This window comes from Podarcis melisellensis, assembly GCF_964234715.1.
Source record: "Podarcis melisellensis genome assembly, chromosome: 12".
NCBI lineage: Eukaryota > Metazoa > Chordata > Lepidosauria > Squamata > Lacertidae > Podarcis > Podarcis melisellensis.
Genome location: NC_138544.1, coordinates 6,165,348 through 6,309,526, shown reverse-complemented (window position 1 = coordinate 6,309,526; position 144,179 = coordinate 6,165,348). Strand labels below are relative to the sequence as shown.

At 45.1% G+C, this 144,179-nt stretch overlaps 1 protein-coding gene across 1 annotated transcript; it reads left to right on the top strand.

The window, feature by feature from the left end:
• The first annotated feature begins 81,140 nt into the window (after positions 1-81,140).
• EEPD1 (endonuclease/exonuclease/phosphatase family domain containing 1) lies at positions 81,141-143,949 on the top strand. Its single transcript, XM_081931124.1, has 7 exons — positions 81,141-82,025; positions 120,961-121,012; positions 131,587-131,697; positions 133,321-133,455; positions 134,626-134,758; positions 142,510-142,704; positions 143,471-143,949. The coding sequence occupies exons 1-7, from the start codon at positions 81,175-81,177 to the stop codon at positions 143,668-143,670; spliced, it is 1,677 nt and encodes a 558-aa protein (XP_081787250.1). The 5' UTR covers positions 81,141-81,174; the 3' UTR covers positions 143,671-143,949.
• Positions 143,950-144,179: the final 230 nt, after the last annotated feature.

The following is a 144,179-nucleotide window of genomic DNA, read 5'->3' as shown; positions in this document are numbered from 1 at the left end:
TTCTGGTTGCCAATTCCTTGCAGCCAGCTCTCTTTCCTTTTCTTCCTTCTTTTATGCTTCAAATATCAAGGCACCACATAAGAGCAGAATCTGGCAAGGTTCTGTTAGTGGGCGACTCTGCCCCAACCTCAGATATGCATCATGCTGATTTCTTTCTTTACTTTTCCTATGCTAATAAACCTTTTGAGTATAGATACTGCAAAAGACAGAACATTATAAGGGTGAGGCTAAATTTGAGTTAAGGAATCTGAAACCTGCCCAGAATCCGAATCAAACAAACAAACAGCTTTGTAGCACATTGTGTGCACCCAAGGAAACTTTAGACTTGTCACATGGCATACTGCAGGCATCCTCAGCTTGTTTTTGGCCTACAACTCCCATGATCCCTAGCTAGCAGGACCAGTGGTCAGGGATGATGGGAACTGTAGTCTCAAAACATCTGGAGGGCCCAGGTTGAGGAAGCCTGGCATACTGCTTAAGGAATGGATAACTTCAAAAGCAATACAGTTGTACCTCAGGTTAAGTACTAAATTCGTTCCGGAGGTCTGTTCTTAACCTAAAGCACCACTTTAGCTAATGGGGCCTCCTGCCGCCACACCGCCGGAGCCCGATTTCTCTTCTTATCCTGAAGCAAAGTTCTTAACCTGAAGCATTATTTCTGGGTTAACGGAGTGTGTAACCTGAAGCGTATGTAACCTGAAGAGTATGTAACCTGAGGTACCACTGTATAGTGTGCATAAGGGCACCGGCTCTTCAATGGAAAAGTAAAAAAAATTACTGTGCTCGTGCAAATTCCTTGTGTAAGCCTAAGGAGGCTCAAAATCCTAGATGTACGTTTTTCAGAGCCAGAATGTAAATGCGAGGATTAAACACCTGCGGAGAGCCTTTCTCGGCACAGAGTTAATGTGTCTTTCTAGATGTACACACAAACAACTGGAATTGCAGCGCCGGGCTGCTTCTAGGCAGCTTGAAACCCTCGTGGTTTGAAAACCTCACATTTGTTTTGCCAAAGATGCTATTTCCTGTTGCAGTAAACCTTCGCTTGCACTTAGCATCTTGCTGTCTGTGTGGCACCTTCCGCTCACCAACAATAAAAGACATTGGAGTTCCTGTCCCGTCTCCCACTGCTCTGAATTCCTAAGTCTTGTTTAGTTCAGTGCCCTAACCTTGGCCATTGGATTCATCCCAGCTGCCAATGAGGTGATTCCACAGCAGCCAATGAAAAGCCAAACAGACTGGGACTACAGAGCCCCCCCTGAGAGCCCATTTGGAGCAAACTTGGTGCGACTCCCAGAGTCCCTATAGCAGCCAGCTTGGCAGCATCGAAGTCTGTGTCGGTGGCTTTTTATACGTTTTGTATGGATATAGAACAGACGGGATCTTGGCAACAACCGGAGGTTCAAAGGAAGGCAAAACTTACTTTACACTGAAATCAAGCTCCCCCCCCTATTTTAGTCTCTCAGGGAGAGTGTGAATGTGGAGCTGCCCAAGACATTCAAGAGTTTTCTGGCTAAAGTTCATGGTCGACTGAGTGGATATGTCCAGTTATGATCTATCCGTAGGGCAGAAATGCCACCCTAAGGGCCTTTTCTGTTGTTGCACCCCAATTTTGGCTCCTCAGGGAGATTTGCCTAGCACCATCTTTCTGTTTGGTACCATTTTTATGTGCTGCGTTGGAAACAAAAAACCGAACTCTCTGCTGCTGATCTTGGCATCTGTCTGTTTTGAGAGACAATGGAGTGCGTCTCTGGGGGTGAAGTCAAACAGCTGTATTGTGGTTCGAGGACCCGATCCCCGCTTGGAGGAATAAAGACACGTGGACACAGTGTATAAGGTTAATGGGCAAGAAAAGGCCACAACTTTATTGATTACAGCAAGTGAGAAGGTATTGGCTTAGGCATTGGACCACGGAAGATTGACTCCACCCACTCGGAGAGGGGTGAGTCTGAGGAGGGGTTAACCACCAGTAGGTGGAGCCTGTTGATGCTAATCCAACTATAGGCTCTCCCCTGATGCCACCAAGGGTCGTGCCATGGCCCCCCGCCACACGGGCATCGGACAGGATCCACGACCGCCGGATTCCTTTAACAGAATACCCAAATTTGAAGGGGTAGGCGATGGCCACACCTTGCCCTTCCACACACCAACAACACATTCCAATGCCTAACCGCCAAATACCAATAAAGTTGTGACGATTGCTACGAGGTAGGCGGAAAAAAACCAAAAGGCCGGTGCCAATTTGCCAGTTGGGAAAAATTCCCACCAGGCCCCCTGAGCGACCAAGGCAACCAACCATAGGTCCATAGCAAGGTCAAGAGAAAAGCTAAGCTCTAAGCCCTAAGGGACTGGTGGGTGGGTGACTCACGGCGAAAAGGTGAGGAAATGGGCGGAATGGCTGGCGCAGCTGCATCTTGAGCAGCAAACCATGCCCCCACCAAGCCGCCCGATTGGGTGCTCAACTGGGGGCGTGGCGTGGCAGCCATGTGAGTGGGGCAGGGGGCATAACGCCCCCTGCGTGACGCTGGAACCGCGTCCCGCCCACAACACCTCCCCTCCGGAAGGAGGAGAGGCCTTAGCATCACAAAAGCCTGGGCAATATGTCTGGAAGTCCTGGGCTGGCTAGATGACAAGACCTCCCTCTCAGCTTTGCTGATGTGGTCCAAAGGAAAGCAGAGCAGGACGTTCAGGCCCAGCTTGGCTGCAGGAAGGAGGTACAGGCGCTCTGCTGTATACGATCCGTTTACCCCTAGGGAAGGTGCTTATGGGATTTTCTTTTTTTAAATGATATTTATTAAGATTTCAAAAAAGATTACAAAAGTAGTAAAAAAGAATAGAAAAAAGAAAGCAAGCAAAAAATACAAACTACAGAAAAGAAATAAAAACAATTAAAAATGAATCCATCTTTCTATGTCTTGCCTTTCATTTACTTGTTTCCCTGACCTCCTCACACCTCCCTTTTTTGTATTCCAATTCAAATGGTTAATTCAGCAAATCCTTTCCTTCTTTGTTTTTATTTTAATTCTTGATCTTAACATATTATCACTTTATGTTTTCATCTATTAACAATCCATTTTTTATGTACTCCTTTTTAACATTATTGCTAAAACCGCTTCATTTCATTCCAACATCATTTTAACATTCATTAATTTTGCAATGTTTCTGTAGATAGTCTTTAAATTTCTTCCAATCTTCTTCCACCAACTCTTCTCCCTGGTCTCGGATTCTGCCAGTCATTTCCGCTAGTTCCATATAGTCTATCACTTTCATCTGCCATTCTTCCAGGGTGGGTAGATCTTGTGTCTTCCAATACTTTGCGATAAATATTCTTGCTGCTGTTGTGGCGTACATAAAAAAAGTTCTATCCTTCTTTAACACCAATTGGCCGACCATGCCCAGGAGAAAGGCCTCTGGTTTCTTCAAGAAGGTATATTTAAATACCTTTTTCATTTCATTATATATCATCTCCCAGAAAGCCTTAATCCTTGGGCACGTCCACCAAAGGTGAAAGAATGTACCTTCATTATCTTTACATTTCCAACATTTATTGTCGGGCAAATGGTAAATTTTTGCAAGCTTGACTGGGGTCATGTACCACCTGTATATCATTTTCATAATATTCTCTCTTAAGGCATTACATGCCGTAAATTTCAAACCTGTGGTCTACAACTGCTCCCAGTCAGCAAACATTATGTTATGTCCAACATCTTGTGCCCATTTAATCATAGCAGATTTAACCGTTTCATCCTGCGTATTCCATTTCAACAGCAAGTTATACATTCTTGATAGTATCTTAGTTTTGGGATCTAACAGTTCTGTTTCCAATTTTGAGGTGCTTATGGGATTTTCTGCCTCAGGTGCCCAAATAACTTGGTGAGCCTTAACTCCTCTCTATGTGTGTTTGGATTTGCTGCTCCTTCTGAGCACGATCTTAGAAGCTGGGAAGGTTCATAAGGGAACAGGTGGTTCAGTTCCTCTGGTCCCAAGCCATTTTAAGTTTCAAGCGAATATTTCAACAGCATTCTTGGAATACTGTTTGGAAGGCAAAGGTGGGATTTTAATTTCTAAAAAAGAAAGGTGCAACACCGCAGTCTTCTGCTATAATTCCAAGTATTAAGAGGCAACATGGGGTTAGAGTGAGTTATTCAATCAGTCTGTTCTCTGAGATATCCTTTACTATTCTCATCTTTATTTAAAAAAAGAAAAAGGGAGGGCCGTGGTAAAACAAACCAGAGGATGCTGCTTAGTTAAAAGAATAAGAGGTGGGAGTAATGTTACAAGACCTGCTAAAAGGCTACAGCACTGATATTTCCATACATGTTGTTGTTTTTAAAATATATTAGAAAGAGGCTGAGCTAACTGAAGAAACTTGCACTGAAAGATTGGAGGTGAATATGAGGAAAGGAGAGGGAAAAATGCTGTATTTTTTGTTCCATAAGACATACCTGACCATAAGACGCACCTAGTTTTTAGAGGAAGAAAACAAGAAAAAAAATATTCTGAATGAAACAGTGGATGTATGATTTTTGTGGTTCATGCTATAGCTATGGACATGCTATGTGATCTGATGGTGAATTTGGGGTGACCCAATGCAAAAATCCTGAGGATCCATGGGTTTTTACCTTCCCCCTCCCAGGCAGTCTCCTTTATTGCTAGCGTCCCTTATCTCCCTCCCTGATCACTTGCCAATCAGCTGCTTCCTTTCAACACTCCCTTCCCTCTTGTTTGCCTTAGTGTCTTTTCCTTAGCTGGAGCAGTTTTTTGCTCCTCCTTTTCTTCTAATTTCTCTCCTCATTGCTTTAGCCTTCCTGTCTCCTCTCCTTGCAAGTTTGCTGTCTTTACCTCCCTCCTCCCAGGCAGCCTCCTTTATTGCTAGCGTCCCTTATCTCTCTCCGATCGCTTGCCGATCAGCGGCTTTGTTTCAACACCCACTTCCCTCTTTCAAAAAAGAGAGCATGATCTGCTTTTTGCCCCTGGGCAATTCGGCTCCAGGGACCACGCATTCGCTCCATAAGACGCACAGACATTTCCCCTTACTTTTTAGGAAGAAAAAAATGCATCTTATGGAGCGAAAAATACGGCACTTTGAGAACCAACTCCAGAATTCTGTGTACTAGCTGTAAGGGGCAAAGAAGGATGTTCAAAAGGACCAGAGACATGGCAAAGGAGATCTGGAGGCAAACCTCCTCTCCTGTTGTATGGCTTGGCTTCCTCTTGCTGGGTCACTGCAACGCTTGCTTGGCTTCAGTTCACCCTTAAATAATCTAGGAACCTTCAGTTGGACAGTGTTTCATTAAACTTTAGCCTCACGCAAACTGTCTTTTCAGGCCCTGCAGCATTCCAGGACAACAATATAATCATATGTAATTACTGCAGCATATTTTAGCTGCTAGTAACACAACTGGGAGGTTTGAATCCTGCAGAACATCATAAACTTGTCAAGTTTTTTTAAAAAGAATAATCTACTGTATGCTCGTTTAGAAATAAATCTTCCAGTGGTGTAACTTGCAAGTACCCAAACCATTTCGTCAATGAAATATTACTTGCATATTCTAGCATATGACTGTTAGAACATAAATACTATCAAAATGTTTATTCAGCTTTACGCCCATCATGAAACACAACACAACAAAACAAATCAAATAAAACTGCGGACTCGTACAAACCACAAGTAGTATAACACAGTTCACAACTCACAAGGACAGATATTAGCCATTCATAAGAAAAGTTTAAGATTAAAATTAAAAATTTTAGGCACTACACTAAAATCAATATCTGATGTCATTATAGAAAATTCTTATAACTATCAATAATCAGCTAACATTCCATTCCGTCTCTTGTACGAGAGGACGGGGAACATAAATATAAATGGGTATAATTTGCCTTCTCTCTATGCAATAATTATTCATTTTTTTCTTCCTTTTCAGACACAAACGGTGACACAAAGGTCACTAGGGCTCCCTATTGCCATAATGACTAGTTGTGTGGATGCCTTGACATGTCATAGATGAGTGATGAGGTGGTTTGCTATGTCACAAAAATCTGGTCTGAGTCAAATGACTGGATAGCCACGTTCTCCTCCTGTATCTTTAATGTCAGAGCATTTGTATGACAAATCAGCAAACCAAAAGCATATTGCTCCAAGATAATATAACTGTTTAAGTGTCTGCTTCAGTAATACACATCTAGACACACAGTTCCCACACAGTTTAATACTTTAATTAAAGGAAATTTGTGCAACGGTCATTCAAGGGCATCTTGGAAACCCCTTAATAATACCTCCAGAGTGGATAATCTAGAATTGATTCAACCTCAGCAGTGAGGCTACTGTGTGGCTATTAATCTTTAGCAAACAGAGCTATTATTTTAGATTAACTCTTTCCAAACAGACATTCGTCAAGAGTCAAAGCAATGAACAATTTTCAGGGGAGACTTTAAAATGGCAAACTGGAAGGGCTTTTAGCTAGGGCTAAATATATTCTCTATCTCTGGGGTTGCCAACCAGACACCTGTGGGCTCTGTTGTGCCCTTGAGAACGTCCCCTCGTGCCAGCGAAGCTTCTGGTTCCTCATCCCCAACCCTTTTCTTCTGAAATGGAGAGAGTAGTGTTGTATGGAAGTGAGAGCTGGACCATCAAGAAGGCTGATTGCCGAAGAATTGATGCTTTTGAATTATGGTGCTGGAGGAGACTCTGGAGAGTCCCATGGACTGCAAGAAGATCAAACGTATCCATCCTTAAGGAAATCAGCCCTGAGTGCTCCCTGGAAGGACAGATCCTGAAGCTGAGGCTCCAATACTTTGGCCCCCTCATGAGAAGAGAAGACTCCCTGGAAAAGACCCTGATGTTGGGAAAGATGGAGGGCACAAGGAGAAGGGGACGACAGAGGACGAGATGGTTGGATAGTGTCTTCGAAGCTGCAAACATGAGTCTGACCAAACTGCGGGAGGCAGTGGAAGACAGAAGTGCCTGGCGTGCTCTGGTCCATGGGGTCACAAAGAGTCGGACACGACTAAACGACTAAACAACAACAACAAGGTCCCATGATTGCCAGCCCACAGGGCCTTTTTTCCTTCTTGAAAAGTACACTGAGCTCAATGAGCTCTTTCATCTCTCTGTGCCTTGGCAAGTATGGAGCAATGCAAAGAAGAGAAATCAGAGTGATCTGGGAGACTGGGCTGGGAGTGGAGGGGCTGGGGAAGAGGGCAGGCGACAAAAGTGGGACACTGCACAAGTTAGGCTGAATAAAGATGGAGTGCACAGGACAGAAAGGCCAGCAAATTCCAGCAAATCAGTCCCTCTTGCAATTTTTCATTTTTTTCATGGGTTTCCCCTCAAAGTCATGGCCCTCAAATTGCAGGTTGCATCTGTGTCCACAGATATGGATCCAGCCCTTTCCAGGCCTGCTTTAGTGCAAAAACATGGATCCAAGTCACAGATCCTTGCAGGTCTTCACACTTTTTATAAGAGATTGAACCCCTCAAAGCCACTATCAGATCATCGTTATCTGTGTTTTCACAGATGTGTTCTTTGATTTGCTGGTAGTTTTGTGGTCCTCTTATGTAAAGTTCAGTGCTTTGAATGAATATTTTTATGGTGCTGGCAGGCTCTGAATCTGTGTTTTTTTACTGTATTTTTTACAAGCTTTAACTGGATTGTTTGTTTCTGAAGGGGACTCCATGTATAATCACAGAAATTTATGAAGATCTGCTTAATTCTACTGGATCAAACTTTTACCCCAGTGAACTATTTTGTGTGTGTGATGTTTTCCTTCTAACTTTTGAGGAAGGATGAGGGAAGCAATCAGAGGAGACAGGCCACACAGCACAACACTCAAGATTTCAAATGTGTCCACAGGCCCCCCAAATGTTGGCATCTCCATACTTTTCAAATCTTAATCAATTATCTCCTCTGTTCTGGACCTCTTGACAATCATGGGATCTTACATCTTTATTGTTGTATCTTACTGAGGACAGCTTTTCACCAGTTCTAAACTACTTTGGGAAGTAACCATCCTGAAAAGCAGAACAGATGTCTTTGAAATAAATATATCACAGCTGAGGTGACAAGGGAGATGTTCACCTAAAGATGGGAAAGATAACTTTCATAAGGAAGACAGGGCTGAGAAACCAGAGAACATGAAGCAAAACGTCATTCAAGAATGTTTCTGCCCATTCTTGTGGAATGTAGCTGATAGAAATAGCTTGAGGAGTTCTCTGTGTGTGTAAATCAGTCTTATTACAGGAAGGACTAATAAGCTCAGAAATATCCTCCTTCCCATTTAATTTTAGAAATAGCCACGGCTAACTTTTCCTGTTGACTACTGATAAGAATGTGAACACAAGGTAAAAGCAGTGTGTCTAGAACCAAAGTCAAGAGACTCAGAGGAGCTTCGGCATAGTTATTTGGGTATCTAATCTAGTAGTGATGTATGGAAGTGAGAGCTGGACCATAAAGAAAGCTGAAGGCCGAAGAATTGATGCTTTTGAATTATGGTGCTGGAGGAGACTCTTGAGAGTCCCATGGACTGCAAGAAGATCAAACCTCTCCATTCTGAAGGAAATCAGCCCAGAGTGCTCACTGGAAGGACAGATCCTGAAGCTGAGGCTCCAAGACTTTGGCCACCTCATGAGAAGAGAAGACTCCCTGGAAAAGACCCTGATGTTGGGAAAGATGGAGGGCACAAGGAGAAGGGGACGACCGAGGACGAGATGGTTGGACAGTGTTCTCAAAGCTACCAGCATGAGTTTGACCAAACTGCGGGAGGCAGTGGAAGACAGGAGTGCCTGGCGTGCTCTGGTCCATGGGGTCACGAAGAGTCGGACACGACTAAACGACTAAACAACAACAACAAATCTAATATATCTTTACCCTATATCTCTGATACATCTCTTCCCCCCACCAAATATGTTCAAAAATGACAATTCAAGAAGAATGCAACCAAGATTACATTTCTGCTTATATAGAGGACTCACTAACATTACTTCTTTCAAGGCATACTTTCCATTCTTCAAGTAGAGGGGGAAATCTGAAATCCATAGCATGAAACTAAGCAGCTCTTTAAATCCTGACTATAATGTGTTGGGAGCAATCAGCGCATCTGAACAATTCACATGTGTGGTTTATGGATCACTAGACCGGACACGGGTTAGAGCTCAACGTCGAGCCTACCAAGTGGCAATGGCGACGGCGAAGAGGGCCTTCTTCACCGCCTCCATTGCATCTGCAGAAAACAGCAGCAGGAGACTTTTTCAGGTGGTTCGCAATCTATCAGAACCACCTGTACCACCGGGGCCTGGTAGGGACCCCAAGATCTCCTGCAATGCTTTTGCAAAGTTTTTTGCAGATAAAATCGCTCAGATTCAGAAGGAGGTAGACTCCACCGTGGGAGCAGGGCCAGGGCGGGAGAGTGCTAGAGTTCTGTCTGGTCCTGTTACATGGGATCAATTCCAATCTGTTACCTCCGAGGATGTGGACAGGCTGCTTGGACGAGTGAAACCGACCACCTGTCTCCTTGATCCTTGCCCATCCTGGCTGATAAAAGCGAGCCGGGAAGGGCTGGGCGATGGGCTCTGCGGGGTGGTGAATGCTTCCCTCTGTGAGGGAGCCTTCCCAGACCCGCTGAAAGAGGCGGTCATTAAACCGCTTCTTAAAAAAACATCTTTAGACCCGACCAATTTGGCCAACTATCGCCCAGTCTCAAATCTGCCATTCTTGGGCAAGGTGATTGAGCGGGTGGTTGCTGAACAACTCCAAGCACGCCTGGAGGAAACGGACCATTTGGATCCCTTCCAATCGGGATTCAGGCCTCACCATGGGACTGAAACTGCCTTGGTCGCGCTGGTTGATGATCTCCGGCGGGCTAGGGACAAAGGTGAGAGCTGTTTCCTAGTTCTGCTGGATCTCTCAGCGGCCTTTGACACCATCGACCATAACATCCTTCTGGACCGTCTAGAGGGGCTGGGAGCTGGGGGCACTGTTATACAGTGGTTCCGCTCCTTCCTCCTGGGCCGTGTCCAGAAGGTGGTGGTGGGGGGTGAGTGTTCAGACCCCTGGGCTCTCACTTGTGGGGTGCCTCAGGGTTCTGTCCTCTCCCCCATGCTTTTTAATATCTATATGAAGCCGCTGGGAGAGATCATCAGGGGGTTTGGACTGGGTGTTCATCAGTATGCAGATGACACCCAGCTCTACCTCTCCTTTAAATCAGAACCAGTGAAGGCGGTGAAGGTCCTGTGTGAGTGCCTGGAGGCGGTTGGAGGTTGGATGGCGGCTAACAGATTGAGGTTGAATCCTGACAAGACAGAAGTACTGTTTTTGGGGGACAGGAGGCGGGCAGGTGTGGAGGATTCCCTGGTCCTGAATGGGGTAACTGTGCCCCTGAAGGACCAGGTGCGCAGCCTGGGAGTCATTTTGGACTCACAGCTGTCCATGGAGGCGCAGATTAACTCTGTGTCCAGGGCAGCTGTCTACCAGCTCCACCTGGTACGCAGGCTTAGACCCTACCTCCCCGCAGACTGTCTTGCCAGAGTGGTGCATGCTCTAGTTATCTCCCGCTTGGACTACTGCAATGCACTCTACGTGGGGCTACCTTTGAAGGTGACCCGGAAACTGCAATTAATCCAGAATGCGGCAGCTAGACTGGTAACTGGGAGTGGCCGCCGGGACCACATAACACCGGTTCTGAGAGATCTGCATTGGCTCCCAGTACGTTTCGGAGCACAATTCAAAGTGTTGGTGCTGACCTTTAAAGCCCTAAACGGCCTCGGTCCTGTATACCTGAAGGAGCGTCTCCACCCCCATCGTTCAGCCCGGACACTGAGATCCAGCGCCGAGGGCCTTCTGGCGGTTCCCTCATTGCGAGAAGTGAGGTTACAGGGAACCAGACAGAGGGCCTTCTCGGTAGTGGCGCCCGCCCTGTGGAACACCCTCCCATCAGATGTCAAAGAGATAAAGAATTACCTGACGTTCAGAAGACATCTTAAGGCAGCCCTGTTTAGGGATGTTTTTAATATGTAATGCTGTATTGTTTTTAATACTGATTGGGAGCCGCCCAGAGTGGCTGGGGAAACTCAGCCAGATGGGCGGGGTATAAATAATAAATTATTATTATTATTATTATTATTATTATTATTATTATTATTATTATTATTATTATCAGGCTGACTGGGTGATGGGAGAGATGGTCACTGGCCCTTGTCCACCAAGCTCACAGTCCTTACCCATAATCATGTTTACTCCTCTTTTAAAACTGTTGATCTCAAACTTTGTTGGCTGCTACAATCACTGAGAAATAACCACCGAGAGTACCTTTTAAGCTTCACCTTTGTTCAGCTGATGAAATCCTGAATCAAACATTACATCCCTTTGGCAGCCTGCAGCACAGGGCCTCGATTCAAGTCCACCTGGAGATGGTTGGTAGATACTGTATGTCATGTGCAGGGTTCGCCTGAGGTTTCAGCACATCTGGACATTGTGCATCTAATTTCATGGGAGACTGTGGCGAAACAGCCTGGTCAGGACACATTTTTATAAAATGTCTCCAGTCTGCCCTTTCCCATGGTTTTTGATTATTATTTTTTAAAGAATAATAATATTAATTTGGCATCACAGAGTCTCACTGAGTCTCACTGACCACGCTTGCTGTTCTAAGAACTCTGTTGTTTTGTAACCCCTTTTGGCAAACAGGAGGCAGCTTTTGTGCAGCCTGAACTTTGCGCTTGTTAAGTGATTTTTGCCGCTCTCTCCTCTCTCTCCAAAGGGTCACTTCTCCAAAGCTGTCAGAGCATGCGATTGGATTTCCCTTTTGGTTCTTCCCTCGGGTATTGGATGGCTACTCATGATGTCAGATGGCCTCAGTTCCACACTATTTGTTTTGCGAGGCAATGAACCCGGCATCAGTTGAAACTCCTCTCTGCATCTTCACTGGGCCCCTTAACAGGATCACATACATTCCAAAAATACATTACTCTCTGTCCTATAGATGCTGCTCCATGAAAAAGTCTATATCCTGCACAACTGTGACAGCTAGGTGTTCAAGATGAACTCTTTCTCTTTTCCCTCCCACTCTTTTCATTTTAATTTGTGAAATATACTCAGAGTCGCAAAGTGATTTCATGCTCTTTATTCAGCTCATAGTGGTGAGGAGGAATGAATGAATGTCCCCTCAGAGTATCTGCTTTATATACATTATTTACACAATGGGCTGCACATGATTGGACAATTTGTATACTGCCCTTCTATATTGCTGCACTAAAAGTGCTTTACAAGCCGTGGAAACAACAAAATATATAGCAAAAGTCACACATCCTATAACAATCTGATCCAATGCCAATAAGTCATCATAAATAATATGACTTTGAGATAAACAAGTTATATCAAATAAAGTAATGTTCAGTTTTGCATTTAGAACAATAGACTGGATAGCTCAGTTGGGATATCATCTCACTTAAATTCACTCTCAAAATAAGAATGAAACAAAAATTCAAATTCACTCTCTACAATTACAGGTGTCCCTGTTGCTCACACTTACACACCACTGACTTGCACTCAAATGCGTAAATAATTAGATTCAAACCTGGGAATGATAGAACTGGAGTGTCCTTGTGGCTCACGAGGAGACCCTTCCCGGACCCCAAAGAGGATGTCAGTGAGGGTGGTGGAAGCCCCACAGAGACCGGAGGCACAGTCTTTGTTTAGGCTGCTCAGCCTCCCCGCCTAACAGCTGATGTGCACAGAGTAGGGAAGCAGCATCAGCCACATTTCTGCGCATCCTCCAGCCTCCGGCCGTCCCCAGACCTTCAATTCTAGGTGTGTGTATTTTCGATACAGTATATTTTTGGACTGGATTGGAGAGAGAGCAGAAGAGAGGGTGTTTAAAGAGTGTTTAGAGGGGGCTCCCCACTTATGCAATCTTTGCTTCTGTGTGCGGGGGCCTGGAATATAACATAAGGGGGTGGGGATGCCTGTACAATAAATAACAGAGAGCTCATAAAATGCAACGAAAACATGTAAAACAACTGAAATGAGGCATAAAGTCACATATACAATTAACAAATGCAATAACATAACTGGTCCAGTATCTAATCCACAAGATTATTTTCTTTTCTTTTTTAAAAATAATTTTTATTCATATTCCAAACAAGTTTTATACAGTCAACAAATTATTTTACACTCATGCTTCAATTTTTGACTTCCCTCAATTTCTCTGTCAATCTTTCGAAAAATTTCTATTTATTAACGCATTTCTAAACATGATATTGCCTTTCCCCACTCCTTTTCCTCTTACTCTCTTTTTTGCAGTATTTCTTACTATTTCACAGAGTCTCTTCAAAACCAACAAGCGTTGTCTGTGTATCACATATATTTTTCAGATATTCTGTAAATTTTCCCCAGTCCTCGATAAACTTTTGGTCTTTCTGGTATCGAATCTTCCCAGTCAATTTGTCCAGTTCTGCATATTCAGTCAATTTCCTTCTCCATTCTTCCACTGTTGGAATTTCTTCCTGTTTCCATCTTTGGGCCAGAAGTAACCTTGCGGCAGTCACTGCATATTGAAACAGTTTACAGTCTCTCTTATTGATTTCATTTCCTACCATTCCTAATAGAAAATAATCGAAAATAACCACAAGATTATTTTCAGCTACGTACAAATGGATTCTTGGGAGATGCTGGAGCCGTCCACAGATCCAAGCCATTACCACCTCCTCCTCTTGTCCAAGGGATCTGGCACTATAGGTGCCATCTGTGATAGCAGCTCCAGGAAGTGGTAGACCCTGAGGCAGTTTACACCAGTTCAGGTTAGGAAGGATAACTCTTGAGAGATTTTACTTTCTTGGGCTCCACTGCAGATGGTGACAGCAGCCACGAAATTAAAAGATGCCTGCTTCTTGAGAGAAAAGCAATGTCAAACCTAGACAGCATCTTAAAAAGTAGAGACATCACCTTGCCAACAAAGGTCCGTATAGTAAAAGCTATGGTTTTCCCAGTAGTGATGTATGGAAGTGAGAGCTGGACCACAAAGAAGGCTGATCGCCGAAGAATGGATGCTTTTGAATTATGGTGCTGGAGGAGACTCTTGAGAGTCCCATGGACTGCAAGAAGATCAAACCTATCCATTCTGAAGGAAATCAGCCCTGAGTGCTCACTGGAAGGACAGATCATGAAGCTGAGGTTCCAATACTTTGGCCACCTCATGAGAAGAGAAGACTCCCTGGAAAAGACCCTGATGTTGGGAAAGATGGAGGGCACAAGGAGAAGGGGACGACGGAGGATGAGATGGTTGGATAGTGTTCTCGAAGCTCCCAGCATGAGTTTGACCAAAATGCGGGAGGCAGTGGAAGACAGGAGTGCCTGGCGTGCTCTGGTCCACGGGGTCACGAAGAGTCGGACACGACTAAACGACTAAACAACAATAAAAGCAATAGCATTACTACACCAAAAGGAATAGCAGTGAAATGTGATTTGCGTTCCTCCCCGTCGCTTGATCTTTTATTGCTCTAAAAACATTTCTGGTTTGAACAGAACATTTGTTGGTTTCCTCCCCCCAGCCCCAAAGGCTGGTTAGGAAGGATAACTCTTGAGAGATTTTACTTTCTTGGGCTCCACTGCAGATGGTGACAGCAGCCACAAAATTAAAAGACACCTGCTTCTTGAGAGAAAAGCAATGACAAACCTAGACAGCATCTTAAAAAGTAGAGACATCACCTTGCCAACAAAGGTCCGTATAGTAAAAGCTATGGCTTTCCCAGTAATGATGTATGGAAGTGAGAGCTGGACCACAAAGAAGGCTGATCGCCAAAGAATTATGGTGCTGGAAGAGACTCTTGAGAGTCCCATGGACTGCAAGAAGATCAAACCTATCCATTCTTAAGGAAATCAGCCCTGAGTGCTCACTGGAAGGAAGTGAACTGAACCTGCCTGGGGTACTTACGTTCGAGTAAGCACGCCCTGGATTGGTATCGGAACTAAGGCTGGTCTGCTTATGCATCCAAAACCAAAGATGAATGCTAAAGCGACACTCATAAACTTTGTTAAGTACCTCCTAAAAAATCAGAAGCCAATTATAGAACAACACTGAGTGAACATGTTTGCTATTCCTGCTATTAGCAGGAGAGTATCAGTTGCACAGGCTCCCTGCACCTCCATCCAGGCAAAAGTGAATCCCCAGATATACATTTGTTCCAGTTGAAATTGGAGAGGCGGCTGGGATTCCACCAGCATCGCATTTCTCTTTGGCTCAAGAAGCAGAGCATGTGGCTGTCTCAGATCAGAACTCTTGGGATATTTGGCAGGAAATCCTATGAAGTTCACAAGGTTGGTGTTGTTGTTTTTTAAGTCTTTACTGGTTTAAACTCTCTGACTCCTGAGTTACCGGGGGGAGGGATCCATAATTTCATTTTTGAAAACAGAACTGGATTATCGGGAAGCCGTTATGGAGTGTTTTTGCTCATTTCTCATGTAGCCCACGGCTAGGAGCCTAGTCTCCTTAGATCACAAACAGAATAATGCTTCAAGCAGAATGAAGAGCTGCTTGCCTACAAATACCGTTTCCCAAAGTGACTGACAGCCGAGGGAACATTGCCACTCCTCAGAATTAAAACTGGAAATCTGAGCGACATGCAAAAGACTTAGCTTTAGAGTGCAGTGAGAGTCAAAAATACTCGCCAAAGGAGCAAAGGCTCTGTGTCTCTGTGCAAGTTGCTGCTCTGGGTGTGCCTTCTCATTGGGGAAAGGCGAGTCCATAGCAGTGGCCTCTGACAGGCTGCAACTGGCAGACTCCTCTGACAGAAGGGAGTTCAAGTGATTAAATGTTCCAGTCACACCTGATGGGCAAGACGAGGCAGTGACAACTGCCCCCGCTCAAGGCTGATAGGAAAGTGGCAACGCCAGAGCTGTGAAACACGGGAGGGAGCCGGATTTGCTTATTTTGGGAATTTATATATTGTGACATGCCACCGCGATCTCCAAACGGTGCAAGATTCCAGGGGTCAAGGCACTAGCCCAGGGTTTGTGTTTCCTTTTGTTAATGAGGCACAGCGAAGACTGCAGTGTCTTTATGATATATGGTTTATTTACACATACAGTGGTACCTCTGGTTACGTACTTAATTCGTTCTGGAGGTCCGTTCTTAACCTGAAACTGTTCTTAACCTGAAGCACCACTTTAGCAAATGGGGCCTCCCACTGCTGCTGCTGCTCTTGCGCCGCCACGTGATTTCTGTTCTCATCCTGAAGCAAAGTTCTTAACTCGAGGTACTATTTCTGGGTTAGCGGAGTCTGTAACCTGAAGCGTATGTAACCTGAAGCATATGTAACCCGAGGTACCAATGTACCTACAACCTGAGCCTATGATGGAGAGTTTCAAAGCATTAATACTCCGAAAGGTTCTCCCATAGCTGTAGCCTTGGCTTCAAACAGACCCCAGCCATGTCTCTGATCTCTGCATTTAACAGACTGAAACCTCTTTTCCCTAGGTTACATCATGACACCGACATGAGTCCTCAGTTAACAGCAGACTGTCTCCCATTTGGATTCCTGTGAATGAGCAGAAGTCAAGAGGTCACAGCTCTGAAGATTGCCTAATTCACATTTATTTCTCCAGACCTTAATGAAGCAATCCACTGATGCTCTTGCAGTGCAACAAATGATGTGCACTTGCCTCTCCATCTGAAACCAAGTCAATGATTGATGGTCGAAGAGAGAAACCAGGCCAGAAGACTGGCAAGCTCCCCTACTGGATATGCTTTGATTCAGCACAGCCAGCAGAATATAATCTTACCTTGATCATTCCAGTGCTGAGCAAGTTATGTCTCGGAACCAGGGGATCAAGGGTCACTGCACAATGCAAATAAAACCAGAGCGTATTTCTGTATGCCTGTGGAAGGACAGCAAACTTTCTACCATTTAGAATGTGTTTGACACTTTGCAGGAAAAAATAAATGAGGGCCGGGAGTCTGATGCATATGGCAACAGCCACGTTGCAGTGTAGTCATGGTGCATGCTGAATTTGTGGTCAAATGATCATAGAATTGTAGAATTGCAGAATTGGAAGGTACAGGTTTGTACTCGATGACCTCTGGGATGCTCCCAACTCTCCAATTCTACGATTCTAAGATGCACAGCATTCTTGAAGGGTGGCTGCCTGGCCTCTGCTCAAATACCTCCCGCCTGAAGTGACTTCTCCTGCAGGGCCGTCTTATCTATAGGTGCTAGGGGTGCGGGGCACCTGGGCGCCAGGCTCTCAGGGGTGCCAGGCCGAGAGTCCGGGGCCCAAGAGTAGAGTCGGGGAAGAGCCCATCTGCTGGTCGGAGTGCCGTGGCAGGCTCTACTGGTGTCGTGGGTTCGGGGGCAACCGAGCCAGCGAGACGCTGAGGCGGCCAGCCGGCTCCGCCATCCTCCGTGCCTGGGACTTGGCAACCGGGGGGGGCGCAGGGTGGATTTTTGCACCCCAGCACCGCATACGCTTAAGACGGCCCTGTTCTCCTGCTTCAGCTTATCACCGCTTGTCTGTGATCTCTGCCCACGGGGAACTATGCCAAAGTCAAGTTTCTCTATTTGCAGCGATCTCTACGGTAACATGGCAGCGGTGGTTTGAATGCGCTGCTGCTCTGTGAAGTTGGTGAACTCATCGCCCAAAGCGGTCAGCTAAAATGTGTATGACACACACCCAAAGACCAGGAAATTTCAGAGAGACGAAACCCTGTGGGGGATGTGAGGCCTGTTACTCAGAGGCCTATGGTACTGAGGGGTAATGAAATAAAAGTTATACATTGTGCCTGCCTTTGGGAATGTTATGAAACAAAGGACAACCCTTTAGCGGAATAGAAACTGAGCAGTCCTGGGTCACAGCACCGCTGTGCTGCTTGCTCTTTGTCGGGCAGACTTGCTTAATCATTGTGTTAAATAAGCGATGGTAAAAGACCTATATAACAATTACAGGGCTGGAGTGGTACAGAGAGTCTGACTCCTTCAATTGTGAATTCTGTGGGATTTGCCTGTCAGTCTGCCTACTCAACAGCTTAGCATTTGAGGTAGCTCTCCATCATCCCACGGGGAAAAGAAATTCTTAGAGAAGTGCCCCTGACATACTGGAGCATATCTTCCCAGTCTACCTGAATCACAGGTAGACTTCCAGCTCTTTGCCTTGCCCGATAGCTAAGGAAAAATGGTATATAAGTATACATTTTATTAAAGTATACATAGTTAAAGCTATGGTTTTCCCAGTAGTGATGTATGGAAGTGAGAGCTGGACCATAAAGAAGGCTGATCGCCGAAGAATTGATGCTTTTGAATTATGGTGCTGGAGGAGACTCTTGAGAGTCCCATGGACTGCAAGAAGATCAAACCTCTCCATACTGAAGGAAATCAACCCTGAGTGCTCACTGGAAGGACAGATTGTGAAGCTGAGGCTCCAGTACTTTGGCCACCTCATGAGAAGAGAAGACTCCCTGGAGAAGACCCTGATGTTGGGAAAGATGGAGGGCACAAGGAGAAGGGGACGGCAGAGGACGAGATGGTTGGATAGTGTTTTCGAGGTTACCAGCATGAGTTTGACCAAACTGCGGGAGGCAGTGGAGGACAGAGGTGCCTGGCGTTCTCTGGTCCATGGGGTCACGAAGAGTCGGACACGACTAAACGACTAAACAACAACAACAACAACATACATTTTATTTGTTTATTTATTACTACATTTACAGTACCACACTTCATCGGAGGATCATCAGAGGATCATTTGTTAAGCGCAATTGGTTTAATTCACACAGAAATGGTGAATGCTTGTGTAGTGGTGAAAAAGGTTTAACATGGAGATTTTCCATGGGGATATATATGAGACCCTTTCTCATATATAGTGGGGAGGGGTGTGTGTGTGTGTGTGTGTGTGTGTGTGTGTGTGTGTGTGTGTGTGTAAATATGAGAAAGGGTCTCCGAGCTCTAGCTGAGTTGATATTTAACTGATTGCTGTTCTCTGGTAGGAAGTATCTCCATAATTCACTTTATATTGATGGGCTGTCCTCTTCAGTGCCTGATACTGACTTTTTCTGGCCGCCATTGCATAAGAAAATGCAATGCCATTCATGTAATCCCATCTCCCTTGCTCAAGGCAGCTCTTTTGCATTCCAACGGCTTTGCCGAATGTTTTTTTGACAGGTGCATGGTTCTCTGCAAAGCCTCAAGTGGGCATTCGCCTCAAGAAGCACACCGCAATTCAACATCCTGTTTGTTTTGCTCTGGGAAAATAATTATCCTATTTAATTGGGATTTTATTACGCTTTCAGAAAGGATAGGCGACACCAGCTACCCTTCTCCTTATGCACTGTATGAAATTCTACTCCCTTGGATTTGCTAAAAGCCGCAGCATTTGATATCTGTACTGTACAATCTGACCTTGAACTCGTCTTGATTTAACATAACTGGACACATGAGACATGTGTGAACTTTCATGAATCTACAGTCACCCATACCTTCTTTTTCTCCTTAAGGTTCTTTTCCCATTTATCCTTATGTTTGTCCAGTAAACATCTCAATAGCAACACACTGAACCTATGTCACGAGTCAAACTATTGCTGTATGAAATAACTTTTTTCTTGGCAAAGGAATGCGTGTTTCAAAATTATCTTCTGAGTGAGCTGTTCTCCTGTTTGTGGCACACTGCCACACTGGTGTATTAAAAACCAAGACAGAGGTCTAGGTACCAGTCAGGGATAGTATCTAGACCCTTGTTCTAGAAGTGAGAGTTAGATGTTATATAAATAGTTCTATTTATGCCACACTTACTGCACTGACATCTTTGGATCGCAAGTTGCAGTTAAACCTTTAGCTCTTTAGAAGGGGAAAAGAAGCAAGATCTGGAGAAAATGGTTGGAGAGAACCTAAGAGAAAATTAATAAATTTCGGAAGAAATAAGAGGCATATCGGAAGCACTTTGGAGAGGGAATAATGGAGTTGATGGCCACAAAATCCGGTGATTACCACCAACTAAGATTACTCTTAAACAGAATAGACAAGCTAATGCAAGGGGCATGTATCAAACCTATTAAGCATAATAAATAAATGGAAACTCCATGATCAATGGCATGATGCCAGTGAAGACCACTGGCTATTGCATTTTTGCCCTCCTTCTGGACTTTCATTAAACATGGTTCAAGGCCAGCTGCAATCAAAGCAACACCATTTAGGCATTAAGTTCGTAAAACAAAAGTCTGGATTCTGAATGCAAGAAATAACTCGATTTTCAGTTGTCTTGTCAGTGAATGTGAAAATGAAATGGCATATGGAGTTCTTCCAGTGTCGCTTACCTTACCGGCCTACAATTCAGTCAGCTTTCATTTCTCGACTCACGTGCGTATATGCGTGGAAGTAATTAAATAAATTGATTTAAACTGCAAAAAAGGTGCAAAAACGGCCCCAAAAGAGCAGGAAAACCGCAGGAACGGGGCAGTAGGACCCCTCCATGGAGCTTCAAGATCAAGTGTGTGAATGCAGACATTGTGCAACCGTACAAAGAGATATTGGACCAGTGGAAGAGACAACTGTGCAGCTGTTCTTCTGCAAGGCATCATCACCAGGAAGTGAATCTGAATCACAGCCAGGCCCTTTGGGATAATGATCTACCCCACTTGTCATTGTTTCCACCTGGTACTCCAATGATGTGGAAGACTTTGGAGGACCATTGGAGCCACCATTGCCACCATTCAAGCCAGTCTGGTAAGTGCCACTGGTTTTTCAAAGGGGTCTTCAGGGGTTTCCAGAGGTTCAGAGGGTGTTTACTGGTATTTTAGAGGGTATTCCCCACTGTACCTGATTTCACATATACGCACAGTACCTGGGAACGTAAGCCCCGTGTAATTGGGGAGAGGCTCATGAAATTTTATCTTTCTTTTGGTTTTACTGCTTCTGTAGGGTCAGAGCATCAGTCCAAGGCAAGCTGGGAGCCAGAAGAAAATGATATTGGGTTCGCTTCAAGCACGAATTCAGAGAAGGCTGAGTGGGGTCAAGTGAGCAATCAACGACGGCCTAACTGCTCATGCTCAAAATATATTTGGGCTTTCTCATGCCATTGCGTAGACAAGGCAGCCCCAGCGTGTTTGAATTTCATTCTTCTATTATCTTCTCGGGGGTGAAGACAAGGTTCACTTGTTGTATTCCCTACCACAGGACAAAAAGCTTTTTGTGTTTATATTCTTTACTCATAAACCTCACACAACAGCATAGGTCAAATTCATATTTTCCCACACTCTACCTCTGTCACTGGCTTAATCTGAGTAATTGGAATGTACACGATTCAGGCAGGACTCCCATAGGAAAGGTTCAAATTCCTCTCTCCCACATGAACAATTTCCTACACTGGAAAAGAAATCCCATCAAAGCCTTCCCAGCATGTTGTTCCTGGAGACACCCCACCGCCAAGATACCCTAATGCTTCCATCTTCTTCGGAATCCTCAAAACATGTCCTTTGAACTTAGTGTCAATGAGGTCAAAAAGAATTCTTTCAAAATAAATGGTCCAGGGGCTGGAACCTAACACTAAGAGAAGTTGTATTTCGAGTTTGGATAGCTGCAGGCCCATTGAGGAACAACAGGTGCTGTTTTCTGTAAGTTCAAGTTCTTCTTCTTCTTTGGCGATCACTTGTAGCTGAGTAAGATTGGCTTCCATGAACACAGTCTTAACAGTGAGTCCGTAGGTGACTGTGGAGGCCAATTCTGAATCCACACGTCCTTCCACAGTGGGGACATTGGTTTCTGGGCGGGAGTTGATCCCGGTGAGGGTTTCTCCTGAGTTTGAGCATCTTCAAAGTCCATGACACCATTGGTAAAGGCTGTTCTCCAACTGGAGTGCTCGCAGGCCAGTGTTCCCCAGTTGTTGGTATTTATACTACATTTTTAAAGATTTCCCTTGAGAGAGTCTTTAAACCTCTTTTGTTGACCACCAGCATTACGCTTTCCATTTTTAAGTTTGGAATAGAGTACAGTGGTATCTCGGGTTACATATGCTTCAGGTTACAGACTCCGCTAACCCAGAAATAGTACCTCGGGTTAAGAACTTTGCTTCAGGATGAGAACAGAAATTGTGCTCTGACAGCGCGACGGCAGCAGGAGACCCCCATTAGCTTAAGTGGTGCTTCAGGTTAAGAACAGTTTCAGGTTAAGAACAGACCTCCGGAACGAATTAAGTTCTTAACCCGAGGTACCACTGTAGTTGCTTTGGAAGACAATACTCAGGCATCCGCACAACATGATGTTGATGTTGAAGAATCATTACTTCGACACTGGTGATCTTTGCTTCTTCCAGTTCACTGATATTAGTTCACCTGTCTTCCCAAGTGATGTGTAAAAATTTTCGGAGACACCTTTGATGGAATCTTCCAAGGAGTTGGAGATAAGTGGTCCATGTTTCACAAGCATACAGTAAGCATACTGTATCCTTACCTTACCTTTCTGTAAGTACCAGCCCTACCATTAGGCAATGTGAAGCAGCCACCTCTGTGGCAAAGGCCAAGGATCCAGGAGCAGTGGTGAGGTGCTGGAAAACAGACATGAATTGCCAAGCAACCTGATACGCTCCCTAAGCTAATCTACTGCCCTCCATTGTGATGAACTATTCTGGCCCATTGAAATAAGATCCAGCTGCCAGCCCAGTTGGACTGGGGAAAGTTGCTTTCTTTTCCGTTGCCTTGGGCTGCAACATATGGTGTGCCCATCCTGCTCTCTATCAATGGCTGGGTTTCCTGTGGTGATTTTACCTCACCGTAACACTCCTCACAGCTAATTCAAAGACGGTGAATGTTGACTTCAGCAAATGGCATGTCAGGCCGGTGATATAAATGTCACGGAGAGCTGCTTCAGCCTTGGGCTGTTTTTTCAGGACTTCCAGACATCAGCTATATTAGGAGAAGGTTTATGTTGTTATTACTGTTGCTGGCAAAGATAATCTGTGCAGAGGTTAGTATAGTAAGAGGCTATTTTGAAATCCAACCCAATATTCAGTTTGCTATTTGAGTGTAAAGGTGACTCAGCTCTTTCCACAGAGTATGGCTGTTTCTGCTTTCTTGTAAAAAAAAAAAATCCTCCTCAGCTTGCATTTGATGTTCTTTAGCTACATTTCTGTAATGGTTCTAGGGGTTGCTCGTGCGTAAGCTGGTGCTTATCCCCCCGGCTGGGTGCAAACACCTGGCTGGGTTGCCAAAGTGAACCTCCTCTGTCCGGACAGCCACTCACCCGTGGCTGTCTCAATCGCTGGCAGAATCCGTCAGTGGGCGTTTCTTAAACTTCTTCCAGCAATGAAGCTCTTTGACGCCTAGTCTCCTCCTACTCTCTCTGCGCGAAAGCCTTCTGCGCAAGGAGGGCGTAGGCAGTGGAGAACCCCTACTCTCCCCGCTGTTCCCCGGCAAGGAGTCATGGGACCGCCTCGCCGCTTCCCCCACCTGCCCCCATTCTCCACTGGTGCTACACTGATTCTGTTCCCCAGAAGATGGGCTGCCTCTCCCAATCCCGGGACGCTCTCTGGAATCCCTCTGGATTTTGCTCTCTCCCTCCGGCACTGATGGCAGTTCCCTGACAATTTCAAAATGTTTTTCACCTTGAATATTTTTGGCATTTTATCTGGAAAATTGATAGCCCTCCAGTTAAGGCTAAGCCAGTTGGCACCAACACCTCTCCCTTCTTCGTAAGGTTTTGGAGGAGGACAGAGTTCTCCCCTGCTCTGGCCCACTGTTTGCATAACGCTTACACAAGGCTACAAACTGCTGGTGAACTCAAGCTGCATAGCTCCAGATTCACAAGTTTATTTCAAGAGTCTTGGAACCCGAGTTCCTGGCTTGTGGACTTAAGGGATAAGCTGTCAGCACTCAAGAACGTATTTATTTCATGTCACACGCGGAATAAGTAGAATGCTTATTCTGGACCAGTGCAAATCAAGTAGATTTTTTTTTTGTTTTATTCTGGGAATGTGTTAATCTGAAACGTTTAAATCCAGGTGAGATTTTCAGAAGTCGTTAATTTCACTCTCAACTCACAAACGATGGCGGCACATTTTGCTTTGCTTGTTTTCTGTGTGGGAAAAGGGCTCTGGCTGTTTTGAAAGGGCCAGATCCTTTGTGGGGATTCTTCATATTTTCCTTTCATCTTTTACAGAACAAATTAGTTTTCTGCACATTACATAACAGACGAAGACGGCACCTGATCCACAAACCTGCTAAGCCAGAGTTCTTTGATTTCAAGTCATGAATATGTTGCTTCTTCAGGCTGTCCATGAAACACAGGGCGGACACACCGTGTAATAATTCTGGGCTCAATTCAAGGTGCTCACATTAGTGGTGAAAACCCTAAATGAGAGACCACCTTCTTCTCTGCTAATTGCTCAGGCATTAAGATCTGCAGAGAAGTCTCTCATGGTAGTTCCACCACTCTCAAAACAGGAGGAAATTATGGCCTTAGCGAGGGCGTTTTCTTGGGAGCCCCTAAATTGTGAAACTCCTTACCCACAAATGAAAACATCACTGTGCAGCTTGTGCAGCATGTTGAAAACACATCTCTTTATCCTCGCCTTTAACGTTGTTTTGTTTTATGGGACCCACCTCTTTTGCTGAATTTATATTGTTCTATTCCATCTGGAATGATTTTATATGTTTTACAATTGTACTGGTTTTTGCTTTTATAATTGTATTCTCAGCTGTCGTCTCGACTAGTAAAGGGCCAATCTGACAATTTCATATTCCCCCCTCCCCTATTAAATTCAGTTCTCCACATCAGGTTGCATTTTTTAAAAAATAGAATAAAATCCTCAGTATTTTACTGTGAATTTCTCCTAAATATACTCTTTTTAAAAAAAACAACAGTTTTACCTAATAAAATGAATTTCTTTATGTAATCTTCACAAATACATGCATTTTTTCTACATATTACTTGGCTAGACAGCTGCATTGCACAATTCAGAGAAGTGAGAATTTCAAAGGACAGTTGCATTTTGATTTGTGCATCATTTTGAAAAGGTGAAAATTAGGAAGACTCACCTTTAAATCTGAAACAGATTTCTCTGCTATCCCTGTCTAGGACTTTACGTTGAAGGGCAAATAAGAGATCTTATAAATAAGAATACATAAGTTTTATATATATATATATATATATATATATATATATATGCTTTCGTAGATTTTCACGGGTACAGGAATGCAGGTTTTGGTGTCCTCGGGTGTCTTCCCGTGTAAAAGTTGGGGTGTCTAGGTGACGTTTCGACGAGGTCTCACTCGTCATCTTCAGGCTGGTGCTTTCGGCTTCTTGTTACTGGAACAGAGCAGGATCTCAGTGTTTGAGTTCCTATAAATACTGTTGAGGGGGTGTGGTGTATAGCCTCCAATGTTCTGGACAGAGAGGAAGTTCCCAGGCTAGTGTGCCTTTTCTTCTTTTGTTCCTTAATTACTTGAGGGATATCTTGAGTGATTTCTTGAGTGATATCCTGAGTACCACTTAGGTGGGTCATTAGGTGTGGATTAGTTGCTAAAGTCTTTGTGTCTTGACCTCTTGAACTTTGTGAAGAGTTTTTCTGAGAAGATGGCTGTACTGCACTTAGTTGTGCTCTGGCTTGGCTTCGTGTATAGGGGCGAGCTGTGGTTTTGTGGCCTGTGTCAGCCAGATCTGTGTAGGGATTGCAGGGGGGTGCAGCATCCGGAGGTGCCACCATGGTTTGGCTACTGGATGGTGTCTGTGGGGAGGGCCACAAAAACTGACACCAGATCCAGAGGCACACAGAACGCCATCACCAATCAACCACACCAGACCCAAACCCAGACCCTCTCCACAGATAAATTACAGACACCATCCAGTAGCCAAACCATGGTGGCACCTCCGGATGCTGCACCCCCCTGCAATCCCTACACAGATCTGGCTGACACAGGCCACAAAACCACAGCTCGCCCCTATACACGAAGCCAAGCCAGAGCACAACTAAGTGCAGTACAGCCATCTTCTCAGAAAAACTCTTCACAAAGTTCAAGAGGTCAAGACACAAAGACTTTAGCAACTAATCCACACCTAATGACCCACCTAAGTGGTACTCAGGATATCACTCAAGAAATCACTCAAGATATCCCTCAAGTAATTAAGGAACAAAAGAAGAAAAGGCACACTAGCCTGGGAACTTCCTCTCTGCCCAGAACATTGGAGGCTATACACCACACCCCCTCAACAGTATTTATAGGAACTCAAACACTGAGATCCTGCTCTGTTCCAGTAACAAGAAGCCGAAAGCACCAGCCTGAAGATGACGAGTGAGACCTCGTCGAAACGTCGCCTAGACACCCCAACTTTTACACGGGAAGACACCCGAGGACACCAAAACCTGCATATATATATATATATATATCTGATCCTTTAAACTGGAGATTCCAGTATTCAGGCATAGAACCTGGTAATTTCTGCAAGCAAATTATGAGCTCCACTATTGAGTTATGGCCCTACTTGCCACATAGATTCCCTACAGAATCCCGCACCGTCTCGTTTGAAAAGGGGACAGCATGAGCTCACAAGGAAGCAGAGATAGCGAGCGACCAAATGCGTTGAAAGACCTTAAAATAATTATGCATAGAATCATAGAATCGTAGAATCATAGAGTTGGAAGAAACCACAAGGGCCATCGAGTCCAACCCCCTGCCAAGCAGGAAACACCATCAGAGCACTCCTGACATATGGTTGTCAAGCCTCTGCTTAAAGACCTCCAAAGAAGGAGACTCCACCACACTCCTTGGCAGCAAATTCCACTGTCGAACAGCTCTTACTGTCAGGAAGTTCTTCCTAATGTTTAGGTGGAATCTTCTTTCTTGTAGTTTGGATCCATTGCTCCATGTCCGCTTCTCTGGAGCAGCAAAAAACAACCTTTCTCCCTCCTCTATGTGACATCCTTTTATATATTTGAACATGGCTATCATATCACCCCTTAACCTCCTCTTCTCCAGGCTAAACATGCCCAGCTCCCTTAGCCGTTCCTCATAAGGCATCATTTCCAGGCCTTTGACCATTTTGGTTGCCCTCCTCTGGACACGTTCCAGTTTGTCAGTGTCCTTCTTGAACTGTGGTGCCCAGAACTGGACACAGTACTCCAGGTGAGGTCTGACCAGAGCAGAATACAGTGGCACTATTACTTCCCTTGATCTAGATGCTATACTTCTAGTGATGCAGCCCAGAATTGCATTGGCTTTTTTAGCTGCCACGTCACACTGTTGGCTCATGTCAAGTTTGTGGTCAACCAAGACTCCTAGATCCTTTTCACATGTACTTTTCACATGTACTAGATCCTTTTCACATGCATGCCACTGTACCCAATTTGTCCCAAGGCATATTGATCTGGAATTGCTGCCCTTTGCGGACTTTGCGGGGGATTGTCAATGTCTATACCAGGGGTCAGCAAAGTTTTTGTGGCTTTGGTCGGTTCACGGTCCTGCAGACACCATGGTGAGCCGGAGTGTGCGCACACACACGCAAAAACGCTATTTCTAGCGCTCCTTCCAGTGCAGAGGAGGTGTGAGCAGCTTCCCATTGGCTGCAGGAGCTTCCTGCAGCCAATGGGAAGGTGGCCAGTGTCACGGAAGGCGGTCCCCACTCTACTCCGCGCTGGTTTAGCGCAGCACACGGGAGCCAACCAAGCGGGTGGCGGGGGTCCATGGGCCGGTTAAACAACGGTTGCCGGCCCCTGGTCTATACAGTTGCTACATAATCATTATTTCTATAGCTGGTTTTAACCAATTGCATAAAATCCATAAATCGTTGTTGTTTTTTTTGTAAGCAAGGAAAATCTCCCCCCAATTTATTTATTTATTTGATTTTGACCAAGTAATAATCTTAAATAAATAAGAATAAAAATGTGCACTCCACCCCTGAGACCGTGCCGTTGTAACTATCCACCCTCCCAAAATTTCAACACCTTTTGCGATGGTTTGACCCTATTCTGTTTTAACAGTACAAATTCTACAAAGAATATATCCATATCTCCTGAAAATCATTTCTCCTGCGTATTCCCTGTCTTACCTTAATGGCACATGTTAATTTATTGTTAATAGCTATAATCCCACACCTCTTTATACCATTCTTCCATTTTATATTCTGCTTGCCCCTTCTACTTCCTGGCTACAATAATTTGTGCAGCTCTCAATAAACTTGTGAGCAAGTCTTTCATAGCCTGTGAACCTTCCACCCCATCGTAAATTGATAATAATGCTACCTCTGGACTTTTGATCAGCTTTAACCCAGTGATTTCTGTTATCTTCTTAAACACCCTTTGCCAAAAAATAAAAAAAATGCACATATTCACACTCCCACCACATGTGAACATAATTCCCTGTTTCCTGGCATCCCCCCAACATAAATCATAAATCAATTTTAAAACAATATCAGCTTGATTAAGTTAGGATCAGTGACCTATCTGGCGCCGTACTGTTTGCTTTAACTAAAAAGCAGCTTCCTAGAACAGGCAGAGATCTTTCTAAGCCTTTGCTCTTGGATATGTTTTTTACGTGAGCCTGCCCAGGTCTAAGCCAGGGGTCAGCAAACTTTTTCAGCAGGGGGCCGGTCCACTGTCCCTCAGACCTTGTGGGGGGCCGGACTATATTTTGGAAAATAAAAATGAACGAATTCCTATGCTTCACAAATAACCTAGAGATGCATTTTAAAGAAAAGCATACATCCGACTCATGTAAAAACATGCTGATTCCCGGACCATCCACGGGCCGGATTTAGGCGGCGACTGGGCCGGATCCGGCCCCCAGGCCTTAGTTTGCCTACCTAGATCTCCAGTCCTATGACTTGCTTTGCAAGAAATTGGTAAATTTGTTTTCCTCTGAAATATCTTAGAGGAATTGTACATTCCAGATTCCCTGCCTAAACTAGTAGCATAGCTCTTTCTCACATGGAATTCTGCAGAAATACTTGAAAAGCAATTTATTTATTTAGAAATAGGGATTAGTGGGGGGGCTCATAAAAGTATCTTAACAGAAAATACATAATAAATCACCCCCCTACCCCACCCATCCTGGCACACCCACCCTCCCATTCTCTGTATTTCCTGAGACGTGACGAGAAAACGTAAAGCAAAACAAAGTCATTGCAAAACTGATGAGGATCTATTTAGAGGAGGCATATTAGATTTATGGTGAAGGCAACTTTCTGCTAATGCCCTGTGCCATTACAAACAAATATGATGGATTGAAATTTAAGTGCATCCTGTTTACACACAGAAATAAAAAATGCACTTGAATTGGATCAGCGTTTCTTCTTCCTCTGTCTGGGAGGAAACATTGCGGGGCACCATAACGCAAATATTTTTATTCTCGTGAAGGTTTGGGATTTCTTTCCCTTCCTGACCGAAAATTCTTAGAGAGTTAGTTTGGAGAATAGCTGAATAAATGATTACATTATATTTTGAATGATAAAGACAAGAGCTCCGTATATTAACATTTTACAATATGCTAGGGGTTTGGCTAACGTGAGCAAGTTGCTAGGAAGGTGATTATTTCTACAGTTTGGCAGCTGTCCCATTGTACAATGAGGAATACCTTTAGAAAATGATTCCTTTGTAAATCAACAACAGCCTTTGCAGATGAAGACATATTTTCTTAAATACTATTACGAGAATTGACCTAGCGGCTTTCTGTTTTCAGTTGGACCATTTGGAATAGAGTGTAGAAGAAGAGAATCATCACCACCAACCCTTTTATTGGCATCACATACAAACATCCAAAACAAATCAATACAGACTTACCACTTCCCCAGTGGCACAAAACATTTGCTAAAAGAAAGGAGGCAGAGCAGTCTATCGTCACATCTCTTGGTCTCCAGGGAGATCAGACGACAAAAAACCAAATAGAGATATTTAGCCACTAACTTGATGAGCTCCTGATCATTCCCCAGTAATAGAAAATGTATGACCTCCAACTCTGGTTTCCACTTGGGGACACAGAGTTGATCTAGAAATTGCTGACGGAGATCAGCATGTAGTTTACAATTAAATATGTGTAAGGATTTCCACCAGGTGGTCTTCACATGGGCAAGTTCTTTCTCTTTCCACCCTGCCTGAGAACCTTCCTCAAAGGAGGTTTGATGGATTTGAACAAGAACAGTGGAGGAAATTAACACCAAACTAGAAAAGGTCTAGTTTGGGGATGTGGGTGGCGCTGTGAGTAAAACCTCAGTGCCTAGAACTTGCTGATCGCAAGGTCGGTGAGTAAAACCTCAGTGCCTAGAACTTGCTGATCGCAAGGTCGGCGGTTTGAATCCCCGCGGCGGGGTGAGCTCCCGTCGTTCAGTCCCAGCTCCTGCCCACCTAGCAGTTTGAAAGCACCCCTAAGTGCAAGTAGCTAAATTGGTACCGCTTTATAGCGGGAAGGTAAACAGCGTTTCTGTGTGTGGTGCTGGTGCTGGCTCGCCAGAGCAGCTTCGTCACGCTGGCCACGTGACCCGGAAGTGTCTCCGGACAGCGCTGGCCCCCGGCCTCTTAAGTGAGATGGGCGCACAACCCTAGAGTCGGACACGACTGGCCTGTACGGGCAGGGGTACCTTTACCTTTACCTTTTTAGAAAAGGTAATGTCACTCCTGGCTGAGTTGGTGCTTTTGGCAGCCAGAAATAGCTCCCTCAATACTACAGAGACTGACCATAGCATTGCCCTCGCCCAAGACCACTGTGCACAGGGGTGTAACTGGTTTGGATCTGACAACCAAGAGACTACTAATAGCAAAAATAACAAAAGAAGAGAATCGCTCCTGCTTAGTTTTCGCTATCTGAGAAGGGGGCAAAGCTCATATTAATAACATAACAAGTTATGGTACGAGAGCTTAGATCAAACACTAAAACACACTAGCGTTACTGGTACAGAAGCATATTATTACTGATAATATTTTTTTAAAAAAAGATATTTATTAAAGTTTCAAAAATTATATAAAAACAAAACAAAACAACAATACAAACAAACACAAACAAAAACAAGTATAGTTTCAATCCCTTATTTTCTTGTAACTCACTTCCCCGACTTCCTCATACCTCCCCTTTCTGTATTCCAATTTCTAATTATTAATTCAGCAAATCCTCTCCCTTATTTTTCATTTAGTTTTTAGCCTTTCTTTTCTTTTTACTTAACCATTACAGCTGGAAACCACATAATTTCTAAACCAACATCATTCTAACATTCATTAATTTTGCAATGTTTCCTAAAATAGTCCTTAAATTTCTTCCAATCTTCTTCCACTGTTTCTCTTCCCTGGTTTCGGATTCTGCCAGTCATTTCTGCCAGTCCCATATAGTCTATCACCTTCATCTGCCATTCTTCCAAGGTGGGTAGATCTTGTGTCTTCCAATACTTTGCGATGAGTATTCTTGCTGCTGTTGTAGCATACATAAAGAATGTTCTATCCTTCTTTGGCACCAATTGGCCGACCATGCCCAGGAGAAAGGCCTCTGGTTTCTTCAGGAAGGTATATTTAAATACCTTTTTCATTTCATTATATATCATTTCCCAGAAAGCCTTAATCTTACTTATCAAACCTTTATTAGGCATTATGCGAATAAAACCATAGAAGAGAAAATAACATATAAAAGCCTTAAAATATATATAAAAGGGCAGCAGTTGGCTACATACATATATATATATATACATATAGAATCAATGGTTTTCTTTGTTAACCTGCTCCTTGGAGGACTGCTGCCAAAAACTCGGCTACCCCCGCCGTTACCCTTTGGTCAACGTCGGATAGGTAGAGTCCCACACATTCACCTTGCTGGGGTTCCAGACCACCCAAGAGAGGGGACAGCACGCGTTGACGGAGCGTACTGTACAATGGGCAATGAAAGAGAATATGCTCTACAGTGTCCGGGACATTCATAGAACATCTGCAGAATCTCTTGTTTCTAGGAATGTTTTGATATCTTCCCCTGACAAATGCTGAGGGAAAAACATTCAAACGGGCCAGCATAAAAGCCCTACGTTGGGCTGGGATTATTAATTTAGTGACGTAATTGGCTCTGCTATCTAAGATATTTAAATCATAGAATATAGGGGAGCAAATTTTGTTTACAGCTGCCATAATATTTTGTCTTTCGACATCCTTTAGTCTAGTTAGGATATTATGGAAAATGTATTGCTCATTAGAATTGTACAGGGGCTCCAGCTCGATGCCTAAAGATTCAATCTTTTTTTCGAGGTGCTGATACCATCTTGATTTATAGGAGTCATTGAGCAAATCAGCGAGCAGACTTGATGGAGGGCAGCGAAAATGGCAGCGTAACCAGTACTTTATTGAGGTGGACCATGCCCAATATTCCATTGTGTGTATGCCTATTTCTGCACACATTGTTTCATATTTGATCATAGCAGGGAGTCCAAGAATACGTCTCAGAAAGCTGGAGTGGATCTTTTTTAAATCACTGTTATATGCTTGGACCCATAGCGGGATTCCATAGAATATCTGGGATTGCACTTTTGTTTGAAATATCTGATTGGCCGCAGGAATAAATTGATTACCTTTCTGATAATAAAAACGGGCAACTGCTGATGAGGTGCACTTTGCCTGTTTTATGGCATTTGTGCGATGGGTTGCCCACCCTAAATTGCTCTGGAATAAAATTCCCAGATACCTATAGATTTTCACTTGTTGGATTTCTTGCCCTCTTATTTTCCATTTCTCTAATTTCCAACCATTCGAGAAGACCAAAATTTTTGTCTTCTCATAATTTATAGAGAGTTTTTGCATTCGCAGTAAAGGATCAGTGAAGATATAAGACGTTTCAGACCCAAGCTCGTTAATGATAGTAGGACAGCATCGTCTGCGTATAATAAGAGAGGAACTGGTTTCTGATTAAGTTTAGGGGCATGTGATTCTATTTTTTGAAGGTAATCTGGCAAGTCTGATAAAAATAAATTAAATAGGAAGGGGGCAAGAATACACCCTTGTTTTACCCCTTTCGAGATTGGGATTTCTGATGAAAGGTGACCTTTGGTGTTAAGTTTGACTTGACAGGTATTAGAAGAGTGCAGATTTTGCATTAGAATCAATAAGCGCTGATCAATTTTTAATTCTGCGAGTTTCCTCCACAACTTTGGGCGGTCAATTGAGTCGAATGCACCACGAAAATCTACGAAAGCAGCATATATCTTAGATTGCCTTTGGGATCTGTATTTTTCAACCAAATGCATAAGTATAAGACAGTGGTCTAGTGTAGAGCAACCTTTGGAGAAACCTATTTGTTCTTTCCCTGGTAATTTTAGATTTTTCATCCAGGTAAGGAGTTTAGATAAGAGGTGCTTGGCGTAGATTTTCCCTATCACTGATAATAGGCTTATCGGTCTATAATTCCTTGGTTCTTTTGGGTCGCCATTTTTAAAGATTGGAATAATTATTGATCTTAACCATATCTCAGGTATGATCCCATATTTATCTATGAGAGTGAACAGTTGAGCTAAGGGTTCTGCCCACCAATCTATATAGGTCTTAAATAATTCTATTGGTAGACCGTCTGGCCCAGGAGATTTCCCCGATTTGAAATTTTTAACTATCTCTCTAATTTCCTCTTCCTTTACCCTTGGCCACTCCTGGAGTTTATTAATTTTATTTTTAGTGGTTTCATTTCCTTTAAGTTCACTGTGTAGATTGTTAAATACAGATGTAAAATATTGGGACCATTTGGATTCTGCAATTAGTGGCAGAGTTAGTTGATTTTCGGCAGAAAGCCTTAATCTTTGGGCATGTCCACCAAAGGTGAAAGAATGTACCTTCAGTCTCTTTACATTTCCAACATTTATTGTCAGGTAAGTGGTAAATTTTTGCAAGCTTGACTGGGGTCATGTACCACCTATAAATCATTTTCATAATATTCTCTCTTAGGGCATTACATGCCGTAAATTTCATACCGGTGGTCCACAACTTTTCCCAGTCAGCAAACATAATGTTATGACCAATATCTTGTGCCCACTTAATCATGGCTGATTTCACCGTTTCATCCTGCGTATTCCATTTCAACAGCAAGTTATACATTTTTGACAAATTCTTAGTATTGGGTTCTAACAATTCTGTTTCCAATTTTGATTTTTCCACCTGGAAGCCAATTTTCCTGTCCAACTTGTAAGCCTCCATTATTTGATAATAGTGAAGCCAGTCTAGCACTTTATCTTTTAATTTCTCAAAACTCTGCAATTTCAGTTTGTCCCCTTCTTCCAAAATTTCCCAATATTTCGGCCATTTGGACTCCATATTGAGCCTTTTCACAGCCTTGATAATAAGCAAAATCACATTTCTGAAGATTTCAAGGAGTTGTAAGGAGCTGGAAGTAGACTTCCATTAAAGAATCATACCCAAAGGATCTTTCTCTGAGTTGTTCCAGTGGAGAAGAGGAGAAGCCAGGGGGAGACTTCTTGACACAAAGGAAGGTTGCGATGGAAGGATGCTCTGTGGTTTCTAAGGCTCCACAATTTCTGTCCAGTATTTTTATCCTTAAATTCACATTGTTCAGCAATAATATCTCATTTTATTTTATTTTTTTGTAATGTAGTGTTTATCATTTTTCATCTCTAAACTGCTTAACATGGCGGCATTGAGATGTATCTTTGTTTATATTAGAGCACACGGCATGAAACATTTACATAAGCAGTGCTTTTTCTGGGGGGGGGGGTGTCACAGGGTACGCCTACCCCTAAACATTTTGTGAATCTAAGTTTGGCCTCATTGAGGGGCAGTATTTCAATATGGGTAGGAAAATGAGAGTACCCCTAAACATTTTTTAAAGGAAAAAAGGACTGTACATAAGCATAAAAAGAGAAGAACAATAAACACCCAGATAAAAGTGTCTGAATATATTAACAATGTTGTGTCAAGGTATATATACCAAAATTATTACAGAAATAATATCAAATTTTCAGAACGTTGTGGCTCATCACTCTTAAGTAATGAAGTATCAGCATTTGCGTGTCGAAGTCCCCAGGGCCACCCCAATAACTCACACATCACACAGAATTTTTGTTTAAGGTTTTTGGCATAATTTTGGCCACAACTTTATTAAAATACAAATTTGTGAGTGGTTGCTTAGACATTGGTTGCAACTATCTGTCCCCACCATGGGGGACAGACTGACATTCCGCATGATGCAAAAGTCACAATGGGGGAATACACTTGGGGGTTACGCGGAGCAGGGAACCTGCCCTCACCCCAAATGCAACCAGGAGCTCATTGCTATGGCCCGAGCCCCCTTGACAGAGTGGACAAGCAATAGTTAGCCCCCAATTCCTTTAACGGAATCCCTTGCAGCAGCAGCATTAGAGGGGCAGGCACAGCCAATCCATGCCCCTCAACCAACCAAACCATAAACCAATGCCTAACCGCAACCTTACAAGTTGTGACGATTTGCTACGCAGTAGGCAAAAAACAAATGGCCCCAGCCAATCAGCCAGATGGACAAAATGCCTACCAGGCCCCCGCTCCAAAGCAGACGATCCCATGACAGGCATAGCAAGGTCAAAGCGAACAACCCTATTCTAGGGAGGGGGGGCGGGCAATCCGATGCACGGGCGAAAAGAGGAAGCCCTAGCCTCGTGCAAGGAGTTTTAGCATTCTGGCTGTCAATCAATAAATGGCAACATTAATTTCTTCCCAACAACAAGGGAAGCCCCAATCGCATCAGTGGCCAATGATCAGTTAGCCCGTCCCCAACTTTGGAGTGTCCTGGCGGCCCCCACCGCAACACGTGCTCTCCATGAAGGAGAACACGCTTTATCAAACAAGGAGATTCCACTAGGTTTCAAAACAAAACAATTGACTTTAGGTCAAGCTTCTAACCCCCCAAGATAACAGCTTTGGCACTCAAAAAAAGTAAAAAAAAGTTCACTATGTGTTCAGCTTGTTTTGTGAGCTCACAGTAGTAACAATACTAGGTTAACCAATGTCCTGTCCTCTTAAAACCTTTCTTTGCTCTTCTGGAGACAGGAGTAAAGCAGGGGAACTGCAGGTGAGCAAATATCTAACCAGGCTGGCAGACACAGATTAGAAAACCCTGAGCTAAGAGGAAACTGCCAGCTGAAGAGGACAGAATGGAAAAAGCAAAGACCAGCGCAGAGGTCAGCAATCTTTTTCAGCTGTGAGCTGGTCCACCGTCCCTCAGACCATGTGGGCGGCCAGACTATATTTTGGGGGGGGAAAACATGAACAAATTCCTATGCCCTACAAATAACCCAGAGATGCATTTTAAATAAACACACACATTCTACTCATGTAAAAACATGCTGATTCCTGGGCCGTCTGTGGGCCGGATTGAGAAGGTGATTGGGCCGCATCCAGCCCACGGGCCTTCAGTTGCCTACCCCTGGACTAGAGGTCAACTCTTTCAAGCTTAATATGGGTGAATATTATTCATATTTCCATCCTTTCTCAATATTTCAAAACATACTTACCAAGAACCTTGCACTGCAATTGAATGGGGCTTATTTGTGAAGAAAAACAAATGTGCTTTAGAAACACCTAGGTTTAAATTCTTGAAGCTATGGCTTCTTGACAGCCAATAAGTATTTTGGGGGCACATTTTCTTTCTATACTACAGAAAACTGCACAGAACAAAGTGTTTTTGAAAGTTGAAAATGTGCACAGTTTTGCACAGCAAAGGAAGGCGTTGCATTAATGTTATTATTTAAATGTGCACTAATGCTTTCTGTGTGTTTCTATCGGCTATTTCTGTGTGTTTCTGTCGGCTTTCTGTGTGTTTCTATCGGCTATTAATACTCCACAAGAAGTATGCACAAATATGTAAGCATTATTTCTTCCATTGCTCCATGCCAAGAAACAGCTGGTGGGTAAATTTGCACTTTCCAATCTGTAGGACCTGAGAATGGGACTAACTAAGGGGTGGGTCAATTCAAATCCTAAGGAAAGCCTATCCAGATGCTGAATATCTGGATATTTCATTATCAGCAATGAAAAACATCTGCTTCCTTTTATAACAGTGGAGAGGGGTAAGGAAGTGAACATTAATGAACTCTTTGACCCAAATAAACTCCTCAGAGGGTAAGCTAAAAATCCATGGGTGGGTAGAAATGGTACATATATTTTATTCCACTTTGCGTACTAAGCATGTCGGCTGAGTGTGGAACAAAACAGCACCGTCTAGCAGAAATATCAAGGTTATTTCTTCCATCAGAAATGGAGCTTTAGTGTCCCTGAACTGCCTTGATCAACCCACCTTCCCTTAGTTTTTTAGCTGTGCATTTCCTACTTCATCTGTAAAACGGGAACTGACCATGGCCTTGCCATAGGTCTGGATTTTTGCAGACATTACTGGGATTTCAAAGACAGCGGGAGTGTGCCTGGGTCTTAGGGAAGTCAATTGAAAAATGACGTGGTTTTTCTGGTGTTTTTGTAAAAAGAAAGCTCAACAACTTTCGGGGTGTCCTATACGAGTAAATAATATGTGGAACTTAACATGGAACGTTGTAGTGGAACATCAGTGCATTGGGTCTGTGGTTAGGTGTAGTGAATATGTGAATTTCATTTTCCCTCAGCCTTTATTTTTCCACTCTTAAATTCAGTTCACCCCATTCCTACATGTTTCTGGGGTTTTTAAGGCCTCCAAAAAAAAAATCACCAGCATTTTAGGACACTTTCTCCTGATATTCACATTTTTGCAATACCTATTGCATGTTATTTTCACCTGCAAGGTGGAAACGAAACAAGCATTCATAACAAACACTGCAATTTTATTTTATTTTTGTATAATTTTTATTAAAGATTTAAACAAAACATATTATCCAAAAACATGTCATCATTAATTTTTCCCCCATTTTCCTCCCTCCCCCCCCCCACAAAACCCACCCACCCCCCAACTCCCCTCAGTTCCAGTCTTTGGTTTCTTTGTGTATACTGTTCTCTGCATGTTACAAAAATATATAAATCCTTAAATTGTTTAACTGATCATTGTCAATAAAAAGTTTGTGAATGTTTATTCAAAACCTGTCAAGGAGTCCAATTCACTTTGTTGCATCTTCAAATACTTTGTAAAGGGTTCCCATTCATCTTTAAAGTCACAGTTATCCTTGTCCTGTAGCTTATGTGTCAATTTTGCCAGCTTTGCATAGTCCATCAATTTTTCTTGCCATGATTCTTAGGAGAAATTTTTTCAGTCTTCCATTCTTGTGCTATTAGGACTCTCGTGATCATCAAACACAGCCATTTTAAAAGGAACCACTTATTCCTAATTGCCTAGTCTGCTACTAGCAATGTGGTTTTTCCATCTGTGCTGTTTCTAGAAGATGTAGATAAAAATGGGCCTGCTGTTCAATGTGACATTCTAAACTAGAGTCCGCTGTAGATAATAGGGTAGACCCAAAGGAGCAATGACTGATGTTGAAAGTTCCTCTGGATCCAGCCCAATGTCTCCATACCATTTGTGATGAGCATAAGCTATGTTTGCCAGAGTTTCCAAGGTCTAGTTAGCCTGACATTCCAGTTTCCATTTTAAAACATACAACAATTGAACACCGTCTTTAACAAGTCAGCAACAACTCACATGAAATACTTGGCTTTCTTTGCTGCTTAAAATGCTGTATAAGTCTGGCATGAGGGCTTTGCCCCTTACTCAGGAGCTTAAAATAAATACAGCGAAGTAGTAGCATATTAATGTCTTAGATCGTGATAAAAGGTTAATGTGTCACTGCTAGGGGTGCAAACTTTAATTGATAGGTTAATTAGTGTGGGCCAATTTTAAGCAGCTGGAAATCAAGGCATACTTAGAATGCTATTTTTAGTTAAGATAATAGAGCTCTGCCTTATACTAAGTCTAGCTTGACACCGTCTATTTCTTTAACAAATTTCTTTTATGAAATTTTCCTTACATAGTAACGCTCACACGCAAAAACAGCAATATAAAGCAACATAATTTAAGCAAAAGGTCACAACCTTGGTGCAGTTTTTTAAAAATAGCAGTCAGCGATAAATATTAAGGAATCAAAACAACGCAGCCCAATGAAATCATACCATCACAAAACAACATAGCACAGTAAAAGCTGCTTGAGTAAAATCCTTAAAATTATGGGATGGCAGCTGTAAATAAATGGCATAAAAGCCTGAGTGATAAAAGTTGCAAATTCAGGGGGTGAAGGCTCCCCTTGCCCGGGGGAGGCTGTGCGCGGCTATCCCATAAGCCAGGACAGCCAGCAGGATTGCTGCGCAGCGATTCCGCTTGCTGTCCTGGCTTCTGGGATTCAGAATCCCCCCCCCCTTGTTCTCCTCTTCCAAAAACTAGGTGCGTCTTATGGTCTGGTGCGTCTTATAGAGCAAAAAATACAGTAATTTATGTGGCCAGAGATTTAACAGTAACAAATGTTTTCTCGCTAGAGAATCCTCCCAGCTCCTCTTTCTATTTCACACACAAAGATGGCAAACGGGGGTGTTAGGATGTGGGGACATGCCCCCATTGAGGACCCTTTCCCCATAGGTAGTTGTATGGCCTAGGTGGCACGAGAGGAAGGGCTCAAGGCTTGCGAGCTCATCGTGTCATTGCCGAAAAGGAGCCCTCCCGCTGCAGAGAGGTCATCCAGGAGCCTGATCTGGCAGAAAGTGCCATTGACAGTGTTGCCTTTAGTGGCCTTAAGCAGATGCCCTAGTTGCTCTCATGTCAGCAGCTTGGCTGGTGGTGTCCCTGCATGTAGGAAAGGAATAACAGATTTAGTTTGATTTACACCTCCATGTATGCCAGTTGTTCTGAACTAAGGCCAGAACTCCCTGTTCTCGGCTGGGTTATTTTCAGGGTTGGGAAAATGCACATGACAAATTTCAGGAAAAAAATAACTGCATTTTCACACATTCTAGAAAGAAACAAGCTGTGGTTTGCTGTGCTGTGACAGAGGCTCCTAATTTTAACTGCAGCCTGGTAAATAGATGCTCAGTGTCGGCTGCGTTCGGAATGTGTCTGTCCCAAGAGTCGGCTGGTGGAAGGATATAATATTGGAATGCTGGGCAGATCCTTTGGCTGCAACCCTAAACACATTTACTAGGCAGTAAGTTGCATGGAGATCAATGGGACCTGCTTCTGAGCAGTCATGTTCTGGATTGTGCTATTTGTGGAAATGAATGATAAAAATTAAGGCTGCAAGGTTTGATCTGTCTGGTTGGTTGGTTGGTTGGTTAAAAGCACAATCCTATCCAGGTCTCCTCTGTAGTAAGTTTGTATAGGATCGTGGTCTAACGCTTCAGTTTATCTATGATACAAAAGGTAATCAATAGGGCCATATGTTAAGAGTATGCCTATTTATTTATTTAATTCCATTATGATTCTGGTGTGTTAGCATTTCTTTAAATTATCCGCTCTATCACTATCTCAATAAGACCCCTTAATGGAAGTATTTAGGTAGTGTGTTTTTGTTCTGTTTTTTGTTTGTTTGTTGCATCATCATCATCATCAATCAAAGTACAAGTCTGTCAAAATATAATTTCAACAGCAACAACAAAAGGGATACATTAATGATATGATACCTTGCATTTTTTATTAGTGCAGTGCATATTCCCCAACATGGGGACTACTGCCTGCAACACCCTAAATCCAGTGCTGGAATGGGTTTAGCCACTCAGCCATTAGGTAACTTCCTAGAGAGCCAGTGTGGTGTAGTGGTTAAGAGCGGTGGACTCGTAATCTGGTGAACCAGGTTCGCTTCTCCGCTCCTCCACCTGCAGCTGCTGGGTGACCTTGGGCTAGTCACACTTCTCTGAAGTCTCTCAGCCCCACTCACTTCACAGAGTGTTTGTTGTGGGGGAGGAAGGGAAAGGAAAATGTTAGCCGCTTTGAGACTCCTTAAGGGGAATGAAAGACGGGATATCAAGTCCAAACTCTTCTAGCAGACAGGAGGTAGGGATGCATTGAGGCTGGTGTTGTCAATATGGCCATTGTGGGACTCAAGTGGTGGCAGATGTTGTAGAGGGCCCAGTTGATGCAGATTTAGGCCTGCTGTTTGAAGGTAAAAATCCCACTAGGCAGACACTAGGCATTGGGTCACCTAAAGATCTAGTCAGATCCCAGGCCATCATATTTTGTCGCTGCTGAAATCTAGTTCAGCCGAGTTGAAAAGCATGGAAGCTGCTCCTGCAGTTAATTAACCAGCAATACCTTTCCTTGGCTAACTCGCTCCCTGATGGATTGTACCTAATATTAACAAGCACTAATTATGCCTTGCGCACCCTCTTATTTTTTACCTCCTACGAGCGAGTGCATTGACAAGCCCAGCAGCGTCTGAAAAGCCTGCCTTTCCTCTACGGATTCCTCTAGCACACCAGTCTCCTCAAAATAGTCTGGAGATTAATGCAAGGTGATATTATTAGAAGCAAGCCCTTATCCCCCAAGACTGCTATGCATTGAACACACTGTCAAACATTCTACATTCAGACCCCGTTTTTAATTTCCCATGTCTGACCTGCGCGTTGCAGATCCTCTTAGCACTGAGCAATAATCACACTAGGTTTGGCCTGCCACTTGGCAGAGGAAGAAGATTTTGCAGCGCAAACACAGCTTGGATGCAATGTCCTGATTCCGAACAGAGGGAGGGAAAATCAATAGTGAATGGCATTTCTCTAGCTCTCAATGTTGTGCATATTAACCCCTGAGAGGGCCTTATCCGCACTGGCTTTTGATTATGAGTCTGTGCCAACTCGAGGCTCTTTTCGTATGTCTTTTAACTGCGTGCAAAGCTGGAAATCAGAGCAGGCATGTGTTGGTCTCAGAGTATTAACTGTGCCTAAAATAGCATGGCTATGAAGTGGGGCAGATTTCTCCCACCTCATTTTGTTGCACTATTCAAAACCTCATTCTAACTGGAATCCTGCAGATTGGATTTTGCTGCTGCCGCTGCCTGCAAGAAGAGCTGATCGTTCCAGGCCACACAGCGCTTCTCTCCCGCTGAAGCTGCCCAGCCCTAAGACTGGCATGCAAACAATAGTGTGAAGCATTTTAAGACGCTCATAAAACAGGACGCTAAGCAACAGGCTCACACAGCCCGAGGGGCGGCAAAACCCAGTAAGAAAGAACAAGCAGAAGTCAGAGAACGTCTGAGCAAATGTAGTTGGATTCTGTTGTGAGAGCCAACTTCTTGTAGTGGAAAGCATGCAAGATTGTGTAGTCTGAGAAACTGCATTTCCGAGTCTTTTAGCACAACATGCTGAGTTTCTGTTTCCTGTGTTGCTTCCCAGCAAACTACATGGCAGATGGAGATTATTCCAAGGCCCCCCTCCGCTGGCCTTGATTTCAGGAACAGCAGCAGGGACTCTGGAAAGCTAGGTATATTTGTTGCAGAAGCTGCCAGCTGTGTGGCGCTTTGAGATGTGGTGACTTCCTGAAGAGATATGCCTGTATCCAGCAGCTGCAAAGACCTCACAGCCTTTGCAAAACATCTTCTTCCCTTAATCAGAAACACAGAAAGCAATAGAATCATAGAATCATAGAGTTGGAAGAGACCACAAGGGCCATCGAGTCCAACCCCCTGCCAAGCAGGAAACACCATCAGAGCACTCCTGACATATGGTTGTCAAGCCTCTGCTTAAAGACCTCCAAAGAAGGAGACTCCACCACGCTCCTTGGCAGCAAATTCCACTGTCGAACAGCTCTTACTGTCAGGAAGTTCTTCCTAATGTTTAGGTGAAATCTTCTTTCTTGTAGTTTGGATACATTGCTCCGTGTCCGCTTCTCTGGAGCAGCAGAAAACAACCTTTCTCCCTCCTCTATGTGACATCCTTTTATATATTTGAACATGGCTATCATATCACCCCTTAACCTCCTCTTCTCCAGGCTAAGCTTATTTAACTTATATGCAGTCGCCTGCAAAAGGCTGGGCTGGATGAATCCCAGGCCGGAATTAAGATTCCCGGAAGAAATATCAACAACCTCAGATATGCAGGTGACACAACCTTGATGGCAGAAAGTGATGAGAAAATAAAGAACCTTTTAATGAGGGTGAAAGAGGAGAGCGCAAAATGTGGTCTGAAGCTCAACATCAAAAAAACGAAGATCATGGCCACTGGTCCCATCACCTCCTGGCAAATAGAAGGGGAAGAAATGAAGGCAGTGAGAGGTTTTACTTTCTTGGGTTCCATTATCACTGTGGATGGTGACATCAGTCACGAAATTAAGAGACGCCTGCTTCTTGGGAGAAAAGCGATGACAAACCTAGACAGCATCTTAAAAAGCAGAGACATCACCTTGCCAACAAAGGTCCGTATAGTTAAAGCCATGGTTTTCCCAGTAGTGATGTATGGAAGTGAGAGCTGAACCATAAAGAAGGCTGATCGCCGAAGAATTGATGCTTTTGAATTATGGTGCTGGAGAAGACTCTTGAGAGTCCCATGGACTGCAAGAAGATCAAACCTCTCCATTCTGAAGGAAATCAGCCCTGAGTGCTGAAGCTGAGGCTCCAGTACTTTGGCCACCTCATGAGAAGACTCCCTGGAAAAGACCCTGATGTTGGGAAAGATGGAGGGCACAAGGAGAAGGGGACGACGGAGGATGAGATGGTTGGATAGTGTTCTCGAAGCTCCCAGCATGAGTTTGACCAAACCGCGGGAGGCAGTGGAAGACAGGAGTGCCTGGCGTGCTCTGGTCCAGCGGGTCACGAAGAGTCGGACACGACTAAATGACTAAACAACAATAAAAGCAATAGCATTACTACACCACAAGGAATAACAGTGAAATGTGATTTGCGTTCCTCCCCGTCGCTTGATCTTTTATTGCTCTAAAAGCATTTCTGGTTTAAACAGAACATTTGTTGGTTTCCTCCCCCCAGCTCCAAAGGCGACTCCCTGAAAGGCAATGTCGCTTCTTAAAAGGTCACTTACAGCATTAAATATCATCTCTGGTCCTAATTCAGTTCTTAAGACCACAAATCAAACACACCAGGTGAGTGGCTCCATATATTGAAAGCAGCCGCTGAGATTCCACAAGGCTGTCCTTGAGTTATCTGTAAAGTAAGACCCAGTAATGCGCAAAACTACAAATCATCTATACAGTATTATATTGCACTGAGACTGGCTGCAAGTGATGCAGCTGTTCTGAACATTGAGTTTCTTTGGGAATTAATCAGTGTGTTCTCGGATTAGATGTGAGAAGAAAATGTGGTCAGTTTGGAGAGAATTTAAACCTCTAGCAGAGGACTAGAGAGGGAGAAGAAGAAAAAGAAGAAGAAGAAGAAGAAGAGGAGGAGGAGGAGTAGTAGTAGTAGTTTGGATTTGATATCCCGCCTTTCACTCCCTTTAAGGAGTCTCAAAGCGGCTAACATTCTCCTTTCCCTTCCTCCCCCACAACAAACACTCTGTGGGGTGAGTGAGGCTGAGAGACTTCAAAGAAGTGTGACTGGCCCAGGGTCACCCAGCAGCTGCATGTGGAGGAGCGGAGACGCGAACCCGGTTCCCCAGATTAGGAGACTACCGCTCTTAACCACTACACCACACTGTAGCTAAGAGACAGGTATCCTAGGCAGGAGAGCAGGAGGCTGATGTAAGAGTACAGAACAGGAATGACCCCTCTCCCCCCCCCCGACCCAATGAGGCACCATTAGCACAGGCTTGGCTTTGCCTTCCCCAGGTGGGATACCTGGAGGTCTCTGCCTACCTCAGTCAGTTGCCCAATCCTGCCTGGGGAGGCGTTGCCAAGGTGATCGGGCCAGGTAGGGGGAGGGACCACCCTGCCCACACAATAGGGGGAGGATCTTACCTGGGAATCGTCAGTTGGCTCCAGAGCTTCTCCCACCCTCAGTTAAGACTTATTTTGCAGGTTAACCTTTTCTTCACAGGTACGTGGGCGCTGCTACGTCAAGGTCGCTGTTGAAGGGCCAGAAAGCAATTCTCCTGCATTAGCAGGTTTGCCTTTCCCGTAGCCAAATACTTTGGTGGTATCAGGCCTTGGGTGGAATCCTTTAGTCTTCCTAAATGGGGGGGGGGGCATGCAGCAGTGACCCACGTCCCCCTCCTCCTTGTGGCAGCAATACCAGGGTTCCCCATTAAAGGGGTTATTTGAGGGGAGACTTTGGCCGTACGCCGAGAGGTTGTCATTGCTCTCTCCTGCGACGGCGGCATAACGGGGGCAGGCTCTCTCTGCTTGAACATATGTTCTCCAGAGCCAGCCCCTCCCCCCCACTGGATAACGCTGATGTTCCCCTGATCCCTGGCGGGGGACTGGGAGGGATAAATGCCCAATGCCTGAGCCAAGGTCTACCCACATCTGAAACATAATAAAGTTGTGGCCAATTTTAATCCCATAGCACGTTGTCTTGAGTCGTTATTCCACACGGGGGCTGCCCAGGGTTTGAGGGACTCCGCCTGTCCACGCAAAAGGATCAAGAAATCTAAACAAAGGGTAGGTGGATAATTTGGCATGAAGAAAGGAGAAAAGTCAAAGCCAGCCGGCCAGTCTTCCTCCTTGGGTAGAGCTATCACATTTTCATTTTCGGCTTTCAAATGTATGTCTAGAACACCATGACCTCTGCAACCCTGTCCCCAAGACACCAAGACAAAGTGTGAATGTGTGTTTTGTGTAATGGTTGGTAATCAAGCACACATGTTGAATGAGGAGTTATCTTGAGTTCAGGAGTGTTATCTACTTCAGTGTTTCCCAACCCAGGGTCTCCAGTTGTTTTCAGACTACATTCCCCAGCATCCCTGACCACCGGTCTTGCTAGCTAGGGATGATGGGAGTTGTAGTCCAAAAACAGCTGAAGCTCCAAGGTTGGGAAACACTGATCTAATAACGAACACCTTGCTTAAATATGCAAAATCATACACATGCAAAGAATAGTTTTTTGCTCTGTGGTGGTGGTATGTTTGGACTGCACCTGGATTCCTGTGTGGCTTCTGTAGTTTTTGCTCTTTGCTATTGATAAGGGGTCCTGAAAATAATCCCCCTTTAGCCGCTATTGTGGTGAGTATGGCAGGGTACTTTGAAGAGCTAAGGGGCACTCAATATCTGAATAACCTGGAAGCAAATTTGGTCATGGAAAAATGTGCCTTCTTCTTATTTTGTGGATCGAGAATATATCCCATATTCTAAAATATCGAAACACCATGTCTGCTGGAGGAAAGAAATCTGTTTCTGCAACTAGAGGATATAATTGATGAAACATCATGAAAAGGGAGTATGATGAAATTTCTCTCCATCCTTTTCCCTGGGATTGATGCTCTCTGTTGCTTTCCTGGGGGGACACTTGCAGGAGAACAATTATTTTATTTCAGGGCTGTTGGTGGGTGAGAGAAGCCTTATGTAATAAAATACAACCTAAAAAATAAAATGAGCAATAAAAATACAACTTCAAATCATACAGCACCTGGCACAGTGCATTACTGTTGCTACAACAGCAAGAAAAATAATTAAATGGACCATCAAGACCATCAGCAATGTTCAAGTGGTCCATGGGGAAAGGAATTTGGGAAGCCACAGTCATAATATATGCACTTGGGGGGGGGGGGTGTACATGATTTGGCTGGGAAACTGCACTGCAAAATTCAGAGAAGTGCAAATTTCGAAAGGTGGCTGTGTTTCTGTCTACATATTGCGAATTTTGTAAGTTTGACTTTAAATGCAGACGGAATCCATTTTCTCCCCCATTCATGCCCACAGTGCTATGGGAAACAAAACGTGGCAGCCATCGGGTACGGACTGGGGCCAAACTGACCCTTGACCCCCTGTCCATTGCAGCGCCAGCAGCAGGGAAGCCCCCTCACTTGCAAGTACAATGGGGAGGGGATGCTGGAGGCTTCAGAAACATGACCGCCAGAAGATGTAGTCAAGACATCAGAGAGGTGGACCCCCTGCCAGGGTGCAAGGACTCTAGCAAGATAAAAGGTAAAGGTAAAGGTACCCCTGCCCGTACGGGCCAGTCTTGACAGACTCTGGGGTTGTGCGCCCATCTCACTTAAGAGGCCAGGGGCCAGCGCTGTCCGGAGACACTTCCGGGTCACGTGGCCAGCGTGACATCGCTGCTCTGGCGAGCCAGATCCGCACACGGAAACGCCGTTTACCTTCCCGCTGGTAAGCGGTCCCTATTTATCTACTTGCACCCGGAGGTGCTTTCGAACTGCTAGGTTGGCAGGCGCTGGGACCGAGCAGCGGGAGCGCACCCCGCAGCAGGGATTCGAACCGCCGACCTTTCGATCAGCAAGTCCTAGGCGCTGAGGCTTTAACCCACAGCGCCACCTGTGTCCCTGCGCACCACCTGTGTCCCTGCCACCTGCGCGCCACCTGTGTCTAGCAAGATACCCAGATGCTAATCCAGTTCTGCAGAAGGGGAAATAGAACAGTTGGGGTGGGGGGCGTGTTTTCTTAAAAATAGGTCAATAAATGCCACAAGGCAATTTGGTGTAGAATATTTCCCCCCCTCTTATCTAATGAGAACGTTACCATTCTCTGACACGTCTCCCCACAGATTTAAAAGAGCATTTAGGCAGAATATAAAAAAGAGGTTTAAATCCCCGGAGAACCTCTTTTTTCTTTTTGCAGTGGTCGAAGGGTGTAATTAAACAGAATCAGAAGCAAAGGGCATGAAGCCCAGATTAAGAGGCTGCTGTTTAAATTGCTTTCAGATGCCACTGTTATTAAAAACGGAAAGCTTTCCACCTTCTTTGAGAGGCGAGGGGCAGACCTTCATTCAATTGCCTTGAGCTCCCCAGCGCAGTGTAGAGTCGCTCAGATCTTTCGGAGTTTTGGAAACGGCATGAGGCAGAGTTATCTATATATTTAAGGCATTTTTTTTGGTGCCTTTAAGAAAAATGAATCACAGGCCTGCGTTACTCCTGCTGTGGGTTATATTATTATCACTCGCTGCTGTTGATGATACGGCCAACTTAAATTTTGCTTCGCTGTTTTTCGCTTGTTGAAAGATGCATTAAGCCTTGAAGGGCTACATTTTTTAATAAGAAATAAATTGAAAAGAGAGAGAAAATTGGACTGTCAACCAGTTAAATAATGGCTGGTACCTTCTGCCATATGACTGTCTGGTTTCGTTAAATGTAAATTAAATTACATATTTCTTGTGCTGTATTCAGGTGCCTTATTGAGACATTGAAAGAAGCGTGTGATAACTTACAATTTAATAAACAAATCCTACCTTGCAGAAAAGGCAAGGCCAGCTTCAATATTTGATTTTTAAAAAAATTTAAAAAGTAATACTAGAAGCAAAAGCTCTAAATCTAGTCCTTATGGCTGAGAAGAAATTTTATTTTTATTTATTGCATATACACACACACATATATTCCTCTCCCAGGGCAGCTTACAAAAATTGAAACACACACACACACACACACACTATTTCAAATTCATTTTGAAAGCATGAAATTAACATGAAAAACAACAGGAGCTAATATATCAGAACAGTAAAACCTCTAAAGAGCAGAGTGGAAGAAAAATATTTGTGTGGTAAATATATTTAAAGGAATTCGTGTGTACTCCATGAAGAAGGGTGTGTTGGGAATCAGGTCAATAGGCAGTGAGATAACTGCCCCAGGCTGTGGATGCTACGTACAGGGTGTGTATATATATGTGTGTGTGTGTGTGTGTGTGTGTGTGTGTGTGTGTGTGAGAGAGAGAGAGAGAGAGAGAGAGAGAGAGAGAGAGAGAGAGAGAGAGAAAGAAAGAAAGAAAGAAAGAAAGAAAGAAAGAAAGAAAGAAAGAAAGAAAGAAAGAAAGACGCGGCAACAGCATCCATATTAGCAAGGGTGGCCTGTCCCATTTTGCCACCCAAAGTGAAAAAGGAAGATGTTGTTTGGCCGCTCATTGCTGCCCCTACCAAAGCCTCGCTTATCGTGGTTGCCTGACTGTGGCTTTCGCGTTCCGGAAAGATCTCAAGAAGCTGTGGCACAAAGGTGCCCCTTGGTTTCTGCCGCCTGAGACGGCTACCTCAGTCTCCCTCATGGACAGGCCGGCGATGTCTCATGCCCATTCCTTCTGAGGTCCCACAACCATTTCTCTCTGTTGGATGCCAGAGCTGCATGTGCCACATGGCCCATGCCTTGCAACCCTTCAGCCAGCTTGCTGCCATCCCATCAATGTTGAAGGAACATTCAACGGCTGGTCTGGCTACCTGGCTTCCATGTGTGGAAAATGTGGGGGACCAGAGCAACGTCTTGTTACTTGCCTTTGGCAGCAGAACATCTCATCTTTTCCTGGTTGGGAAGGCCTTGTGATGGGCGTGGAAAATGCCTTCAGCACACAAGCTGTTCTAGCGGAAAATATTAACTGCTGTAGGTAGATTTCCCAGAACCTGGCAGTGAAACACATTACTGTTCACAGCGAGAGGTGAAGTTGCAGGGAACCAGGCAGAGGGCCTTCTTGATAATGGCACCCACCCTGTGGAACGCCCTCCCATCAGATGTCAAGGAGATATGTAACCATACAACCTTTAGAAGACATCTGAAGGCAGCTTTTTAAGGTTTAAGGTTTTGTTATGTTTTTATATAGGGACACGGGTGGCACTGTGGGTTAAACCACTGAGCCTAGCGCTTGCCGATCGGGAGGTTGGCGGTTCGAATCCCCGTGACAGGGTGAGCTCCTGTTTCTCAGTCCCAGCTCCTGCCAGCCTAGCAGTTCAAAAGCACATCAAAGTTCAAGTAGATAAATAGGTAACGCTCCGACGGGAAGGTAAATGACGTTTCCATGCACTGCTCTGGTTTCACCAGAAGCAGCTTAGTCATGCTGGCCACATGACCTGGAAAAACTGTCTTTGGACAAACGTCGGCTCCCTCGGCCAGTAAGGTGAGATGAGCACCGCAACCCCAAGTTGTTCGCGACTGGACTTAACTGTCAGGGGTCCCTTCACCTTTACCTTTACCTTTATTTTTTATATATATATCGGAAGCCACCTAGAGTGGCTGGGGCAACCCAGTCAGATGGGCAAGGTACAAATAAATTATTATTATTATTATTATTATTATTATTATTATTATTATTTGTTCCTAAGTCATCCGGTGCTGTTCTTGCCCCCTTAGCAAACCTGCTTCCAGGGAAGCTTTTCCAACCTAATTTGCCTTCAGCGTGCTACAAGATTTCATGTATTTTCTAACATTTATATCCTGCCTTTCTTTCACCACAGGATCAAAGGTGGTGCAGGTGGGCACTTGCCTTTGAATACCTTCAACAAGGTAGTGCAGGGCCTCATGTACTTCAGTCTATACCCTTGGACCCTCCAAGGCATAAAAAGAAGGGAAACTGAAACCCCGTGTCATTCAGAATCATTTCCTTGCCGCTCGATGGCAATGCATGGTTTCCATCCACTTAATACATACCAGTTCTCTGTTCCATTTCCGCTCTGTAAGCAAATACTTTATCCTCTCTATGCCTTTTATCCTACATGGTGTAGTTGGGTGCATTCCTGACCTAATTTCAGATCCACTCAAATGTTCTGGGGTTTAAAAGTTCAACACGGACTTATGCATTTCTCTACATACTCCCCTTTCTGTTCCCTTATCAAAGAGGAGGTTGGCATCAAGGAAGAAACTGTTATTAGAAATACAGATGGAGCGATCTGTCAGTTTCAGTTGCTCTGTTTCTTATTTCTCCAATCAAGTTCAATTTTTCACATTTTCACATCAGTTAAGTTTGGGGTTTTTTAAGTCCTCATGAAACGTCATCAGCATTTTAGTACAAATTTCACCCAAATGGCACATTTCTGCATGCAATTTTCAGGGGCGGCACGTCTTGTTTTCCCATCTGAAGCAAAATGGGAATGTGCCACTCTCTGCCACCCTGCTGCCGTGTCTGACCCAGTAAAGACCGTCTCTCTGTAAAGACTGAGATTAAAAAGGATTGTAAGAAACCATTCCTTGTCTTTATACTTTTCTGGGCAACCAGCCGGGAGCCGCTGACAGTATCCTGACATCAGGCCACATCTCTTTCAACCTTTCCACTGAATCCAGTAAAACTTAATTTTTATTTATGGCCAGGTGATTAGGATGCACGAAAGCAAATGTCTGATGAGAAGGCTGCAATGTTTGATGTGCCGCTGCTGCATTGATTGAACCAGCTAATACCTGCTCCTAAACATATTGATGGGGAAATAAATCCTGCTGGTTTTAATTAGGCCAAACCTACTGCCATACATAGCCCGGCACCCCCGTTTCTGCCTTAACTCCTTCAGCCTTGATATTTATGGCCTCTGTTTTGTCTGGGTTGTTTATATGCCATCAATGTGCAGCGCAGTAAGTCACCAACTTAAAACTTCATTCGACTAAAGAGCTGCCTTTATCTAGCTTGTAGAGTGATGTTTTGCAAGTTCAACCGTGTTGCATCAAAATCATGTATTACATGCTACAAGTGGAACCTATAGCAGAAATGTGCAATGCTCAGGGTTTCAGCCAGCCATGCTTTCTTTCAGACAATCATGCCCCACCCCAGAATACTCCATTCCATTCCCTTCCATGATTTCTAATTCTCCCCTCCTTCAATGGTCAGCCAGAGTTTGGAGGCCACAATGAGCATGGTCAGTCCTCACTGGACTTTGGGGTTACACTCAGTTTTCCCAAGAACATTTTTTTGGGGGGACTTCTGCAAACCTTGGGGCTCACCAAGCATACTAATCTATTTATTTTATTTACTTTGCAATATTTATATACCTCTTGGTTGTGTAAAAGCTCTATGCAGTCAATGCCTTTTCTCTTGTGCATGGCTAGTGCCTTTTTGGCTACATTCACCTCTGAACTTTGGAAACTGTGTAAAACAGAAATTGATGTATCTGTATAGTTTATATGGTGTTCTGTAGTTACCTGCATTCTTTCCCCCCTGTGCTGCTTTCAGAGCCTGACAGCTATGTCCCCCTTGCGCAGCCTGGGAGTCATTCTGGACTCACAGCTGTCCATGGAGGGGCAGGTCCACAGCAGCTGTTTACCAGCTCCATCTGGTACGTAGGCTGAGACCCTATCTGCCTGCAGACTGTCTCACCAGAGTAGTGCATGCTCTGGTTATCTCCCTCTTGGACTACTGCAATGCGCTCTATGTGGGGCTACCTTTGAAGGTGACCCGGAAACTACAACTAATCCAGAATGCGGCAGCTAAACTGGTGACTGGGAGCAGCCGCTGAGACCATATAACACTGGTCTTGAAAGACCTACAGTGGCTCCAAGTACATTTCTGAGCACAATTCAAAGTGTTGGTGCTGACCTTTAAAGCCCTAAACAGCCTCGGTCCAGTATACCTGAAGAAGCGTCTCCACCTCCGTCATTCTGCCCGGACACTGAGGTTCAGTGCCCAGCGCCTTCTGGCAGTTCCCTTGCTGCAAGAAGCCAAGTTACAGGGAACCAGGCAGAGGGCCTTCTTGGTGGTGGCACCCGCCCTGTGGAACGCCCTCCCACCAGATGTCAAAGAGAAAAATAACTACCAAACTTTTAGAAGACATCTGAAGGCAGCCCTGTTTAGGGAAGCTTTTAATGTTTAATAGGTTATTGTATTTTAGTGTTTTGTTGGAAGCTGCCCAGAGTGGCTGGGGAAACCCAGCCAGATGGGCGGGGTATAAATTATATTATTATTATTATTATTATTATTATTATTATTATTATTATTACTACTACTACTACTATTATTATTGCAATGTGTCATCCAGAGGAGCCTGTTTTCCATGAGGAAACCGCAGGAAAGGATGGGATGGTCAAACCTTTCCCCTACCAGCTGCTTTCCCTTAGAAACTTACTCCTAAACTGCTCCCCCTTTGCATAGTCCCATGCTGTTTACTTCAAAAATATTGATCTAGAATTAGCTGCAGGAAGGAAGCCACTGGTGGGGTAAACAAATAGGGGCTGGACTCCCTCTTGCTACTCTTTCAAAGATCCATTTTCTTCAAAATCAAGCTGCCTGCTTCACAGGATGTTAATTATATGCAAATGGGACATGCAGATTAACCCCCAGTCCTCTCCAGCTCCTTCTTACCCGAAGGAGTTGCCTGCCTACTAGTTTTGTACGGTTTTCAGCTCATTCATGTCCGCATTCTGCAAATATCACCCACCCACACCCGCCTAGGACAGAAGGAATCCCGCTCATAGTCACTCACATGAACGTAATCCCTATGCTGGTTACATAAAAGATTAAATAGATATTATATAATCTGGAAAATTAGACTGTTGGATCACTTTAAAGCTTTCAGCCTCCCATTCTTTGGGGAATGAAGTGACGGAACAAAACTCAAGGTACTGTTTGCCAGTGGAGCAGCAATAAAACTGCCAGTACATTTGCAAAGCTAAATAGGGTCTGGTACGGTTTCAGATTGGGTGCAGGACAATGTCTTGAGATTTTCTGCAATGCAGGAGGTTGGACTAGATGACCCTGGGGTCCCTTCCAGCCCCACAGTTCTATGATTCAGTTATGCTCCTGGATGATGTCAGACTAATCTCATGGTCACATTTTCTGCAGGCAAATGAGTGCCTGAAGTAATATTATCCCAACTGGTGCAAACACAGCATAGCAATTGAGAGTATGCACTGCGAGCCTGGTGGCGCTGTGGGTTAAAGCCTCAGCGCCTAGGACTTGCCGATCGAAAGGTCGGCGGTTCGAATCCCTGCGGCGGGGTGCACTCCCATCTTTCGGTCCCAGCGCCTGCCAACCTAGCAGTTCGAAAGCACCTCCGGGTGCAAGTAGATAAATAGGGACCGCTTACCAGCGGGAAGGTAAACGGCGTTTCCGTGTGCGGCTCTGGCTTGCCAGAGCAGCGATGTCACACTGGCCACGTGACCCGGAAGTGTCTTCGGACAGCACTGGCCCCTGGCCTCTTAAGTGAGATGGGCGCACAACCCCAGAGTCTGGCAAGACTGGCCTGTATGGGCAGGGGTACCTTTACCTTTACTGCGAGCCTCACCTCAGCCATGAATGAATTGCTATACTAGTTCCTGTAGGAGCCAGTGGTGTCAGGGTGTGTGGCACAAATTCACTTAGCCCCCTGGGAAAGGGGAGTAAACAATGGGTGTCGATTAAATGGGGAGCAGACAATGGTGGGTGAGTCAATTTTCCTGAGAGGGGAGTCCTGTTTACACACTCTGAGTAATGCTCCTGTTAGTAATGCCTTTGCAGTGGGGGAAGCTAACTTTTACTTTTACTTCATCACCATACATTTTGCTTTCTCCATTCCACGTTCCTGGAATAGGCTCCCCTTCTCTATTAAGTCGTCCCCACCCACACCCATCTTCATAAAGTCCCAACTCAAGATCCATGTCTCCGGGAATCACTCCAATATCTTTGCACCAAGTCGCATCAGACATTGGCTCTTGTAATCTGCCAGCTACAGGTGCTTGGAATCCACCCATTCATGAGAGATCCTTAACTGGAGAAAGTGATGTAAAAAGAAGCAGGCCGGGGGAGGGGGGGATGTTTGCCTGATTTGCGCAAATACCTTTTGTTAACCTTCCATTTCATTCAGACATAGAGGTCTGACCAGGGAAACAAAAGCACCAAAAGGATGGATATTCCTGCCTTCTAGTGATGTTGTCAAAACCAGTTTTAGCTGCACTTGTCTGTGTAGAGTAAGCAAAGACAATACAACTGCGTAGGTGAGTTGCCCCATTCACGGTGATGCCTAGGTTACGATTCAAAGACATTAGTGCCGATTTAATTACATGCGGGTGGCGCTGTGGGTTAAACCACAGAGCCTAGGGCTTGCCGATCAGAAGGTTGGTGGTTCGAATCCCCGCGACGGGGTGAGCTCCCGTTGCTCAGTCCCTGCTCCTGCCAACCTAGCAGTTTGAAAGCACACAACTGCCATACTTAATAACAGATTTGCTTGCTGGGGCTGTTGAAAATTGCAGTTCAGCAACATCTGGAGTGCCAAAGACTCTCTACCCATGCTCAGGAAGAAACAATAATATAGTCCTACCTTGGTTGCCAAACACCTTGGAACTTGTACATTTCAGCTCCTGAACGATCAAAAACCAGAAGTGAGTGTTCCGGTTTTTGAACAATTTTCGGAAGCCAAACGTCTGGCACGGCTTCCATGGCTTTCAATTGGCTGCAGGAGCTTCCTGAAGCCAATCAGAACCTGCACTTTAGTTTCCAAACGTTTTGGAAGTCAAATGGACTTCCGGAACGGATTCCGCTTGACTTCCAAGCTATGACTGTACTGGACTAAAGTTGACAATTCTAGAATAAGCTTTGGAGTTACCCAGAAAACAGGAATTGAGCAAGCACTTAAAGAGAAAAGTTGTTGTGACATAAAGCTTTCAAGTAATTGGTGTTGAAACACGTTTTCGAGCCAGGAAGAATTTTTTATTATATTTTTATCCTGTCCTTCGTCCTAAGAGCTCAAAATGACTTACAAGTCCCGACCCTCCTCCCCAGTACAGTGGCCGACCAAACATTCGGGGGGCCCTGAAGCTTGAACTGTCATGGGGGCCCCTGAACAACCGGCAACGAGGTCTGGGTAACCCCTGTTACGCTCTTCAATAGAGTTGTTCCACAACAGATTGCCACACCTTTACAAAATCTGTGCTACTGACTCTCAAACTTTAGGATTGTTGAAATGTATACAAAATAAAAATCAGTTTGAGTCATGTGACTCAGATTGGGTATACTTGACCCAAAATATTTAAGCAATGTGAACTAAATTCGGTTCTGGGACCCCTCTGGGATTAGGGACAATACGCTCCTGTCCCAGAATCTTCTCCTCATCGCCACCCTGTAGGTTATGCAGAGAGATGGTGTCTGGCCCAGCCTGAGTCTCTGAGCTTTCACATTTGATGCTGCAAAGAAGGCAGATATGTAAACTCTGCTAACTGGATGTTAATCTCACTCAAGTGTGTAAGAGGAAGGATAATTAATAAATAGTATCCTATCCTAGGGACGCGGGTGGCACTGTGGGTTAAACCACAGAGCCTAGGAATTGCCGATCAGAAGGTCGGCGGTTCAAATCCCCGCGACGGGGTGAGCTCCCGTTGCTTGGTCCCTGCTCCTGCCAACCTAGGAATTCGAAAGCACGTCAAGTGCAAGTAGATAAATAGGTACCGCTCCGGCGGGAAGGTAAACAGTGTTTCCGTGCACTGCTCTGGTTCGCCAGAAGCGGCTTAGTCATGCTGGCCACATGACCCGGAAGCTGTACGCCAGCTCCCTCGGGCAATAAAGCGAGATGAGCGCCGCAACCCCAGAGTCAGTCACGACTGGACCTAATGGTCAGGGGTTCCTTTACATTTACCTTTATCCTATCCTACCCATCCCAACAGAGATTTCGTGGGGCAACCCAGCCAGATGGGCAGGGTATAAATAATAAAATTATTATTATCAACGAGGATTAAACCTTTCAACTTAAAGGCTGTTTCACAGGTTTTGAAAATGGACAGATTCACCTATTCCTACCCCCATATATTGCAAAATTGGCCCAACAGCATGAATTGGGATTATGCACACCACACCAGAGATGAAAAAAAATGCTAGTGTGTAACTTCTGAAACTTTCTGAAGAAGTTAAAACCCTTTTTCATATTGGAAGTTATTTCCTGGCCAAGTGCAAGCAATTGAATGGTAATTTTAACCTACTGCATTTTAATGCGTTATCCATTCAGAAATGGATGGCCTGCTATTCAGGGTCTTCCGCCCATCAGAGAGACTACAGTGACATTATTTTCCAAATTCTTCTGCTTGTGTTTTAAAAAAACAATGTTCTGAGTGATCTGGAAGACTGTTTTACAGCACACAAGGTTCTAAGGGGCAGCAATCTTTCTAGCAGAGGCCTTTTATCAACAAAGTACTTACTAACTGAAGTGATGTTCAGGGAAGTCAATAAGGCTCATCAGATCTGTAAGGTTAAGCATGTGAATTAGGTCTTCAGCCAACAAAACACTTACAGCCCTGATCGATTTTGCCCATCTCTCTAGTTTCCAGCATGCGCAGGTTTGAATTATTTAGCAGTTCCTCAGCTTGAAGCTGATAGAAGATTGTTTGGGTACCTTCCATTTAACTAAAATTATCTCTCCAAAGCAGCTTCACAAAGAGCAGATTCCATATTGAAAATGGCCCGACTGTAGTCTGTGCCGTCTTCCTGTAGTGAGTTAAAGCACCCCATACTAACTATATTTGGAACTGGGATGTGGGTGGTGCTGTGATCTAAACCACTGAGCCTCTTGGGCTTGCCGATCAGAAGGTCGGCAGTTTGAATCCCCGCGATGGGGTGAGCTCCCATTGCTCTGTCCCAGCTTCTGCCAACCTAGCAGTTTGAAAGCATGCCAGTGCAAGTAGATAAAGAGGTACCACTGTGGTGGGAAGGTAAACAGCGTTTCCATGCCCTCTGGCATTCGTCATGGTTTCCGGTTTGCCAGAAGCGGTTTAGTCATGCTGGCCACATGACCTGGAAAGCTGTCTGTGGACAAACGCTGGCTCCCTCGGCCTGAAAGCGAGATGAGCGCTGCAGCCCCATAGTCGCCTGTGACTGGACTTCACCTTCCAGTGGTCCTTTACCTTCACCTTTTACCTATATTTGGAATTCACCTGCGAGTCACACTGTATAATCTAAAACAATCCTGGGGCTTTCCAGGACATTGAACGAGTTTGATCTCTGCTCCCTTGGAATCCACCTGGCTTAAAAATAAAAAATAAAAAAAGTGAGTGTGAAGACAGGGCTTTGGGTAACGATGTTATGAATCACAGCAGTAAGGTGTGATAATTGTGTGGTGCGGTTTCACTTTTAATGAAACAACACAGCCTAATAGGAAGATAAATAACATAAAAAGTATAAAACATTGTGTACTCTCCTAAGAGCTTCAGCGATAAGTGATGCATTATGCAAGCATTGTATGTATAGTCACCTGCTGCATCGTTGCTCCATTACTAGTTTCTGTTATCGCAACCGTGATGATGCCACAGTGTGTGTGTGGTTTAAGATACTAACAATGATAATTGTATAATGTACAATTGCAACAGACAAGATTATGCTTAGAAGTATGGTTTAAAAAAAATCTTCCTCACCCAGTGCCATACAAAATCAAAGAAATGCACAGTTCATTCCACAGCTGATCATAATCTTGGGGCCAAATTACACCATGCTTATTGCTTTCATTTAGTACCTGAAGTCCATTGGGTGTGCAAACACTGCTCAGCGTGAATGAGTGACCCATAGAGTCCACCTTGAAGCTGTGTCTTTTACAGTCTAGTGAAGGATTTCACATTTCTTACTAACCATCAAAATGCCTATCATTATTAGGGCTGCCATATGGGATTCGTCCTTTGGAAATGGTGTCTGGGCGTAATTTCCAGAAAGCGGCAAAAATGTCCAGGGAAATCTGGGTGTGTGGCAACACATATTGGAGATGTGGGGTTTGGGGCAATTTTCCTGAAAAAATAGGTAAGAAACTTCATTTCTTTTGGATATTTTGCAACTTTTCTGGATTTTCACTCTTTGAAATATGGCGACCCTAATTATTATGGTAGGTGGGATGTGTGTGGAGGAAGACTCTCTGTCTTGTAAGGGGGGGGCACAACATCTCTTAACAGTGCCCTGCCTGGTGGGGCCACCAGAGGCTTCCTTGTTCCCAAGAGTGGCACCAAATGGATCCCAATCACTTATAGAGGAGAAGGCAGAGGGCTGCATCTATAGGGCCAAGTTGTGGTCAAGGCTACACCTGCTACTTCCCTTGACCACTCCAATGTCTGAGTCATGGGCCAAGGTTGCCCGTTCCAGGGTGAAAATAAAAAGTGGAAGTCCGCATTTTCCCAGCAAGTCTGGATCAGCCCAGAGTCTGAAACTAGCTTGTTTCCTTTGTCCCATATATAACCCTGCGCAAAGGATCAACAACAGACAACTCCTACAGACCTTCCAAGTGCATGGCCTCAGTTTATTGGAGCAGATTTCTAAGAGCAATACAGTATTTGGACTGTTATTATGGATCACTAGATAAAATGATGCAACGCTTGGAAGGCAAGCGAGACAATCTTCTTTTGGAGAGGATTTTACAAGGCCTAATTCCTAACTCCCATTCTTCTCAAGTGCTTCCCTGTATCGTACAGGATTCTTTCTCACTCAAATATCTGCTGATGAAATTTACATTGTGGATATTAGAGTGGTCCAAATGAAACACAAGTTGCATGTTTCAGCATCTCAGCCTCATCTGGCAAGCACTCTGGGCAACTCCAATGCATTCCTGGCAAGGTTCTGCCCAAGACAACTGACCTCTTTGATTTCAAGTAAAGAGTACTTGAATAAATAAAATGGGACTCCTTACAAGGACTGGTATCCCACCATGACATGAATGCACCTAGGACTCTGGATCAAGGTGTTTACCAAAATGATCAAGCAAATCCACCCTCACAATGCTCAGTTTCACAGCCCCAGTTTACCCTGAATGCCGCTGAACCACTTGGCAGGTTAACCTCATATTTTGCCGTTCCTGAAATGTCGCCACCTACACAAAGGCAAAGCTGGCTAAACTGGACCCAGGTTACATAATGCAGGCAGCACAGAGGATGGTGTTACGAGAGTTCACACATTAGCAGGGGAACGAGTTGGACCAGCATTTCCAAGGACTTGAAGTTCAGGGTTGCCCTCAACTTCAGCGGAAGGTGAATGGCCTAAGGGACTTTTCAGAAGGTCCTTTTGACGTAATCAGAGTTATAGGTTCTCACGGTCTAAGTGACTCACGGCTTGAGGCAGTGGTCTTCACCTGAGGTGGGTTGGAAGGAAAGGAGGCACATGAGATAATACAAATGAATGAGGGGATAGTTAGCATCCCTGCTCCTCTTTCCAAAGCAACTGAAGTCAATGTGGAAAGGGGAGAACTTCTCTGTTCTCCACAATTCAGACCTCCGCTCTCCCCCTTTTTTATAAAAGCATGAGAAGAGCATGCTGGGTCAGGCCAAAGGCCATCTATTCCAGCATTCTGTTCTCACAGTGGCCAACCTGATACCTGTGGGAAACCTGCAAGAAGGACTTAAACACAGGAGCCCTCATCCCTCCAAAGCACACAGCCTCCAACAGTGGAGGCAGAACACAGCCATCATGTCTGGCAGACATTGAAGGCCTCAACCGCCATGAATTTGTCTAATCGAGAACATAAGGCCATCAAGAAGGTTGGGGAGATAAAAGCAATATATGGAAATATGGAAATATCAATGAGAGGCAGGACTGAGATTTGGATATGCTTCGAGGTTCAGACTGTGGGAAGTTGCAAAATCAAAATTACAATTCTGAAGACAATTTGACCTTTTTTATTTTAGTTTTTTTATTTTTATTAGATTATGATTTAATATGTTAATTGGATGTTTTTTACTGGAAAATTAATAAATGCTCTAACAACAACAACAAAGAGAACATAAGGCCTTCCTTCTCCTCAGTCAAAACCCACCAACCCAAGACCACGTGTTCTGTGTGGCTCATAATATTCCCCTCAGTGTCCCAATATTCCCCCCCCCCATGTGGTGCTCCTGCTTTGTTTTTAATTTTTAAATAAGAAGGAGGCTCGTGTAGAGACCTGTAATAGTAGCACAGGGTTGTCAGATACCCTCAGCACGCATGGAAAGGGGAAAATACATTTACAGATGCCATCAGGTTGAGGATATCATGCACGATATGTTGATATATGGTCCCAGAGAATTTTTTTTAAAAAAATCTGTTCTCTATTGGTTCTCAGATTGATCCCCCCGAGGAAGTGATGGTTGAACTCTTAGCCAGTAAATGCCTACAAATGCCACATCTGGGAGCCAAATTTTCTTGGGCAGCGAAGAAGCTTAGTCTGGTTATGTTAATGCATTGTGATTTTAGATGTTATGCTAAATTATAGACACATGCTGTGTGATTTCAGAGGAATGTTTTGCTTTTTGCCCTGTACTGTTCATTGTGAAGGCCTTTGGCTACAGACAAAAAATTGAATTGAACCCAGTGTTGTCAGATTCACCTCCTGTCAGGATTGTTCATTTTCACGGTGGCAGCAAATCAGTCAGCCAGCTTCAAGTTGATATAATCTGCAAGGGGCTCAATCGATTCCTGGGCTGCTCCACACACCCAGTTTTCTTTTGTACTTCTGGAAACCCAGGGGTTCCCCTGAACAGAATGAGGCCTCCCGACCCATTTTGGCTCCATTTCTGTTGGCACGCACCACGTTAGTTTGCTATTAGAGGGAGTGTTGCATCGGAGGATAGGAATGGAGCTTATCTCATTCCATATGTCTTACTGGAATGTAAGGCTTTCCTGCTTCGATTGTGCAGCCTCCCAGTGAGGCAAGGAACCAGCAGCTACAGTAAAACTAAATATACCAACTGACTCCTGTATATACTATTATTTCTCAGAGTGCTCATGAAATATATTGCTTTAGATGTAGCATAAGGTAATGTGGTTCCCATATTTTGCTCCACCAAAAGGAGGGTCGTTTTTTGCTTTTCAGATGCTCACATCTTATCATTTGTCCAGATTACGTCTAGCCAGACATGGGCAGCCTTCACATTTTCTGACCTGCCAAGCCAAATGCCCATTCCCCTTGAATAGTGGCCTGTGAACTCCTTGACAAACCTTGTTTCCACTGCCCAAATGTATTGTTATGAGCTGAGGCAGTGAGGGGAGGGAGTTGAACCCCTTCGAACCCCTGGATCCAGCAAGTGTTATAATATAAGTCAGGCTAGCTTCCTGCGTTGAGGCGATCACCTGGGTGATGGGCCATTAAGAGAACAAAGGAAAGGGCTCTGTGCGAAACGAAAAATGGGTGGGGCAAATCCCTCCCTCAACTCAGAGATAGTTAGAAGGATGAAGCCTGAGTTAAGAGCTGAAAGGGGCAAGGATGTGATCTAGAAGTAAAGCAGCAAGCTGGGGAGACATCAGAACCAGTGAAGGCAGTGAAGGTCCTGTGTGAGTGTCTGGAGGCGGTTGGAGGATAGATGGCGGCTAACAAATTGAGGTTGAATCCTGACAAGACAGAAGTACTGTTTTTGGGGGACAGGAGGCGGGCAGGTGTGGAGGATTCCCTGGTCCTGAATGGGGTAACTGTGCCCCTGAAGGACCAGGTGCGCAGCCTGGGAGTCATTTTGGACTCACAGCTGTCCATGGAGGCACAGGTCAAATCTGTGTCCACGGCAGCTGTTTACCAGCTCCATCTGGTACGTAGGCTGAGACCCTATCTGCCTGCGGACTGTCTCGCCAGAGTGGTGCATGCTCTGGTTATCTCCTGCTTGGACTACTGCAATGCAGTCTACGTGGGGCTACCTTTGAAGGTGACTCAGAAACTACAACTAATCCAGAATGCGGCAGCTAGACTGGTGACTGGGGGCGGCCGCCGAGACCATATAATACCAGTCTTGAAAGACCTACACTGGCTCCCAGTACATTTCCGAGCACAATTCAAAGTGTTGGTGCTGACCTTTAAAGCCCTAAATGCCTCGGTCCAGTATACCTGAAGGAGCGTCTCCACCCCCATCGTTCTGCCCGGACGCTGAGGTCCAGTGCCGAGGGCCTTCTGGTGGTTCCCTCATTGCGAGAAGCAAAGCTACAGGGAACCAGGCAGAGGGCCTTCTCGGTAGTGGCACCCACCCTGTGGAACGCCCTTCCAGCAGATGTCAAAGCGGTAAACAACTACCTGACATTCAGAAGACATCTTAAGGCAGCTCTGTTCAGGGAAGTTTTTAACGTGTGATATTTTACTGTATTTTTGGTTTCTATGGAAGCCGCCCAGAGTGGCTGGGGAGATCCAACCAGATGGGCGGGGTATAAATAATAATAATAATAAATTATTATTATTATTATTATTATTATTATTATTATTATTATTATTATTAATGTGCAAATAAACCATGCATCATAAAAACACTACAGTCTCCACTGTGCCACATTCCAAAAGGAAAAATGAACCCTGGAATCTCACACCTATCAGAGATTGAGGTGGCATGCAGTAGAATTGAATCACTAGCCCTGGCCAGTGGGCTGTCGTCATTTTGAGGGGTTACAAGCCAGAAAAAAAATGTAAATAGCTATTCATATTCTGTTGCCCGTGGTCATATATAATATTTGAAAGTATCTTAGAAATGTCATATCGTCTTTCTGTTTTCAAAGAGGCAAGGGTTGAGATCTCATAAAGGAGGGATTGGCCTTTTTTTACCACTGTTGCACCCAAACCATCCTAAACATTGTTAAGTGGGCTTCCCCAAGTCCCACCTATCTGATTTTCATTTTACTTCATCTTTAGCAGTTTACATATATCATAATTTCTAACCATCTCCCCCCCCCACTTACTTTAACCATAAAAAACCACATTTTATCACTTATAAAAGACATTATCTTCTACTTCTAACCCTGCCGCCTATATCCACTTCCAAAGCAATTCTAAGAATTAAATATTAACATATTTTTTCAAATATTCCTTAAACTTCTTCCAATCTTCTTCCACTGTCTCTTCTCTCTGGTCTCGGAGTCTCCCAGTCAGTTCGGCAAGTTCCATACAGTCCAAAGCTCAGCACTCTAACTATTACAAATACAGTGGTACCTTGGTACTCAAACAACTTGGAACCCAAACACTGCAAAGTGAGAAGTAAGTGTTCCAGTTTGCGAACCTTTTTCCTTGCTCCGTTTTGAGTGCCTCACTTCCGTTTTGAGTGTTACTCTGAGGTCTGTCTGGTTTTGCTATTTATTCTGATTTTTGTCTTTGCGGCTCTTTTTTGTTTTGTTTCTGTGACTGTGTGGAACCCAGTTCAGCTACTGATTGATTGTGTGACTACAGTACATTGTTTTTTGCTTTCATTTTATGGATCAGTGGTCTCGTTAGATAGTAAAATTCATGTTAAATTGCTGTTTTAGGGGTTGTTTTTTAAAGTCTGGAATGAATTAATCCATTTTTCATTACTTTCTATGGGAAAGCGTGCCTTGGTTTTGGAACGCTTTGGTTTTGGAACAGACTTCCGGAACGGATTAAGTTTGAGAACCAAGGTACCACTGTATACAGTTCCCGAGTCTCCCCTCTTGTTTCTCTTGACACTACTCCAAAACGATTTTCTATCCAGGTCCAGAAGAGTTTGCAGAACTTTTTTACTTTTTTATTTAAAAGTCAAAATCTCAAGTGACGCAATGTTTTGCGTTTGCTAAATGGAATTCTGCCCAGCTCCTGCCTCACTTTCCAAATGATGAAACATTTATGCAATGTTGAATGGACTATGCCCAAATTTGCGAGACTCATGCTGATTCTGGGAATTCTGCGTCAAGGTGACACTGCAAGGCAGGAGGATACTTCAGTGTCCCTGGCGGGTCCTTGCATGATCCCACAAGAGGGCTGTGGGATCGTGTAAGAGATCTCATGGGGGCAGGGGGCAAAAAAGCAGCTGGCTGTTCACAGATGGGACCATTTGGACCTCGTGCTTCTAATACCCTTTGTTTAGTACCTTTGCTGGGCATTAGGGTCACTGGTTAACAGGGCCAGAAAGGCATTTCACAGTTTTTGCCTCTGTGAAGACATGTCTGTCATTCAGAATAATAATAATAATAATAATAATAATAATAATAATAATAATAATAATAATAATAATAATAATTTGTACCCTGCCCATCTGGCTGGGTTTCCCCAGCCACTCTGGGCAGCTTCCAACAAAGATTAAAAAATACATTAAAATGTCACACATTAAAAACTTCCCTGAACAGGGCTGCCTTCAGATGTCTTCTAAACGTGAGATAGTTGTTTTTCTCTTTGACATCTGGTGGGAGGGGGTTCCACAGGGTGGGCGCCACTACCGAAAAGGCCCTCTGCCTGGTTCCCTGTAGCTTTGCTTCTCGTAGTAAGAGAACCGCCAGAAGGCCCTCGGAGCTAGACCTCAGCGTCCGGGCAGAACGATGGGGGAGGAGATGCTCCTTCAGGTATACTGGGCCGAGGCAACACCAACACTTTGAATTGTGCTCAGAAACGTACTGAGAGCCAATGTAGGTAAAGTCTTATGACATAGGGCACAAATGAAAGGGGTGGGGGTGGGGAGTTGGGGGAGCCATAGTACCTCTGGAGGAAGACACATCATGCTCTTTCTGGGGTAGCTTGCCCACCTTTGCCCCGCCTTGTGCTCAGCTCTCACCTGTGGCTCCTAGATGCTTTCAGCATGTGACAGCAGCCACACCCCGGGAATGGCTTTTTGACTGGCTGGTTGAACCAGGTGAGGGGAGCCGATGGGTCTCAAACCCTCAGTGAGTTAGGGACTTCCTCTGCATGGGAAGACAGGGTCTGGTGGGCCGAGCAGTTGAGATGAATAGAGGGCCCAATGGCCAAGAAGGCAGTTTCTGCACGTACTGTAGAGGGACGTGAGGGGCAGATGGGGTTTGTCAACCTGGGAAGGGAGCCCATCTAGAAGAAGACTCTGGTGCTAAACATCTGCTGCCTTGGGATAAGAAAAGGCTCAGGAGCAAACCCAACACAAATCGGGAGTCCCTAAAACGGTTGGATGCAGAGTCCTAGCTAGGTGATCTTGCGCCCCTGGCAGATCCAGATTACGCCCCCAGCCACTGACAAATTAAGTCTTCTTTCTGCCTCTCCTCCAACCCACCCCCTTCAATTCACCCTCTATTTAAAACCTTTCTTATGAGGCAACAATCAATATTTTAATTTATAGGCATCTTTATGGACATATTTTTAAGCCGATTTTGCATGCCCCCCCCTTGCCTGCGGCCCTGGAGGCGGCCCACCTCGCCGCCCCCTAGCTATGGCCCTCGTTGGATGGTGCCTTGTACACCTCCTTCCAGCAACTCCTACGGCCAAGCTGGGGCCAAACATATTACTCTGCTTTCCTTTGGTCCACATCAGAGACGGGGCAGCCCAGGACCTCCATGCACTCTGCTCAGGCTTATGCCCCAAGGAGATTGCGTCACAAAAGACAGATCGGCTGTAACCAAAGTTGTACCTTGGCCCAGAATACTTGAAGGAGCATCTCCACCCCAATCGTTCAGCCCAGAAACTGAGGTCCAGCACTGAGGGCCTTTTTGTGGTTCCCTCCCTGCGAGAAGTGAGGTTACAGGGAACCAGGCAGAGGGCCTTCTTGGTAGTGGCACCCGCCCTGTGGAACACCCTCCCACCAGATGTCAAGGAAATATACAACTATCAGACTTTTAGAAGACATCTGAAGGCAGCCCTGTTTAAGGAAGTTTTTAATGACTGATGTTTTAATGTACAGTGGTACTTTGGGTTACAGACGCTTCAGGTTACAGACGCTTCAGGTTACAGACTCCACTAACCCAGAAATAGTACCTTGGGTTAAGAACTTTGCTTCAGGTTGTGAGCAGAAATCACGCGGCTGCAGCGGGAGGCCCCATTAGCTAAAGTGGTACCTCAGGTTAAGAACAGTTTCAGGTTAAGAACGGACCTCCAGAACGAATTAAGTTCTTAACCCGAGGTACCACTGTATTTTAAATCTTTTGTTGGAAGCTGCCCAGAGTGGCTGGGGAAACCCAGCCAGTTAGGCAGAGTAGAAATAAATTATTATTATTATTATTATTATTATTATTATTATTATTATTATTAGCATTAATGCATGGCTGTGTTTGGCCAACTCCTGCACAATTCTGGTTTTAATTTTTCCACACATACACTTTCTCCAAACAGTAGAACGCAGAGACAGAACAAGGTGTGCCATAAAATTAGCAAACAGGTGAATGATGCTTCATGTACAACGTGATGAGACAACTCAGGAAGCCACCGCAGAGATCTATCATGAGTTGTAACAATGCAGCTCATAGGCATAGCATGTGCATCAGCATGCTGTTTGAATGACCGAGCAGGCATAAAGCAATGATTGTGGCTGTGCTTCCCCTACAATATCATTTGTGCAATTCTCAGTATGATACCACAATAGAATTATTTTGATACAATCATAAGATTAATCACTGCCTTAATTAAACTCCAGCAATTTTAAATATTTCCTTGCAAACAACAGGGCCTTTGGTGGAGTGTTTTTCTTCTTTCCCAGCCGGGATTACCTTTGAGCTGCATTTTGAGATCGTCTTTCACAAGGTAGGGTCACAATTAAACACTTAAAAATGAACCACTGTGAACTCCATCACAGTTTTACCTGTGGATCAGGAGCCTGGCACATGATGTCTGTAAAAGCCCCAGCGTGCATCTGTAGCACCTCCAGGCATGACTAGGGAGAACCCCTTCCAAAATCCTGGAGTGCTGCTACCTGTGGACAGACCACTGGCCATCGTTGTGTAAGCCACAATAAAAATAAGTGGTTTTCAAGTGGTCTTGAAAACCGGTGCTGTACACTACTAACAAAGCAGGTCACTTTCATCTGTGGTTTCGGACAGAAGCTTGCTTCCCCAGTGAGAACCAGGCCTATGCTAACAAGATGAATCACAAGGAAATACCGCAATCGAGTAATACCTGTTCTCTTAGTCAACTCAGCTGATTTATTTACCTGTTAGAAAGGTTATCCTTTTATCACACTTCCCGGCGTGCTGGGAATGATGAGCCAATCAAAGAAACATTGCGAAGGCACGTTGCTCTAGCAGAGAAACAGCTGCTGCCGAAAAGATGTCAACAATGCCTTCTGCTGGATTCCTCTCCATTTTCTGACGGACGTGCTCCACTGATGATATCATTATCATTATCATTAACAATTACCATTATCACCACCACCACCACCTCATCTTTTTCCATGATGGGACTCAAGACAGCTTACAGATAAAATAAAGGTACCACTAACCATTAAGTCCAGTCATGGATGACTCTGGGGTTGCAGTGCTCATCTCGCTTTACTGGCCGTGGGAGCCGGCGTACAGCTTCCGGGTCATGTGGCCAGCATGACGAAGCTGCTTCTGGAGAACCAGAGCAGCGCACGGAAACACCGTTTACCTTCCCGGCGGAGCGGTACCTATTTATCTACTTGCACTTTGACGTTCTTTTGAACTGCTAGATGGGAAGAAGCTGGGACTGAACAACGGAAAGGCTAAAAACAAGAGGCTGGGGGAAACAATCATTAAAAACAATTAAACATTAAGAGACGTGTGCATGTGTGTGCATGTATGTCAGTGGTTCTCAACCTGTGGGTCCCCAGATGTTGTTGGACTACAACTCCCATCATCCCTGAGCTCTGGTCTTGCTAGCTAGGGGTGATGGGAGTTGTAGTCCAACAACATCTGGGGACCCACAGGTTGAGAAAGGCTGGTGCGTGTGTGTGTATACACATCCCAGGGATGGCTGTGGGCAGGATTCCTGCACTGTAGGCAGTTGGACTACTAGATGAAACTCAGGATCCCTCCAAACTCTACAATTTTATGATTCTGTGATATAGATATAAGATATATGAAAAGCTTACAAGTGAAACAAAAACAGCACAGCCCCAGCCCCGCTCCCCACAATAAAGGCAGTCAGTTCCCCATAGGCTGTTGGAACAAGAAGGTCTTTGCCTGCCAGTGGAAAGACAACAAGAAGGGAGCCAGTCGGGCTTCTCCAGGGAAAGAGCTCCAAAGTCTAGCAGCAGCTGCTGAGATCGCTCTGCTACAGTCCGAGACTGTGTTCACATGACCACTTTACAGTGCAGTGAAGCTCCTGTCGTTGTCCTGTTTCCACACACCCAACCCAGCATTTCACAGCCCCGCCCCCCATTCAACATCAAACAGTGGTTCTCAACCTGTGGGTCCCCAGATGTTGTTGGACTACAACTCCCATCATCCCTGAGCTCTGGCCTTGCTAGCTAGGGGTGATGGGAGTTGTAGTCCAACAACATCTGGGGACCACAGGTTGAGCAAGGCTGGCTTAAATAGTGTCAGGGTTGTTTCTGTTTGGGTCCACACTGGGTGGGTGGGGGTGTTGACAGGGCAGTGATGCCTTTACCCTATGCAAAGGCCCTCACACCTCGGCCAGAGACGAACCAGGAACAGCTTAAGGAACTCCAATTATCGTGAAGGTAGTCTGAGAAACAACGTATCAAAAAGAAGTATCTTATGACCAAGTACCGGACACCGATGCAGTTTGGATAACGTCACACGAACACAGATTTACAAATCCAGCATTGGAAACTTAGTGAGCTCACCATAAACAGAAATGTAAGCATTGCCCTATTCCCTGTTCCAGAGCAAGTCCTATCTGGTTCAATGTCATTCACGCTAAGGAAAGTTTTTTAAGGTGGGCAGCCACCTCATATTGACCTGTAGTAGGACGATACTTTCATTTTTGTTTTGTGCTCTTTCCTGGAAATCCCTGTTATTTTTAAAGGAAGATTCTACCCTTCATGGTTGCAGAGGTATGCTTCGAAATTTTGGGGCCCTGGTGAAATTTAACAGATTGCTGAATAACATTCCCAGTACCCTCCCCCGACCTGCCAAAAGCAGAATAAATTTTGCAAAAGAGTAAAAACAGAAGAAAGAATTATGAACTTTCCCATTATTTATGAATTTTGCAACATTCTACTTTCCCTGGTGAAGAATTTTGTTTTGGGTTGTTTTTTTCTTGCACAGGAGTTGTAGATTGAACCAGCTAACTGAGTCATTCCTTCTCACTCAGATATATTTATCTCAACCTTCCGATGCTGTTCGCAGATACCCTTTTGTGACAAATGGAGATTTAAATCTAACCGCATGAGAAGAACACCTTATTGATAGGAAACGGGTAAGCAGTGCACAGAACGTTCTTCATTCAGAGGGCTGCATGCTACCAAGAGTGGCTGTCCCGGGGCCACAAAAGTAGACAGAGCAATGCATGTGACCCTAACCTTTGTAGAATAGGCTACAGTCAAGCTATGCAAACACCAGGGGTTTTTACAACTCCTAAACAAACACATACAGAGAGACACAAAGAGACGTCTTCTTCTTCTTCTTCTTCTTCTTCTTCTTCTTCTTCTTCTTCTTCTTCTTCTTCTTCTTCTTCTTCGATCTCTTGTAGCCGAGTAAGATTGTCTTCCATGAACACGGTTTTAACAATGAGTCCATAAGTGACTGTGGAGACCCATTCTGGATCCACACGTCCTTCCACAGTGGGGACATTGGTTTCCGGGTGGGAGTTGATCACGGTGAGGGTTTGCCAAGCATACCTTCCTCTTAGCACATTTCTCCCTTTTCATCCTGAGTTCAAATGTCTTCAAAGCCCACGACACCTTTGGGAATGGCTGTTCTCCAATTGGAGCGCTCACAGGCAAGCGTTTCCCAGTTGTTGCTGTTTATACAACATTTTTTAAAATTTGCCTTTAAACAGTCTTTCCAGTCAGGGAAAAAGGGAGGCAGACTATGTTTAGGGCACCTTTTCTAGCCCCTCCCCCTTTTCAAGGTGAGCAGAGTAGATCCTAAAAAGAGCTGCTCAGTCATGGATACAGCTGCCAAGCTGCTCAACTGCCTCATTCCTTGAGTCAGAACGACTGAATCTGTATCCACCGCCCATGTGCTGGTTCGTGACCAGGGGTTCCCAGATTTCACAGTCCTGCCGCTGTTAACATTTGCCGATTGCCATGGGACTTCTGGGGTTTGGGTTTGGGATGCATTTTTGGAAGACACCTGTGTGTGAATTAGTTGTATATGTGTAGATCCGTGCATGCTGACCAACGCACCGTCTTCTCAGTAAGGTTCTATTCTGATGGCATGAGTAATCATGACCACTGTTTGAACCTTTTCTGCTGCAGCCTTCATCTGCCTTCACAGCCGTTGTAACATACCGCTTGTTATCACCTGCCTGTTCTGCCATTGAGGACTTCTTGGATCATTCTTTGTCTAGCTCCTCCCCTTTGAACTTTGGGTGACTCTGCTGGGAGTACGAGATTCCTGATGGGTCTGCTCACAAGGGTCACAGAAACGTGCAAGCCCACTCATCACAACAAGGTGATGATCCAGCGAGTGGGTAACACAGATACACACACACACACACATGAATCATGGACTGGTTGGACACAGAGGAATGGTGGGAAGAACCAGCTGAGGAACCACCAAGGGAAGAAAGCTCAAAGCCCCAGAAGTGGCGGACAATGAGTGGTCACAGGGAGAAGTTTGGAAGAAGATGTAACAGGGTTTAGTGAGCTGGGAGAGCCTGTGGCAGAGAGTCCAGAATCAGAGGCAGCAGCTGAAGCAGGAGAATGGGATGAGGAAGGCCAAGACATGAGTCCGACTGGTGAAGAGTCACAGGTGTCTCCCCCTCTTTCTGCAACCAGCTCCCCCACCCCACCCCAGCCTCCCAGAACTAGTAGAGGCCTAAAAGGAGAGGAGGAGAGATTGGTGACGCATGGACACAGTCTCTGATTGCTTGGGAAAAGGCCTGGAGAGGAGGGGTCTTAAGCAGCTGTGGGAAGGGGGGAACTTTCAGTCTCAGTAACTGTTTCATGGGGGAAGACCTACCAGGGAGCACCTGCTGTGCTCATTAGGCCTGGCACTCTGCCAAGTCTGTGCTGATCAGGTTCTTGCTAATAAAGTGTTAACTGCAATATGCATTGTGCAATTTACTGCTGGCTTGCTCCTCTCACACACAAACGCACAACTATCAATGTAAGCAAGAGGCACTTTTGCAGATCAAGGACACATTCCAGCCTGGCAAAAGCACTTGAGAATGTAGAAGAGAGACAGTGAGAGGTGTGGCTTTGGCTTACAGGGCATGGCCATAGCTGTCAACTGTCCCTTATTTGGTGGGAAACTCCCTTATCCCAGCGCCATGTCCCGCTGCTGTCCCAGATTGATGATGTCCCGTAAATTTCCCGGCTTTCAAAGGAAGCAGCTCCTCTCTCTCCCTCCCTGCCTGCCAGCCAGAGAGGAGGGATGCTTCAACTGTGTTGCTTGGCTGCCCAGCCCGCCCCCCTCCGGCCTCCTCTCACCAGCCTCGGCCCCCGGGAGCCCCTCCCTGCCGGGACTGGCAGGAGCCTCGGGCCCTTCCGCTGCCATCCTCCTCGCGGCCGCCAAACTGAGCATCTCTGCCCGCCACCACACCCGCTAGGCTGTACTGCGACTGCGCTACCGAAGGACCCAGATGGAGATGGGCAGCCTGGTGCGGCCTATGAATTGCTGAGGAGCCTTGAGAGGAGAGTGAGGGCAACCATAGAGAAAGCAGTTCAGAGAGAGAAGGAAGAGGAGGAGGCGGAGGCGCGGGCAGGTGTTCCAAGGGCTACAAGGGAAGGACCGCAAGCACTTCTCCCATAGATTTGTAGTGGTAGACTAGCATAGATGGTCTGATCTGCGGGTTTACTTCGGGCGCTATTTCCCCCCCCCTTCCTCCCGCCCCGCCTGGTGGAACTGAGAGCTGCAGATGGAGCATGAGAGAAAAGATACGGAACTGCAGCAGCATCTTCATAACTTGGACTTCATTTTGCGCGAAAAGTGGTTGCTGCTTGTAGTTATTTAATTGCAGTGTTTCATCAGCTGGTGTCTTGAGCAGCAACCTCTGGAAACGAAGGGCTAAAAAGCGACGCTGCTCTCCAAAATTATCTGGTCCCTTTTAACTTCGTATTTCAGCTGGCTGACTAAAATCCTTTATTTTGGCTGCCGGTCCCTTATTTACAAATCTGTAAGTTGACAGCTATGGGCATGGCTCAGGTGTCCTGAGCACTAGACAGAGATGCTTGAGGGCTGCATGTGACCCCTAAATTTCCTGTTCCTGCCTTAGGGATTTTATTGAATTAATTTTTCAGCATAGCAATATGCTATGAGGTGCAGTGCAACTTATGTATATTTATTGAGAAGTCCCAAGATGTTTAATGGGGCATATTCCTATGTGTCTGCAGCCTTTGTGAGAAGAAATTCAATTTTGGAGAAGCAATTCCCCCTTCATTCCGGCTCCAAAACAGCACCTATTATTCAAAGCACTCTCCTTGGGTTTTTATTAATGCTAATGTTACTTACACCCAGAAGCTTCTGCTGCTGAGATCTATGCATTAAAAGTGCTTCAGTCTTTACCACAATTTGGAAATCTAAATGGCTCTGGAAAGTCTTCACCACTTGGATAAGCATCCCTGCTCCAGAATGACAGACTGAGAACTAGTACAGCTGTGCAGAGAGCGGTTATGTCTGCAGGAGTAGTTTTCTGCATATCTTTGTCGGCGGCTCAAAACTGAGGTCATAAGAGGCGCAATGCGGCAAAGAGACAGTGCACGTACTTTTGTAAACCAAGAAAATGTTTAATAAAAATTATTATTTTAAAAATCTGTTGCAAGAGGCTCAAGCTATGGGCTCCATGCAGCGACAAAATAAAAGGTCGTCTCTCTCTCTCTGCCCATTTCCCCCCTCTGGACCCCAAGGCAGTGGCGGAGGAAGGGGTGGGGGTGGCCCGCCCTGGTTGTCATCCCTGGGGGGGGGTGACATCACCGTGCCCCCCCCCCGGGACGTTTGCCACTCTGCCTCTACCCCAAGGAGGTTGCCTTCCAGGCTCATGCAGCTCTTCAGCTGAAAAAGTTCTCCCACTGCTGCCGCAGAAACTCAGTTCTGTGAGCTGATTGTGAATCTCCCACCAGCCTAAAGGGCTTCTCAGCATTCCTACTCCTTTAGGACCCTTGTACCTATGGGACTGCCTCTCCCGGTATGCCCCACGGAGGACCTTAAGGTCCATAAATAGCAACACCCTAGAGGTCCCGGGCCCTAAGGAAGTCAGATTAGCCTCAACCAGAGCCAGGGCCTTTTCAACACTGGCTCCGCTCTGTCTCATGAGACCCGGGCCCTGCAGGATCTGATTTCTTTCTGCAGGGCCTGTAAGACAGAGTTGTTCCGCCTGGCCTTTGGCTTGGAATCAACTTGATTCCCTCCCCATCTTTCCTTTTTCCTTTCTCCTTCTGTGATGGAACTCCTATTTGGGGACTTCCCTCGCTTTTTTCTGGCCCACGTAGGACCAGTCTGGATAGTTGGCCTTGGTGAAGATTTGACATTTTCATCCCCAAAATGTTTTTGATTTGAGTTTCTACTGAAATGAGGCTGCATTTTCATGTTGTATTTTAAGCTTGTTTTTAAGTCGTATTTTAATCAATTGTTTTTATACCTGGTGTTAGCCACCCTGAGCCTGGTCTTGGCTGGGGAGGGTGGGGAATAAATAAAATTATTATTATTATTATTATTATTATTATTATTATTATTATTATTATTAAACTTAGACCAGTGGTTCATTTTTTTTCTCCAGGCCACATTTTCAGAATAAAAATTTGCTCGCAGAACACCAAATGTTTTTATTGATAAGAAATACACCGGAAAGCAAAAAGGAATAACTTTTAGCAGCGATTAATTTATGACACAGAAGACAACTACTTTTATAAAATGATTATGGGACATCAAGGAACTATAAAACAATGCAGCTACATAAGCACATGAAACACTCCCAAAATATCTTCATAAACAAGCTCAATGAACGGTGTGAGCTTGCTTTTACCAGGTACGGTAATCTCATTTGCATTAGGTCTAATTTGAGACAAACTCTCATTTCCTCATCAGCATGAAGAAGCCTTTCTCTTTTCTGATCTATCTATCACATTTGTCAGAGTTGAAAATCCCTGTTCACAACAATGTGTCATGGAGAACTGTAGAAGAATTGCCAATGCTCTGGATACAGTTCCTGGTTGTATATCCCCCAGAATTATTTTGAAACTAGACTAGACTGAAATGTTTAAATGTTTCTTTGATTGCCCTTGAATCTTCCTGCCCCGCTTGCCATTCTCTTCTGCCATGCCAGGGTGGCACATCAAACCCTTTGAGAACCGCTGGCATAGGTCTGTCCAAACTGCCATCGCAATGCAACTCCAGTCATGGGGAGGTCTCAAGAACCTGGTTCTTGTGTCAGGGCAACCAACGTAAGAACATAAGAAAAGCCTGCTGGATCAAGCCCAAGGCCCATCTAGTCCAGGATCCTGTTCTCACAGTGGCTGACCTGGCGGAATTCTCAAGAGGACCTGAGTACAAGAGTTATCTCCGCACCCCAAAGGTTCCAGCAACGGCCATTCAGAAGCTTGAAACTACAAAGCCATTGTGCTTAGTAGTCACTGATGAGGAGAAAAACATGACTAAATAATAATAATAATAATAATAATAATAATAATAATAATAATAATAATAATTTATTATTTATACCCTGTCCATCTGGCTGGGTTTCCCCAGCCACTCTGAGAGGCTTCCAACAGAATATTAAAATACAATAGTCTATCACACATTAAAAGCTTCCCTGAACAGGGCTGCCTTCAGATGTCTTCTAAAAGTCTGGTAGTTGTTTTTCTCTTTGACATCTGGTGGGAGGGTGTTCCACAGGGCAGGTGCCACCACCGAGAAGGCCCTCTGCCTGGTTCCCTGTAACTTTGCTTCTCACAGTGAGGGAACCGGCAGAAGGCCCTCCGCACTGGACCTCAGTGTCCGGGCAGAACAATGGGGGTGGAGACGCTCCTTCAGGTATACTGGGCTGAGGCCATTTAGGGCTTTAAAGGTCAGCACCAACACTTTGAATTGTGCTTGGAAATGTACTGGGAAATTGGTTAATCTTCAAGGTGCCACAAGACTCTTCCTTGGTTTTTGAGCCTAACTGTGATCTTCAGATGAAGGGTGGTATAAATAAGTAAAAATAATAACAACTCATCTCTAAGCAACTTTTGTTGTTATTTTCACAGTATAGCTGGAAAATAAGCTAACTGCACATAGTACCAAGCATAAAATTCAAGTGTGGATTTGAACCAAATGGGTAAGTTGTGGAATAATACCTAAAGGCTCCTTTAGCTTTCTTTTCTTTTATGTAACATTGTTAACGGCTGGGAAAAGACTTAAGTAAGAAACGCATCTGTTTCTGAGAACTAGCTGATCAGTTGATAGGCCAGATCAACAAAAGATACAAACGTTTTTATGGATGTTGCTGCATCTAAGCTGTCTTCTCGATTCCTTTGAGCTGTCTTCTGAAGAGCGTCAGTTAGGATGCAATATTCCAGGAGCTTTGCCCAGTAACGGTGATTTCTCAACTGCCTTGCATCACTGGTTGTGTTAGTGGAGTATTGTATTCGCAGAATGTCCGTTTTGCAGAGATGCTTCTGCAACGAAAGCTGCAACCAGGGAGGGTGGAGTCTTCACTTCAGTGTTTATGTTCAGTGATGACTCATCCCTGGGAGTCCGGGTCTCTCTCAGAAGCTGCCACTATATTGCACAAGCAACTTGGCTTATCTGAATCTCTTTCTGGGACCAGAGAGAGAATAATTCTTGGGCTATATTAACAAGTAAGGAACTTAACAAAAAAACTGGACTGCAGCAATAGCTGTTTAAGAGCAATGTGTTGATTTGTACATACAACTTTTTTTGGTAACAAGTTTAAAGACGGTTTGCAGTAGCAGTGGTGTAGCGTGGGGGTGCAGGGGGGCCGGCCGCATCGGGCGCAACATCTGGGGGTTAGGGGGCGCAAATCCACGGGTTAGGGGGCGCAAATCCACGGGTTAGGGGGTGCAAATTACTTGCCTTGCCCCGGATGCTGACAACCCACGCTACGCCACTGTGCAGTAGAACTTTGAACTTTCTGGGTGTGGAGAGCTTATTGATTTCATACTTTGCACAAGGTCCAGATCAGGAAATTCCCCTCACATAACTAACAATAGGGAAACATTTCAAGTTCTCTTGGTAGAAGGTATCTGTCAAATGTGAAAACAACAATAGTTAAGAATGTTTGAGATGGGCCTTATTACTTTGCTATGTTTTGTTATGCTTTGGTATTGCACAATTTTCTGACTTACGGTTAAGTTGTTCTAATAGCCCAGGGGTAGGCAACCTTGGGGGGCGAGGGGTCCACACGTATTTGGTGGGCAGGAACAGAGGCAGAAGTGGGCAAGCAAGAAATGTAAATTTTACTTTTTTACAATATGTTAGTTTCTACACACACACATACTCTTCCCGCCCTGCCCCCCACCCTCTACCCAGGGAAGCAAGAAACGTTATCGGAGTTCAAGAACACATTTTACTCGGGCAAAAAGACTCCAGGAGGGTGCAAGCAGTCGTAGACTTGGGTGCCATGACATCCTGTACAAGGTCAAAATTTGATGCCCCCCTAGCCCTCGCCAGGCTTGGAGAAGGAGATGCAAGGGCACTAGCAGGGTCCTAGAGCTCACATCTCCTTCCCAAATACCGTATTTTTCGCTCCATAAGACACACTGTTTCCCTCCTAAAAAGTAAGGGAAAATGTGTGTGCGCCTTATGGTACGAATGCAGGGGGGAGGCAGGCAGGCAGGAGACGCAAGAGACGCACAAAAGCTCCGTGCAGCTCTTGCGGGCTTTTCCCCAGGAGGGAGAAGGGACTGATGCGGCCAGTCAGTCCCTTCTCCCTCCTCATAGAAAAGCCCGCAGGAGCCGCACACCCTTTAAAGAGCGTGCCGCTCTTGGGGGCTTTTCCCGGAGGAGAAAAGCCAGCAGGAGCCGCACACTCCTTAAAGGGTGCTGCCTTAGCTGCGCGCAGCCTCTCCGGCTGGGAGAGGCTGCACACTGCTAAAGCAGCCAGGACAGCGAGCGGAACCATCCCGCTGGCTGTCTTGGCTTCTGCCATAGCTGCGCGCAGCTTCTCCCGGCTGGAGAGGTTGCGTGCGGCTAAAGAGGAAGCCAGGACAGCAAGCGGGATCCTGCTGGCTTTGCTCTGTGGGGCTGGGAGGGGGGGACCCGGGCTTCCCCCGGCTGCCCCAAGAAGCTCTGGGAGAAGCGGACAGGTTGCTCGCAGCCTGTCTGCTGCTCTTTGGGGCTGGGGAAATAATTTTTTTCTTGATTTCCCCCTCTAAAAACTAGGTGCGCCTTAGGGTCAGGTGCGCCTTATGGAGCGAAAAACACGGTACTCCCAGGGGGCAAAACATACACATTTTGTGTATGTGTTAAGTCTGGTGATTGTGCTTATATTACAGCCTTGATTCCCTACCCAGCTCCAAGCACAATAAGGTCAGATCCTGCACAGACACATCAAGATATAGGTATTCAAAATTATATTTGTTTTTTGAGATCGGGAAGCTGCCTTCTCTATCCCAGGTTACCGGAAAACATGTTGATTTCTAAATTATGGTATTAGCTCTTTAACTTCAAAGTGCTGATGAATGCCAATAAACCAGTCCAAAGGCTGCAATTCAAATGCTGAAACCATATAAAACACAACTGCCCCCCCCCAAGTAATTAAGTGCAATTCCCTTGTGGAAAGACTACTAAATTCAATTAGCATAGCTTTAGAATGCTATTAATTAGCTTGTATCTACTCAATGCTTTGAAAAGGCAGAGTATTGCATAACAAATGTGAAGTATTATAACTCATTTTCCCACTCCCATTTTTTTTCCTGCACCACATTTTCTGACGGAATGCCAAGAATTTTTATATATATATTTACAACTTCTTGTTATTGTTGCTTCCGCTTGGCAGGGGACCTCAAAAGGAAATGCGTAATGAAAAATATAAGCTTCATCTTTGGACACCCAGAGAAGAATGATAAGTACTCCAGAGTCGTACTGTAGTTCTTAACAAACAGGAAACCTCACCAGGAATTTCTTTGTAAGGTGTAACGGGAACTAGACGGAGTCAGCTGCAACCTCAGACTTCTTTGCAATGTGACACCATGTACACATGCGTAATCACTCCCATTCCAAAAATTCACCCTGGAATGATTTCACCGCACCAGATGTTAATCTGAATGCGCCTATTGATAATGATTACAAATCACATCTGCACTCTGCTCTTTGTCCAAGAAGCTCAGGGTATCTTAGGTGAGGTTATTCCATTTTATCCTTCCAACGAACAGGTGGAAGTAGGTTAGGCTGGTGCACAACTGCTTTCCCAGAGCTGCTCAGTGATACTCAGATCCGAATCCAGACATGAAGACATTATATTTGTAGAGCATTCTGATTTGGAAACAACCCCTTGTGGCACTGAGTTCCAATGTCTCTCTCTTTTGGGGGGCTTTCCAGCTCTAAAAACAAATAAATGCATAAAATGGTTCAGTTAATTTATACCACAAGCCAGCACAAGGCTGGGGGCTTTGATATTGGTAAGAAACCACACCAGCCTGTCTCCAAAACAGATTTGCCTTCTGCCCTTTTCAAAATTAATCATAGGACTTAGAAATAGCTAAGTGTACCTGCCGCTGTAGTACCAATTCAGAGTTTGTTGTTAAGTTTTTGGATGGGATTAGATTTTATTCAGTAAGGCCCAAAAGCTTTAACCGTTAACAAACAAATACCCTGTTATTTTATTTGCACTTGTGGCTTCCTTTTTATGCTTAAATAAATACTGGTTATTTATTTCTTCTATTGTTGTTGTTGTTGTTGATTTAAATTTCTATACAGTGGTACCTCGGGTTAAGTACTTAATTTGTTCCGGAGGTCTGTTCTTAACCTGAAGCACTACTTTAGCTAGTGGGGCCTCCCACTGCCGCTGTGCCGCCGGAGCCCAATTTCTGTTCTCACCATGAAGCAAAGTTCTTAACCCGAAGTACTATTTCTGGGTTAGCGGAGTCTGTAACCTGAAGCGTCTGTAACATGAAGCATATGTAACCTGAGGTACCAACATACGGCCCTTCATCCGAAGATCACAGAGCAGTTTACAATACAAAAACACAAAAATGCATACCATAATACTGAAGAAAACCAATTCCCCCTCCAGCCCAGTTTAAAAGGCCATAGATTATTTAATTAGCCAAAGGCCTGGGAGAATGGGAATGTTTTTGCATGGACCCTAAAGATATGTCATGAAGGCGCTAGACAAGCCTCCCTGGGAAGAGCATTCCACAAGCAGGGAGCCACCACAGAAAAGGCCCTTTCTCGTCTTGCCACCCTCTGGACTTCTTTGTGGAGGAGGAAGCACACAAAGAAGGGTCCCAAATGATGGTTGCAGGGTCTGGTTCAGTTCATCTGGGGAGAGGCTGTCCTGGAGCCATTTAAGGCCTTATAGGTCAAAACCAGCATTTAAACAGAGCCTGGAAAGTGCAGTTGGGGCAGAATCAGTGTAGTATGTTCAAACTGTCATGCCATGGTGAGCAACCTGGCTGCTTTATTCAGCACCAGCTGAAGTTTCGGAAGCAGCTCCATGTAGAACGTGTTGCAGTAATCCAGCCTAGAGATTAATAAAGCACAGACCACAGAAATTAGGCAATCCCTGCCCAGATAGAAGCGCAGCTGGGCCACCAAGCCCAAGCTGATGGAAGACACTCCTTCTCCTTCTATTTCCTACACTGGTAGTTCTAACCATGCAGCACAATAACAAAAAGAGGCGAGTCAAAAGAGGCATCCCGTCTTCTTCTTTGGAAGCCGCGGGATTTGCGCCTTTGCCGCGCGCATTCCCAGCGCATGCCTTCGGGGTGATGCGCCCCAGTCACTCCGTGCGTAAAAATCGGCGAGGTGGCCCGAGGATGAGGTCTCCTTCCTGGCTTGTGACGGGGAACAAGTGGAAGGCAAAGGCTGGCTTCTCCCTCCCGCAGCTGGGCGTGAGGCGACTCTCCGCCCCCGAAGGTAGCAGCCCCAGCGGCTCCGGCTCCGCCTTGCCGAGAGGGCGGGCCGTGCGCCCGGTCCTTGGCCGCGGCGCTTTGCTGATCCCCGGCTCATAACAAGCCGGGCGCGCCGGCGGAGGGAGCAGAGCGCGGCTGGAGAATCGCAGCGGAGACCCCTCCATCTCGTAGGAGCCGGAGCGGAATAGGGCCGCCCGGGGAAAGTGGTGGGCCGAGCGGTACAAGCCCTCCGGAGGAGGACGGCGCTTCCCTTCCCAGCGCCCCATCTCTCCTCCTTCTTCCTGGCTTGGCCAAAAAGCAAGGCGGTGGGGAAATCGGCGGGCAGAGAGGAAGGAAAGGGAGCCGCACGTGAGGAGGGGACGCCGCGCAAGGAAAGGAAGCGCGCACGGCTTGCCGAGCCTCGGCTGCAGCCCGGCGCGGTGCTCCGCTAAGCGCAGCTTTTTTCTTGGCAAAGGGACGCCGAGATTGCGCGCCCCCTCTGCGCTGCAGCCGCCGATCCGGGGCAGAAACCGGAGCAAGAAGCGCTTTCTCCCAAATTTGCAGCCGGCGCGTTGACCATCGGCTTTGGCGGCTGCCCTTCTCGGTTGCAGGCACGCATGTCTGCGCCTGTGTGTATCTGGAATATTTTTAACTTTGCCCTGCGCTTGGAGTGCAGTCCAGCAGCCCGCGAATATCCCAGCCGCTTGCCAAGTTTGATTTTGGAGCCCGGTGTTTACAGCCCGCCTCCGTCCCTCCGTCCCTCCGTCCCTCCCTCCCAGGAGGAATATTTTGTTGCCAGTTTCTTGAATGAGACGCTTAAGGTCCTCTGCCTCTGATGTTGCCTGCCTGCTAAGGAGGGAATCCTGGACGGTGCAGAGTGCCACGCTACTGCTGTGCAGGCCACCAAGCGCCTCCAGAGCGACCGTGGATTATTGCACCGCTGCTAAAGCAAGCCAGCCAGCATGGGGGGCAACCTTGGCTGCCACCGCTCCATCCCCAGAGACCCCTCGGACCTGTGCCACAGCCGCAAATTTAGCGCGGCGTGCAACTTCAGCAACATCCTTGTGAACCAGGAGAGGCTGAATATCAACACGGCCACCGAGGAGGAGCTCATGACTCTGCCCGGGGTCACCAGGACGGTTGCGCAGAGCATTGTGGAATACCGGGAGTATATTGGGGGCTTCAAGAAGGTCGAGGACTTGGCCCTGGTGAGTGGGGTCGGAGCTGCCAAGCTGGAGCAGGTGAAGTTTGAGATCTGCGTGAGCAGCAAAGGGAACTCGGCCCAGCACTCGCCCAGCTCCTTGCGGAAGGACCAGAACCTCGACCACCTTTCAGCTGCGAAGATCAATATCAACACGGCCACCCCTGCCCAGCTCATGAGCATCCGTGGCGTCACGGAAAAAATAGCCAACAGCATAGTCGAGTACCGCCGAGAGCACGGGCCCTTCAAGAACATTGAGGACATGGTCAAGATGGACTGCATCAACTCTTCGTTCTTGGACAAAATCCGGCACCAGATATTTGCCGAGCGCTCAAGGCCTCCTTCGACGAATACCAATGGCGGCCTCAACTTCATGGTCAAGCCTCACCCGAGCCCCACCTCGCTGAGCCTCCAGAGTGAGGACTTGGATTTCCCTCCCGGAGGACCCACGCAGATTATCTCCACGCGGCCCACCGTGGAGATGTTTGGTGGGGTGCGGGATGGGAAGCCTGTCCTGAGGCTGGCCACCTGGAATCTGCAGAGCTGCTCCGTCGAAAAAGCCAACAATCCTGGTGTGCGAGAGGTCGTGTGCATGACGCTGCTGGAGAACAGGTATGGGACCTCTTGTGCAGTACCTGCGGGGAGTTATCCTTCGCTTGTTTGTTTCATGCTTCCCTTGGCTTTGTGATGACCTCCTGGTTCAAGCCAGGAATGGGGGACCTTTTGGCCCTCGTGATGTTGCCAGACTGCAGCTCCCATCATTCCTGACAATTAGCCATGCTGATGGGAGCTGGAGTCCAGCAATGTTGGGAGAGCCACAGGTTCCCCACCGCTGCTTTAAAAAAAAATATGATGGGACAAACTGAACTCAACTGCTCCCTGTTGGGCTGTCTGTAAGCCCATAGCTAATCCTGTTAACCTTTGCTTATAGGCCCAAAATAATGCCCATTGGACATATTCAGAGATGCTATGCATGCTTCATCCTGATGCCACAGCCTACCATTTGAACCTTTTTGGGTAACTAATGCTGTTGAGATATGTGGTATTTAGTTCGGAAACTGACTCATCTGGGCCAGTGTCCCATGAATGGCAACCGAGAACAGTATACATAAGTAGGAATATTTCCACGCTCCCCATTCTGTTACTTATCTCTTAGCAGATTTGTGCATTTAAGCCTGAATCTGCTGCAATTCCTTAACAATTTTTAAAAAGCAAAAGGTGGGTGGATGGAGCCAAAATCAGAGGGGGCATAATTCTCATTCTCCTGTCCGCAATTTCCTCCTTGCTGTCTTGACTCCTGATGTCTCTTTTCCCATTACTGAAAGTGAGCTTGGTTGTGCGGCAAAAACACTTGAGGTGTGTAGGTTTTTTCTTCCCCTTCACCTGATCTCCCCCCTTTACTCTCATCTGGATCCCCTGCTGTCTGTTTTCTGTGTGGTTTGGGTAGATCCGGGATTAAACATGCAGATCTGCAACCAGCTTCTCATGGAGTTTGAAGCTGAGATTTTGGAGGTCTTGGGCATATCTCATGGACTTGGGAGCCCCAAAATATGAGAGCTACCATGCAGAGGCCACTGAAAAGCATGTGCTCATTTGGTGTTTGCAAAGTGTGGATAACATCTTGCCTGCTGGCTCATCCATTTGACCTGTTAACATGCCAGCATTCTGCAGCCAGGTAGTGTCCACACTGATCTCAAATTGAATTTGTTTTCGTTGTTGTGTGTACAACACAGGTAAGTGCCCTCTCAGACCTTTGCATGGAAGCATTCGTGTTTAAAACAGTCTTGAGGCTAATGAATGAGGGAGGTGAGCCTCCGGACAATGAGAATTTCCTGTCAAATTTAAATTGTCCTGGCAGTCTACTAGTCCATGTGTTTCAATCAAGACAATCTCCAAGGCAAGGATTTGCTTGTCTGGTCAAGAGTTTTGAATGGTCATTAGGAACAAGAAGTGAGTACTTTCTTGCTGCAACTTCTTGTGCTTAGCAGTTTCTTTAGAAAGAGGCACCGTGAGCAAGAATTTGTGTATATATGCGTTGCCATGGCAAACATTGCTTGAAAACCGTGCTGTGTTCATCGGAGGTTCAGCGAGAAGTGACCTCATTATTTTGAAACTGAAGTAATGCTGCGTGTCAAACTCCATTTTCTCTTTCTGTTCTTTCGTGGAAAAATAGCCCCCCCCCCCCTCTTCAGAAAAGCTTGATTTGATAAAGTTGCCTTGGTTCCTAGATGGAGAAAGCACACATCAAAGACTTAAAGGGGTATTTTTCGTAGGAGTGATTTCAGACCTGTGATTTACTGTGTTTTTGCCAAAGAACTTTTTTTTCCATCCTGCACTGCAATCTGAACTTGAGTAACGGCCATTGTCCACATGTCCGCAGTGCAGAGATGAAACTCTGCATTTGGTATATACCATATTGCGGTACTTTTTGTTTTCCCACAAACAGAAGCATGCTGGAGCGCTGAGAGGCTTCTGTGGGTTGGACCAAAAGGAAGGAATGAGCAATTCGTGTTTACAGTGGTGAAGCTTGTGCTGCAATCTTCCTCCCTTGCAACACAGGGCCGTGAGTGATCAAAAACATAGCAGTCCTTGCCTTGAAAACTTTCAGGGAAGCAGAAGAACACACCCCTTTTCAAAAGTTCCTGGTCTGGGTCGCAAGCAGGTTCGGACAGTCTCATACACAGGATTCAGAAGTTTCAATTACATATCATCACCCAATAACAAAGGGATTTGCAGCTGCAAGAACATATTTTGTGATCTTCATGTTGCAATCAGGTGGCCCTGGGAGTGTGTCCCGGGGCCTATAATAGAAACATTAGATGCTACTTTAAAATGAGTTAGGCCATTGTTCCATATAGATCAGCATTGTCCACGTTAACTGTCAACAACTCTAGGATTTCAAATGGAAGTCCTGGCAAATTGTGTTTTGTTTTTTAAGCCACAAAACAGACAGAGGAGTGCAAGAGCACTCTGCACCCTCCTTTTCACAGCCCTGCTGGGATTTGAATAAACAGTTTCAACTGCTTGTGGGTCTCCCACACCTTAGGACAGCAGCCGAAATGGAGGGAAAGATTAGACCAACCACCCTTGAATTTATGGTGCTCAAATAGCCTCATTGTCGGTTACAAACAAATATGACTAGCCTTCTGCTGTTTGCCAGGTAGCAGAGTTCATACACTTTTTTTGGAAGTAGGTCCCACTGGGTTTAATGGAGTTGACTCCCAAGTAAATGTGCCTGGGAACAGAAGTGTTGATCATGTTGCTCAACCGTCATGTTGTACAGCCCTTCCCATACTGTACTGTGTCAAGTGAAAGGAAATTGCCCCACCCCATGAAAAAGATCCAAATCTAACATGTCAGGGAACAAGACAAGTCAGAACTGTTCTCCCTGCCATGCTGGCTTTCTGTGAGCGGGGAAACATGACATGAGGGAAACATGCCCTTTCACTTTTAGATGGAAGGGTCTGGGCACAACGGGGCACCTTGATCCATTTAATTAAGGGCATCAACTTTCATGGGGGGAGAGAACCTGACCTATAAGAAGTTTCACCCTAGCCTCTGATCATTGTTACTGGCAGAGCCAGCCCACCTATGAGGCAAGGTGAAGCAAAATACCTCAGGCAGAAGGATCCACAGGGGCAGCAGATATTTATAATGTAGATATTTACTCCTCCCTTGTTCATTAGGTAGGTCTTCTCTCACCCCTTCTTCCCTGGCAAGGAGGGAGGTGCCATTTTGTGGATTACCTCAGATGCCAAAATGTCTTGGTTACTTGGGTTACAATTGTTCTTCACTCCGTTCTTGAGTGTTGCGAATCTCTTTACTCCCCCCTCCCTTCTGGACCTGCTCCTTCGCCACCCACAACATCCTGATGTGCAGAAATTTCAGTAGGTGCAGCTTTTCTGGTCCTGAGGGAACACAAACACAAGGGATCTTTGATCCCCTCGGCCCAAACACACTTGCCTTTCCTGCAAACCCCAACGAAAGTGATGGTAATATTTAACCCACGGTTCTGCCTCGACGTCTCTCTTTATCGTTTTCTTGCAACAGCTGGCGCTTATTGCTAATGCATATTTGATACAGTTATTCTTAGGTTCAGGAAGCAAGATGCCCCTCAAGGCATTTGCTCTGTTTTACAATATGCTACCTTTAGATGAGTTTGCTTGAATCCTGCATCTCCCTGGGCTGGATTGGTGCCTTGCTCCTGAGCAGGGAAAACAAAACATGCAGCACCATTTACTCTCCTGGGGCTAAAAGGAATCATTCGCTTTTCTGAACAGCCCGCAGAAGGGTTTGGTTGTCTTCCTGTGATGCAGAGCAGCCTTCCCCAAGCCGGTGCCCTCCAAAGGCTTTGGACTGCAACTCCCATCAGCCAGCACAGCCGTCGCAATCCCAAACATCTGGAGGCGACCGGCTTGGCGAAGGCCGATAAATTGTTTAATCCTCTTACGCTCAATGTTCTCCGCCACATCAATTGTGTTAATCCTTCTCAAAAGCTTCTTCTATCCTATGAATGAATATGCCAGCTTCTCACAGAGAGCACGGTCTTTTCCTCCCCCATTTTTGGAAATGAATCATTTCCCTCTGTTTTAAATGGTGGGTTCCTAACTTTCCTCACCCCCCCTTTCATTTTTTGGTAGCTGCAGTATTTAACACTTAGTCCGTGGTGGGGTTATTGAGGCGGCAGTTGGCAAGGTTGTCACCTGTGCTATTGACCTCCAGTAAACCTTTGAATCTCTCTTCCTGGGCTTTCTGATTTTTCTGTTCTGAAGATGAGCGTGGCATTTGTCTTTGACTGTGAACAGCATCTTCTTTCTTCTTTCTTCAAAAAGATCGTGGTGGATGTCTTTTGCTTTTGTGGTTTGTTTGTTTGTTTGTTTGTTTTTAAAAAAGGAAAGCGCTTCCACCCTTCCCTTCTACCCCTACTTCTCTCATATTGGATTTGGAACGGAGACTGGCTTGTCGAAAAGTGATGCTGAGCCATTTGACTAGTGGATCAGAAGTGTTCCCATAACTATGCGGTCGATTGTTCTACAAGTGATATTCCTAAGGGCATATTTCAACACATATATAAAACTGCTTGGATGATTTTTGGCTTCCTCTAAAGAACAACAAGCACCGGCAGTTTTGTGCAAGGACCAAAAAGTCTTTGGCTATCTGCACAGGCCTTACAGTTAAAGCACACAACTTCCCCCAAATAACCTTGGGAACTGTAGTTTTTAAAGGGGTGCTGGGAATTATAGCTCTGTAGTGGGAAGACTACAGGTCCCAAGGTTCTTTGGGGGAGATCACGTGCTTTATATGTATGGTGTGTATGGAGCCAGAGATTCAAGCCTCTTTATAAAACCACACACCCCAGTCCAGTGTTCCCAGCCATGACAACAAGGCAAATTTCAAACTGGTTTTAAAGTGTGTATTGTAGGCATTGCCTTAAGCTGTGATAGGAAAAAGCTACACCCTTTGTCCCTCCTTGGGGTTTAGTATTGACCCCCTCTCCCTTTTCAAAAAGGGCTCCCTCATTTGTGCAAATAAATGTATGTGTGCTTGGTAATGAGACTTTCGCTTTTTGCATTTATTTTATTTTATTACTGGTGTTCCTTGTGTTGGGCATACAGTGGCACCTCGGGTTACATACGCTTCATGTTACATATGCTTCAGGTTACAGACTCTGCTAACCCAGAAATAGTGCTTCAGGTTAAGAACTTTGCTTCAGGATGAGAACAGAAATCATGCTCCTGCGGCGCAGCAGCACCAGGAGGCCCCATTAGCTAAAGTGGTGCTTCAGGTTAAGAACAGTTTCAGGTTAAGTACGGACCTCCGGAACAAATTAAGTACTTAACCCGAGGTACCACTGTATTTCTAATGTGTGCTGTCTTCCCCATGCCTACATCTTTTGGGCTTCAAAATGACAAGTCCAGTGGGTAGCATCTCATTGCGACACCAGATTACAGTAGATTTCCTGGGGGGAGATAAATGAACAAGTTGCTCCATGCAAGGATCCCTGCCACAAAACGCACAGGGTGAGATCTAGGCAGGGCTGTGGGCAGCCTGAGATTAGGAAAAAAAATGATGAAAACTAAAGAATAATTAAAACGCTGTTCCCAGAAAAGCTGAATTATGCAAAGCTTTACGCTTTGTGAGTGGTAGTCGTCTTACTCAGAAGGCCTGGGACTGCTAGTTTTATTTGAAGCTGAGAGGAAGCTGCGTACATAGTCTGCCCACACATCCCAAACTTCCCTTTGCAAATATCATGCCTAGAAACTTGTCTAGCCTCCAAGTCTTGGGCTAATGAACATTCTCAGCCAATGGAGAGCTGCTTTCAGAGCACCTCTTTTCTCCTGGCCCCGTACTGGAGTGATGTTCATGCATTAGGACCGATACCATTCTGCTGCTAATCCAACAATATATATGTTTGAAAGCACCAACAAAGACTCTGTTAGTTTATTTTTGTATGCTCAGCTCTTGGTGGCTTGGCAGAGCGGTAAGGTGTGTCTATTTTGTTCCTTATCTCTTCCTTTATCTCCTTGTATATTTTCCTGTACCCATTCTAATAATACGCTGGAGTACATCCAAGACAAATTCTGCTGTAATAAAAGAGCAGGAAAAAGCACAGTCCTAATAACATGAGCACACACAGAAACCATTAGCTCCAAAAGCATGCAATAAAAAAATAATACTCGTTGTTTTAGCATTTTTCAAGTCTAAGCTCTGAAAATCTAAAATAACAATAATGTCATTATTTGTACCCCACACATCTCATTGGGTTGTCCCAGCCACTCTGGGAGGCTGACTGTGTTTAAACAACTTGCAGAGAGGAAATCTGAGGCCTGTATGCACTTAGAAGCCGCGTTGCAGGTGGGAACCCTGATAATCTGGAAACCCAAACACTTAGAATAACCCTTCAGATTTCCCTGTGTCGAAACACAGAATCAGGCTGTACTCGGAATACATTCTGCAAATGTCAGCTTGGAAGAGGAGAAGAATTGCATGCAACCTTAGACTTGCTTTCCACAATCTTTAAGAATTCAGCTTGTCAAAGAATCCGAAAACTTTGGACAAGGAGTGTCAGAGGGCAAATAATTGTTGTTGTTTGTAGTAGCAAAGTAGTCATGGGAGCATAGGAGCCAACTCCTAGGGTCTGTGGGGGTGATAGATAGTTTATTACGGCCATAGGCCCATATTCAATACATCATACAGCAAAACAGGTATAACAAAATAAAATTAATAAATTAAAATACGTTTAAATCAAATACATCTCAAACCGTGAATTTCTAAATTCCATTAAAATAAGAACAATATAGCGCTTAAAATATCAAATTATCAGTATAAATCAATATTATTTAGGCAAAATCAATAATCATAGAGTAATCCATTTTTCCTCTTATAAGCTACTACTGTTATCAGAAATCTGGATGTGTGGGGGCTTTAGCCAACACAATAAAATATTTGAGGGGGCCAATATTTGTGTGTGCACCGTGTCATGTGATTGATTATGCTGGGCGGGGCTTACCTGGGGCCCCATAATATTTCGTTATAGTTGGCACCCCTGAATGGGAGACTGGGGGGGAAAAATCTGTGCTGGGAAATATAAAACTTGGGTAACTAACCAGTGGAATATGCCTTGCAATTTAATAAAAGGTTCTCCACATTTCCAATTTTTTCTCTCACCCTTAGCACTGATGACTTGGTGTTTAGCACAGAGTGTCTGAGATTCTTGGGATGCTGTATTGAAGTGGTCCATGCACCTTGGAAAGCATAGAGTATGGCTTATTGTGACTGAGCAAGCGGAGAAGAGCCTGTAGCTTCTCTGGGCTTTTTCGCTCAGTGCAGGGCAACTTACCGTATTTTTTGCTCTATAAGACTCACTTTTTCCCTCCTAAAAAGTAAGGGGAAATGTGTGTGCGTCTTATGGAGCGAATGCAGGCTGCGCAGCTATCCCAGAAGCCAGATCAGCAAGAGGGATTGCTGCTTTCACTATCCCTCTTGCTCTTCTGGCTTCTGGGATTCAGAATATTTTTTTTCTTGTTTTCCTCCTCCAAAAACTTGTGGTCTGGGGCGTCTTATAGAGCGAAAAATACAGTACGTCTTCGAAACTCAGGCTTGTGGTTAAGATCTCTCTGCTTTAACCATGAACTGGAACCAGGACAAACGATCCTAGGTTTGTCCCTCTAGCCTGTGCAAAAGGGACCAGGGAGGAGCAATGCTGCTGCCATCTCCTCTGGAGCCAGCAGGGTTTGCCCTGTCGTGGTGGGAAAAGGCAGCCAGTTCTGTGCCAGCTGCCGGCACCTAAGCTTGCATTGCAGAGCTTCTGTTCAACGTACTCTTGGGGCCAGGGCTGTGGCTCAGTGGTAGTGAAATATACTCGGAGTTGAGTGTGGATTTCATGCTCTTTATTCAGCTTATATTAGTGAGGAGGAATGGAAGTTCCCCCGAAATGTCCGCTTTATATATATTATTTACACAATGGGCCCCACGTGATTGGCTAATTCTGGGATTCTCCTGTAGGCCAATCAGGTTGCGGATTCACTTCCACCTGGAGTTGGATTGGGTGGCTCCTGTGGACCAATCAGACTGCTGCATTCTGAATCCTATTGTTCTAGGACCAATCAGCTGCAATCTGGATCCAATTCAACTCAGTACATAACAGGTAGAATACCTGCTTGGCATGTAGAAGGCTGAACCCTTAACATCTTTGAGGAGGAGTGGGAAAGACCCCTGTGTCTCAAAACTCTGGAAGGCCACTACTAGTCAGGGTGTAAACAAAGCTGATGGATCAGTGGTCCATTGTAAGGCAACTTCCCATGTTCTTGTGGATTATTCAGGATGCAGCACTAAACCCCGTGATCTGGCACTAACTTTGGTTGAGCTCAGTTACATAAGAGTAGACATGAGCAGGATTGTGCTTCATGTGTTGTAGAAACTTCCTGGCGTTGTCAATCAGCCTTACAGGGTTGCTTTCCCTTTCCCTAAGGCTTGTGGTTTGCTTTGTAAAAATTCAAGCATTTCTTTCTCCCCCCTTTCTCTTCTGCATTGCAGTCTTGGCATCTCCTGTTCATTGGGAGACTTTAAGAACAAAGCATCTTGTTGTCAAGCTGGTCTTGCTTTCTGCTAGGCTACTTCTCTGTGTTTAGAGGAATAATCTCTTTAGGAACACGGACGGCAGGGGGAATTTAGCGCAGACATTGTGCTATGGGGAAATGCTTTGCAACATCAACCTGTTCCAGAGAATAGTCGTCTGACTCAGAACTAGCATGTCTTTAACAAAGGCTGCATGCATACGAACACATCTGTAGCACAAAAAGGAAATAACGTCAAGGAGATAACGGTTTCTGGTCCTTTATTTTGTTCTGAGTCCTGGGAAGGAGCTCTGGTCCTGAGAGGAAAGGATGAAAAATCAACAAAATAAAGCAAACCAGTTTGAAGTAATTATTATTATTATTATTATTATTATTATTATTATTATTATTATTTATTATTTATACCCCGCACATCTGGCTGGGCTTCTCCAGCCACTTTGGGCGGCTTTCAACAAAATATTAAAATACCGTAATACATCAAACATTAAAAGCTTCCCTAAACAGGGTTGCCTTCAGATGTCTTCTAAAGGTTTGGTAGTTGTTTTTCTCTTTGACATCTGGTGGGAGGGTGTTCCACAGGGCAGGCGCCACTACCGAGAAGGCCCTCTGCCTGGTTCCCAGTAACTTGGCTTCTCGCAGTGAGGGAACCGCCAGAAGGCCCTCGGCGCTGGACGAGTGAGTTAACCAGTTTCCAAATGCTCCTTGTCGTTCTGAACCAATCCTGCTTTCAGGCCCTCAGAAGATCGGATTGGGCACGGTCCGCTGTGGGAATGATCTGGCTTCTCAATGCCAGGGGTTTGGCTGCTGATAACCGACTATGTCTATACTGAAAGGAGCAGGAGCTGCTCAGAAGCACACATTGCATCTTCTAAGGCAGGGGTCAGCAACCTAAGGCCCATGGGCCACAAGCGCCCCATGGGGGTCGTTTAACCAGCCCACGAGCCGCCCCCAAACCGAGCCGCCCACTTGGCGAGTCCCTGTGCACTGCGCTAAACCGGCACAGTGCAAGGACTCACTTCCGCAGCACCGGAAATCGTGTCTGCGCATGCGCTGATGCCGAAAATCACGTCTGTGCAGAGGCTGACGCTGGAAATCACAGGCGCACACACAGTCTGGTCCACGGAGGGATGAACCGGCCCAGGCGAGGTAAACCTTGCTGCCCCCTGTTCTAAGGCAGTGGTGTCTGTGGCTGGCAAATGGACAGCTCCGTTTCAAGACATGTGCAATCCACATTAAACCAGTTGTCCGCAAAGTGCCTTTTTGCAGGTTGACAAAGGCACAACAATCCACAGAGAATCTTCCATCGGCGGGAGAACCGCTGGTGCAAGGCTTGAATGCCTCGTTTGTCGCATTTGGAGATGAAGGCTGGGCTCAAAACGTAACCTTTTTTCTGTGAAGGATTTGAAGGAAGAGAGAGTTGCTGCTGTGCTGGTGGCTTGGGAGGGAGTTCAAGGCATGAGAAATGACGAGAGAGGATGGGTGGAAACACTGGCAAGAGCGGGACGCTTTGGTGTGGCAGGCCTACACCTGGAAACAAGAGCAGAAAATGTAAGGATACAGAGCACTTTAGAAGTAAGGAATAGTCCCAAAGTGCAGGTTGTATCATTTAAACTTCAATTGTTACACAGATCTGCTTTCCCCCTGCTCTTTACTCACTCTTTTTTCTCTGTTCTGCAATGGGTAGTCACAGCACGCTTGCAGAACACCATGTAAGGATGTGAGGACAGCTTGAGGAGGCTTTTAACAGAATGACCGTTGCTGGAAATGAAACACAGTTGTAGTGAAAAATAGATTTCTCATGCTTCGTGTTTCCCTAATGACCGTTTCTGTAAAATACAGTGTTTATTTTGCCTTAAAGCAGTCTGCCCTTTTGCAAGTATTCCAATTACTGTAAGAAGATTGCACATACGGAGATTTCTTATAAATACTCTCTCTCCCTGCCCTTGGTTCTCCTTCTGACCTCTTCCTGTTTGATCTTAATAAAGCATTTAATTTGTGGTTCTCCTTCACTTGTATGAAGTGCAACACCTCATGTGTTGTTTCATATGGCGGCACAATTATTCTTCTTCTTTTAAATAAACTGGGTAATTCTATTTGTAAGGTCACATAGATGAAGGATCTTCCTTTTCTCTTGTGCTCTGCTCTTCTCCTTCAAGATGCAGGACGTATTCTTTGTTGCCTTGCGGATAGAATTACCTCCTCTCTTAAGATCCAATGACTTTAGTGAAGGCAAACATCTCTGAATAGTTCCTTTGTAAAAGGAGATGGTTGTAGGGAGCACCCTGTTCTCTGTTTACTATTAACAAGACTTAGGCATTCAATCCTAAGTGTTCATTGTATCGCAGCCTGACAGCAGAATCGAGTGCAAGGTTTCTTCAGAAGTCAGTCCCAGCTGAGGCTCCCTCTCAGGAATGGGTGCCTAGGATTGCAGTTTACAGTGTAAAGTCAATGCAGAGGTCAGTTCCATGGGGCCTTATTCACAGATCAATGTGAATAGGATTTGTACAAGAAGAATCGTGCTGGATCAGGCCAAAGTTTCATCCAGCCCACCCTCCGGCCCTCATAGTAGCTAGCCAGATGCCCTCAAGCAAAACCAGAGAATAGCAGCACTGAGATTTTATTGATAGTATCTCTTAACGCAGGGGTCAGCAAACTTTTTCAGCAGGGGGCCGGTCCACTGTCCCTCAGATCTTGTGGGGGCCGGACTATATTTTGAGGAAGAAGAAAAAAGAGAACAAATTCCTATGCCCCACAAATAACCCAGAGATGCATTTTAAATAAAAGCACACATTCTACTCATGAAAAAACACGCTGATTCCTGGACTGTCTGTTGGCCGGATTTAGAAGACGATTGGGCTGAATCCGGCCCCTGGGCCTTAGTTTGCCTACCCATGATTTACTGTGAAGAAACTCCAATGAAAATCCCCGTTATTACATATTTTACATGGCTGCTTATCTGTATATATTTTAAAATTAGATATATATGGGTGTTTCATGGTGGCCTATATTTGTAATGGGACGCGGGTGGCGCTGTGGTCTAAACCACTAAGCCTAGGGCTTGCCGATCTAGTAGGTCGGCGGTTCAAATCCGATTTGTAGTTTGTAGTTGTGCGATTTGTAGTTTATTGGCAATGCTAAGGAATTTCTGTGCAAAGGAAGATCATTATACCACAATATGATTTCACTGAACTACTGTTTCCAGTATTCTCTGGAAAGAAAGAAAGAAAGAAAGAAAGAAAGAAAGAAAGAAAGAAAGAAAGAAAGAAAGGAAGGAAGGAAGGAAGGAAGGAAGGAAGGAAGGAAGGAAGGAAGGAAGGAAGGAAGGAAGGAAGGAACCCTGTTTTAGGTCTACAGTATAGATACATAGGGGGACGTGGGTGGTGCTGTGCGTTAAACCACAGAGCCTAGGACTTGCTGATCAGAAGGTCGGCAGTTCAAATCCCCATGACGGGATGAGCTCCTGTTGCTCGGTCCCTGGTCCTGTCAACCTAGCAGTTCGAAAGCACGTCAAAGTGCAAGTACTGTAGATAAATAGGTACCGCTCCGGCGGGAAGGTAAATGGCGTTTCTGTGCGCTGCTCTGGTTTCACCAGAAGCGGCTTAGTCATGCTGGCCACATGACCCAGAAAAAGTGTCTGCGGACAAACGTCGGCTCCCTCGGCCAGTAAAGCGAGATGAGTGCTGCAACCCCAGAGTCGTCTGCGACTGAACTAAACTGTCAGGGGTCCTTAACCTTTATTTATACAGTGGAACTTCGGGTTACGACAGGGATCCATTCCAGAGGCCCCGCCTCAACCCTAAAATGACGCACAACAAAGTGCCGCGTCTGCACATGCGCGGTGCACAATTTAGCGCTTCTGCATGCGCGAATGGCAAACCTGGAAGTAACCTGTTCCAGTAATTCCGGGTTTGCTGCTGACGTTTGCCCAAGCAGACGCAGATGCAGAACAAGGTTTGACTGTATTTGTAATGCCTAATAAAGGTTTGGTGAAGTAAGTAGCCACCCTCTCAGCATTTACGATTCTCCGCTTCCGGGATACAGAGGCACAGTGCCTCCAACAGTGTGCTGTAGAGCCTAGCTACTGTGCTTTAGGTTGATAGCCTTCGTCTCCAAGAATTTGTCTCCTTTAAAAGTTGGCCGCCTTTGCTATATCTAATTATAGGGAGTTCCATCCTTTAGCTACGTGCTGTGTGAGTGAGTCCTTTTTTTTGCCTGTCCCGAATCTTCCAATGTCCATGTATTGAGATTCCTGTGTTGCAGGGGTCGGACTAGATGGCCTTTGGGGTCTCTTCCAGCTCTACAATTCTATGATCCTGTGATTTATTTGATGGCCTTGATTCTAATGTTGTGAGAGGGAGAATGTATCCACCCTCTCCACACTATGCACATTTTATCCGCCTCCAGCATTCTCCCTTTTTTTCTGTGCTAAAAACCTCAAATGCAGTAACCTTCCCTTATACAGGAGTTGTTCCAGATGTTGGGTGCCCTTTCCTGAACCTTTTCCAGCTTTTCAGTATCTCTTTTGAGGCGAGGCGACCAGAACGGTACAGTATTCCAAGTGCTGTCTGAGTCTCCCCATTTGTATAATGGTGTTATAATATCGGCAGCTTTCTTTTCATTAAAGATCAGGTTTGGTTTTACTGAGTGCAGTTGATAAATAAAGTAAATGTATAAAATTAAAAAGTGTTTCCCTATTGCAGAATAATTCCAAGGCATCTCATCTGGTGATTCTTGAAAAGAGTTAAATGGATTGCTTGTGAACTGCCGCTGGCTAAAAATGATGATTTTGCTACAAAATGGTGTTCCAGGTGCTTCTGTGAGCTGTACTTTATATGTAAATGGAATTGGAAGTTTATAATGATTCACTCGTTGAAGAAGAAAAAACGAGTCTATTAAATCTGCAGCTGAGTAGATCGCTCTGAAATATTGTCGTAGTAAGGCTTCTTTCTCCCTTTTCATCACATGCCTGTGATTGCCAAATACACGCTCAGTTTTGCGCTCTCCTCTCGCCTGGTTGGGTCTGTTCCAGGATTTCCCACAGTCATTCCTGGTCATTGACCTCGCCAGGGCTGGCTTAGTGTGCTCATTCTGAACTTGAAGAGGCTTGTCATCATATTTGCAGCAACTGCTGATGTGGAAAAACTTCTATATCACGGGACTTTTTTTAAAAAGAAGGAACAAACCCATCCCTGTTGTGATGGTGACTACTGTTCTTTGGCAACAAAGAAATCTGTCCCATCTTTAATGTGAAATAATTGTTGCATTAGACAGAAGCTATTGTTCCCTTCTGATCAAGGGAAGTAACAGTGCCACTCTAGTCTGCCTTGTTCAGACCACACCTGGAATCCTGTGCCCAGTTCTGGGCGCCACAATTTAAGAAGGTTGTTGACAACCTGGAATGTGTGCAGAGGACGCCAACCAAGATGATCAAGGGTCTGGAAACCAGGCCCTTGTGAGGAATGGTTGAGGGAGTTGGGTACGTTTAGCCTGGTAAAGAAGTGGCTGAGAGGAGATAGGATTGTTGTTGTTTAGTCGTGTCCGACTCTTCGTGACCCCCTGGACCAGAGCACGCCAGGCACTCCTGTCTTCCACTGCCTCCCGCAGTTTGGTCAAACTCATGCTGGTAGCTTCGAGAACACTGTCCAACCATCTCGTCCTCTGTCGTCCCCTTCTCCTTGTGCCCTCCATCTTTCCCAACATCAGGTCTTTTCCAGGGAGTCTTCTCTTCTCATGAGGTGGCCAAAGTCTTGGAGTCTCAGCTTCAGAATTTGTCCTTCCAGTGAGCACTCAGGGCTGATTTCCTTCAGAATGGATCGGTTTGTTCTTCTTGCAGTCCATGGGACTCTCAAGAGTCTCCTCCAGCACCATAATTCAAAAGCATCAATTCTTTGGCGTCAAGCCTTCTTTATGGAGATAGGATAGCCATCTTCAACGATCTAAAGAGCTGTCACATGCAAGAGGGAGCAGGCTTGTTTTCTCCTGCTCTGGAGAGCAGGACTTGAACCAATGGCTTCAAGTTACAAGGAAGGAGGTTTCGACTAAGCATCAGGGGGAACCTTCTGGCAGTAAGAGCTGTTCGACAGTGGAACGGGCTCCCTCAGGTGTTTGGGGACTCACAATGGCCTCTGTCATGGATGCTTTAGTTTAGGGTTACCAGACGTCCCCGGTTCCCGGGGACAGTCCCTGGATTTGCAAATCTGTCCCTTGACAAATTCCATCCCCAGATTGTCCCCAGATTTGCAAATCTGTTCCCGGGAAACGTGGCAGCGGCAGCCTCAGCAGCCCAGAGCCAGCCTGGTAGTGCAGTTGGCTCTGGCTGGCTTCAGGAGCTGCTCGCTGCCACTGCCACTGCCAAATTGGAACTGGGGACGTCCAGCAGTACAGATCTCCTGCCCCCTCCCCTTTGTTTTGACAGTTTGGGGGAGGCTTGGGAGTTGTGGACGGGTGGCTGTTGCCCAGGAGGGGCGCAAGGTGCGCGGTTTCTCTGTCGGGCAAGGTGCAAAGCCCTTCTTTTGCACCCTGTGAAACAAAAACTGGGCAACAGCCACCCGCCCGCGACTCCCAAACCTTCCCCAATCTGTCAAAACAAAGGGGGAGGGGACAGGAGATTGGGGGATGCTCGGGAGTCATGAGTAGGTGGCGCACAGTTGCACAGTTTTTTAAAACTCTGTGCATTTATGTTTCGCAGGGTGCGAAAGAAGGGCTTTGCACCTTTATACAATACTCATGTGTGCTTGGGCCCAGGGTCTTTTGCCTCACCATCCGCACTACTGACTCCCTGTTGCTACTCAGCTTCAAAAAAGAAAAAAAGGAAAAAATGTCCCCGGATTCATTGAAAAAAATCTGGTAACCATACTTTAGTTAAAATTCTCGCATTGCAGGGCGTTGGACTAGATGACCCCGGGTTCAATTCCAACACTATGATAATCTGTTTTGAACATTGGAAGAGCCCGTTCAGCTTCAATTAATACTATACTTAAAAAAATATTTTAGCCTCTTATGCTGAAACCCAAACATTTCACTGCTGTAATTTATCAGCAGTGAGTGTAACCACACGCTGGAAAAAATGATCAGCCCTTGGCAAGGCAACTGCTTGAATTCTAAACAGGGAAGCGGCAGCAGTTGCATTCCACTCGGGCAGTTATGGTGTCATCTGCCTGTAATGCAGTTCTGAAAATGTATATGCTGGGTACATACAGGAGGAGGATGCAGTGAGAGATGACGAAGCATTATTTTCATAAGCAGCCTGTGAGTTGCTATGGAAGAGACCTGCCAACCTTAGCAGTGAAAAGTAATGTTTAACATACTTAAGGTCTTGCTGTTCAAATGAGTGCAAGGCACCTAACCTGTTTCTCTAGATTCATGGGCATGCCATTGCTATGATGAAGCCAGTCTAGCATGCTGTTGTCAACAACGATGTAGGAAAGCTTATTTTCCCTCTTTTTCTGCCCCACCCTTGTTGCTTGACTCTATTCTCTTATTTTCTGGTTCCAGGGCTGGCATCAACACATGGTGTACTTGGGCAGTGGTCAGGAGCCCAGCGGCCTTGCACGACCCACTGTCAGTGCTTGCCCTGGGGCCTCTGAAATTGCTCTGCCCAGCCACCAAAATTTTTTCTAGACTCAGCTGTTTCCGCAGCTGAAAGAGGAGTCCTTGCTCCAGTCCATAGTCAATATTGTTGTATAATGTAAGAGGAAGCGACTGCAGATATGTAGTGACTTAATGGCATAGGATCTGGTGACAGTTAAGGAATGCATGTCATTGTCAAATCTGTCATTCAAACATATTTTGAGTGCTGTACTCATTTATTTTAAGATTTGTATCCTGCCTTTCTGATCCACAGCAAAGTGTTGAAGGTGGCTAATATAATAAGGTTACCAGATGTCCCCGTTTCCTGGGAGAAATCAGTCCCCTGACAAAATCCATCTATTTAGTAGGAAGTTGAAAAGTGTCCCTGGATTCATTGAAAAAAATCTGGTAACCTTATAATGAACCTCTGGAGTGGGGAAAACCAACCAGTACATCACGAAACAATACAGACAATTTGTGGGTTTCCTCCTCTTAAAAAAAACCCATTTGACTCAGGGTTTCTGAGCTTCTCCTGGGTTTAGCTACTGTTTTGATTTCCCATGATGGCCTCGGATGATGCTGTGCAGAGGGCATTGTGGGAAATTAAATTGTTGGCTAGCTCCAGCCACTCAGAGTTAGTCGTGGAATATGGCCAATGCCCTTGAGCTCAGAGACAGAGCCCATACTCTGTGTGCATATAATTCAGCTCCTATAATCTCCAGTTAATCTTGGGTAGTAGGCCTGGGGAGAGCTCTTCCTGAAACCTTGCAATGTCCCTGCCAGGCAGAGGAGTTAGCGCTAAGCTAGCGTGACCAATGGTATTGGTATGAGGCAACTCCATGCGCTCACGGGATGAGGGAAGCACAAAGAACGGACTGTGATTTGGTTGAGTTCCTGCTCCGTAGTGTGCTTAGCCTAATGGACACTTCAGCTTTTTAAATTGGTCCATTTTCAGCATTTACAAATCAATTCTGTTTTTGTGCCTCTGCTACATTGAAACGCCTCCCTGGCTTGGAGGCAGCTTGGAATATTTCAGTTTTGGCTGCAAATAACCCGCATAGCACTGAAATATTTACTTAGCAACAAGCCGAAATAGTTCAGAGATTACAGTTTTGAACCTTTGGATCCATCAGCACAATCCTTACTGTGTTTAGAGACTTCTGGTTTTTTTTTGCAGTATAGAAATGGGAGTGTAAATCCTTAAGAAAACACTTGTTCATATATGGATATTGCAAAAGTTAAGCTTTGCATATTTTCCTTGGAAACTAAGCCATAAGGAGATCCAAAACAGATTCTTGTCTGTTTGTAAATGGATGTTTCTCCCCCAGGTTCCATGAAGAGTACTTTCCTGATTAACCCAAAGCCAGTTTCATGACTCATTACAAGGGCAACAATTAATATGCATTTGAATCGTATGAATAATTGTGGCCTTCTAGATTCTGTTATTCAGAACATCACCAAGATAATTAAAAGCAAACATAGCTGATACCTTAAAATCATGAAACATGGCTCCAGGTAAATGGATAAAGGGAAGTAAGTTCACAGATGATGTTCATGGTTGAGAAGGCTTCTGTTGCTGGTAGCCAGCCACCTTTCTTGAGAAAGTGGATGGACTGATGAATCTCTGGTGAGGATCTTAATAACTGGGGCATTTGCCAGATAGTTCTCCAGACAGCCTAGTCCTAGACTGTTCTTAAACCAAGGATGGGAAATCTATGGTCCTCCAGGTGTTGTTGGGCTACAGTTCACATCACCCCTGACTATTGGGCATTCTTGCTGGGACTGATGGGATTTGGAGTCCAACAACGTCTGGAGGAGGGGCCACAGTTTCTCCCCCACTGATCTAGGCTTTCAAGCTTTAAGCCAGTGTGAACCCAGGGCCTTGTTTCACTGTAGTCCGGCTATCTTCTCTGAAGGACACACGCAGATCCTTCATCATTGTGATCTGTCAGTGAGCAAGATGCTTTTCTCTCTTTATTTTACTTCTTCATCTTCAAAAATGGTATCAATACAGAAAGGTTTTTTGAATCAGCAATGTGTGAATGAGAACAAAGCGGAAGGACTTCTTGCTGTTTCTCTTGTTGCAAATCCATGCACCATGGAGTGAAATTTGATTGGTATTGACCGATGCTTTTGGAGAGCTGATAGCATTTTTGTATTTATTTTGAACGAGTTTCCTTGGCCTAGAACAGTGTATAAACAAAATCACGAGCACTCTCCGTACAAATGAAAACACTTTTATCATCGTGACAATCCTGACGTGTTTCTAGCTTAGAAAAGGCCATGTAATTTCTTACTTCCTCCAGGTATACATGCAAATCTATGTGTGCCAACAGAATTGTTCCTTATAATTGCTTTAAGCCTTCTCAATTATTGAACCAATTTGGGGAGACATTGTTTGGGAAACAGGACTTAGCATCTCCTTAGGCCATATGATATATACCTTTAATAACTTACTCAAGATTGTCTCGATGGCAGTCTACTCCAAGGTAAATTGATTTTAAGGAATGGCTTTTAAATTGTTTTCAGAACGCTTTCCTTTCTGCGGTTTCCCCCAAAGAATTGTGGGAGCTGCAATACTAAGAGATCTGTTTGTGGTGCTTGGGGTAGGCTGCCTTACAATATTGTTATTTTCCTAAGCAGACACTCTTGGCTTGAGCGGCATTTTTGTGGGCAGGACAGGGAAGTTACCGTATTTTTTGCTCTATAAGACTCACTTTTTCCCTCCTAAAAAGTAAGGGGAAATGTGTGTGCGTCTTATGGAGCGAATGCAGGCTGCGCAGCTATCACAGAAGCCAGAACAGCAAGAGGGATCACTGCTTTCACTGCGCAGCAATCCCTCTTGCTGTTCAGGCATCTGAGATTCAGAATATTTTTTTCTTGTTTTCCTCCTCCAAAAACTAGGTGCGTCTTGTGGTCTGGTGCGCCTTATAGAGCGAAAAATACGGTATTTTCCAGAGAAGCGGTCCCCTAATTCTGTTACTCTCAGCCGTTGGTTCCACCTCAGTCTTGATTATTTTCTTCCAACCTGGGGTCTGTTTCACAAGTATCGTCAAGGGACCTCAGTGGAACTTGTACATTGAGGCCTTTTCCCAGTTCCGCAAACGCATAAATATTGATCGCGTTCTAAAAGCTTGCTGCAGCTCTGTGCTTTTTGTCGAAACCTTCGCCCTGAACAGACACTAACACCCTCCGCTCTTTTTCTAATAGCCCGTAGTTATGCTGATAAAACTTTCATGAACATTGCTTCTTAAACATTCTCTGAATCTTTCTTGGAGCAATGATTACCCACTATTATTCCCGCCCGCCTACATCTTCATGATATCCTAGAAGAGCAGCAAAAAGAGGCCAGAATTCAGGCATAATGGAATTTCTCCTCTTGAGGAGAATGCAGGAGCATTCATGCAAATAATGAAACACAGTAGAGGTCTCCTGTTGTAGCTGCTGACTGTCAATGTATGACTTGGGAGGATAATAATGTTAGCAGTGAGAGAGGGGAAAGGGGAGAGCGTGGGGACTGCTGCTGCTGCTATTGTTGTTCGGTCAGTGATGGAGAATAGTGGATGTACAGTGTACAGCAGACTTGCAAATAAATATTCAGATTTGTTGCCCCTCAGAAACACAGGAGCCTGCCTTCTCCTCATCTCACCCTCCCATTTTGCTCATATGTGGCACACGAATATCCCCTAAGGAAGAAACCTGCCAACTGTTTTCCATTCTGCAAAAAATTCCTGGCCTGATAAACTGCAACAAATTCTTACTCTCTGCTGCAGCCAAATCAATAGATCTTTCCTGCACAGCAAAAAAAGTTACCTTACAATGCGCTGGGTATTTTTAAAAATCCAGATCTGCAGTACTTTATAGTCTACAAACACGTGAGTAATAATTGTCATCTCCATACAATAGTCCCTGCCTCTCACAATCAAAGTGAATAAATGTATTGAATCCTGGTTGCAGCCACTGTGAGTGGCTTTAGGGATCACTAGCTTATTAAAGGTAAAGGTAAAGGGACCCCTGACCATTAGGTCCAGTCGTGACCGACTCTGGGGTTGCGGCACTCATCTCGCTTTACTGGCCGAGGGAGCCGGTGTACAGCTTCTGGGTCATGTGGCCAGCATGACTAAGCTGCTTCTGGCAAACCAGCGCACGGAAACGCCATTAACCTTCCCGCCGGAGCGGTACCTATTTATCTACTTGCACTTTGATGTGCTTTCGAACTGCTAGGTTGGCAGGAGCAGGGACTGAGCAATGGGAGCTCACCCCGTTGCAGGGATTCGAACCGTGACCTTCTGATCGGCAAGTCCTAGGCTCTGTGGTTGAACCCACAGCGCCACCCGCGTCCCTTTCACTGCCTTATTAGGTCCAACTAAAATGTTGTAAAATAGTGAGCAAGCCTTCCAGTTCTTATTCAGACTGGATGTTCAACAAAACAGTGGGATGAAGAACAAAGAAGACACTGGACGTGATGCTCAAGTTCCTAAGTCTGCAGTTCATTCCTGCCTTACGATGGAGTGCTCATTGCATTGGTCTCTGCTAGATGCAAAACAGATTTCAGGGTTGAACTGTGCTGCTTGGGTGAGGAAAAACTACAGCTTCTCCATATAAAACCTGGCAGTGAATGATCACTCAGCTGAACGGCTGGGTCTCTTGTGAGGCAGACTGCAGAAGTAGAAAGAAATGTGATCGTGTTTATACTGCCAAAGTTGGGGGTTAATTTTAGATGGTGTCCTGGGCCTATAGAAGATAAGTTGGGTGGTGACCGGAGACTTGTGATCTCGACAGTTAAATCACATCTTTTGAGTGCTAGGAAATCATCTTCCTTCAATTTTTAAGAGCCCTGCCCTTCGACAGCTGAGTTCGCTATTCTGCAAAGAAAAAATAAATTGCAGGTAGCCAGAGAATGCAACAATATTTCTCTGGTTTGCAGAGTTTCCAATAAGGTTGAGAGGACACAGCCTCCTTTCCAGCCACGGCTTGTGAACATACTTGTGCTACAGGCTTTTCAGTCAGACTCTGTTTCCCTTGCTTGGGTGTTGAAACAAGAGGGGTGCACCCATGACTACAGTCCTTAAAGATTTTGTGGCAGAAGGAGTGTTTCTCTTATGAAAGCTATGCTGTAATTTTATTCTGTGTGAACATTCCCCCCTCCCAGTGCCATTTCCCTAAAATAGGAAATCCTGGTTTAAATGCCACAGGATATTTTAATCATTGTAGAAAAGGCCTTCCCTTTCTTTTGTTCTGTTTTAAAAAAACAATGCTTTTTTAATTTGCCTTCCCTGTTGCTTGATATCTAAAAACAGCTCTTCCTGCTGAGATTTTAACACCAACAGGCTGTGAGTTCACCCATCACCGCCAAGCCCACGCATGTAAACATCTTATGTTATGGGCTGCAGCAAGCACCCGTTTCCCTGCCGCATTGACTATCTGTAACATAACTTTTCTTTGTTTAATACTTTTACAAGTAGGAAGAGGGGGGAATTATTTCTATATCACGTCTCTGTTTAATAGCAGAGTAAAGACAATGGAGGACTTTGCTCAGCTTTGTTTCAGTTTGCCTCGGTGCAGTTGAAATTGAAAAAATCGTTTGAGGAAACACGTTTCTCTTGTGTCGCAATTTTGACATGAATTGTGGGGTGGTCTGATTAGTGGCAGGCCTGAGCCGAAAGGGAACCAGTGTTCACACACACACACACACACTATTTCCTAACTTTGCCAGGCCAATTTGGAAGTGGTTGGGGAGTGTGTCTGAGGTTACCAACTTTTTTGGGCCCAGGGGCATATTTGCAAACCGGAAAAAACTGTTGTGGGCACACCCACGCACAACCACAACCAAACACAGACCACAACTTCATTCTATTGCTGATTTATTTATTTCATAACGTTTCTAGACTGCTTGGTTGTACAAAAGAAACCTCAAAGCGGTTTACAGAATTGGCTGCAGCAATACTTCGAGCCTAATCTGGTCAGGATGAGGAGACCTTGTGGACATCAAGCGAGGTCTCTGGGGTGTAGGTGTGTGCTAGTACAGTGTTTCCCAAGCTTGGGTCTCCAGCTATTTCTGGACTACAACTCCCATCATCCCTAGCTAGCAAGATCAGTGGTCAAGGATGATGGGAATTGTAGTCCAAAAACAGCTGAAGACCCAAGGTTGGGAAACACTGTGCTATATATGTGGTCTAGCTGGCTGCATTGTGAGGTCAAGCACTGCAAAAGAGCCGTGTGTAACTATGGAAAGTCTTGCTCCAAATAAAACAGAACCATTTTCTTGCTGCCCAAGGCAATTTCCTTGGTTGCTGAGGTGTTAGGCAGATGTTCTCAAAGCACCACCAGGCAGTTGTTGTTCTTTTGATGAGGTGCTGAGCCCTCAATGGGGTAGGAGCAGTTGGTGGTGTCCCAGATCCCACTGTGTGATTGACTTCCAATGGGAATCCTTGTTTGTTTCACATAGTTATATGCCGCATATTCCTAGAATAGTCACTTAAGTCGGAGGTACCCAATGTGGTGCCCTCCATATGTTGCCCCACCATCCACTGCCGGCATGGCCGCTGGTTCGGGGATGATGGGAATTGTAGTCCAACAAGATCTGGAGGTACCACACTGGCTTTGCTTGCTGTAAGTGGTTTACACATCAGATAACAAATATTATACTTGTATCTCTCTTTCTATACAGAGCAATGGAACTAAATACCATTTTGTAGAATCAAATTCTAGAAAAAAACATAGCAAGAGTCAGGGAAGGTTTGTTGGAACAGATGGACTTTCTGTTCCAATATGGGCAAATCCCTCTGTCTAAGGGCATGCAAAGAACTTTCTAGCTGGGCTTTGAACCTGTATTCCTTACATCCAGACTTAATATGCTGCTTAGAAGACTCTTAAATTCGATTTTTCAACGTCTTCCTCTAAGGGATTTGAGGGCAGTGCTAATAACATACTAGAGTTCTGGATTTGAGCATGTTGGCAGCATAGCAATGAACAGTATGGACCATTTTTCCGGGTAGGAAATAGGACTTTGTAGCCTAATGAAATGGACTGGCAGACTCGGGGGGTTATTTGATGTCAAAAAAAAAGCTTCATGCTTTTCCACCTTTGGCTAAAGAACTTGGGGGAACATCCTGGCTCTATGGAGAAATTGTCCCTTTAGCGTTGCTCAAGTTATTAAAATAACTGAAGACTCCTCAATTATTTTTTGAAGACACTGTCTTATGCATGGCACAGACACAGAACTTCTCTTCTCAGAAATTATTGTTCTTTGTAGATTAAAAACAAACCAATCATGTTCCTCTTCTTCCACAAGGAATCCTAGTAACCTCTGAAACGTCTGTCTGGATTTCTGCCCATCTTAGAGTTACTTGAGTTCAACAAACTCACTCTTAGCAAAGTTCATACAGGCCTGAAAAGTGTCCTCAGGCAGTTTTTACAGTTCTGCCTGGTAAAGCAACAGCCGGCAGAGAGAGAAACCACACAATTGCCACATTGCACCATTTTTTGTTTCCTTCACGAGAAATTCGTAGTACTTCCTCCGACATAAAAAGAAATCATTAACAGGAAACCTCAGGTTAAAACTTAGGAATTTGTAATGAATTCTCTGTTTGCAATAAATGGGTGGGTCGTGGTTTGACGGCAGTGTCCTTGTCGTCTTGCTGAAAAAATGGTTGATGGGTTAACAAGTAGGTAAAATGATGTGGTTATTTAATTTGACTTATTTGGTTTTGCCTTCTGGCAAAACGTCAGTGTCATCGGGCAGTTCAGCTCTCTAAAAGTTCCCAGCTGGTTCAGACCTCAAATAAGTGTTGTCACCCATCTTTGGGACATTTTAAGCAAGTAAATTGTGTTAAAAGGTAAGAGCCCTTGGGGTACATGGGAACCATTCTAAAAACCTCCAGTTATGGTATTTGTGTGGGCATGTTTATATGTGGTTCATATATGTTGCATGAATTTCAGTGGAGGTTCTAGAAAGGCAGGTATGCCTTCTTAAATTTAAAAAGTTCATCTCAAATGTTTCGTCCTAAAATGAGAGAGAAAAGAGAGAGAATTTTGTTTACATTCTGTCTTCTGAGCCTTTGATTACTATATTGCTTTCCAGGACTTGAAATTTAGGTTTGCTCTCTCTCAGTTAGTGGGAGTTCCCTTGCTGTGTGTACAGATGTTTTTATTTTACATAACCTGTACAACAAGACACAGCCCATGTCAATCACAGACATAATTTTCCTCTCATCCAGAGTATCTCCACTATTGCTGAAAAAGTGCTACCTCCTTTTTCAGGAATGTCTGGAAACAAACGTCTGCCTGGCTGAAAACAGAGGAGCCAGAAGGAAAGCCTGAGATTTAGCTGCTGAGATTGAGCGCCATCATACCATACCAAGGGGAAATGAAAATGATTCCGGGGTTGGGGCAGTGGCTGTTTTGTTTCCCAGAGTTTGAAGGCAGTGAAATTAGGTCCCATTCCCCCCCAATTAGTCATGATCAATGGCATAGCACCATAAATATACCTGCAGTTGGCTAATTGATTTGAGCCATGCAGGTAGTCATTGCCACATGCCACCACATGATTTGTGTGGCATGCAAGTAATAAAAGGATGTGCAGAGAGCAGGAAATCTGTCACATCTGCATCTGACAGATGACAGGGATTCCCACTTGCATGAGTAAGCGCTACACAAGTGCAGCAGTTTGCCAATCTGCTCATGGGGCTGTGTGGCATCGGCAAAATCAAGTGATAAGGCCCACATGGATTCCACCACTTCTCAAAAATAAATAAAATCTTGTAAATAGAGGAATTGCATACTAGACTTGGCGTTTGTGCTATTTCCCTGTGTAAGTAAAGGTAAAGGGACCCCTGACCATTAGGTCCAGTTGTGACCGACTCTGGGGTTGCGGTGCTCATCTCGCTTTATTGGCCGAGGGAGCCAGTGTACAGCTTCTGGGTCATGTGGCCAGCATGACCAAGACGCTTCTGGCGAACCATAGCAGTGCATGGAAACTCCGTTTACCTTCCTGCCGGAGCAGTACCTATTTATCTACTTGCACTTTGACGTGCTTTTGAACTGCTTGCTACATTGGCAGGAGCTGGGACTGAGCAACGGGAGCTCACCCCTTTGCGGGGATTCGAACCCCTTACCTTCTGATCGGCAAGCCCTAGGCTCTGTGGTTTAGACCACAGTGCCACCCGTGTCCCTATTTTCCTGTGTACAGAGAGGCTAACTTTCTTGGGGTGGGGGAAGAGATTTGAATATGCTTTCCCTCTCTGCAACATAAAATCCAGGAGAATATTTCATGTTTTGCTGATAGGCATATATAAAAGAGGAATACACTCCAGAAACTGGTGGTTAGACGTCTTGGGCTAAACCTATCATGGGAAACTCCCTGGGCCTCTCAGACCACGCCAGTCCAAAAGTGATTGCTTTGGGTTGCTAGGCTGGCTTACCTGCCCTCCCTTAGTTAAGTCTTCTTTTGCAGGTTAACCTCTTCTCCACAGGTACGCAGGCACTGCTATGTTATGGTCACTGTTGAAGGGCCAGAAAGGAATTTTCCTGCATTGGCAGATTTTGCCTTCCCCGTAGCAAAACGTCACAACCTTGTCAGTTTCAGGCCTTGGGCGGAATCTTTTAGTCTCTATTCCCTAAATGGGGGGGGCGGCGTGAAGCGGTGACCCACGCCCCCACCTGCGGCGGCGATCCCAGAGTTCCCCACTAAAGGGGTGTTTTGAGGGGAGGCATTGGCCATACGCCATTACGTTGTCATTGCTCTCCCCTGTGACGGTAGCAAAATGGCGGACGGGCTCTCTCTGCTTGAGCAGACATTCTCCAGAGCCAGCCCAATCCCCACATATCCTTATGTTCCCCAGGTCCCCGGCCGGGGACTGGGAGGGATAAACGCCCAATGCCTAAGCCAAGGTCTCCCTACATCTGAAATTTTTAATAAAGTTGTGGCCAAATTTTAATCCTATAACACATTGTCTTGAGGCATTATTCCACATGGGTGTCTCTCAGGGATGAGACATTGTCTCTGCCTGTCCGCGCAAAACTGAATCTTGCTGAGCTGTGGGAGCAAAGATCTGGCACTTTGGCTTGAAACGCTTTCGCCCTTGCTGAATAAAGTTCCCTTTATAACTTTTTACAGTATCATTGCTATGTTCATGTAGTGATAATCCAGCATCAATATGCATGTGTCATTCCTTTCCCACTTTGATAGGTTATCAGATTGGGCAGTTGGGAGACTCTCACCACAGGGGACTCGATCTATTTATTACAGAGATAAATGCAGCAGTTGAATGAAGGGTGAGGTGAATGAATCATAAAAGACAACATGGAGAGCATAGGTCAGTGGACGGACTTTCCCTGGAAAGGTTTACACTACAAACTTATATTGGTTTTATATCAGATCAGCCTTCAGAGCTCCCTCTGAAGAATTGTGGGATTTGTAGTTAATTGGCAATGCTAAGGAATTTCTGTGCAAAGGAAGATCCCTATACCACAATCCAATTTCACTGAACTACTGTTTCCAGTATTCTCTGGAAAGAAAGAAAGAAAGAAAGAAAGAAAGAAAGAAAGAAAGAAAGAAAGAAAGAAAGAAGGTAGGTAGGTAGGTACCGTTTTAGGTCTACAGTACAGATACATAGGGGGCCGCGGGTGGTCGGCAGTTCGAATCCCCGCAACGGGGTGAGCTCCCGTTGCTCAGTCCCTGCTCCTGCCAACCTAGCAGTTCGAAAGCACGTCAAAGTGCAAGTAGATAAATAGGTACCGCTCCGGCAGGAAGGTAAATGGCGTTTCCGTGCGCTGCTGTGGTTCACCAGAAGCGGCTTAGTCATGCTGGCCACATGACCCGGAAGCTGTACACCAGCTCCCTTGGCCAATAAAGCGAGATGAGCGCCGCAACCCCAGAGTCGACCACGACTGGACCTAATGGTCAGGGGTCCCTTTACCTTTTTATAGATACATACATCCCAAGTGCCCTGGCGTCAAATTTCAATTTTATCAGGTAGCCTTTGTGTAGAAGCCATTTTGAACATTCCCAATTGCTAGTGGTTGTTCCCAAACTATTTTTGCAGAGCCTCTGGCTTTCAAGCATAGCTATATAACAAAAGATATATTTATTCTGAATGTGGTTATCCATGGTGTACCTCAGAGAGAAACTCCCCATTCTTCAGAGTTTTCTTTGCATAGGAGAACTCTGCCGATCGCTGTCCTTTCCCTCTTGTTGCAACCTAAGTTGGAGCCACTGTGTTGTACATTAAAATTGGCAGGACCTGCTTTGTGTAACTCCACAAAGAAAAGGGGCATCATTTGGCTAAGGCCATGTCGACTCAACCTATTTTCCTCCTTGCAGACCTGGGAGAAAATTATATGTTACTGTGGATTAGAATTACAGAGAAAGCCGAGAGACAGTCCTTGAAGTTTAAATCAGAAGCACTTGACATTTGGTATTTAAAGCCGTGGCAATATTGGCCTGTAGTACACAGAGCAATGTCTGTGTGGGGCTTTGACTGCTAACAGACCTGAAGCTTGAAGTTTCATATGACCCCATCTAGCTTCTCCTTGTGGGGAGGGGTACATCTGCATCCTAATGGAGAAGTCCTATTGCTTATTTTGTGGTTTTTAAAAATTAGAATAGCCCACTAAGTATAGTCCACAAGCTTCATTTTCTCTATTGCGGGTTTTAACAGTCATGCAGCTTCCCACATGAAACTCGGGAGACGTTTGCAAAATTGGAAAGTTCTAGCTAAAAGAGTTCATGGTCTCATTAAAAAGAAAAAGGCATATGCCATCGCAAATTGCGGCTTTGAAAGTGCCTGCAGTTACAAATTACAACGGAGAAATGGACTGGTGATAGAGTTAAATACATAATACACTGAAAAGCTGTTACAAACGTATATTTTGGGAAGTCGTTCTGTCTGCATTTGGACACCTCTCCAGATATTGTAACCAAACTTTGCCTGGTAGTTCCTGAGATCAGGGAACAGGTTTGGGTCCTTGGCTGGATCTATACTGATTTAAAAAAAAAAAAACAACACTATAGGGAAAAACACTATATAGAAACTCACAATGCAAAATCCCATTGGCGATGGATCACTGCTCTGCAGCGCCATCTGGTGTCACATGTTCATAAGCTGAGTCTGGATACAGTTGGGTGCCATTTTGAATCAAGGTTGCAGACCAGGGGTCAGCAAACCTTTTAAGCAGGGGGCCAGTCCACTGTCCCTCAGACCTTGTGGGGGGCCGGACTATAATTTTTTGGGGGGGAATGAATGAATTCCTATGCCCCACAAATAACCCAGAGATGCATTTTAAATAAGAGGACACATTCTACGCATGTAAAAACATGCTGGTTCCCGACCCATCTGCGGGCCGGATTTCGAAGGCGATTGGGCCTGATCCGGCCCCTGGGCCTTAGTTTGCCTACCCATGTTGTAGACTGAGCCTTTCAAAACTATACCGATTATTTTTGTTTGTTTGTTTCTTAGCATTCCCAGCCAGTGCTAGGTATGAAACTACTAGTAACCAATAAAGCTGTAGTTGAAACAAAAGAAATCCTTCCAGTAGCACCTTAAAGACCAACTAAGTTCGTTCTTGGTATGAGCTTTCGTGTGCATGCACACTTCTTCAGATACACTGAAACAGAAGTTACCAGACCCTTCTATATAGTGAGAAGGTGGGGAGGGGTATTACTCAGAAGGGCGGTGGGAATGGGTGATTGGCAGATAGCTGTGATGAGCCTGTTGGCGACTCTTAACGACTGCAATAGGTCTTACAGGAAAAAGCAAGGGGTGAGAAGGTGAAAAATGGCTTTGTCATTGTGATGGGATGATGAGCTGCTTGTGCGTAAAAGCTTAGTCCCTCAGAGTTTGGCCAAGTCCGCAAACCTCTGTCTATAACGGAGCTCCTTAAGCATGGCTCCGTCAGTCGCTGGCAGAATCCGACAGTGGGCGTTTACGGAATCTCTTCCAACATAAAAGCTCCTTAACGGAAACGCGTCTTCTGGACTCTCGGCGCGACAGTTTCCGGCGAGGAGTGGGTGTCCCTATAGGAGGTCCTGAAACCTCCCCACTGTTTTCGCTGGAAGTGTCTCTGAGCCATCCCTCCGACTCACTTTCCCTCGGAGCTCCTTCTCTCCCCCTGCTGGTTCCCTCTTCTGCTGCTAAGTCTCTCCTAACCTCCGTGAGCCCTTCCACCTCCTGTCCTTCCGATGGCAGTTCCCTGACAGTCATGTATAATGAGATAAGAATCCAATGTCTTTGTTCAGACCAGGTCTCTCCATGGTTTTAAGTTTGGTAATAAAGCTGTAGTTGATTTTTATATTGTTTTGTTATCCACATGAAAATATGTGTGGAAGCACTGATTGATGGCGGCTCCACAGTGTGTATGGAAAACGTCACACTTGACATTGCATGAGATGAGCAGCAGTTTCGTGCCCTGTCCCTTTCAAGGCATGGTCCCCAGCACTCATGCCACAGAAAAGAAAATATAGTTGGAAGTCTGTAATGTGCGAGTGGGTCAAAAATATAGCCTAAGGAGCGTAAAACTTTTGAAAATTAACAGAAGATGAAAGTTTTCTCACTGAAAGACTCCATAGGATTTAGGATTTAGCTGAGGCGCTCTGTAAAAGCAGGGAATTAGACAACCTTAAATTACATTTGATTGCTTCCAGGGTTTAAAGCCGTTTGGCAAGCACACAAAACTAAGCTCCTCAAATGGTAAATTCCTAAGAGAAACAATCCCTGCTATTCCTGAGTTCCTCATACAGCCCTTTAATTTTATTTTTAGCTTTGTTTTGTATCAAGGAACGATGAGACGTCACTGGCCATGTTTCAAAATTTGCACATCCTCTAAAAATAATAAATCACACAATTTAATAAAGGGCTCTCCAGTCCTTCCATTGGGGCAGTGAGGGAGAATCGGAGGGAGGAAAAGATATTTCAGAAGCATCAAAGTGTAACCCGCAAGGGAAATTCAGAAGAACAAAGTGGAGGAGCCAAACAGAAAAGCTTATTTATTTGCAAAATAATCAAGCTCAGTCTTCTGGAGGTTGTAAGCCAACTATTGTTTTTATGGCCTTCAGATCTTTGTTTCGAATGCTGGCCTTACCTCTTCTAGTAGAGAGGATTTTTATTTTATTTTAATCAGTTAAATGACACATCCAAACCCAATGTAAATGCCTCTGTAAAAAGACACACAAAGACTGTTATCCCCCAATCTGTCTGGCAAAAACGGACAAACCCTGCTTTTAAAAAAATGATAGAGCGGTTATTTCATAATTGCAAGTAGACTATTTTAGAGCACAGTAAGATGGGATTAATTCCCCCCCCCTCCGTTCACGTAATAGCAAACAAATACGGGTTAGATTAGAAAGGAATTTAGAATTTTGTTTTTATGAAAGGATCCTCTATTGACAGATCGAGGCCCAGTTCTAGTGTGATGCCGTCTGTCTGGAAACTATGGTTTGCAAATCAGGAGGCAGTCTTAGGAATGCCTGCCTGCACATCTACTAAACCATAGCTGAGGCCACCCGTGGAGGGGAAGGGGAGTTCATGCCGCTGAGCAGAGGACTGAAGGAGTCAAAACATGTCTACCCAAGACTCTTCCCTGTTTTACTTGCCAGCATTGTATCTTCTCTGGTCTCACGGCTAGAGTCCTAAGCTCGCTCATGAGGTCGGGAGTCAGCTATGTTGATCTCGGGAAAAGCTGAAAGTGATTACTGTATATGCATTGTTTCAAAAGAACTTTAACAATATCATGTGTTTTTAAATGCCAGTTCTTTTCATCAGACTGCAGGCTGGAAATAAGATTTAGAACAGGGGTAGGCAACCTAAATACGGCACACGGGTGGTGCTGTGGGTTAAACCACTGAGCCTAGGACTTGCCGATCAGAAGGTCGGCGGTTTGAATCCCCATGACGGGGTGAGCTCCCGTTGCTCGGTCCCTGCTCCTACCAAACTAGCAGTTTCAAAGCACATCAAAGTGCAAGTAGATAAATAGGTACTGCTCCGGCGGGAAGGTAAACGGCGTTTCTGTGCACTGCTCTGGTTCGCCAGAAGCGGCTTAGTCATGCTGGCCACATGACCCAGAAGCTGTACGCCGGCTCCCTCGGCCAATAAAGCGAGATGAGTGCCGCAACCCCAGAGTCGGTCACGACTGGACCTAATGGTCAGGGGTCCCTTTACCTTTACCGTTAGGCAACCTAAGGCCCATGGGCTGGATCCGACCCAATCGCCTTCTGAGGGACAGTGGACCGGCCCACGGCTGAAAAAGGTTGCTGACCCCTGATTTAGAAGGTGTATACAACACATGTAACTCCCGTAACAAGCAGCACATGCAGGAAATTAGTTTATTGTGCTCTTCTGGCACTCCTAATTAGCTTTTATGATCCCTCTTTTTCTTCTTTATTCCTTGGGTTCTTCTGCTTAAGAGCGCACCATTTCTTGCCCTGGGCACTGTGGTTCCCTGCATGTTGAGCTTGTGGCGGAGACACTGCCTTTGCTTTCGAGGAGGCGTAACGGCCATCTCTCAAGTTGGCCAGCGGTCTAGTTGCACTCAGTGGCAAGTCTGCTTATCTGCACTAAGGCTTACTGAAGCTGCTGCAGACTTTGTCCTATCCTGTAGAGTTTGGCATACCCAACAAAAGTCATGCCTGCAGCTAGTGTTTATAGCTCAGGGGCTGCTGGAATGGTGCCTGTGGGCGCAAGGGTACCCGTGAGCTCTTCACCTGGCACCCATGAAGTCTCTGGCGCACCTCTTCCATCACTGCCCCTTGGTCATGAGGAGCCTCGGGTGGCTACCATTTTCTCCCTTTAAAAATACATAAGTTGGAAGAGGGATGCTTTCCCACTGCCTCCCATTGAGGTGCTTTTCAAGGTTCATATTAATTCTGGTGTGTTTGCTCATTCTTATTTTACCTTTGGAAGTGAGAGCTGGACCATAAAGAAGGCTGATCGCCGAAGAATGGATGCTTTTGAACTATGGTGCTGGAGGAGACTCTTGAGAGTCCCATGGACTGCAAGAAGATCAAACCTCTCCATTCTTAAGGAAATCAGCCCTGAGTGCTCACTGGAAGGACAGATCCTGAAGCTGAGGCTCCAATACTTTGGCCACCTCATGAGAAGAGAAGACTCCCTGGAAAAGACCCTGATGTTGGGAAAGATGGAGGGCACAAGGAGAAGGGGACTAAGAGGACGAGTTGGCTGGGCAGTGTTCTCGAAGCTACCAGCATGAGTTTGTCCAAACTGCGGGAGGCAGTGAAAGACAGGAGTGCCTGGCGTGCTCAGGGCCATGGGGTCACAAAGAGTCGGACACGACTAAACGACAACATTTTACCTTTGGAAAAATGAAGTTTGTGTGCACATTCATTCAGTGTGTGTGTGGCATGCTGATGGGGCAAGGGGGTGGCACCCATGGCACATGCTCAAAAATCAGAAAAACAAAATGTTCCCATGGGCCAAGAATGGTTGATGATCTTTGGTTTAGCTTCTTGGAAGAAGAGGAGGAGGGAGTCGCTTCTGTTTTCTGTATCCTTCAAGAGGGTTCGAGTTAGGGTAGCCAGTAGTTAGGTATAGTTACCAAAGTTGGGTGCCACCCCCAGTCTTTGCCGAGCTGTAGCAAGATTCCAGCGGGTCCGGGCACTCACCAGGGGCTGTGCTCCTTTGGAGAATTGAAGGTGCAGCGGAGACGATCGTAGCTTCAAGAAATGTGCTTTATTCACTTATTGACACCTGAGTTTAGATGCAGAGAGTCCAGATCTTACAGCATGGTCATCTCAAGAAGGGCTTCTTCCGCATGGCAGTGCAGCACTGGAGTCAAAAGCATCTTTCCCAGCCAGCCTTCAGCCAGCCTCCCCAAGATGGATCTCTCCCTTTGTCCTCTCCCTCTTCTTCCCAGCATGCCTTTCTGTAAAGACTTTCTTTTCCTGTCCCCTCAAACACACACCCCATCATCATGGCACCCTCTGTTTGCCCAGGCCCAAGTCTCCTCTTAGATGGGCCATCAACACATTTTGTCACGTTCATGCCTCTATCACAGGTGAGGCCCTTGGAAGGAAGCTGTGCGCCGATAATCAAAACCCTACCACTTATTAATTTCTAGGGTTTGAGCCCCCCCCCCCCCGCCGCCAAAAAAACTATAACAGTATGAACCTCAGAATAGTTGGGGTCTTATGTGCTGCTTTCCCTGTGGCAAAGTTAAATAAGGCACTGTTGTAATTCCAGAAGGAAGAGATTCTTGGGGGCTTTCTGGTATTGTTTAAGTACAAATGGCAACCATTTTAGGTGCGTCCAAATGGCATGCAATAGCTGACACTTGGGTCCTTTTGGACCTGGAAAAAGGCAAAACGAGGGCGTGGGCCAACATAATGGGTGGTCGTGCTTATCCATGTTCTGCTGACACGCGCTGGGGGCAGGAATGGAGCCCCTGTGCAAAATGGGCAGCGCCTGTATAATATGGGAGAAACCCCTCATTAGCTGACAGAGAAGAACATCACTACCAGCCCTAGGCTGGTTGGAAGAACTCAAGGAGTGGTAATATTCATCTGCTGCAGACAGCCTTACAAAAACACACCCCATTTCATTTGAACTTCAGTGTACCCCCCCCCCAAAAAAAACTCCAACAACTTTCTTTTTCTCTTTATTATGTTAACTGCTTGAGTCATAGTTAACTCCTTTGCCTGTTTTGGCTATGAAGAAATTTATTAGTAGTGGATTAAAAAGTCATACTTTCAGTTCTTTAACTGATGCAATCTGCATTACCGGGGGTGTGTAGGAGACAGTAGGTTTTTTAAACCTGCATTTCCATGGAAACAAAGATCCAAGAAGAATAAAAATGATGGGAACTGTGTGGCAGGGAGTGTAACTGCTTCTGGACTGTTGCTACTTTTTTGAGAGGCTTAATTGCATCCAAGGAAAGTCATGTTGTTCAATTAAAGATTTGGTGATTCTAAGTGGATTTGCTGTTGTTGCACAACAAACCTGCTTGCAATCCCTTGAAAGTGTGGGATAAGAATTGTTTGATGTGACATCATATAACCTCAGGCTCAATCGCCAGTTGAACAAGTTACTTAGGGATGGATGAAAAAACCCCACCAAATTCCACTTCATACATTATCAGGCTTAAGAACCCTCCTATCATTGTGACAAATGTGTGAGTAATTTTATGTTGCCATGTTGAAACATGAGACAGACAATATATTATCTTTGTCAGAAAGCCTTTGTTTGTTTTCCCAGTGTCAAATGAGTGAGTTACTGTGTTGACTATTGTGAATTTCTTAGGAGCCTTTGCCAAACTTCCCACCATATTCAAAATATATTTCCAACTGATGGCTTTATTTCTATTCTTCCCTTACCCGTTGATACAAAGCTCAGTGACATGATTTATCTCTTTCTCATCCATCACTCATGCAACGTTTTCAGCTATGAATGGCTGCTCTTTCGTTGATGGGCAGATACAGTGGCTTCTTGTAAGAACAGCTTCTGTTCTGGACAATGGTGTGCCATTGGTACCACCAGATACGGGGCTACGAAACCTTACAAGCCTGGTCCCTGAAAGCTACGGAAGACAATAGGCTTGTGTTAGCCGATTGCAGTTATCCAGTAAGGAAGCCCAGTTGTTGCTTTTAGGTCTACATCTACTTTTTATGAATGAGTTTAAGGATCTCTTCTGCAGTCGGTACAACATTGGCAGGTGTCTATGCCTGCCTCTCCCATTAGCTGGTTGATAGTGGATGAAGGCAAATGACCATGTGACAACTGATGATATGAAGTATTTGCAGACTGGGAGATAATGTTTGCACCTGCCAAGTGTGTGAAGGCTGCTTGCCTTCACACATTGGGAAAAACACTGTTCTTCCCAGTTCAGTGGGGATTCTTCTCTCCCTTGGCTCTTATTGACTCCTTCCCCTTGAACGCATTTGTACCAGGTCAGGACACAAGTATCTTCATTTTGTACCCAGAGAGAGCTGCTTTGATTTCCTTAATTTAGGGGTTCTCATTGTGTCAAAATTTCGGAACTGTCCGTCTGACCAGGATGAAACAAACAAGTATATTGTGCCGAGAATGACTTTGGGTCTCTGTGGATTCTCTGGTACATTCCAGGTACACCCTGTTCCTTGGTGGGTTGAAGCCAACTTGCCAAGTGTGAATGAACTTGTCTTTCTGCAACTTGGCAGACTGGGCTTACGGTTGAGTTTAGGAGATGAGGCCAAGGCAATCTGAAGCAGCAGTGAGAGCTGGTTGCTCTGATTAGTGAGCAGCGCGGAGGAATCCTGACCCAGCAACCTTTAAAGGGGCCAAAAGGTTACCCACCTGATCTGCTGTGGCTTACTAGAATAAATATTAGGCTTCCTTGTTGGTGCAACTGGTCTCCCTGCATTTCTCACCATTTCACCCCAGTTGACTGGTGGCACGCAGGTGGAATTTCTGATCCTCCTTAAGTTGCCAGTTGGAGACTCACTGTGGATTTGAGTTCTGGACTCTACACTGTGCCTGTTCTGTGGATGATTACTGTATTCTCTAAGGCTGTCGATATAATTGCAGAATTATTATTTTTTTAAAGTCAACCTTTGTAGCCCTTGGAGGAGTGTAATCTATTGGACAGCCAGCAATAACTGCCTCCTATTTTTAGATCCGTTGCACTGCATGTCCTGTAAAAACCACAGAGGATGTCCAATCAGTTCTGCTTTCTACACCAGCCATGGATGGCAGGTTTCCTTGCGCCGTTTAGATAAACGATCTCTCCTTCCCTATGCAGTGCTATAAATCCTCGCTTGGTGCTTACGCTTCTTTACGAGCCTCATGTTTTCATGAGTCAGCACAGGGGTTGGGCTAAAGTCAATGGCAAACTCTCCTTTCTCTCTCTTCTTCTCTTTCTACAGCATTTTGGGGCATGTGGCTCTATCTGCGTGCATCCATTATAAGAAAAGATTGCCAGAATCAATCTGGTTTTTATTAGGCAACTTTGTAGATGGGTTTAATTATACAGAGCAGCCTATTTGAGTTATGACAAATGGATGCAATAACAGCTGTTGTTGTCATTAATAGTATTTTATAAATTCAGGAATCACCTGAATTAGGGTGATTTACAAACCTAGCATAAAAACAACTAAAAGTAGTTTTCTAAAACAGGAGAAAAACAACCAAAGTTGGGTTTACAAATCATATAAAAGAAACATCTATGGCAGAAACCTTTTCACCCAGCTGGAAAAGCTAATTGAATAATAATAATAATAATAATAATAATAATAATAATAATAAATGTCTTCAGCTGTTTTCGGAAAGTGCAGATTGTGAGCACCTGCCTTATCTGAGCAGAGATGCTGTTCCACGAAAGAGGGAAGCCCTTCTCCAGATTACTGTGGCGCAAGCTTTTGGTATGTTAGGAACTTGAAGGAGAAACTCTCTTGCAGGTTGTTGTGCCCTTCTGAGTATTTAAGGAATAAGGTAGTCTCTCAAGCAACTCGATTCTGTAGCACCTCATATGCTAGCACCGAAATCTTGAACTGCAGATGGGGAGCCCATGCAGATCCCACAAACAAGGTGTTGTATGCTGGTGTTGGTCTGTCTCCATAAGCAGCCTAGGTGCTGTTCTGCCAGTGCACCTGTAGCCTCTGGACTAACCTCAAGAGTAGCCACATAAAGAGCCTATTGCAGTAATCCAGTGTTGAGGCTACCAGTGCATGGACACCTGTGGTCAAACTATCAAGATCCAGGAATAGCCTAGCTATCTTACCAGCCCAAGCTGGTAAAAAGTACCCCAGCTGCTGAGGACACCGCTGTGTCTGCGGTGATGGTTCTAGAAGCAGCCTCAGACTAAGTGCCTTCTCCTCCAGGGTGTCCTGAGTCTATTGCAAATGTCATGGAAAGGAAGGAAAGTGAGAGGCTATCAGGAAGCTGGAAGTGGACGACCACAGGGGAGGTCACAGTAGGCTGGGGAATGAGAAGATGGGATCCCAAGAAAAATTCAACCCAGAGAAGGGCCCCAGCAGGCTGAGAGGAGGAGGCCCAGATCCCAGGGACATGCCTAGAGGGCTGCCACAAAAGTATTCAGCCCCACAATGCTGAATACTCCAAGCCCAGTGTCACCCACCAAGGAGCCGCCTCTGCTGCCCTCCCGTTAGCCAAGAGGGCTCCCCTCCTGGGGAGGCATCTGGGGCAAAGCTGGTCCAACTCCACCCCCCATCTCCAATTGTCCATGGGTTCGCCACCACTGTGCCAGAGATGGCCTTCAGCAGCATCTCCAGTCTGTCTCTTATGCCCAACACCAGGTCGAGGCCCTCAATACCAAGCCAGGTGGAGAGGTTTCCTGGTATGTAAGAGAAGATTTATGGACTCCAGTGGCAGGGCCCTCCTCCCTTGAGCGTCATGTCTATGATTCTGTGGACCATATGATGTGCTTTTGTGAACCATTATCCCTAGAAGTGGTGCTTAGCAGTAGCTGGAGTGACTCTTCAAAAGACAAGGATCTTTTGCGAATACTTGGAATTAGCAGAGTTGACTGATTTGATAAGACAAAAACCAAAAACTATAATCCAGAAATAATGTCTAAATGATTATTTATGTAGACAAGGATTAAATGTAAGGTGTTGGTTGTGTTTAGAATAGATTTATGAAAGATTTAGAAAACTTATTGATTAGAATATTTGTGTGAGATTGTATGGGAAAAATATGGAATGACATACAATCTTGCTTAAAATGTATATAGGAAGTGCAGTGTAAGCGATAGAAGTCAATCAATGAAATTTTATTATTATTTTCATATCGAGATATTTGTAGAATCAATTTGGAAGAAATTCTTCCAATTTTTTCTTTTTCTTTTTTCTTTTCTTCCTTTTTTCTTTTTACATGTATATGTGCTTATTTGAAGTGTATATGTGTGTACGTATTTGCAGTGTTTTGCTTATATTTTGTAACAATTATGTTAAATATTTTTTTTTAAAAAAATAAATTTTTAAAAACCCCAAAAGACAAAGATCAGGCAAATTTGTAGGGGGTGAATACATTTTGATTAACCGTGAGAGCAAAACGGAGCTTCTAGGTTCAAAAACGGTAGACCTATTAATACCTGAATTTCAGGATAAATCACAGGCGTTGTTTTGCCCTCTGCGCTTCTTGCTTGTGAACTTCCCAGAAGCACATGGTTAGCCAAGGTTGACAAAGAAACGCTTCACCACTTTGCTCCTCTGGCTGATCTAGCAAGGCAGCTCTTCAAACAAACATAGCAGTCAAGGAGCTGCCTTTCAGATGTAAATAGAGCAACTCCCACCTCACTCTGTTGGTTCTTGCATGCAGCATTCTGGTATGATAGCTGGGTTCTCAGCCAAGAACTTGCTTGCGCACGCTGTATCAGAGCAGTCAAAGTCAGCTGTGTCCAGGGAAGTAGCGTAAGCTCTTGCAGATCATTCTTTTGCAAGATAGATGGGGATTTAATGACTGCGTGGGACTGCACCGTTATAAATGGCTGACTAGCATGCCATATGGGACGCGGGTGGCGCTGTGGGTAAAACCGCAGTGCCTAGGACTTGCCGATCGTATGGTCGGCGGTTCGAATCCCCGTGGCGGGGTGAGCTCCCGTCTTTCGGTCCCAGCTCCTGCCCACCTAGCAGTTCGAAAGCACCCCTAAGTGCAAGTAGATAAATAGGTACCGCTTTCTAGCGGGAAGGTAAACAGTGTTTCTGTGTGCTGTGCTGGTGCTGGCCCGCCAGAGCAGCTTCGTCACGCTGGCCACGTGACCCGGAAGTGTCTCCGGACAGCGCTGGCTCCCGGCCTCTTAAGTGAGATGAGCGCACAACCCTAGAGCCGGACACGACTGGCCCGTACGGGCAGGGGTACCTTTACCTTTATAGCATGCCATATAAGGGTTTTCAGACTTTCAGGAGCTACTTTTACTTGGTTTTAAAATGACTTCTTTTGCTGTTTTTTCTCTTCTAGCATCAAGCTTTTGGCTGTGCAGGAGCTGGTGGACAGAGATGCACTGGAAAAGGTATTTTCACCTGTTTGTAGAGCTTGCACACATCTTTTCAAGCACAACTCTTCTTTTAGCTATAGGATTCCCTGTTTACTGCGATTCATATAGTATGGATCCAGTTCACTTCATACTACAAATTGCACCAGATATAATGCTAGTAAGGATGGACTGCGGTGATCTTTGGGCTCTTCTCTTTTGTGCAACCGTGAGAAGGAGTTTGGTCATTTTCATTTCTGTTTTAGATTTGCAGCAACTTGCGACGTTGTCTGAACCTGAACAAACTGATTCATCTTAACTGTGGTTAGTGGAAACCGGCCAATTATGGTTTATGAAGCTGGCTTGTTTCAACAGACCATGGTTAAGATTAGCCACAGTTTAAGTTTCAGATAACATGTTACATTCATAGTATTGTAGAGTTGGAAGGGACCACGAGGGTCATCTAGTCCAGCCCCCTCTAATGCAGGAATCTTTTGCCCAACGTGGGGCTCGAATCCATGAACCTGAGATTAAGAGTCTCAGGCTCTACCAACTGAGCTATCCCAGCTGTTAAACTGTAGTTAATCTAAATGTCTAATCTCCTTCTGATAGCTGTGCCAGATGGGAGGACCAGTGCACAACCTCAAGGCTTGTTGAGACTTATTGTTGTAGTGCTAAACCATGGTTTAGCATGACACCTGAATGCAGTCAGTGCCAGAGGAAATTTGGTTCATTCTTATGCCCCGTCCCAGTATACCTGAAGGAGCATCTCCACCCCCCATCGTTCTACCCAGACACTGAGGTCCAGCTCCTAGGGCCTTCTGGCGGTTCCCTCGTTGCGAGAAGCCAAGTTACAGGGAACCAGGCAGAGGGCCTTCTCGGTAGTGGCACCCGCCCTGTGGAGCGCACTCCCACCAGACGTCAAAGAGAAAAACAACTACCAGACTTTTAGAAGACATCTGAAGGAAGCCCTGTTTAGGGAAGCTTTTAATGTGTGATAAACTATTGTATTTTAATATTCTGTTGGAAGCCGCCCAGAGTGGCTGGGGGAACCCAGCCAGATGGGCGGGGTAAAGGGACCCCTGACCATTAGGTGCAGTTGCAGACGACTCTGGGGTTGCAGCACTCCTCTCACTTTATTGGCTGAGGGAGCTGGCGTACAGCTTCCAGGTCATGTGGCCAGCATGACTAAGTCACTTCTGGCAAACCAGAGCAGCGCACAGAAACACCGTTTACCTTCCTCCTGGAGTGGTACCTATTTATCTACTTGCACTTTGACGCGCTTTTGAACTGCTAGGTTGGCAGGAACAGGGATCGAGCAACGGGAGCTCACCCCATCGCGGGGATTCAAACCGCCGACCTTTTGATCAGCAAGTCCTAGGCTCTGTGGTTTAACCCACAGTATAAATAAATTATTATTATTATTATTATTATTATTATTATTATTATTATTATTATTTGCTCTAAAGCAGCGTGTAAAAGAGGAAGAGTCTTCTGCTCTTCTTTCTTTCTCTTAGCATTCTCTGGACTGCAATTATTAACCACATGACTATGTACTGTTCATGCAAGTTTTCAACATGCTCACAGAATCTTTGACAATGCTGCACAGCAAACCACTTTTGAAAGTGAGCTGAGTTTCAGAGCTTGCGATATGACTGTGTTTGTGTGTTTGAGAGACAGAAGCAGACAGACAGAGGGAGAAACTCTCGTGTCTTTCCAGATTGGGGGGGGGGGCTTTAAAAAAATCCCCACTGGGCGCATGTAACCCTTTGGGCATGCCTAAAGTAATTCTTTGGACCCCTCTTCAGATGCTACAGTGCAAAAACTAGCTTTTCTCGAAGCTTCCTGATTTCTGCAGCTTTCCGCATTGTTGTGGGAAATGTCCCACAATCGCCATGGGTCATAGGATGCCATCCAGCCAGTCCTCCTCCTCTCTAGCAGACCACACCCCATTTTCATGTTTTCTTTTAGAAGTGTCTATCAACATAGCATGGCAAGTGACCATCTCAGTCCTCATTAGGCCGTGGCTGCTGTTGTTTAGAGTGCACAGAGGGTGGATTCTCATGGGTTTTCGGTTGACAAAATGTTGTATTTCTGCAAACATGGTTGTTCCTCTGAGCATACTGCTATCTCCTTTTCTCCCTCCCCACCTTTGTGGCCTCTTTTTTTGGATGCCTTCCTGTTCACCACTAGAAGAAGGAGTGGCATGAAAACGTATATTCGTTTATATACGAACTGGGGTGTGCACGCGCGTCTTTTGCAAAGTTTCGAAAACTTATTTTGTATCGTTTGGCTGGCTTTCTGCCCTTCGCCTAACAAAATATAGACCTGTGAAAACAAGTTTGGGATGGATGGATTTCGCAGCTTCCTCGCTCTGAGAGAACATTTCTTTCTCCCATGTCTGGCATGGAACATAACAGATTCGACAAATGCGCTCTCAGTGGCTTTCTTGTCCCCTCGGCACATCAACTTCCATACATTTCAGCCAGATCAGTGTTTCATCGTGATTAAACCCATTGTTATCTTTGTTAGTCCTAAATCACTTTCACAGCAAAGCAGACTGTTCATGCGACGACTGTTAAGCAGAAGAGAGAGCTACACCCTGCCCAAATAACACTCCTCCTTTCTACGGACTCAAAAGTGCCAAAGCCCTGGCAGTTCTTTGAGAGAACATGTAACTTTTTCTGCACACGCAGCATGCTTGTGTGTAACGTATATATTCATGCACAGATAAATAACTTTGGGAAAGGGAACTGGTGCATAGCAAGGCTTTATTGCCACAATAATTGATTTTTTTTGCAGCTTTTCTTTAAAACTTAAATGCACTGTACTTTTCTGTGTATAAGACATCCCCCCCCATGAAATTTCAGAAAATGGGGGGAGATGGCACAATGTTGTTGAGCTTCTTTTGGGAAGGATTGCCCAGAGTTTTTGAGCTTTTTTTGGGGGGGTGCCCAAAATTGCTCACCTGCATGTGTCGGCCAATCAACATCAACCATTGCCGCAGCAACCAATGACACGCACAATAGCCACTGACAGCCGCAGCAGCAACCAATCAAACGTCCACTCTATGCACTACCCATGTGTAAGACGACCCCCACTTTTTAGCATGATTTTAAAAGATAATAACATAGTTTTATACACGGAAAGGTACGGTAGGTATGAGTTAGCATCTCCTAGTCACAGAAGCCTTCTCCACTCAACCCCACCTCTGCTTTTAAGTGCTTCCCCCCACCCCCAAGGGACGCGGGTGGCGCTGTGGGTTAAACCACAGAGCCTAGGACTTGCCGATCAGAAGGTTGGCGGTTCGAATCCCCACGACGGGGTGAGCTCCCGTTGCTCAGTCCCTGCTCCTGCCAACCTAGCAGTTCGAAAGCACATCAAAGTGCAAGTAGATAAATAGGTACCGCTCTAGCAGGAAGGTAAATGGCATTTCCGTGTGCTACACTGGTTCACCAGAAGCAGCTTGGTCATGCTGGCCACATGACCCGGAAGCTGTCTGCAGACAAACGCCGGCTCCCTCGGCCAATAAAGCGAGATGAGCGCCGCAACCCTAGAGTCGGTCACGACTGGACCTTTACCTTACCCCACCCCCCAAGTGACCACTGTCTTCTCTTCGGTCTTCCACCGACTCCTTTTTCTAAGAGTTCATCAAGGCTAAATGGAATCAGAGCCAGCGGGAGCTATCGACTCACATAGCCAAATCTGGACTTGGACCGCATACACTCTATACTTTTAAAGCACATCTGAAGCATACTCTTTCCCTCAAAGAATTCTGGGCACTGTAGTTTTCCCTTCACAGAGTTACAGTGAACCAGCAACCCTCTGCAAAGTACAGTGCCCATAATTCGTTAAGGGAAGCAATGTGCTCCCAGTGTTATTTAAGGATATAATGCATACACAGCCTTGGAAAGTATGTCCTCCCAGTTCATCGCCCCTGAGGTCAGTGGCTGGAACTGACAACGACATTTGCCGAAACAAACAGGCAGAAGAAGCCAATAGTTGTAACTGCTTTGGAGAGCCGTTGCCTGTCTTTCAGCCAGTTGTCCCAGCAGCACCTTTTACAGGAGCCTGACGATTTTTCTCCTTTATTGTGGGTGTTTCTGACCAAGCGGGTTTCACCGAGTGAGGCTGAATCATGTGTCTCAGGCTTAACAAACTGGTGAATGCCAAATGCAAAAAAAAACAAGAAAGATATGAAGCGGAATCACAGTTGGCCAGAGAGCTCAAGTTGACTCGTTGCGTTAGGTTTCACTCACCTCACTGTGAGGGAATTATACTGAAACTTTCATTTGTCGGAAGCAATTCTCAGTGATACTTCCAGTCTAGGATTTTCCTTTTTCCAGCCTTGTTTTGTGACCATCTTTCACTCAGGAAGAACAAAATGACTGATTAGGCAGCTTCTCAGTCTTCTTCCTATATATATTATATTTATAATGCAGACAGGGTATGTCGTGAAGAGAGAGCTTAAGGACAAGCCCAGGTTTGGACCATATGCTAAGCAAAAGCGTGGCTTAGCTTGGTGCAGGGTGGAAGTAAAAAGGACCCAGGAAGAGCGAAGAGGAGCCTATACAGTTGCACCCTCCTGGTAAACAATGGTTTGGCTTACTGTGTCATGCCAACCAGAGGAGAAGTACTTTTTGCACGTAATCTTGCAGCGTTGTGTTGCACTGAATGACCTTAAGTTCTAGTCTTATTGTTGTAAACAATAAAAATCTGCCCTTTCCCCCTTATTGGGTATCCAAGAGCCCGTATAGAGTCCTTACATGGGTTCCCTATTAGTAGGAGAAAATAACTGAGGCCAACCAGAGAATATTGAGAAACAAAGCAGCTAGTAAGCCTGATCTTTACTGATCTGTTGCAACAGGGTGCTCCCCTCACATGCAGGAAAGGAGGAGGACCTCGAACCATGGCGCACAAGGCCTTATATAGACATTTTAAATTCCATGCCCTGGAGCTCAAGACCACCCCTCCATACATCATAGATATATCACAGAAGGGGTGTAACCCAAGACCACCCCCCAGATACATCATACCTACATCACAGAAAGGGCGGTCTACAACAGAAATCTGAGTGCGTTGTTTATCTCCTGTCTGGCAGGTTATCTGATAATGCCTTATCTGATGGCCTTTCCTGGTAGTCTTTTCCTGGTAGTCTGTCACCCTTTGAAATGGTGGTTACTAAATTCCTGTAACAAGGAAGGTTTTTTTCCTCCCTCCTTGCAGAGAAACATTTGGTCAGCTTGGGAGTCAAAATGGTTTCAGGACTATCTTCCTGTGCTGCTTCAGACATGTGGTTTATATATTTATGTACATGTTTGCCTGGTACGGGGGACCCGGGTGGCGCTGTGGGTTAAACCACAGAGCCTAGGACTTGCCGATCAGAAGGTCGGCGGTTCGAATCCCCACGATGGGGTGAGCTCCCGTTGCTCGGTCCCTGCTCCTGCCCACCTAGCAGTTCGAAAGCACTTCAAAGTGCAAGTAGATAAATAGGTACTGGTCTGGTGGGAAGGTAAACGGTGTTTCCCTGTGCTGCTCTCGTTTGCCAGAAGCGGCTTAGTCATGCTGGCCACATGACCTGGAAGCTGTTTGCCGGCTCCCTCGGCCAATAAAGTGAGATGAGCGCCGCAACCCCAGAGTCGGCCACGACTGGACCTAATGGTCAGGGGTCCCTTTACCTTTACCTTTGCTTGGTACATTTATGAACATGTAATATATATCTAAGACTTTAAAATTCTTATTACATTATGAACAAGGGAGAAAAAATTATTTCCATCCACTTTCCCCATACCATGGAATTTTTTTTTGCACTTCTACAATTTCCTGACTTACTCACCGTTTTTCTAAACTAAAAGGCTCCGAGTGTAGTAACTATGCAACATAGCTTGTTCAGCTGAGATCTTAAAGAGTTGAGCTCCCAACCTGTTCTTCAGCAGATGACTGGCATTAGCCCTGGAATCCTTCCTCTTGTACCTATCTGAGAAAGAGAGTGAGTTTTCCTGCAGAAATTACAGAACAAATTTTTAAAAATTGCAGTACATGAGAAAAACTTCAAAGTTTGCAAACATTGCAAATGCTCTCATCAGCCTTGTGTAATTCACTTAGCTTGCATGTTCCGTCTAGCCAAGATTAATTGTTTAGTCATCCAGCCAAAACTAACCGAATGAGTACACATTGTCTTTGATTTCTGCAATTTGCTGGTTTATCAAAGTTGAAGCGAATTGAAATTAATTAAACCCAGTTGACCCGAGGAAATTGCATCGTTGCAAATGCCTACATAAATCTCCCACTTTTAATTTCAAGGCTTGAACCTCAAGACGTGTACAAGCAAATAAAGAGTAAAATCAGGTCATATTGACCTTCACTGCACCGGGCATGACAAATGCGAGAATATTATAAGAGGAGTGCCATTGTGTGATATCAAGAGAAAACATAGCCATCTCTAGGCTCTTGTGTATCTAGCAGTGAAAGATCTTTCTTTAATGACTTTCGATGGTTGATGGCTATAAAATAGCAAAGGCGTTTTGGGTAAGAACTGGCGAAGAACACTTTGGCGTTTGGAATATAGCCAGCCAAGAAAACAAAAGTCTGTGCTTTCCAGCTGACTAGGAAAAAGCCATCTTGGGGTGGAGAAAGGACCGTCAGCTTTTTCTTTTCTGAGAACTGCTTTAATAGTCTAGATAGGACTAATCAATATTTTACTCTCCGGATCCAATGGGCTCCATCTCAGACTCAGGTAGTCTGGCTAATAATCAGGGAGGGAGAGATTTACCATCCAACCAGGGCACCACCTTGGCTGCGTCTGGTCTAAGTGGTCAAAGTCTTGTCCATCTAGCCCCTTATTGTCTACCCTGCCTGGCAGTGACCTTCCAGGGTCTCGGGCAGAAAGGTGTTTGGCATCACCGGCAACCCAATTCTTTCAGCTGGAGTTGGCAGGAGTTGAACACGAGGCCTTTGGCATGCCAGCCAACCACACAGCTAAGGTTCCTTTTGTCGCGCTTTCTCTATCCTGGCCTCTGACAATAAGAACATCCTATTAAAAATTTCCCTAACAGGGTATTTGAAAAGGAGTTTTCTTTGCTGCTAAGAAACAGCTATCAAAGTCTCTTTGATATTGTCTGACAGAAATAGATGTTCTTTTCTGGATCCGTCGATTCATCTTTCGTTCTCCATTCAATGCGAGCAAATCGGTCTCCGTTTTTTTTCAAAAGTGCCAGCCTGTTGTTCAGACCAGTGTCTTTGGATGTGTAGCCCGCAAGTGCGCTTCATAGTAGTGACAGATTGCTTGAGAGAGAAAAAAAGCAGTCAAATGTCTCTTGGTTTGTATTCTGGGTTGCTTCTTCAGGCACCTGCACCATAAAGATAAGGACATTCCCTTTTCCCATTGACAACGCAGCTGCCTTATCTCAAATATGTTTCTTTTGTTCTGTGCACCATAAAACCATTAAATATTAGAAGGGTGACAGTGGCATCCCTGGTGAATGTGTGTTACCTTGAGTGTGTGGCTGAAGGAGTTTGGGGGCGACAGAATCAAAGACTTGCTCTTAACTTTCAATCTTCTACCTGACTGTCAACCCCGCTCCTTGTCTCCTGGCATTCCACATGTCAGGGAACTGCCATCGCAACTAGCGGAGGAGGCGAGGCTCCACAGCGATGCTGGAGAGGGGCCAAGCAAGGAGAGAGGCAGGTCTCCGGCTGGGGAAAATAATCAGCGCTACACCAGGGATAGAGGGGGCCGATGGGGGAAGCAGAGAGGAGGCTCCAGGACTCTTCGCAGGAGACCAGCGAGGAGAGCACAGGTCCTCCGCTGCCCACACCCACCCTGCGCAGAAGACTTCCGCGCAGGGAAAGTAGGCGGCGACTTGGCGTCAAAGAGCTTCTTTGCTGGAAGAGGTTCAAGAAACGCCCACTGACGGATTCTGCTAGCGACTGAACAGCCACGAAGTGAAGGGCTGTCCAGCCAGGAAAGGTTTAACTAGGCCACCTAGCCAGGAGTGGCGGCAACCTATGTACGAGCAACCCCATATAACCATTACACCACACTATTGAGTTCTTATGGGGCTCATCCGCAGCAAGAATACTAATTGCAAAAAAACTGGAAAAGTGAAACAGTGCCAACGAAAAAAGAGTGGCAAGAAAGATTATTTGATTACCTTCAGTTGGCAAAAATGACGGGTGCAGTTAGCGGACAGTCTAAACAAAAAAATCAAAAAGAGTGGGGAACATACAGAGATTATTTAAAGAAAACCAGTGCCCTGGAAAACCTGGACTTGCTTCGAATTATTTTTGCAAAACAAATTACGGTTTACAAATACAACATACAGAGAAGGGTAGAAAAGACGAAATGAGAAAGAAACAGTTTATTGACTTTAAAATCAGACCCGTGTTGAGGAGGCAGGAAGTCTTATTAGAATAGAATAATAATTAAAGATTGGATAACGTAAGTCCGTGTGCAGATACTTGCGGATTTATGGATATATGTTTATCATTTGTTTTGTGTTTTCTTTTGTAGTTTGTTTTCTAAGTGCCGTGTGATTGTGTGTTTGTGCTGTAATAATAAGCTGTTAAAAAGCATTTACAATGAATGAATGAATGAATGAATGAATGGATGAGTTCCTAGGGGGCTATTTTGATTCCCTGCTCCTCCCAACTTCCTTTGCCATGGTTTTTTTTTGGGGGGGGGCTATTTCTACAAACTTTGAGGTTCCCCTGAATCTGCCAATGCTTCATGTGCAGGAGGGCTCCAGATTTCACTTTGTAACAGCCAACAGTCTCTCCTGAAGTTCAGAAATGTGTCAGCGATGCTGATCTAAACTGCTGCTGAGTGTAATTCCCAAGGATGGCCTCACAGAGTTCAGGATGTGCCAATATGTGTCCCTGTATCATTTTTCCAAGATGTTTTATTTTATTTCATTTTTGGAGCCATCAACATTAGCACTGCACGTCACTTATGGGCTAGGACAGAACAGACAACGCATCTTTGGGGTAGGAACATGTTTTCCTTCGTTGTGTCATTGTGTGTAAAGCACACTGTACATTAATGACAATATTCCAGTAATCCTCAGCTTGGCTTGGATTCTTACTTTCCTCCCACCAACAAAACACAGTTCATGAAACTGCGCTTTTCAGCCTTTCTTTCTCTTTGCTCTGCCGTCTCCTTGAAAATCGGCTTCTGAAAGTTGGGGGGCCCTTGGGAATGGGGTGGAATATGCTGTGGGAGGGGCTTCAGGTGAAGGCAGGAATTGGTGGAAATCCCCCCCCCCCTTTACGTGAATAAAGGAGCAATTTAGGATCCAGGTCTATATTCTTTATTGGTAGCTTTTGGTTCAGCGTAAACCCGTTCCTGGTGATCAGACTTAAGAAGAGAGGTGACTTTGGTTTATGTTGCCAGAAATGGGTGCTAGAAATCTAGCGGCTAACATTTAGCACTGACTCCTCCTGACTTAACTGAGAATCCCATTTTTGAGCCCAGTCGGCAATACGCAATATGCTAGCAGCCAGCTCTTTTTAAAAAGGGTCAGGTGGGATGTTCGGAGAGCATGAGCCTGGAATTACGTTCCAAGCAAAGAAGAATGGCTGAATAAATTATGTGAATACTTGGAATTAGCAAAGCTGACTGATTCGATAAGACAAAAACCAAAAAATATAATCCAGAAACAATACGGGGGAAAATACAGAATAACAGATACATAAAATGTATATAGGAAGTGCAGTGTAAGCGATGGAAGTCAATCAGTGAAATTTTATTATTGAGATTTGGAGAATAAATTTGGAAGAAATTCTTCCAATTTTTCTTCTTCTTCCAATTTTTCTTCTTATTTTTTCTTTTTCTTTTCTTTCTTTTTTCTTTTTTGTTCTTTTATATATATATGTGCTTATCTGAAAAATATATGTATGTATGTATTTGTATGTATTTTGCTTGTATGTTGTAATAATTATGTTAAATAAAATTTAATTTAAAGAGAGAGAGAGAGAGAGAGAGCGTGCATGAGCCTGGACTGAAACACTAGGGAGACTAGCCAGCTCCCCTTCCTATGGAGAGGGCATTCATTTTCATTTTCATTTTTATTTTAAATAACAGACGCTTTATTCTTCGCCTTGTTCTGACTGTGGAGGTCACCTCACAATCCTCAGTCTGGCATTCTACCTGGCATAAAGCAGCACCGCTTCACTGAAAAACTGTAGAGTTGCCTTTCCTGCCTTATTCTTCTCCCCAGTGTTTTGAATTTTGTTGAATCGAGGTTTTTTATTTTAAACCCCCCCCCCCCCGACGCTGATGCTCTTGCTGTGAAGCCTTTCTTCCTTCCCCGCTCCCCTGTAGCTTTTGTTACACCTATTTATTTTCCTTAAACGGTTTGGCCTCCTGTTAATATGCACATCGAGGCAATTTTAAAGGCTTTCCGTTTGCTTTCAACGCGAAGGTCTGCAATGCCTAACGTAAGATAGCAATGCTGAAAAAATTGCACGTGGAGAAAAAGGAATGTGAGTCAGCTAAAAAATGAAGCTTTTGGGAATATTCTTCACCAGGTAGCCTGGGTTAATCCTCTCCTCTCTCACAAGATAGGTATCCCCATATGTAATGGCTGTTATTTGTTTGCTTGGTCCCTTTATAGTTTTGCATGGAGTTGAACCAGCCAACCCTGCCAAACATCCGGAAATGGAAGGGCCCTGGAGGATGCTGGAAGACAGCGGTTTCTGAGAAGCCCTCAGGCCAGCCTCACAAGGTACCGTATTTTCCGCTCCATAAGGCACACCGGACCATAAGGCGCACCTAGTTTTTAGAGGGGGAAGTCAAGGCGCAGCCTGTCCACTTCTCCCAGAGCTTCTCGGGGCTGCCGGGGGAAGCCTGGGTCCCCCCCCCCAGCCCCAAAGAGCAAAGAAACCAAGACAGCCAGCAGGATCCATCCCGCTGGCTGTCTTGACTTGTGTCTTGGTGGCTATCCCTGAAGCCTTCGGAGTGCAGTGTGAGTTCCCTCTGAGCTCTGCAGGCTTCGGGTTCCTTTCGCTGAAGCCGGGAGAGCAAGACTCTCCTGGCTTCAGCGAAAGGAACCCAAAGCCTGCGGAGCGCAGCGGGAACTCACGCTGTGCTCCGAAGGCTTAAGGTGGCTATCCCCAGTGGCATAGCGTGGGGGGTGCAGGGGGGGGGCCGGGCGCACTGGGTGCAACATCTGGGGGTTAGGATTAGGGGGCGCAAATCCACGGGTTAGGGGGTGCAAATCCACGGTTAGGGGGCGCAAATTACTTGCCTTGCCCCGGGTGCTGACAACCCACGCTACGCCACTGGCTATCCCTGAAGCCTGGAGAGCGAGAGGGGTCGGTGCGCACTGACCCCTCTCGCTCTCCAGGCTTCAGCGAAAGCAACACTAAGCCTCCAGAGCACGGAGGGAGCGCTCCCTCTGTGCTTTGGAGGCTTCGCGTTGCTATCGCTGAAGCCAAGGATCCTGCATTCGCTCCATAGGACGCACACACATTTCCCCTTAATTTTTGGAGGGGGGAAAGTTCATCCTATAGGGCGAAAAATACGGTACTCTAGTCTGCATGCCATGACCTTTCCACAACATTGTGTTTTTGTCCAGCTGAGGACATAGCTACCCCTTGTTTTGAGCAAAAAGCTTCTATGGTTTTTGTTTTTGCCAAGGACTGCATTTCAGTTCTGCTTTGAGCTGACTACTCATAACTGGCTTTTCTCCTGGACCTTGTTATTGATTTTGGAAATGCTTATTTCTGTCCAACTGCAGCAAGTTTTTTGCCAGGAAAGCAAAGAGTTTTAGGGTCAGTGCATTTTAAATATAAAATGTATTTGTGCGTATAATGTCCCTGCTAGCCACAAACCCAGACAGTATATTTATTTGTTTATGGGTTTCGAAACGACTAATCTAGTGGCTCACTGACAATGTGAAAACAACTATTAAAAAGTACCTGCGCATAAGAGGATATCCTGTTGAATTATAAATATAACATTATAAATATGTGGTATCCTTCTGGAGATGGTAATAAAAGCATACATTTACACACAAAAAACACCCAGCACCCTGATCAGATCTAACCACTCTCCTACTCAGAGTAGACCCATTGAGGTTAATAGATACAGCTAATGTAGGTCCATGAATTTAAATGGGTCTACTCAGAGTAGATACCACCCACACTCATACAAATTCAGTTTTGCTGTGTTGTACTTGGATTCAGCTATGGATGCCCAACTAATCCTTGCTTTGGACCACATTGCTGTCAATTCAGTTCATTTTTGGAAACTCATTGTTAAGCGGGCTGAGGGAAAAGGAAAGGATCAGAGTATGAGTGGATCTATATATTTTTGAATATCGGATTGTCTTTCTTTTGCCTCTCAGTGCGTAGAATATTCTGGCTTCCTGTGGGACACAACGGCAGGGGTAGAACTGAAGGATGCCATCTCCCACGAGAACCCCCCCACAAATGGCAATGGGAAGCAGACGTATCCTCACCCTTACGTTGCACATTTCAAGGTAACGGTGCGCAAGGGTTCTTGAGTGAAAGAAATCGAGAGCATGGGCATGTTCTCTACATCCTCGAGGGAGGAGTTCAAGGGCCATGCTTGGTCAAAGGTCTGTCAACGCAAGCCAAGGGCTTGAGGCAAAACAGGAAGTGCCATCATCTTGCATCCATTACCTGGGTTGCGCCATGGCGGCAGGCTCCATTGAGATCTCACGTCATTTCTGTGAGACCTCACAAGAGCTCGCCAGAAATCGGTGCCGATGCTGGAGAATGGAGATCGTTATTAGTATACAGTGTACCTCGGTTTAAAAACAGTCCTGTTTAAGAAATATTCGGTTCACAAATTCCGCAAAACCAGAAATAGTGTCCTGGTTTGAGAATTTTACCTCGGTCTAAGAACAGAATTGAATGGTGGAAGGGCACCAGTGGCGCAAGGCCTCAGTAGGGAAAGCGCGCCTCGGTTTAAGAACGGTTTCAGTTTAAGAACGGACTTCTGGAGCGGATTAAGTTCATAAACCGAGGTACCACTGTATATCATTTCTCATATATGTACAAACAGAACAACTGTTATGTACTGAAGTTCTCACCCTGGGCCAGCAGGGGGGGTACTGTAGATAGTTTTCACTCAGGTCCACATATGCAAATAAGGTATTGAAAGGGACGTTCAGTGATTGGAAAGTTACAGAAAGTTGTTACAGTTGCGTTGTAGTGGAGCTCTATATAAGCAGGCTGGCTGAACCCTTCAGTTCAGTTCTGTTCTGGCCTGTGAATAAACAAGAGCTGTTTGAAGAATTGCTGTGTCGTCTGATATGTTCACCCACAACTTAACAACAACCATTTACTTTTGATTGTTTAATAATACACTTGTCTCTTTGTACGTATGGCATGGTCATTTTGATAGTAACTGCTGACGGGTGAATGTGAATAAGGGAATTTTTTTCAAAGGTGCTGTGTTTGAAGTTTGGCATCGATGTCTGAGGGCGTCTTTCTTAAGGGAACAAATCTGGGTTATTCAAATGTGTGTGCATGTCATAACTGGGCAGAAAAAGCAGTTTTCTTGAAACTTAGATGACAGAGTTTTGTGGCTGCCAACACTTTTGTCGTGTTTCCTTCAAGACATTTTATGTAGTAAGCGACAAATAAATGTAATTAATACTAACACATTGCTTGCACCTGTCCAGGTCGGATTGAATGACCTAACGCTGGTTAACCTTCACCTGACTCCTTTGCCCTCAGTGGGAGAAAATGCTGTGAAAAACCACGATAGTCATAAATTAGCAGCCTTTGCACAGACGCTGCAGGAAACACTGAAAGGTAAGGCCATGTTTTTCTTCAGCGTCAAGCAGTTTGCTTAAAAACAATAAAAACTAGCAGATGGGACTCTTCATCTACTTAAGCTGCAATCTGCACACACTTACCTGTTAAGTGGGGTTTATTTTTGAGTAGATATGCACAGAATTGCACTGTTTATTTTCAAAAGCTGTGTCAATTCTCAGCAGTTTCATATGCCCCAATAGTTCCTTGGCAAGGGGTGCTTCTTTAGAAGTTGCCCATTTGCAGGCTGGATCCAAACCGCCCCTGCAATCAGCCGTTTTACCTTTTGCAGGCTGGCTTTGTAGGGAATACCTAAAGGTAAAGGGAGCCCTGACAGTTAATTCCAGTCATGAACGACTCTGGGGTTGCAACGCTCATCTTGCTTTCTGGCCGAGGGAGTCGGCGTTTGTCCACTTCTGTAAACAGTTTTTCAGGTCATGTGGCCAGCATGACTAAGCCGCTTCTGGTGAACCAGAGCAGCGTATGGAAATGCTGTTTACCTTCCCGCTGGAGTGGTACCTATTTATCTACTTGCACTTTGACGTGCTTTCGAACTGCTAGATTGGCAGGAGCTGGGACCGAACAATAGGAACTCACCCCGTCGCGGGGACTTGAACCGCCAACCTTCCGATCGGCAAACCCAAGCGGCACAGTGGTTTAAACCACAGCGTCACCCGCGTCCCTGGGAATGCCTGGGAGATGACATTTTGGCATCATCAGAAGACCTACTTCAAGTAGACTGGTATCCAATTTAAAAAGCCAGTCAATGAATCACATACATTTTAGTCAGTTGATTGATTAAATGTGCATAAAATTTGAATATGGGAAGGAACAGTTGTTCCAAAAAAAAAGTTGTATTCCTTTTTAGATGACAAACCCATGTGTCTTAAGGGAACGTTTCAAAAATAGTATCCCCTCGGTGTTAGGGAAAAGATAGAATGGTATTTCAAATTGGTGCTTGTCAATGACAGTTTTGATAAGCAATTGCATTTAAACTATTCCTTTTTTTTTACCTTAAATCTGCTAAGTTAGGTGCAGATAGATTCTGGGAAGCCAATCTGATTTCACCGTAGTTAATGTAGCTCTTGGGCCTCTGTTGGAGGACAGGAGTGACCAGCACTTTTGTTTACCGTTTAACAAAGGCCAAAAATGTTGGATGACTTAGCTCAATTTCCCAAGGTCAGCGGCTTAAAATATTCTGAATCAACACCCATCTCCAGTTTCAGAAGAGGTGTGTGAAGAGTACAGCTAACAAATACTCAACTTGTCATTTCTGTTTTGAGTTATGAGGCATCAGTTGTGTTTTGCTGGATTTGATTACCCTTTTGTGAGATTTTTTTAGCGGGGAGGGGGAAGTATAGAAAGTTCTGCAGATCTGATTTGGACTCAGCAATACTTTGAAAGACTGGAGCTGAAGTCAAGTATGCTGTGTCACAATTTAATTAGTGCCTACCTCCATTGGTGTTGTTTTGTGTGTGTGTGTGTTTTTAACATTTATTTTAAAGTTGGAACACAGCTTCCAGAATTGTTTTTCTCTTCTCCATTAGGCAAGTATTGATTTCTTTCTGGTTCAAATGGAGTTGAAAATAGCAATGTCCTTTCTGTTAAATGGAAGCACTCTCAGCAACATTCTGAGGTCTGTGAGGTTTTCAGCGCTGTCCAAAGTGTATTTACTCAGAAGAAAGTTGTTGCACTGATTTCAGCGGCGCTTAGTGCAATGGTGGTTGCAAAGTTGCATTTTCAAGTTCTCATCCCCCACCCACCCAAGAGCTGGAGTCAAATTTATTTATATTCCACAGACCTTCAGTTTCCAAAAGCAAAATGTTTGATTCCATACAGTGGATTTATAAAAATTACACTGTAGTAGCACGCCTGGTACAATTTCTAACTCTTCACTATAACACGGACATACCCGTTTCAGATCTGGAATGCGGTTAAATCTTGAAATTAAATAAAATTATTTAAATAGCTGAGGGGAGAACACTGAAACGAGTTAGCGTAAATGCTTTCCTGTTTTCACATTCCCAGGGCAGGGTGGTTGCTCCCAATTTTGTGGCTGGCCCCACTGTGGACGTAGCCAGGATTTTTTTGGGGGGGGGGGGCAAAGATGTTCAGCATTTTTAGGCAATCCAAGTTGTTGAGCTTTTCTTGGGAAATCACAGGTAAAAGTACACTGTCAATAGGACATTGCGGGGAGCAGGCTACTGCTGGGGGTGGTGAGCCAGAACCTCAGATAATTTAGCACTTTCAATGCTTTTCAATAATATTTGTGGATCAGGGGGAGCTACCCAACTGCACCCCCCCCGGGCCCTTGCCCCCAACCCCCTGCTATTCTGGCTAATGTCTAAATATTCCACCCATCTGATTGGATCATATAATACGTTTATGCACCACAAGGCCACCTCTCCTTCTGTCAGCCAGCTGTATCAATTTGGCCACACTGGCTGTTACTAAGAGCCAGCCGAGATCTGATCAAATATGATGGAGTTGATCCCAATCAGTGACCAGGGAAGAGGAACCACATCTTTTTTTCCTAATCCGATTAGTCTCCTACAATGTCGAAGAACTCTGTATTTCACCCACCTGCAAGTCCAATGAAGGCGAGCCTTACCCTAAGACCCCATTGTAGGAGGGCATCAAGAACTTCAACGGTCTAATCCAGGCATAGGCAAACTCAGCCCTCCAGATGTTTTTGGGACTACAGTTCCCATCATCCCTGACCACTGGTCCTGTTAGCTAGGGATGATGGGAGTTGTAGTCCCAAAACATCTGGAGGGCCGAGTTTGCCTATGCCTGGTCTAATCTGACAGCCCAGAGAGATGGGATCTCTTTTTGGGGGGCCCAAGGATGACGTGATACCTTGGAAAACAAATACTTTTATGTTGCTTGATTACTTCCACACACCTTACATGCCTCATGTTGGATGTGGAGTTGCTATTGTCAAATCGTGCGCATGGTTAGAGTTACAAGGAACAGTACTTTTTTAGGGGGTGGTACTTATGGGTATGAGGACGCGGGTGGCGCTGTGGGTTAAACCACAGAGTCTAGGACTTGCCGATCAGAAGGTCAGTGGTTTGAATCCCCGCAACCGGGTGAGCTCCTGTTGCTCAGTCCCTGCTCCTGCCCACCTAGCAGTTCGAAAGCACGTCAAAGTGCAAGTAGATAAATAGGTACCACTCCGGCGGGAAGGTAAACGGTGTTTGGTTCGCCAGAAGCAGCTTAGTCATGCTGGCCACATGACCCGGAAGCTGTACGTCGGCTCCCTCGGCCAATAAAGCGAGATGAGCGCCACAACCCCAGAGTCGGTCATGACTGGACCTAATGGTCAGGGATCCCTTTACCTTTACTTATCGGTACAATGTACCAGCAGCCGCCCCCCATGTTTAAAGTGTGACACTTACTGAGTCCCAGCACTTTTTTCCCTTTAAAACAATTTTAAAAAGACTGAGGAGGAGCCAACCTAAGATGAAATGATGGGTGCTCTATAGACTGTGAGGGTGAAAAGGCAATGGCTGCATATCTTTTGAAAACCGCTATGTGCCTGCACTTTGCATTTAACATCTTTGTGATATTTACAAGACTCTGTGTTGTGACAATAGGAGATTTACCAGACCATGTGATATTGACAAAACTCTTACCTGCTGGTCCTTAGTCAAATACTGCTTTCTTTTTTCTTAGTCCCCGCCCCCCTGCCCCCCCCCCCAAATCGGTCTTACTTTGTCAGAGGATAATTTTGGATGGATATTTACGTTGGAAGATTAGACTAGAGAAGCCCAACCGTATTGGAAAGTTAGATCCCATGTGGCAATCGCATACCTCTCAGAAATAAAACGAGCGGCATCGTAATGCCTATGTAGCAAGTATAGCGTGAGCACACTTGGAATACAGTGGACAGTTCCCGCCACTGTGTCTCAGAAATGATATTTAGAGCTGGAAAAGGTCCAGGAAATGATAACCCAAAGGAGTGCAGTTAAGGCTATCTGTGGTTTGTAATTATGACTGTGTACTGCCAGCAGGAACATGGGGAGAGGGGAGTTGTCCTATAGTTTCTGGACTTCTAATAGACATTTTGTTGGCCGCTGTGGGCAGAGGGATGCGAGGCTGGCATTTTTTTCCATCTCCGCCAAGCTCAGCAGTTGGCTCCTTACCTCTCTCGCCCTGACCTAGCCACTGTGATCCACGCGACGGTCACCTCCAGACTGGATTATTGCAACTCGCTCTACGTGGGGCTGCCCTTGAGAGTGACCCAGAAACTCCAGCGGGTGCAGAATGCCGCGGCGAGACTCCTTACGGGGTCCTCGCTGCGAGATCACATTCACCCGGTGCTATACCAGCTGCACTGGCTCCCGGTGGAGTACAGGATCAGGTTTAAGGTGCTGGTTTTAAACTTCAAAGCCCTATACGGCCTAGGACCCTCGTACCTACGGGACCGCCTCTCCTGGTATGTCCCACAGAAGAACTTACGGTCTGCAAATAAAAACATCTTGAAGGTCCCAGGCCACAGAGAAGTTAGGCTGGCCTCAACTAGAGCCAGGGCTTTTTCGGCTGTGGCTCCGATCTAGTGGAACGCTCTGTCACAAGAGACTAGGGCCCTGCGGGACTTGACATCTTTCCGCAGGGCCTGCAAGACAGAGCTGTTCCGCCAGGCTTTTGGTCAGGGCGCAGCCTGACTCCCTCCTTTGGCAATCGTCACAGAACTTTAGCCTAATGGTTGCCATCAATTTGATTTGAATTAATTTTATAATGAAATGATTTTAGAATGTTGTACTATTTTATTGTTGTTAGCCGCCCTGAGCCCGGCTATAATTATTGTTATAATTATATTATAATTATTATCTAGGTTTGGTTGCATTCAGCAGGGATTTTTGTACATTCTTCTTATTTCACAGCGTGCACCCCATGCACACACAGAGGTGTGTTTTGCTTCCTGAAATCTGAATAGGGTTTGCATGCTTCCCGCCTGCACAGAAATGCAATCGGCGTAGGAAGTTTTTTGCATATGAAGCAGCTCTGCTAGGTTTGCAATGGCAAGGCTGTGCTCTTGATACTAGATAGTGCTGTTGAGTAGGAGCACCCTCTGCTGGCTGAAGGCCTGCATAGCAGCAAAAACGTAGGAAGCTGCCTTGAACTGAGCTCAGTATGTCCTGGCTTCTCTGCTTGGCAGCAGGTAGCTGCAGAAACAGGCTGGCAGCCGTCTTTCCCCTGCCCTATGGGGAGATGCTAGAGCTTCAACCAGGCTCCTTCTGTGTGCAAAGCAGCTGTTCTCAGCGCTGAGCTACAGCCCTTCATCCTAACTCCCCCTGCAGCCTTATGAATCAACAGGAAATATTCTAAAAATATATCCTGCTCAAAAAGCAATAAATTTCCTCCGAAACAGGCACCTAATAGTCTTTGCCACCTGGTATCATGCGAGCAGAAGTCACTATTTGCATTGCGTGGGTGCATTTCACAATGTACAGTATTCTGGATTCTTAGCATGTTAATTAGGGACGTTCATTGAATTTTGAGGCTCTGGTTTTTGTCAGCACGGCATCCTTATTGAGCTTGTCGTTTGGAGTTGTCTGGGAGTTGAGCATGAGGCTCCGTCTTGCCAGGCAGAAGGCCAGCGCTGTCAACTCCCAGAACAAATGAAGAAACTCAGAGGGGGAAAAGAGGTTGGCAGCAGATTATACGGAAAGATCAAGTTTAAACAAAGCAGGCTCACTTAGAATTCAGCCGCAGTGTTGCAGTTGGAGGAACGGAGTTATACACAGAAATTTAGCAAAGATATATCCTGTCGAAATCTAAAGGCAAAATAAGTATAAAATGATATACCAAAGGTATTTAGTTATAGGAAGCTTACAAATATTTATGACAACGTTGTTTTAAGCACTGAGGAAGTAGCTACTAGAAAGTTGACTCTTAAACATCTTCAGTGGGTGGTGCTCCTTCGGAGGGAATTTTTAAAAATCTGTATTCTCTATATGGTCACATGGGACACCATAAATTGAAACAGGAGGGTTGAGCCACAGAGGCTGCAAGCCAATACCCACCTTCCAGGGACTTAAAGCTTAATGGGACTACTTTTGAGTAGATTGCACCGTTGGGATGACGTGTGTGTGTGTGTGTGTGTGTGTGTCTGTCTGTCTGTCTGTCTGTCTGTCTTAAAAATTCAGGAGCTTGTTGGGCAATTGATCAACTGACATACCATATTTCAGCAGATCTTTGTCAAGAGCTATTTGGATACTTGGCTTCAGCTAACTATGGTGTGTGTACACCGTACATCCCAAAGAATCATGGGAACTATAGTGCTGGGGATAGTAGTCCCATAAGGCAAACTGCAGTTCCCAGGCTTGGGTGGTGGTGGTCATGTATGGTGTGTCTGTGGCCTGTGTAACTTGGAACAAGAATGGAAGTCCCGCAGCTTTTCAATTCTTAGAGGTTTGGTTCTTAGAGGTGTACAAAGCACACGTTAGTGATGAGACCTGTCAAACCAATCTAAAAGTTGGGAAACGGAAGCTTATTGTTCTTTTATAGCATTGTAGATGGTTAAACGTCTACATAAAACTGGTTCTTGATGAAATCTTGGAGCAACCACATACCCTTCCAACATTTTTCTGAAGAAAATAAGGATGTCCTATTCAATTATTATTATTATTATTATTATTATTATTATTATTATTATTATTATACTATTTATACCCCACCCAACTGACTAGCTTGCCCCAGCCACTTGGGGTGCTTCCAACACATATAAAAACATAAGAAAACATTAAACGTTTTTTTAAAAGCTTCCCTTTACAGGGCTGTCTTTAGGTGGCTCAGGGGTCAGATAACTCCATACCCTCCAACATTTTCCCAATGAAAATAGGGACATCCTAAGGAAAAGTGGGACATTCCAGGATCAAATCAGAAACCAGGACAGCTTATGTAAATTTGGGACTGTCCCTGGAAAATAGGGACACTTGGGAGGTCTGCAACCACTGTAGATGTGAACGCCCCACTGAAACAGGGCCTTCAGCGTAGCTGCCCCTGTTCTGTGGAGCAGCATTGCTGTCAGGTTGTGACAGGTGCCAAATATCTGTACTTTCTGGAAAGGACATTTTTGCTCCCACAGGCTTTCCCAGGTGGACAAATAGGCCTCTGCCATGAGTGTCCGCAGTGTCTTCGTTTTGAAATCCACCTTCTGTTCCTTTTTGCGCTGTCCTTAACTGCTTCTTGGCTGTTTTTCATTATATTTAGTACATCGCCTTCATACCTACGTGGAATATGATTAATACGTAACAACAGAAAGGTCAAGAGGTCTTGCTGGGGGGAATGGTGGATTTTGTGGAGAGATCTGATGGATGAGTTGGTGGCCTCACACCCACAGTCCCATAAGATGTTTCATGCTCAGGGGAGCAACACGAAAAAATGGGCCGAGTTGGAGAGACCTTTGAGCAGTTGAGGGTGGAAGAATAAGAGAATGGGAGGGTATTTTGTGGGCCAGGCATGGGAAATCGGTTGGACTCCAGCAGACCCAACCAGCATTGCCCAGTGGTCAGGTTTGGTGGAAGTTGCAGTGTAGCAGCACCCAGAAGGCCACAACCTCTCCACTCCTGTTGTAGGCCTATTCCAACCCGCTTCTTGAGGAACCCAGAAGATCGAGCAATCCTTAAACAGAGTCTGAGGAATAAAGGTCCTGGACCAAGGATACAGCCGCTTTCTTGACGTGCTCCACAATCCTATCACTTAACTCTTCCTGTATTTATTTTTGCTCTCCGCACTCCTAGGAGAAAAAGACATGATCATTTTAGGCGACTTCAGCCAAGCCCCTGACAGTAGCGATCACGACCTCTTGAGAAAGGAGAAGTTCCACCCCCTGGTCCCCGCCAGCACATTTACAAACATCAGCACAAAGAACCCTCAGGGCTCCAAGTCTGTGGACAACATCTGGATCAGCCGCAGCTTAAAAAAGGTTTTCACTGGTAAGGCTTCGTTTTGGGAGGAAGTTTAAAATATCAAGCTTTGATTATTATTTTTTAATACCTAATTGTGTATGACAATGGTTGGATTGATAGCCAAAAGGTTGTATGTGACTTGTTAAGTAGCAAATTTCATGTCAACTTCTCCTAGCCTATTTTACACTTTACAAGTGACATACACAATGTTCATTATTGGTGTATGTTCACAGAGTTTGATCTGTGTTTGTTGGAGTAAACATATGAAGCAGAGATGTATCTCTTTATAAAAATAGTGTGTACACAGCTGGGATCTGAAACTCATCCCAGCTCCTCTGGGTCTGTTTCTACATATTTCCCCATGTTTGGAGATCCACATCTCTCCTTCTTAGTTTACACGTTTACCTTTGTCAAGACATCCCTCAGGGCCACAAAGATTAGAAACGTCGCTTTTAAGAGTGCCTAGAAATGTACTATTTCCTCTTGATTTTTAAAGAAATGCATTAGTTGCCTTTAGGAGATGCCTTTATAGGCAGAAGAAACAGTGACAAGCTCACTTTTTTGGGTTGGTTTTTTATTTTCTATCACTTTATGATCTTCTTCTGTATGCATGAGCAGTTTTCATGAGTCTCCTCATGGTCCTCCGAGGAACTAGTTAGGTGCAAAGCCATTAGATGCTCCTAAAAGATATTCACTCAAAGGTCAACATTCATATTCCAGACCCTTTGCCATTGGTGGTTTCCCCCAAGTATTCACATCCATCTTTCTCCCCTGTAAACCTTTCTTTACGCAGGTCATTGGGCAGTTGTGAGAGAAGGTCTTACGAACCCCTGGATCCCTGATAACTGGTCGTGGGGTGGAGTTGCATCAAGCCATTGCCCCGTGTTAGCTGAATTTTACACCGAGAGGGACTGGAACAGAAAGGAGATAACACGGAACGGGAATGGCGTGATAGTGGAATGCAGCGACTCAAATGCGAAACATGAGCGATGATGAAAGAACATGCAAACCACGCCCTTCCCTAGAAGGGATGGTCAGAAGATCCCTTTGCTCAAGGCCTGACAGTGAACCAGAACTGCCTTTTTTCTCATTTAAAAAGAATCAGCTTCTGCTTTTAACATCTCCCTTTTCCATTCCCACCTCTGTGTCCCTTAATGGATGTTTTAGGGTATCCCATATTTTGTGTTTTGTGACTTTTTACGGGGACTTGGTGGACACGGATGAGCTTGGATACCTGACAACTCCAAATAAAATGCACTTTTTAATACTGTACAGTCATGATCTCCCTCTCTGATTTCTAATGAAATGTGACACAATAACAGATAAAGAGAAGCTCATGAAAGGGCAGATTAATTTATAGCCTATGTATAGCATATGTAGGGATGCGGGTGGCGCTGTGGGTAAAACCTCAGTGCCTAGGACTTGCTGATCGTATGGTCGGCAGTTCGAATCCCCTCGGCGGGGTGAGCTCCCGTCGTTTGGTCCCAGCTCCACCCCACCTA

Coding starts and splice junctions, on each gene's coding strand:
- EEPD1 (XM_081931124.1), top strand. CDS start 81,175: ATGGGGGGCAACCTTGGCTGCCACCGCTCCATCCCCAGAGACCCCTCG. Junction 82,026..120,960: donor ATGACGCTGCTGGAGAACAG/GTATGGGACCTC, acceptor TTTCTCTTCTAG/CATCAAGCTTTTGGCTGTGC. Junction 121,013..131,586: donor ACAGAGATGCACTGGAAAAG/GTATTTTCACCT, acceptor GTCCCTTTATAG/TTTTGCATGGAGTTGAACCA.